The following is a 137,551-nucleotide window of genomic DNA, read 5'->3' on the forward strand; positions in this document are numbered from 1 at the left end:
CGAAGTCTCCAGCCCAGCCCCGCTGCACCCCCTCCCTGTCCTCCGGGTCAGCCTCCCCTGGGCTCCGGGCGCCCCCCGCCTGTGGCCCACCAACCTCCCTAGAGGAAGCGCCGCCTTGCCAGCCACCCGGGTCCCTCTGCCCCAGAGCCCCGTCCTGCGGCTCCGGGCCGCTGGCGGGGAACACACCCCCCGTCTTGGCGGTCTCGGGCCAGCCCACGTCCCTGCCGGCCGCCCCGGGGCTGGCTCGGCCTGGGGTCTTCTTCTCAAATTCTGTGTCCTGCCGCTGGGCCTCCTCGAGGCTGAACCCGGCGCTCAGGGCTCTCGCTCCAAAGTCCCGCGGGAGGCCGCCGCTGTAGTCTGGCACCCAGGCGCTCCTGCCGAAGTCCCGGCCGGGCGTTTCTGCGCCGCGGGGGCCATAGGCGCTCCGTGCAGGGTCGCTCCTACCGAACCCCTGGTCCTGCTGCCCTGCATCCTGGCTGCCGCTGTACCTGCCAAGTGGGTCCTTCTGCCCTGATTCCGGGCCCTGCTCCTCTTCATCCTGGCTCGAGTAGGCACCCAGGGCGTCTCTCTTCCCAAAGTCCCAGTCCTGAAGGCTTGCATCCCGACCGCTGTAGGTCCCCAGAGAATCCCTCTTCCCAAACTCCTGGTCCTGGAGCTCCGCGTCCCGGCTGGAGTAGGTGCCCTGGGGATCCCTCTTCCCGAACTCCTGGTCCTGGAGCTCCACGTCCCGGCTGGAGTAGGTGCCCTGGGGATCCCTCTTCCCGAACTCCCAGTGCTGAAGGTCCGCCTCGTGGCTTTGCAGAGCGCCAGGCTTCCCGATCGCCCGGTCCTGGGCGCCCAGGCTCCCCAGGGCCGCGGCTCCATGCCGGTCTTGGCCGCCAACCTCACCCTCCTCCTCCCGGTCGAGGGCACCCCTGCCGGCCCACTCCCCGGGGCGCCCCTCCCCGACTCCATGCCCACACTCGCCAGCCCAGTTCCTCTCTCTGAGGCCTGGGTCCCCCAGAGGGCTTGCACCCCCCAGGCCGTAGTCCCGAGAATCATCCTGGGACCAGGTGGAAGGCCGGAAACCGCCGGGATGTGGGCCTCCTGCAACCCCAAATTCACTCTGCAGGTCCTTCTGGGCCCAGCCGAGGAGTCCCTGGGAATCAGAAAGAGAGAGAGAGAAAGAAACAGGGCCTGGAATTAGGGTGGCGATCGGCCCAGAGTGAGCGCGCTGCCGAGTGCCCAACTTTGGCTTTGGAGAGCCTGGGGTTTGGATGTGGGCTGTGTGACCTTGGGCAAATCACTTAACCGCTCTGAGTCCCCAGGGTCCCCGTCGTTCAATGAGGTCAGTTCCTACGACACGGGGTAGGAAGAGAGGGTTAAACGGAATCAGTGAAACCGAGGGCTCAGCAGAAGTCCCGGCACCCCGTGGGGCCTCCGCGGTCAATCTCGTGGTCCTCTTTACCGCCCTTGGGCAACACCTGGCAAGGCGCCAGGAGCAGGGCTGCCTGGCAGAGAGGTCTTCCCGGGGCCCTGGGGGCGGGTGTGCCCTCAACGAGGAGCGGTCAAGACCCTGAGCCCTTCCACGGCCCCCTCTCCAAGGCAAGCTCCCCAGGGCACCCTTCACCCTTCCAGACCACGTGAACGCCCGCCCCGACCTCCCCAAGGGAAGCTCTCTCCTGCCGGCGGCTGCCCTGCAAAGCCCTCTGGGTCCTCACCGCCCGCCCGCAGGGACGGCCTCCTCCGTTTCAGGGAGAAGACCCAGCCAGGGCTCCAGGAACCCCACCCCGTCCGGAACCCGCTGACTCACTCGTGCGGCCGGGGGAGCCCTGGGCTCGGGGCTGCGGAGCCGGCCGGCCTCGTCCCGCAGCGCGGCGTTGGCCAGCAGCCTCTCCAGGACCGACACGCTGGGCTCCCTGTCCCCTGGCCCGGCCATGGTCCCGGCCTCCGGTCCCCGCCCGCCCCGCGGCCCACTGGGCGCAGCGAGTGCTGGGACGTGGCTGGGCCGCTCCCCTCGCCCGCCCGGACCTGTCCGACGGCCCTGGCCCCGCTGCCTGCAGAGCAGCTGCAGCTCCCCCGGCGGCCCCGCCCGGGAGCCAGTTGAGTCACCGCATCCCGGGACGGACACACCTACCGCGGGAGCCCCGCGGGCTTAACTCCTTCCTGCTCGTCCCCCAGGCCCCGCCCAGAAGCCCCCGGCTCCTCCCTCCCCCAACCCCGCCCCTGCCAGCCCCTGGCTGGGCTGGCTGAGCGTGAAAACTTCGTTTCAAACGCCACCTGGACCCCAGCCCTGAGCCTACTGGGCAGCCCAGTAGGAGAAACGGCACTGGCCTTGGAATTGGCGCTCTGGCCCTGGCCTGGCTGCCAGCTTGCTGGGTGACCTTTGCACAAGGCTCTGCCTCCTCTGGGCCTCTACAAAAACAAGTCTGAACTTCACAGTAAGAACGCTCGCAAGATGCAACGCTCCCAAGCACTCGTGATGGGTGGTAGTCTGAGTACTTCACAGGCACTGCAGCCATCACCTGTGAGGTAGAGCCCAGCACCATTCTCCCCATTTTACAGATGCAGAAACTGAGGTGCGGGCAGGAAAGTCACGCGTTCAAGGTCACAGGTGGGCCGGGAGCAGGGCCAAGACAGCAACTCGGCAGCCTGGGTCCAGGGCCCGCGTCTAACTGGCTCTGTTGGTGCCCTTCATGAAACCACCCGTCGTCATGGACCGAATGCTCACGGGTGCCAAGCCCTGCACCCAGCGCTTTCCACGTCTGTCTTGCCCACAACACAAGCCTAAGTGTCCTCGGTCGCTCAGTCGTACCCGACTCTTTGCGGCCCCACGGACTGCAGCCTGCCAGGCTCCTCCGTCTATGGAATTTTCCAGACAAAGAGTACCGGAGTGGGTTGCCATGCCCTCCTCCAGGGGATCTTCCCAGCACAGAAACTGACCCTGTGTCTCCTGCACCGGCAGGCAGATTTTTAACCACCAGCGCCACCCGGGAAGCCCCCAAGCCTCTGAGGCAAATGGCATCCTTGTGAAAGGACTCTGAAGCTTGGAGGTCTGGCTACGTTCCCAAGACCACTCAGCCGTAGAAGCCAGGGTCAGATGCAGGCTCAGACTAGACTCCAAGCAGCAGCCCACACCCTCTGCTCCACCAGCTGAGCAGGCGGCGTGGACCTCCGGGGCAGGGGCCCAGGTGCCTGCTCACGGCTGGATCCCAAACTCTCGACAGGGCATCCGTGTCAAACCAAGGAGGCCCCCCGAAGCCCCTGGCTTCCGCCCCGAACCCCGCCCAGGGCCCCCCTCACCTCGGAGCAGGCGCTGGGGGTCTGGGCATCCTTCAGCTCAGACGGGGCGCCCCGCCGGGTGCTGGGCGGGGGCGAGGCCAGCAGGTCGTCCAGCCACTGGGAGCTGTTTTCGGGCCCCGCGGGCTCGGGGGATGCCCGGCGGGGGTCTTGAACCTCTGTCCTAGGTCGGGTGGTCTCGGCCACGGCCAGGGCCACAGGGTCCTCCTCAGCAGAAAGTGCCTGCCCGGGCTCGGGGGCGTCGACGAACAGGACGCAGGGCTGGTCCGGGGGCGCTGGCTGCTCCTGCCCCAGGACCGGCTCCAGGATGCGCAGGGCGGCCTCCCGGGCGGGCGGAAGGGACTCCCGTTCTGCAAGTGTCTCGTCCGCCTGTGGCAAAGCTGGTCTAGGTGGGTCCCCTGCTGTTGGCGGGGACTCCAGAGGATGGTCTTCCCCACCGCCAGTCGGGCTCAGAGAGGAGCCCGGGTCGTCCCCCGGCCCCCAGGAAGCAGGTCTTCCTGGTCCCTCTGCAGCCGACGGGGCCCCTGGTCCTGGCTGGGATGCGCCTTCCTCCCGAGTGGACACGAGCCAGTCCCCAGCCTCCTCGCAGGTGGACGCGGCCCCATCTCCAGCCTCCTCCCGGGTGGACGTGGCCCCGCCTCCAGGCTCCTCCCTGGTGGATGTAGCCCTGCCTCCAGGCTCCTCCCGGATAGACGCGGCCCCGTCTCCGGGCTCCTCGCGGGTGGACGCGGCCCCATCTCCAGCCTCCTCCCGGGTGGACGCGGCCCCATCTCCGGGCTCCTCGCAGGTGGACACGGCCCCATCTCCAGCCTCCTCCCTGGTGGATGTGGCCCCGCCTCCAGGCTCCTCCCGGATAGACGCGGCCCTGTCTCTGGCCTCTGCAGCCTCCGCAGCCCCACCTCCGGCCTCCTCGCGGGTGTACACGGTCCAGTTTCCGGCCTCCTCATGGGTGGACGCGGCCCCGTCTCCAGCCTCCGCAGCCTCTGCAGCCTCCGCGGCTTCGGTGATGGGGGACGGCGGCGGGGAGTCCAGCCGCCGCACCCCGAGGCCTGCAGGCCGCGTCGGGAAGGTCCATTCAAAGGACTGAGATAAGCTCCAGCTGGACTCGGTCCCGCTCCCCAAGGGGTGGTCCAGGGTGGACGGGCCCCCCTGGGCCTGGGGCAGGGTGGCCAGCGAGCCCCCCAGCTGCTCCCGGTCTGGGCCGGGAGGCCTCAACACGCCTTCAGAAAACCGCCGCTGGGCCAGGCCGCCGGCAGGGCGGTCCTCGACCCCCAGGGCCACCGCGTCCCCGGATGCAAACGTCCGAGGCAGGTCCGGCAGCTCACCCCCTCCCATCAGGGACTGGGACGCATCGGGCAGGGACCGCTCCAGGCTGGGGTGCCCTGCTAGCTCCGGCACCTGGGGGCTGCCGGGTCTGGGGGCCTCCAGGGAAACCACAGCTGGGACCCCTGGGCTCAGGGGCAGATGGCAGGAGCCTTCATTAGGGGGGCCTGCAGCTGGGGAGCCCAGAGTCTCGGGGGGCTGGAGGGGAGGTCCAGGAGCAGCAGGGCTCTGGGTCTCTGGACGCTGGAGGTGGCGGGGAGAGCCCGCCTCAAGGGAGTCAAGGCGGGGAGACTCGGGGCCCGAGCCCAAGGCTTCAGCGGGGAGACCCGGGCTGGGGGCGCCTCCATTCTCCAAGGTAGGGCTTGGACCGGGGGGCACCTGGGGCTGGAGAACCTGCAAGAGAAAGTCAGGACCTGTCACTGCTCGGCCGGCTCGGGGAGGCCCCTGCCCACCCCCGAGAGACCCCAGGTCAGCAGCTAGTTGCCCAACGCTCTCAGTCCATGGGGGAAACCGGGGCTCAGGGAGACAGCCCCCCAGGACAACTGCCAGAGGCTCTGGAATGACCTCCAGCATCAGAGACTGCAGGGTCTGCAGACCCCTCCCCCGTGGCCCTCCCCCCACAAAATGCACGCACTCTATTCCCATGGGATCACTCAGACCATGCCCACCACACGCCCAGGCCCAAGGCTCCTCTGAGGAGTTCCTAAAGGTCCATGGTTCATGGGTCATGAACACTGGCTTTGTGCACTTCCCTGGTGGTCCAGGGGCTAAGGCTCCACGCTCCCAATGCGGAGGACCCGGGTTCGATCCCTGGCCAGGAAACTCTATCCAAGTGCAGAAACTAAAAGTCTGCACACCACAACTGGGGATCCCACCAGCTACAGTGAAGATAGAAGATCCCGCATGCCGCAACTGAGACCCAGCGCAGCGAAGTACATAAATAAATATTTTTTAAGACACTGGCTTTGTAAATGGAAAAGGAAACCCAAGAGTCTGGCTGTCTGGGTGTGCGACCTCGGGGCGGGACTCCACCAGGCGGAGGGCAGCTTCAGACCAGCTCCCGGGAGCAGCTCGCACCCCTGCTCTGAGCAGCCACGGTCCCAGCGCCACCCGAGGGGCAGCGGGCCCCGGGATGCAGGCCAGAAGCCCCGGGGGCCATGAAAGCCCAGGTCAGAGACAGGGGCTCCTCCCCCGTCAGCTGGACGCCTTCCCATGCGGGGTATCTCCAAGCCCCCGGCATCCTGAACTGCACCCTGGAGCCGGGGCAACAACGTCCACCTCGCGGTCAGAAGAGGATTCAGCAAGATCTGCACACCCGGCCGCTGGAGACAGCGCTCAGGGGAAGAACGGACACTTTGGGGGAGACCGGAGGCTCTGGGGCCCTGGGACCCCCAGCAGCTGACCCTCCTTCACCCCTGCACCGGCCTGCCCCAGGCTGTGACCTGAGTCTCGCTCTATCCGACCTCTGCCTCCCCAGAGGTCATGCTCCCCTCTGCCCTTCTCCTATGGGGAGCCGTCTGCCCCATAACCACCAGACCACTGGGCCTGGGCAGGGGGGTGTCCTGCTCCCGCGTCAAGGCCACCCTCCAATCCTTCCAGCCTCCGCACTCTCTGTGAATCTCAGGTTAACCTGGAGCCAGTGCCCTTAAACCACGCCGCCACCCGGGGCTCTTGCGAGAGCCCCGGACAGACCCCTCCGCCCCCAGAGCAGAGCTCCCAGACCACCTGAGCGAGAGGACATCACTTTTTATACTCAGCTCCCTGTATTCCCTCCCTCCCCACAGTTTAACCTTATTCAATACAGCTCTGCCCCAGCTCTGGGCCGCACCCGGGCAGCTGGAGATGAGCCCGCCGCTGGGATGGTGGGTTCTCCGCAGCTGCCCAGGGCTCAGACGGGCCCCAGAACAGCCCAGCAATGCCACGACACCCGCCTTCCGCGCACCCCCACCTCCCAGCGATGCTTTCCCATCTGGTCTGTCCTCAAACCTCCCTGCCTCCACCCAGGCCTCCTGGAGGACTCAGAGACCCCCGACCCGGGCACCCCGCTCCCTGCCTCGATCGCAAGCCGTCCCTGCTCAGAGCTCAGGCCAAGCCCTCCTCTCTCTGTCCAGCATCACAGATTTTTTTCCTTCTCTACTGGATCGTTTCCATCAGCACACAAACTGCTCTCATTTCTTCTGGCTTACAAAAAAAAACACATACACTCTGCAATCCACCCCTCCCGTCTCTCCAGCTACACCCCTTTCCTGAAACCCAGGGCTCTGCGTTCAGCACCCCTCACCTCAGCTCCTTGGGCCCAGCCTCAGCTGAGGCCCCTCCAAACGGGCTCCCTTCTTCATTTCGCCATGCCCGCCACTCTGGCCAAGGTCAGCTGCGATCCCCCAGACGCCCCATTCTCGGGGCACACCGTCTGATTGCTGACTGCCCACCCACCTCCCATCCCTCCCCCAGCCCAGGGAGCTCCCACACTCAGCGCAGGCCGGGTTCCCTCCAAGCTCACCTCCGCTCCTTCCTGCATCTCCTGGGCTCCCTCCCACATCTCACCCACGCTCTCGGGGGACCTCAGCTGTCTCCTGGCCATCTGCACACAGCACACCGACAAGTCCCTGCAGCTCCAGACTCAAACGCCCCACTGACCCCCTTGGACATCTACGAGGCACCTCCAACTCAACAGATCCAGAAGCAAGCTCCTCCGGTCTTCCTGACCCTACGAAGGCCCCCTTCTCAGTAAAGTAACCTCCGAATCACTTGGGCCAGAGACCCCCAGCAGCATCCTTCATTCTCCACTCGCTCTCCTCAGATCAGCCTGCCTGCATGTCCTGTCCACGCCACCTTCACACCAGAGGCCCCCCCGCCCGCCGTCTCCCCCAGGGACCACCTCCAGGATCCACAGCACCGTCGTCTCTCATCAGGGTGACTCCAACAGCCCCCCGACTGGCCCTGCCACTGCCCTTGGTCCCCGGCCAAGATCTTGGGATGGGAGACTCCTTGCAACTGCAGCAAGGTCACCCCTTTCCTCCAGCCCCTCAACGCCTCTTCCCCCTCCTGCAAGCCAGCGCCCCCCGAGTGGCCCATCACCACCCAGCTCCGCTGTCTCTGCGACCCAGACACCCCAACTTCCTCGCTGGGCGGAGCCCACATCCTTCGTAGCTGCAGCTCCCTCCACCAAGGCGGCTGTTCCCCAAGCATCCAAGAGCTCACCCCATCCCCCGCTTCCTGGCGAGGCCTTCCCCCGTCACCCTCGCCCGGGACCGTCCAGGTAGGTGCCCCAGGAGCCTGTCTGACGCTTCACCTGTCTGCCGGTTCGCAGGGTTCCCGGTGTTGGAGTCTGTCTGCCCACGTGAGAAGGTGCGTTCCCCGGGAGCAAGGGCTTCCCTGGTGGCTCAGACGGTAAAGAATCTGCCTACAAGGCAGAAGACCTGGATTCGATCCCTGGGTCAGGAAGCTCCCTGAGAGAAGGTAATGGCTACGTGCTCCAACATTCCTGCCTAGAGAACTCCGTGGACAGAAGAGCCTGGCGGGCTACAGTCCACGGAGTCACAGAGTCGGACATGACTGAGCGACAGACACACGCTTCCCTGGAAGCAGGGGGACTGCAGACGCTTTGCCTGTAGCTGTCTCCCCAGCACCAGGATCACAGTGGATGCTCGATAAATACGTCTGGACAAATGCACACACTCAGGTCTCTCTCCTTGCTGGACGGGACAGCCTCCAGCTAGCAAGGGCTCTTGGAGCAAGACGGACCACCTTTCGCATCCTTTTCTCGGAAACGCAGATTGTCCACCCCCGAGCACGCTGTGAGCAGAGGGGCTATAACAGAACACCCCCTGAAACGTCGCCTCCCCTCTTCTGCGAGAGGGCAGACCTGGCCAGGGACCGTGTTGGACTCGGATCCTGCCTTCAGCCCCTGGGCAAGTTACTTGGTATTTCAAGCCCTGGCGTCCGCACCTCTCGCGTGGGACCGGAGGGGCCTACTAGGCCAGAGTCATGACCGGGGTTACGTCAGTCACCCTTCCCGAGGTTGCCCAGGGGACAGTGGGTCGTCAAGGGCAGTCGTCCTGGACACTGCAGGAGCCTCAGGGCCTCAGCCACACTTAGCCAGAGCAGCCTGAACATTGAGAAATCTGAGTCCTGCAGCAAGTCAGGTGAACCTCCTCCACGGCTTCTGTCTCCCTGGCTAAACTAAGGGAGGTGGGAGAGGCACGCAGACGAGACCCTTCCAGCCCAGAAACAGCCCGTTTCTGCATCGTCACGGGCGGGGCACTCACATCAGTCGGGGGCTCAGAGACGGCCGGCTGGGCCAGGTCCCCGTTGAAGGCCAGGTCCGAGGGGGGCTTCCTGCGAGGGAGAAAGAGGGGAGACAGAGGCACAGATCAGAGATGCCTGGTGCGGGTGGAGCGGGGAGGGGTGATCAGGGGTCTGCCCGACGACCGGAACAGCACCCGACGCTCCTCCCGTCAGGGGCACGTCCTCCCAGGGGACAAAGACCCCGGCGGCTCCCAGAAAGCACCCCAGACACAGTGCGTGTGCCCCACCTGCACACTGGGGGTAAGACCCCCAACCCTCTGGGAAGAGCCTGTGGCTGGCCCAGCGCCCTCGGGGCTCCCGGTAAGACCACCAAGCCCCCGAGCCCTTGAGGTTCTCCCCCAGGGCAGCCAGCCGCTCCCTAGCTTCTGGAGGACTGCATGGGGAGGGAGACGGCCAGAGAGATTTTGCAAGGTAGAGGTTGCTCCTTTCAAGCCCGGCTGGGAGCAAATAAGGGGAAGGAGGCGGAACCCAGCCTGGATAGGGTGGGCCTCCCGGGAGCCCAGGGGGACAGGAGAGGTTAGCAGGCAGCGTGGGTGATCCCTGCCCTGGGGATGACCAAGCAGCTGGGACCCTCAGCCTCCTTCCCGGGGCCCAGGGACACTTCCAGGTCAGGAGCCCCCAGGACACGCTGGCACCGGCTCTGGGAAAGTGGGTACCACACGCGACAGTCTCCAACCCAGCTGTACGGCCCGCACGCTCACAGCCTCTGGCCTGGTGTCAAGGGGCGTTCGCGGCTTTCCTCTCCCATCAGACTCCTCTTCACGGCCAGGCGGTGCCCTCTACATACACACACACACACACACACACACACACACACACACAGATACACACCCCAGCACAGACACACACACACAATCCAGCACAGATACACACACCCCAGACACACACACAGAGACACACAGATACACACCCCAGCACAGATACACACACACACCCCACCACACACACCCCCCAGCACAGACACACACACACACACACCCACGCACATCCCAGCACACACACAGACACCCCCCCCACACACACACCCCAGCACACACAGACAGACACACACACCCACCCACCCCCGCACCCCCCCCCCCCGGCACCTGGCACACCGCTGCACCCACAGCATGGGCCGGCAGCTAAGAGCACACACTGGAGTCAGACACCCTAATTCTAACCCCAGCTCTGTCTGTCACTTGCTAAGGGACCAGAGGAAGTCACTTTTGAGCCTCAGTTTCCTCATCTCTAAAATGGGCCTAATATTCCCTTCACTACACAGGACGGCTGTGAATTAAGTGAGGCAGCGTTTGGCTCTCGATATTAAAAAAGCACTGAAAATAAACTTCCAAGCTATACATCTGAATTCTGCTACAAACACACGGACTCTGTACAGAGAACGACCATAGAATAAAGCACACACTAATTCGGTCTGCGGGGGGAATGGTTCGAGACTCTGTCCAGGGTTGGCCCCCACGCACGCAGCACAGCTAACCTCTAAGGGAAGATTGCCATCTCACAGGAGACTATCCACCCTATCCTCAGGCTGGCTGCAACCAGACACACAGCCCCCCACCCCTCACCTCTTGCTGGGCTCCTCAGGGCAGTCAGCAGGAGACTGCGCGGGCCCCTCCTGGGACCATTCCCTGGCGAGGGTCCCAGCGTCGTCCCTGGGGCCTGGGGCCACGCCGTAGTTCCTGGGACCGTATCTGGAGCTGCCGTCGTGGTTGAAGGTGAGGCGGGAGCCCCAGAGGCGGTCGGGGCTGGCCGGGCCCTCCTTCCTGGACTGGTCCATCTTGGCCAGGATCTCCTCCACGGTGGGTGCAGCAAAGCGCTCGGAGGCCAGGCGGAAGGGGAGGGGCGCCTTGCGCACGCCCCCAGGGGCAGCGCATCGGGCTGGAGGGGTCAAGGGGGGTGTCTCTTCTTTCCCAGGCTCCTCTCTCCCAGGCTCCCGGGTGCCTTCTCCACCAGCCAGGGCCTCGGCTGCAGGCCTTGGCGCAAACGGAAGGGGCCGTTTGTTGCCACCATAGGGCTGGGGTCCCGCCAGTATGTTCATCTTCCGGGCAGAAGGCAACTCGGCCAGAGGACCCCGGGGAGGCCGAGGCCCAATGGGCACCAGCAGGCTGGGCTTGGCAGGCAGGGCTGGCTTGGCAGGCAGGGCTCGGGGTTTGGGCTTGACAGGGGGTTTGGCCCGAGAGTCACCTACCAAAAGGGAAGGGCTGGTTGAGCCGATGTCAAAAGAATAGGAAGCAGAACTTCACTTCCCACCCTACAGACTCAGAATGTTCCCACACCCTTCCAGGTACAAGTCAAACGTCACTGCTTCCAGGAAGCCTTCCTGGATTTTCCAGACACATCCCAGAAACATCTTCCCCCATCTCCAAATTCCCGAAATGTCTAGCCAGTCACCCTTACAAGTTAAAAGCCATGTAAGGGCCCAGCTGGCAGCTATTTCTTCTCACTGCACCCACTTTACACCTAATACACATTCTTACCAAGTGAATGACGAGATTGAGCAAACGAGCTAATAAATGAACGCCTGCCTGCCCACACCAGGCAGTCAGCCCACCGTCTCCCCCAGTCTGGTCCTTCCCTCGAGCATGTCACTCTGCTAAACTACATCCACACCAAACTCGTTCTCCCAGCTCAGCTTTCCCACTCTGCCACCCTGCTGCCCCCCTCCTCCGGGGCACACCCAGGCCACCTCCCCGCCGTCATCCGCTGTGTGACCAGGAACGCAAACTCACTATTGACCTAAACCAAACAGAAGGAAATCTTGCTACAGAAAAAAAAAAAAAAGACCAGAATCCTACCTTCTATATAAGGCATTTCAATGCCAAATAAAAGACCTTGAATTACTCATGGCCAAAGCCCTGCTACTAGGACCCTTTAATACCCACTCAGTGCAAGAAAGGCATCTAGACAGGGAGCCAGGAGGCCTGGGTTCAAGCGCATAGGTGCATGACCTTCCCCGCCCCACCCCCCCCCCACCCCCACGCCCAGGCCTCAGTTTCCTCCTCTGTCAAACACGTGATTTGATCCACATCGTCTCCAAGGTTAGCTTGTTCTCTGCTGGAGAGCTGTGACCTCAGACAGTTCTGAAGGGTCTCCACCAAAGTGCAGGACTTCTCAGGCTCATCCCGCTTGTCCTCAGAACTCCTCCCTCCCTCCCCAACAAGGTCAGCCTTCACCCACCAGCCCCCAAGACCTAATGGGGGTTCGGGCCTCCGGCCCCCCTCCCAGCCAGCCCGCTCCACACCGCACCCACAGGTACCTGGCTCGGAGCCAGCGGATACCAGCTCCTCGTCGGGCTCCCGGGGCGCTGGGGAGGCCATGGCTGCGCCTTCCCTGGGAGCAGATACTTCTATCACATGCGGCGGACCTGGGAGTGGGAGGCAGAGGGGTGTGAGCTAGGGGCGGCGGAAGACCCAGGAAAAAAAAAAGAGCGCGCAGAGACAGAGCCAGAGGGCCAGGCGCTGGCAGCGCACTCAGAGAGGGAGTCTCCGACTTCTGGCGGAGGCCGGTGCGGGACAGGAAGCGGGCGCTTCAGCAGGGAGGCTGGGGGAGGTCACAGGAGGTCCCTGCGGCCACGTCCTCCCCTCTTCTCCCGCCCCCGCCGCCGCCGCCGCCAGCTCTCCAAGTCCCTCTCCTAACCCTAAAGTCCTGCAGGTCCGAGGAGCTGCCCCCTGCTCCCTTCAGCCAGCTGTCCAGGGCACCCCACTTACCGCTCCCAAGGCACCCCCTCCCAACTCCGTGGGTCTGGGGGCCCCCCACTCGCGGGATCGACTCAAGGCCAGGGCAAGAGGGCTGCCAAGTCCAAAATCTCCCGGTGAATCACCTCGCGGGAGACGGGAAAAACCCGCTCCTCCCCAACCTGGGGCCCGCCCCGCTGCCCGCCTGCCCCGCGGGCCTCCCCTTCCCGCTCCCCGGCCTGCCGCTGGGAGTGGTTCCCTCCCCGCCCCCCCCCCCCAGTCCCCCTCCTCCTTCCACGTCCCTGCCCCGACTCCCGCCTCCTCCAGAGCCGTCTCATCCAAACACGGAAAAATAAGGAATAAAAAGTAAACATCTGGAATACATTTTTTTTTCCTTTAATTTCTCAATCGCTTTGGCTTCGGCTCGGAATTTGATGAGGTAAAGTCACGGCCTAGTCCTGTTGCCATAGCAATGGCCTCCCACTGGATTTCCAGAGCCTCGCCAAGAGGAAGGAGGAGCCGGCCCAGACCCGGGACTGGGAGAATGGGACCGGGCCGAGAACATCCGGGGGGCGGGGTGGCTTGGGGCAAAACTCCCTAGGGCTCCCCTCCTGGGCCCGTCACCGTGGGAGGGTCCACAGCCCATGAGAAGGAGATATGTGGGCATCACTCACCAGCTGGGCCTGACCCGAGGAGTTTCCAAGGGGGCTGCGGAAGAGATTTTAAACCACGTGACACCAGCCTATGGCTGAGACCAAACGGGTGCCCCTCCTCTCAGCCTGTAACTGGAGCTCCGGGTCTGCTCCACCAGGATTCAAATGCTGGGTGGATCTCCTGCCTTCCAGCTCTGTGACCTTAGGCACGTTCCTCACTGCTCTAAACCTGCTTCCCTGTGTGAAGAACACAGTGAGACTTAATACAGTGGTTAAGACTCCGCGCTTCCACTGCACACTGCAGGCAGCACCGGTTCGATCCCTGGTCAGTGAACTGAGAACCCACATCCTAGGAGGTGTGGCCAAAACTAAAAAAAAAAAAAAAAAAAAAATAGAGGCTCACACCAGAGGATCCATGCATGCTGAGGTCAGTGCCCAGCACCCAGTAAGCGGCCATTAAACGGTGGCTGCTATTAGGAGGCTTCCGTTGGAAACCCATCTCCTCCTCTCCCCCAATCACAGGCTGCCAGCATCGCAGACCACGCCTTGTCTCCCAAAGAACCCCGTCTTGTCACCTGTTCTTCAGACACTTCACCACCTCTTCAGGTCCCATCCTGGATCCTGAAGCGCCATCCCACCCTCAAGAAACCCCCGGACTGACCACTGCCCCGCCTCCTTGATAGAGCCCCCAGTCCTCTGTTCCAAAGGAAAAGGGATGTCTCCTATCACCTGGCATGCATGGGGTCCCTGAGGACAACCCAACCCACTCCAACCTGCAAGGGGCCCTGCCTTGCCCAAAGTCACCCACTCCAGCTGGTCTGGCGAAACAGCACCAGATCCAAAGAAGGGACCTCAGGTGCCCAACTTCCGGGAAAACCTCTCACTTCTGACCCTGCCCCAGCTTGTTCCCCAGGTGGGAGGGACTAGGCAGGAGGGAAAGAGACATCCAGGCCCGTGCAAGTCCGGTCAGCCAAGTCCGGTGCAGCAGGCGCACTGTGGGTGGGTGAGTAACGTTCACAGCCGGCCCGAGTGTGCGTGGAGGAGGGGCACGCGGCAGAAAACATAAAATTAAAAAAAAAAGCAAGACTGTTTCCTTGTCCTTGAACGTTATTACCAGGGATACATGGTGTGGGTGGTTAGAAATGGAGACCAGCTGGTCCAGAACCGAAAAACCCTTTCACCTGGAGGCTGAGCCGGGCGGGGAGCTGTAGCACACAAGAGAGAGAGCTCGCCCTCCCCCCCAGCAACTGAGGACGGGGTCTCAGCAGCTCATCAGCAGCTCAGACGCCCAGCGGAAAACCCCGGTGGCCAGGGCCGGAGAGCAGAGCTGTGAAAATCTCAGCGGCTCCAAGCATCCCCCATGCGTAAGAGTCCGGAGACCGGCTGGACCCTGAGGGCACAGGGGCGGAGGCCCAAAGAAGCCTCGCCGCAGGCGGGGCCGCCTCCGCCGACCCTGCGATCTCCCTCCGGCCGGGTCTGGGGCCGGAGGGGACACTGCCGCAGGAGGGAGGGCCAACCGCGAGACGGGAGAGCCCTGGGCGAGGGGCCGTCTGGAGGGGCCCGGCGGGGAGCTCCGGGCACAGGGGGCCGCGGCCGCCGGGGGGAGGGGGCGGCGGAGGCCCCGCTAGAGGGACGGGGCGCCGCCGACAGACGGACGGACGGGGGCCCGGGGACGCGCGCCGGGCGGGGGCGGGCTGGGGCGGCCAGGGGTGTGCCGGGGCGGGGGCCCAGCCTGGGAGAAGGGGGCGAGGGTCCCTCCGCCGGCTCCGCCCGCCGCGGGCCCCGCCTGCAGCCTCGGCCCCTCTCCCGGGCTCGGCCGGCACGCGCTCCAGGCCCTGCGCCCTGCGCCCCCGCGCGCACGCCCCGGCCCCCGGGCCCCCGGCCCCTGCAAACTTTCCTCGTGACCGCCCCCAATCTCGGCTGTGGTCTCGACGCGAGAGCTCCCACCGCCCCCGTGCCTCGCCCCCGCCCTGGGCCCGCCCCCGCGCACTCACGCTCTCCCCCGGGGTCCGGCTCCGCCAAGCCCGCGCTCCGCACCCCGTCGTCAGTCTCAGCCGCCGCCGCCGCCGCCGCCGCCGCCGCCGCCGCCGCGGGACCGAGCCTGGAGGAGCCCGGGCGGGGCCGTGGGCGGGCCCAGGCGCCCCTGGCGCGGCGGGCCCCGCCCACAGTCCGCCGGGCCCTGCCCCTAGCCCCGCCCCAGGGGGGCCTGGACCCGCCCCGGACCCGCCTCCGGGGGCACCTGGCCCCGCCCCGGCCCCGCCCACAGCCCGCCGGGCCCCACCCCCGGTGCTCCTCGCGAGTGTCGGGGCGCCTCGCGAGTGTCCGCGCGCCGACGAGTTCGCCGGGGCGCATGCAAATAAAGCCGCCCACGGCCCACGAGGGCCCGCCCCGGGTTCGGACCCCCGCGAAGCTGACGCAACTCGGCTCTGGGGCGGAAGGCCACCGAGACGGCGGCCTAGAGAGGAGGCGGCCCGGGCCCGAGCGGCCGGCGGGCTGCAGCCTTGTGGGGCCCGCGCGGGAGAGGCTCCCCCCGGCCAGCGCCTGGGGCCGGCTCAGTCTGCAGCGCGCGGGGATGACCGCTGACCCTTGCGCGTCTCCTGCGGCGCCTGCCCCCGCGTTCCCAGCTGGCACATCCCTGTCAGGGAGGGCCCCTGGAGCGGGGCACGGCAGCCCTCTCCAATATCCCTGCCTGGAGGGTCCCATGGACACAGGAGCCTGGCGGGCTGGAGTCCACACAGGGTCGCAGAGGGTCGGACACGACTGCAGCGGCTTAGCAGGCATGCCTGCCCCGCCCAACATAAATTCCCCCAGCGTTAACAATGCCGCATACCCCTTTCCTCCTTCACACATACTCCACCCCTTTCCTGAACCCCTATCAGGCTACACCCCCACCCCCTACCCCAACACACAGCACTCTTCCCCCCCAATTCTGCGGGCTCAGGTTTCCATTCCCCCCCGTTTGCGGGGAAGCTTGGTCAATCCTGATTCCATTATCTGAAGACTTCCAAGACCCTGGACTCTTAAGGCTGGAGCCGGAGCTGCCCTCTCAGCTTCGCTAATGGAGTGCTGCTGTGAGAGAGCCTGCCTAATCAGATCAGCTCTCATTTCTAGACTCTCAGGTGGCCCATCCCACCAGAAGAGACCGAAAAACCAGTGCTTGTCCAGCCGGGAACAGAACAGGCTGTACCTGGAGACTCACTTCCCAGCTGAAGGGTCAGATGAGTGCAGTAAACACAAAGAGTGAGAGCCATACAGCGGGGTGAGAGAGAAGGCCTAAGGACGTGATTGCCAAAGTCAGTTCCCTTTATTAAATGTTCATTTTTCACAGACCAGAAATACAAAATAAAAGTAGAAATAGGCCCCAGTTAGGAGCTACAGACCTGCCCTCACAGGACCCCTGCCTGCGGCAACTTGTACAGGACAAGCAGCAGCTGTACCCCAAAGGCCAGGAAGGCAGGGGGCGCGGTGGGATCCGGCCCTGCCCTGGCCCCCACCTGATGTCTCCCCAGATTATAAACAGCCATCTTCTGAAGCCGCAGAGTGAGACACCTCCCCTGCGGCCCCAGGAAGTGCAGGCTAGCAGGAAAGCTTGTTCAGATGGCGCAGAATCCAAGGACTGCATTTCATAGGAGAAAACGGATACCAAAACACGGGTGGGGAGACTCGGGCTGGGACGGGGCAAGCTCCAGGAGACACAATCTTCCTCTCTATTCATCAGATCCTGACGCCGAGTCTTCTGAGCTGGGGGGAGTACTGGCTAGTTCTTCTTCTTCAGAGTCCTGAAAGCCAAAGGTCTCTTACAGGGGAGAGGTGCAGAGTCCAGGCCACCCTCGCCCCCAGCAACTTTGCAGGGAAGGACCCCCAACTTGGCTACCCGCTCCCTGCACCCCAGTGTTAGCCTTCAGAAGCACAGATTCCACCCACCCGCTCCCCTTCATTACCCCTCTGTCTAGGAGTGTCTGTCTGTCCCACCACCAGCCCAGCGGCCCCCTCCCTTCCAGGCCCCACGGCCCCCCAAGCCCCGCCGCACCTCACTCCGCCTTCTCTTCTTTTTGCTCTTGTTTTCTCCGGAAGAGCTCTCATCACTGGACACAAACTCTTTGCTCTTGAAGCTCTCGCTCAGCTGCCTTGATGAAGACTTCGACGATGAGCTCCGAGAGGGTGTGGATTTCTTCTCCATCTTCACCTTGACTTTTTTCTTCTTCTTGGACTTGTCCCTAGGTGAGCAAGAGGGAAGAGGGTACTGGGCCCTCAGGTTCCCCACATCCTCAGGGCCGAACCTCTCCTGGTTTTGACGGGGCCTTTCCCAATCCCAGCCACACTCCCCAGCTCATGCTAAACATACAGAGACAGGTGTGTCAGCCCCGAGCGCCCCAGGGGAGCTCATCATAACTGAATCACCGGAAGGATCAAGGGCTACAGCCTGAAGCAGCCCCATATGCAAAACGTGCTTAACGTCTGTTGAGTCACTAAGTCGCCTCCCACTCTTTTGAGAGCCTGCTGACTGCAGCCCGCCGGGCTCCTCTGTCCATGGCACTTCCCAGGCAAGGATACTGGAGTGCGCTGCCATTTCCTTCTCTAAGGGATCTTCCTAACGTCTGTTACTTTATCTTTAAAACTTCATGTGAATTACGCTCCATAATGATTATTTTTAATCTCCCCCACACCTTGAAACAAAATTGAAGGAAAATATGGCTCTTAGGAAAATGAGCCTATTTACCCAAGTTACCTTCAGAAATACTCCAGCCCATTCCCCACACCTGGGCAACTGCCTACCCCGATCTGAGCAGCACTGCCCTACTGCAGGCAGAAGTGTGTCTGTTAACACCCCAATTCTCAACCTGGAACTGCAAAAATATCTGCCAGAAAAGCAGCTCCTGGGTCATTTTGTTTCCAACTCTCACCTCTTAGAGGACTCTCCACGGCCGCCTTCGTATTCCTTCATGGCTTTTTCATATTCCCTCCTGGCATCCTCAGCCTTGCGATCCCACTCCTGTCACACACACACACAGGGAATGAAAAAAACAGAAAAAAAAAAAAAAGAGAGAGAGAGCCCCCCTGCCCCAACGCAGACAAAACCAGCACAGAACCGTTGCCCTGGTCCCACCCGCCTCCGTCCGGTCCCAGGCTCCCGACGCCACGTGTGCGCGGCCCCTTGCCTCCTTCTTCTCCTTGGACATTCCCTTCCAGATCTCGCCCGCCTTCTTGGAGAGGTCCGTGACGCTGATACCCGGATGGTCCGACTTGATCTTCTCCCGGCTGGCATTCAGCCACAGCATGTAGGCAGACATGGGCCTCTTGGGGGCATTGGGGTCCTTGCCTTTCTTTACCTGCGTAGGAACCCAGAGGCCGTCAGCCACCTACTGCCCACAAAGCTCCACGTTCTCCCCAAGAGATGACCTGGACCTCCTTCTTAGAGGGACACAATGGAGAAAAGACTGGGCAGCGACAGGCTAGATGGAGAGCCCCCCAGGGACGGAGACCATGTCCTCCGCTGCTCTGCACCCCAGCCTGAGCTCACAAAGAACCCCCTCCTTGGGATCTGGGGACGGAAGCCTGCTCCCAATTTGGATCTCCCAGAAGCTAATTGTCTCAAGGGCCAGACTGAAAATTCTCCAGGCTCCTCCTCAAGGCCAGCACCGGTGGTTACAAAACTCGGCCCAGCAGCACCAGTCCGCAGGCCCTATGGGGGGCTGCAGGAAGATGGAAAGAGGACAGCCTCCCCCCACTGCCCAGCAGAGTCTGCACCTCGAGGGGCTTCTTGCGGCTCTTGCGGTCCTTGGCCATCTTCGCCTTTTTAAGCTGCTTCCGTTTCTTCTCTTCCCGGTCGCTGTCGCCATCGTTACTGGAGGAGCTGGCGGAGGCATTGCTGTCAAACCTGTGGAGGACAGCCCCCCACCAGCTCAGGACAGGAGAGCGAGCCCGAAGACCCCCACCCAGACAGCAGAGATGGAGCAGGGCTGCGGCACGCGTCCTCCTCTCGCTGACATGCCTTCGACCGCCCGGTCGCCACCCGGCCATGGCAGCAGCTTCCTCGTCGAATCCATCAGTGAGAAGCGAACGACGCAGTGGGCCTCAGTGGCTTTCTTGGGTCACAACCTAACCCAGACCTCATGCCCCTGGAGTCAAAGCCACCATTTCATCTTGCCCAGAACACGCGCCAGGTCCACTTCACCGGTTCCTCTGAGCTAACTGTTTTAACCCTGCAGTCTTCTCTGATGAAGAGATAATCAGCTACCATATAAGAAGTGGGGGGACCACCTTCAGTCCAACCCAGTACCCATAAGCGGTCGTCTCCATCACACGTGGAACTCCTCAGAAGACGGAGCCCCGTTACACCTGAATCATGGTGCAGAGCCGTTTCCAAGGCATTTTCACAAGCGTTTGCTCACGAACCTTCACACCCAGCCCCATTCAGAAGGAGCTCACCCCAACCACAGGCTCTGGGGTGGGGGGGTGGGGGGGTCCCGTGGCTTAGTTCTGACCCATCAGAGCACATCTCAGAACTCAGACCCAGGAAAGGGGAGGCAACCACACTATTCACTGCTGCTCTGGAGAAGGCGGCACTTCTGAGTGTTAAACCGTAGAATTGAGCCTGCCCCATGCTGCTCAGGGTCATTTAGCAATGCGTACGGCGAACCTATCTAAAGATAAGGAAATCAGAAGAGGTGAAAATTAAGATTCACAACTTTTGAGCACCTGGATTCAGGTCGTGGTGGTGGTGGTTTAGTCACTAAGTTGTGTCTCCTCTGTCCATGGGATTTTTCCAGGCAAGAATAACTGGAGTGGGTTGCCATCCACTTCTCCAGGAAATCGTCCCCACCCAGGGATGGAATCCACATCTCCCGCACTGCAGACGGATTCTTTACCGTCTGAGCCACCAGGGAAGCCTTTGGATTCAGGTGCCTCAGCCCAATTCTATCACTGAACTATCTGGTTACATGACCTGGTAAAACTCACTCTTACGCGAAAGTCAGTTTGAGTCAGATTCCTGACAGTGGCAATCAAGAGTCTCGATAGAGAACTTCCTGGTGGGACACAGGTTCAATCCCTGGTCTGGGAAGATTCCAACACGCTGCAGAGCAGCTAAGTCACAATTCCCATGAGTCACAATTCCTGAAGCCCCTCGCGCCCTGGAGCCCCTGCCCCAAAACAAGAGAGGCCACTGCAGCGAGAAGCCCGCAGACAAAGCCGTAGAGCAGCCCCTGCTCGCCACAACCAGAGAAAGCCTGCACCCAGCAAGGAACACCCAGCGCGGCCAAAAATAAAAAAAAATGTTTTTTTAAAAAGTGGTGATGGACACTACCATCTCACAGGGGAGGACACGGAGATGCACTGCCTGACCCCAGGACCCCCAAACGGGAAGCGGGCAAGCTCCGGCTCCCACCGCCACTCTCTCCCCACTCTCCTTTTCTGGGTTCAGGACGCGCTTTGCACTTACAAAGCGTCTTGACAGCTTTCGAAACGTGTCCCTGTATCACTTCACCGGAGGTCACTTTTCTACCCTCGGTCAGTAGGTAACTCCGGGACTTGGGAAGCCCAGAAATATTCTGGTCCGTGAAGCTTACGGGCCACTCCCTCACCCCGCCAGGTGGACCCACGACTCACTCCTCGGCCACGTCCTCCTCCTCTTCACCCGGGTTGAACGACTCATCTGAAAAAGAGCACAGGCCGCGTGAGCCCCGCCCCTGGGGACCCCGCCCCGCCCAGGGGACCCCCGCCCCGCCGCCCGCGCACCGGTCTCCTCGCCCGAGTCGTCGCTGCTGTCGTTGGCGTGCTCCTCGCGGATCTTGCCCTCCTCCTTCATCCGCTCCAGGTAGGCGTCGTGCTGGTCCTCGTCCGAGTCGGCGTACTCGTCGTAGCTGGGGTTCATGCCCTGCAGGGCGGGCGCGGGGCTCAGGGCCAGCACCCCCCCCCACCCCGCCCTGCGCCCGCGGAAGCCATCCCCATGCCTGTGAGCAGCTCGGAGCGGCCGCCCCCGGAGCCCCGGGGCCGCGTGTCCACACACAGCTCAGCGCGGGGCGTCTGCCCGACTCCCTGCCGACCCGGTTAGTCCAAGCCCCTCCCGCGCCCGGCCCCCGGGGGGCCCCTGGGGGGCTGCGGAGCCTGTGCTAAGATCATGCCAGGAAGCCTGTACCCGGAGGGGGAGGGTCTCACGCACCTCTTTTTTCTACAAGGGCGAGAAGAGAAGAGAGAGTGAAAAAGAAGCCGCGCCAACCCCGGCCCCTTCCCCGACAGCGAGAACAGGGGCGCTCCTCCCGTGCACGCCCAGGTACCTCTTTCAGCCCTCGGTTTTTGATGTTGAGCTTCTTGGCGTTGACAAAGTCGAAGAGCTTGCCGTACTCCTCCCTGTGAGGAGAGGTGTCCGTCACCCGGTGGGCAGGGCTGACGTGGGCTGGGCCTCGGGCTGTCCTGACACTCCGCGGGGCGGCAGCGACCGAGGGGCCCGAACCCTCGACAGCACGATCGCGCCCGGGATCTCAGAGACCCCCAGTGGATGGCAAGCAAAGGAGTTGGACGTGTGTCTCAAAGGAAACTTACAGGATCTTAAGATTTCAGGGGAAGAATAGGCAGGAAGGGGTGTGTGCCTGTCCAACATGCAAGAGCAGGGGGCGAGGCGGCCGGGGGACATGCCCGGCGTTTTGCTGGCCTGTAACCCATCCTTCTCAGGCTGTTATGAAGGTTGAGGGTGAACGTGTCTGTGAAACGTGTAGCCCCCAGCCAGCATTTGATAAACAGCTGCTGTGTTCTCGGGCACGGAGCTCATTCCCGGAAGAGGGAGACAGCATTTCCATCGTGGGGGAGAGGAGGAGGACCAGTACCAAACGCACGGGGCAGTCGGATGTTTTTAAGTACAGAAAGCAAGCAATGGACTAGCTGACACGGGCTAAGCACCCCAAGGGGGACTGCCAAATGCCAGGCCGCAGAAGAAAAACTCTGCATCAGAGAAGACTCGCTGGCCTGGGGAGGCCGGGCCGCCCGGTGGAGGAGGCTGGGTCGGGACCAGGGTGCCCGGGAGGGCTGGGCAGAGGCACTCACCTCTCAATGCTGCTGAAGGTATACTGGGTGCCCTGCTTGGTCTCAATTTCAAAGTCAAAGGAGCGCGTGGTGGTGGTCCCCCGGGCGAAGTTGACAAAGGAGATCTCATCGAAGCGGATGTGCACGGGCGGCTTGTGGACGTAGATGAAGCCCCGCTCCAGGGGGTACAGCAGCCCCGAGCTGGCCTTGTAGGAGCAGGTGATGCACTGGGCCCCTGAGTGCCTGGGGGAGGGGGTGCGCTCAGTGCCGCTGGGGCAGCGGGCACACGGCGTGCCCCAGGCCCCCCAAAGAATAAGCCTCAGGAGGCTGCCCCCTTGAGCGACAGCCCGCCCAGGCCCCCGCGAGGCTGCATTCCCAGAGAGTGCATCCCCAACCCCCGGCAGGCAGCAGCCCAGGCCCCCCGATGCATAAGCCTCCCCGGCAGGCAGCAGCCCAGGCCGACGTGCTCACCCTTGGAAGTTGCCAGGGACCGTGATCTTGCGGTTCACCAGCGCTTTCATGACCCGGCTGACCATCTCGTAGAGGGATCCCGACATATTCTTGGTGAGCCGCCCCTCGAAGCGCTTCTCCACCTCCTCCCTGCAAACAGCAAAATGCAGGCAGGAGCACTGCGGCCTTCCGCCCACCGGCCGCCCACCACCCAGGCCGGGGACAGCCTCACTCACTCGTTCATGTTGAGGGTCAGAGAGATGTCCTCGTCCTTCGAGAAGAGGAGGATGAGGAAGTGGTAGCGGGTCTGGCCCTGCTTGATGGGGGGGTCCAGGCTGATCTGCGGGGGAAGGACCAACCGGGTTCAGCGCCAGCCAGGGCTCCGCAAGGACCAGCCAATGAACTAGACAGACACGGGTGACATCCGCCTCCCAAAGACCCCGGCGGGCCGCAGGGTCAAGGGCCCGAGGGTTCCGGCTTACCACAAAGAACATCTGGCGCTGGTCCTTGTGGGGCAGGAGGAAGAGCCGCAGCACCGTGGTGTAAGGGATCTTGTAGTCAAAGGTCTTGCCGTGCAGATGCAGGAAGGTGGGGTAGATGCGGATGTCGTAGCGGCCTCGGGGCGTCAGACACTGCAGCTCCCGGAAGATGCAGATGGCGTCTCCAGTGGCCTGGATCACGTCCGCCTTCGACAGCACGTTCTGGGCGAAGGCCTGCGAGACACATGCAGGTCATCAAGCTGCAGGGAGCCGGCCTTGGGGCTGTCCAGGGCCGCTCAGCAGCGCAGGAGGCCTCACCTCCACGGGGTCCACGCCGTCCTCCTGGGTGGGTGGCACGTAGAAGCGCACCTCCATGAGGGAGACCTCTGCGTCGTCGTTCTGGTGGAACTCCAGTGTCACCTCGTTCTTACCCGTGGTACACTGGGACACGTTGCTGAGAGGGATCTCGAAGACCGGCTGGTCGCCAATGTCGAAGGAAAGCAGCTGCCCTGTGGGGAAAAGGCGGACGACCCATCCACAGGCTCTTCCCCTGGCTCAGCATGAACTGCACTCCCACCAGACTGCAGGTTCCTTACGGAGAGGGCCTGGGGGCTGTCTGTTCATCCCAGACCCCCGGGACCAGGCAGGCCGCCTAACACACTGTCGGTCCCCGATAAACACATGATTATTTAGAAACAGACAGGAAATCAGACACAGTGGCAGAAAGAGAGCAAGAAAAGTTAAAGGGGGAAATCTTTCATCTTTCCTCCTTCCCTGAAACCTCAAATCTCCCAGGAGGACTCACCACCAAACTTCACGGTTCCCCAGTTCCAACCCTTCACACACAGATCCTTCTCCATTAGCTCCAGGCGATAGTGAGTTTTGAAGAAATCAGAGAGTTTCTCAAACTCCTGTAGTGAGAGGAAAGAGAACCAGCCCAGTAAACTCCTGATGGCCTGAATACAAACGGATGTTCTGGGATTATCTGTTTCTGAGAAACTGTCCCAGTATACCTTTTATCAGAAATCCATGCTGACTTAAGAGTCGCAGCTATAAAACTGTTTAAAAGACTGTTGAAAGAGGTTATTTCTGGGTTATTTCTCAGGCTGGGGGAGGAATAAAGTAAGGCGCTGACATTCTCAGTTATGGGTCTTGCAATGTTTTTCTGAGTTTGAACAAGTATTGCTTTAGCAAAAGTAGAAATGAAGATGAAGTGAAATCTTTAATGCACGCAGACCACAATGGAAAAGCAAAACCCAAACTAAAGCATCAGGTAAGACCCAGAACCTGGATAAAGGCAACAGGCAGAAGCCACCAAAAAAAAAATCCAAACAGTAGAAAAACTTCTGGAGTTAGGGAACAAAGAATCTCCTGAGATGACCCAAAAGTGAACATTGACTGCTTAATGGCTTCAGTGGTCCTGCTGTAAGGAGCCCAAACCAGCGATCACACAGTTATTAGAAGGGCCCCCACCTGTCTCTCCAGAAGATTAAAACTAAAGGAGATACACAGTCAAGACAACAGGGTGTCTCACCGATTCCCGGAAGCCGTCGTACTTGTAGACGTGGCCGTTCTTCGTAAGCAGTTTAAGCCCGTGGCCCAGAGCCACCCGGCGCCAGATGCCTTCTGTCAGCTCCCCGGCCTGGATGTTGTCCACTTTGCCCGTCTTACTGTTCTTAAAGATGATGCCCTGGCGGCTCAGCCTCAGCCGACCGTCATTCTGTCAGGGAAACAGGCCCACATGCGTGGGGACGCCGCAGCACAGCAGACCAGGGTCAGTCCCACCCGGCACCCCTTCTGGGCCCGCCTGATCCACAGACCGGAGCAGCAGCAGCCGTGGGGAGCCCTGAGGGCCAGTAAAGAGAGACAAGCCCGCCAGGACCCTTGGGCTCTAATCCTGGCTCAGGCATCCACAACCCTTGCAGGGAGTGTTCCAGGCTCCAAGACTGGGCTGCAGCTGAGGGGTCCTTCAAGCGGACCTGATTCTGGTCCTTTCCCCGGGTACCGCTTCTCAGCTGGGGGGAACCCTAAGCACACACGGGTACTCTGACCCCTTTTCCAAACCAGCATGCCCATTCAGAGCGTGTGCATGGCCAGTGCCCTGCAGGTCCTGCTCCCCTCCCTCCGCGGGGCCCTCCTCACCATGGAGCCCTTCACCTCCTGATACACGTCGTTGAACTCCAGGGTTTCTGCCATGCTGACCTAGCCCTAATGGTACCCCCCGAAACTCCTGGGTGGGCGCGCAGACGCAGGGCGCGCTGGGGATCTGGATTTGAGAGGGAGAGAGGTGGGTAGGAAGGACGGCCGCTGATGGTGCCCCCGGATGGGCCCGCTACGCCGGGCATGCGTCCGATCTCCTCCACCCAGGAGCCCACCCGCCGGGCTCCGGGGCCTAGGCCCAGTCCTTGGGGGCCGGGCCCAGTCCTGGGGGCCCGGCCTGCCCCAAGAAGTGCTGACAACCCCCCCCCCCCCACCCGACATCCGCCCTGGGCGCTGCACCGGGCGCCACGGCACCGAGCAGCGCAGCCCCCCAGGCCCGGCCGGCTCAATGCGCAGGGCGCCCCCCCAGATTCCCAGCGCCCCCAGACCCGCAGCTCCTCCCGCCCCCCAGAATGGACTCGCCCGCGGCCGGTCGCCTCCAACGCGGGCCGGTCCACCGCGCGCACCCCGCGGGGGAGCCGGGCCCGCGCCGTGCACGCGGCCGGCGACCACCCACCTCCTCGGGCCGGAGCCTCGCGGCCACCGGCGCCCAGACGGTGGGCGCGCCGGGGCGGGGGGACGGCGCGGGCGGGGGTCGGGCAGGGGCGCTGGGCAGGCTCTTCCCGCGTGCGCGGCCCCGCGTCCCGCCACCGGAAGCGCCGGCCATAGAGACGGCGGCCGGCTAGAGAGGCGCCGCCCTCGAGGGGCCCGGCTAGAGCGCCAGCGGCGCCGGAGGACCTGCGGGCCCCGCCCGCCGGCGTGGCCGCCGACCCCGGCCCCGCCAGCCCGCGCGGCCCCCGACCCCCGGGCCCGGAGATCGGGGGCCCCTTAAACGCTAAAGACGCCTGGGCTTTTTAAAAGATAACTTGCGCAGTGTTTTTCACAGACTGGGCCCCGAAGCGCGTGGCCCTTGGAATGATGCGCGTGTGTCTCCTGTACAATAGTGGTTTCTGTGAAGCAGAAAGGAGTCTGACCCAAGAAGGAAAAGATTGGAATAGTTGTGCAGAGAAGTAACCCCTCCCACTGGCTTCCAGAAGAATGCAGGCGTTGATGTCGCTGTGACTGCACCGCCCTCCCCTGTCCAGAGAGGACTGGGTCCTTCTGCAAATGAGCTCGCTGCACACACCACCCCCCCCACCCCACCCCGAAACTTCCAGCAGCCCCTGCAAGTTGTGAGTTGCCTGGAAGGGGCTGGCCCGCGGCCTTGCCAAGTTCAAGCGCTGGTGTCAGGTTCATCACGGAGCCACAACTACTTGAAAGCCTATCACCCTGGGACTGCGGAAGCCAGCCACCCCCACAACCCCACCTTCTAGAGTCCTAGGGTGCATCTTGCAAAATCAGAGGCGGCCAGACTTGGGAGAGATGTCTGGGTTTGTCCGCTCCAACCTCTTTTTGCAGATGAGGAAAACTGAGGCCCTTACGACAGTAGCCCCGGGGGTCTCAGTTGGCGACAGAGCTGAAGACAGATCTACCTACCACGGTCTAGCTCTCCTCTGTCATCTTCACTGTGACTGTACATTCAGAATGACTGACAATACGTGTCGAGCATGGAGACATTAGGGCAGAATGTTGAAACTCAACATTTCTCTGACAGTCTGACGTGCGGTTACACCAGTAGCTTCGATCCTGGGACAAGACACAACGTGAACGCACCGTTGCTCCCTGAACTCATGGTGTTACCCTCTGGACGATGGCTGTTCCCACACTCTCTAGCAACATAAATTCAACTAGATTCAGTAAATACGCACTGAGCTCCGACACGGTGGTAGGATTTGGGGAAACTAGCAAACAAGATGGAAACAGTTCCAGCCTTCCAGGAGCATGTAATCAAACAGATGATTCAGATCAATACTCTGACAGTAAAACAACCCCCACAAAAAACACCCAGCGTTATAATGCAATGCTGCAAGTAGAACCTCAGCCACTGCCAGGATGGATAGGAAATAGAAACTAAGTGACTCTTTAGTCACCCTCTCCCGTGAGGCCAGGAGAAAGGTTCAGGGGACCCCCCTCCCCCAACCCATGCTGTTGCTGGCAGCTCTTGAAAAGAGGTGGGGTGTCTGTAGAATTGAGCGCTGTAGGAAGACAGGAATGAACTCAGCTCAAGCAGGCTGCTGGGTGGGTGGGGTGGGGTATTACAAGGGGCTTTCAGGAGAGCGTGGAGCAGCTGGTGAGCTGGGATGGAGACGCAGCACAAGAGAACAGAACCTAAGCGGTAGACAGAGTGCAGATAAAGCATAAGTCCCAGAGGGCCCCCGCCAGCTGCATCCCAGGCAATCAGGAGCCTGGGATTGGAGACCCCACCCCTGCCATGACATCACAGGGGAGTGGGGTGGAAACCAACAAAAAGGGGATCACCCACCCTGGCCTTGGACTCTTGGCAGACCTGAGGGTGGAAAGCAGAGAGAGGCTGAGCCCCCGGGGCTAGGGTTGCCTGACTTAAAGGAACAGGCTCCACATTCCTCAAGCCCCCTCTAAGCCGCCCCACCCCCTCCCCCAGCCTCCATCTGGATGACCCCTCCCTCCTGAGTCCACCATTGGGTCTCTCCTGAGGGGTCATTCTCTCAGCATGAACTGCATCTCAGATTTCTTCACCTACGAGACCACCAAGTCGGTGGTCGTGAAGAGCTGGACCATTGGGATCATCAACCGAGCGGTTCAGCTTCTCATCATCTCCTACTTCGTGGGGTGAGTCTCTGGCCCCCAGGACCTAGAAACCTGAGGTCCTAGCGACCCCAAGGGCCGCCCCCGGATCCCTTCCTCCCCCGCCTCCCTTCAGTGTTGCTGCCCAGCTGCCTAAGCGTCTCCCCTGTGGGGGGGTGACATTCTCATCTGTGGGGCCCCATCCGAGGCACTGGCCTCCGCTGCCATCATCGGGGAGTTCTCTCTTCCACTAAACCCTCCAGAGTTGGACCGCAGCCATGCACCCCGAGGAGAGGAGCTGTGGCCCCTCCACTATCTCCCCTTCACTCTCTCGTCTCCCCCAGCCCCAGCCAGAGAACAGACCCCCCCACACACACACACACACACATACACACACCTTCCCATTGCCTTCAGCCAACTCTTCAGGGTCTCAGAAAGACGGGGGAGCCAGGGGAAGGGAGGAGAAGGCGATGAGACAAGGGAGTCGGTGACAGGTTGACCAGGTGGATGGCGGAGAGAGCGCAGAGAAGGCACGGGCTGGGCAAGATGCTGCAAGGACGTGGAAGGGGAGCCCTCGCTCTCTGAGCGCAGGACAAGGTGGGGAGTTGGGGTGGGGGACCCTGCCCCTGTGGGGAGACCGGTGGCAGGCAGAAATGGGTGCAAATACCCCTCCAGGGAAGATTTACTGCAGAGAAAGGAGGCTTTTCTGAGCATGACATAGGGGACCACCCCCTCAGGGGCCAGAAATACTCCCCTTTGTCAGAGACCATCAGTGCCCTGCGTCCGCCTGACTTCATGCCCTAGAACCCATCCTGGGAGTTGCTTAAGGGCCAGGGAGGTCCAAACACCCCCTCTTGGCCCCCACCTCTTGCAGGTGCACAACGCACACACGTACACACATGTATACACAAAGGTTCGTGAAACAATGGCTGGGGGGAGACACAGGTTCTGTCCTTCTCGCGGTCATTCGAATCAGGAAAGCGGGACAGAAACCTCGGAGGTCTGTTTCTTTTTTCCTGGCATTCGGGTCTCTCGCCTCACACTGTTCCTTGAGACAACGGGTCTGCGTGTGGGAGACACTGATGACCGTCAGGAGTTCATGCCAGGAGGTCAAAGGAGACCCATGTGTGTGGGGGCTGGGGCTGCAGGAGTGGACCTGCTGGCCCACCAGGCCAGAGTAGTGCATGGGAAAATGGGTGGACGTGGATGAAGGAAATGTTTAGCAGCTCCACACGCGTGCTGAGAACCAGCGGGTTTCATTCATGTGGTGTGTAGATGAGGCTGCACATGCAGTCTCCTCACGGAGACATTAGAGGGGGGATTCAAGCTTTGGGATGGGATTAAATGGCTTTAAATGAACTTCTGTTCCAATGCTGAGGTTTCACGAGCTAGGATGTTTGCACATGCTCTCCGTCAGCATCTCCGGCGCCTGGCACAAAGTTGGTTTAAGGCTCCACGTTTGCCTGCGTGTGCGTAGCTGTGGTTGTTCGTCGCTGCAGAATGGTCTGTTGGTCCAGGTGAGCACAGAGCTACTTCAGCACTTTCCAGCCTGGCCTGGCTCTGTGGGCTCCAGGCAGGAGACTGATGGAGGCGAGACCCAGCGGGCTCCATCGCCCCCACCCCCCACCGCCCTTGTCTCTCCCTGATCCAGTCCGGTGCCCCATCCTCAGTGCTGCAGGCCGGCCTGCTGGGCGGGTGGGAGAGGCTCTTTGGCGTCTTGACATCCAGCCCCATCCGTCTCCCAGCCTGACAGCTCCCCACGGAGCAGCGCCTGGCAGTTCCAGCAGCGTGCTCTTCAGCCCAACCCCGGGCCTCAGCCGCATCTCTGTGCCTGTGAGCCGGGACACGCGTCCGTGGTCACGAAGGTAGCAGGACTGTATCAAGCGTGTCCTCCTGACACGGAGGCGGGAACAGTGGGCCCAAGCAGGACGGGTCCTCACCCCGATGGAGCTGACCCGGCCAGAGATGGATACTAATCAGACCATCTCCACGAGCAGATATAAAATGGCAGCCGTGGCTCGGGGCTGAAGAAGGGGGGCCCAGTGCCCCGTGGGTCGCGGGTACAGAAGGGTTTGCCTTTGACCCGGCCAGGGAAGTAAGGGAAGGCTTTCTGGACACAAGACTTTGCAGCCAAGAGCTGAAGGATGAGTCAAAGCCACCAGGTGCGGGGAGGGAAGGAAGGGGGTTCAAGGCAGAGGAGGCCCGCTCTGCGATGTAGAAGAGCCTGCTGGATGCGGGGTGAGAAGGGGTCTTGATGCTGGAGCAGAGGGAGCCAAGGAGAGGATGGTGGAGGATGGGGCTGCGGCCACAGGCAGAGGCTGGACCTCCGAGCCTTCATGCTGCAGAGGAGTGATGTACGGTGATGGAAGCTCCTGATGCGTTTTAACCTGTGTGTGTGTGTGTGTGTGTGTGTGTGTGTGTGTGTGTGTGTGTGTGTGTGTGTGTGTGTAGGGGGAGAGGTGGGAAGCCCTGGCTGACACCCCAGGGATTGGCGTGGGCAGAAGTGGATGCAGGAGAGCCTGTTAAGAGGCCAGGCAGTCATGCAAAGAGAGGTGGCTGTGGCTCCGACGCAGGAGGATTTGAAAGGAGTTTTAGAGCTTTGAGGTTAATGCTTGACTTGAATCGCTTCCACATTAGCCCTGCCAGGTAGACCAGATGCACATCTTTACCTAGGGTGTGAGTGACAGGAGCCAACCACTTCTCTTATGTACGCACAGCAACACACCAGCTGATCAACCTCCCCCCCACACACACACACGCACACACGCACGCACACACACACACACACACACACACTGGCCTGAGCCTCAGCTGCTTGCCTGTGGCTCACACCCCTTCATCCCTGGCTTCCTAACCCGCCCCAGGTGCACAGAGGTGCCTCTGTGAGGACTTCCTGGGTGTTTCTCGTGCCTTTTCTGGGCCCAGCCTCCTCTGCGGTGGTGGGGCAGTGGGGGGACTTCCTAAGAGCCCACCCCTTATCTGGACCCCGTGAGCACCTAAGGAGGAAGAAGGAGATGACCCCTGAGGCTTGAGTGCCCAGACGTGCCAGCCAGTGCCCGGCCTGGGGTTGGTTCCCGGGGCCTTCCTGCAGGAATCCCACAGCAGTGAGGGCCTCCCACCTTTGGGGTGCCCCTTCCACCCTGGGAAGGGCCTGTCAGGGTTGCAGGCGCCCCCAGCCCGTCACAGCCCTGCCCTGGCTCTCCCACTCCAAGACCCCCATCTGCATGGCCACCCGCTTTGGTTCACGACGTTCAGCCTCAGGTCAAAGGTTCCAAAGACGTCCAATATGTAAAGCCACTAAAAGGGGGGGATTGATCCAGTTTACAAAGAGGGGCATGGAATCTCATGGCTCTCTTCCTGCCCGCCCCACGCCCAGCACCTCAGCCCCGTGATGGGGAAACCTGGTTAGAAGCTGGCTCCAGCCCCAACAGGAGTGGGGCTCAGATAGGTCACTTTCCATCTCCACGTCTCAGTCCCCGTATCCGGACGATGCCACCTCAATGCCGCCTCCGAGGGTTCTGGCGGGAGGAGGTGACACACACCAGTCTCTGCCTGGGCTGGGTGACTCGGGAAGCTGGTGACTGTTGACATTTCCCAGGCTCCCGGCGTGTCCCCCTTTCCCTCGCCCCAGATCACACCTTCCTATGAGACCCCTCTGATTCCCGCGTGTGCGCGCGTGCACACACACACACACACACACCCTCATACCCTCCCGATCTCCTCCCTGACTCCCGGGTGGTGGACAAGATGGGACACTGCCCTGACTTCCATCCTACACATCTCACCTGCCAGGGAGCTGCCGCCCGCCTCCCACTCTATAAATAATGAACCAGGAACGCGAGAAAGAAGTCAGAGCAGCAGAGTCCGTACCAAGAACTGGAGGCTCAGTGCCGCCCCGTCTCCTCAGCCCTGGCCCCTGGAGACAGATGCGGCCCCTCTGTTCTGGAAATGAACACCCTCCTTTTCTCCAGCTGCCCGCATGCCCCGAGGGGGCACTGGAATGCTTCCGCTTGTTATTCAACTCGGAGGGGAATCCTGCCCGGGCACAGGAAGGAGCCGTGAGGCAGGAGGAGAAGGAGAGAGGCCTCTTAATCGTCCCAAGGGCCCTGGGCTCATCCCCCTGAGACGTCCCTGAGCCGGGGGCTGCTCTCCCGGCTGATGGGCGAGGCCAGCAGGACAAGGACTGGGGGCTGAGGGCCGGGACCCCACTGGGGGCCCTGCAGGGGTGATCCAGGGTCAGAATGTGCATGCCAGCTCGGTGAGCCGGTGCCCTGCTCCGGGCCTGTGTTCCTTCGTGTGTAACATGCGGATAATAGCACAGCGGTCCCCTTGGGTCGTGAGAAAGGACTCTTGCATCCTCAGCGTGCTGGGCGGATCCTACAGCGATGGTGATCATCTGAACGCCACTTCCCACCTGAAGGTTCCCAGACTTTAAGGACAGGAGAGGCCGGTCGTTTCACTGCTGGACACACAGAGGCATGTCCGTTGCACGGCCAGGCAAGCGGAGGGTCCAGGGGCCGAGTGGCCACCATCCCCGCCCCCCCCCGCCCCCCCCCGGGCGAGGGCAGCACAGCCGCAGAGGTGCTCGTCAGACCGCCGCCCCCCGCCTTGGCTCCAAGGGCCGCAGCCTGGGAGCTGATAAAACTCTTCCGGACGACGTCCCCATTTTCCATAATCGCTCCCTTCCCTTCTGCTGGGACGCGAGACAAGCAGCTGACACCTCTCCATGAGCCCCCTTCCCTCCCAAGACCAAGATGAAACCAGTATTCACAACACAGGAGGCAGGGCAAGGGGAGTAAAGCTCGCCCCCCTGCAGACTTCCACAGAGGCGTGGTGTTCCGAGGAGCGGTTCGCAAGCACGCAGAGAACTCTTAATGGCTCATTACTCAGGGCGCTGCCTGGAACAAGGCAGGAACAGCAGCGCAGGTGAGGCGCCCTCGGCCGGCGCTGGCGGTGACCACCCTTTCCCGCCTTCTCAAGGCAGCGTTCAGAACGCAGGCGCCGGCGACTCCCCTGGTGGTCCAGTGCTTAAGAACCTGCCTTCAAATGAGAGGACCCTGGTTCACTGGTTCGATCCCTGGTCGGGGAACTAAGATCCCAGGTGTCTTGAGGCCGCTAAGGTGGAACACCACGACTAGAACCCCGGGTGCTGCAACTGAGACCCTGCGTGCCTGCGTGCTCAGTCGCTCAGACGTGTCCGACTCTTGGCGACCCCGTGGACTGTAGCCCGCCAGGCTCCTCTGTCCATGGGAGTCTCCAGGCATGAACACTGGAGTGGGTTGCCACGCCCCCCTCCAAGGGATCTTCCCGACCCAGGGATCGAACCTGTGTCTCCTGCATTGCAGGCGGATTCTTTACCCCCTGAGCCACCCGGGAAACCCAACTGAGACCCTACGCAGCCAAATAATTAAATATCTCTTTTAAAAAAGAATTCGGGGGCCACAGGGAAGCCCCACTAGGGGGTGACTGCGAACCCTTTCACTGAAAACTGAACGAGGAGCCGCTTGTAAAGTTCAGTCCCATAGGTAGGACCCCACGAGTGACCGGGACCCCAGCACGACCCACGAGCTGCTCCCCTCTGCGTCTCCCAACATCAGGGCACCCCCGAGGCTAGAAAGCTCCCAGGCTTGAAGTCCCAACCCCTGCTTCTAAGCTCCTCGGGCCAGCCTGCAGCCACCTCCCAGACCTCACCCACCCCGCCAGCCAGCCTCGTCTTTTCAGCTCCGCAGTCTCCACTCCGCCTGCCCGTCTTCCTCTCACGGGGCTCCACCCCCCCCACCCCCGGTTATCGCCCTCGTGAGCATCAGAAGACGACCTTAACACCATACTCCCCAAGTGCGCCCCTAGATTCCCTGAGAAGCCACGGCGTGTCTGCAGAGCTGCGCAGACATACGCAGCGTTTCGCAAACGTGTTTGAGGAGGTTCTGCCGTCTGCACGGCGAGGAGAGTGAAGACGCCTCCCCGCATGTAGGCAGGAGCAGATGGAACTTTCGCCAGTGATGTTGAGGCTGAGCGTGGCCTGAGCCCCAAGGGCAGGGGGTGACTTCCCGTGAAAAGGCGAGCACGGCCCCGAAACCCAGGGGAAAGCAAGGGACCAGGGGCAGCCCCTCCTTGCTGCTGGGGAAGGCTGGGAGGGGCCTCCCGTGAGGGAGGCAGGAAGGGAAGAAGCCCAGGACATCCTCCCGGCCCCACATGGTCCCTCTCTGCCCCGGACGCTGCGGGATGGGGGCGGGGTGGAGCCGCGTGACTGACAGCGGGCTCAGTCGCACGCCTCTCAGAAGCCGGTAAAGAGGCCATGTCGGTGGAAGGGAAAGTTTGCTCTATTTTGAGATGCCAGATGCTCTCCAAAGGCAGACTCCCCACACCACCAACCCCCCAACCCCCGACAATCAGGGAGCTTCAGCTTTTATCGGCTGAAGGGGGGCAAAGCTGCACGCAGAAACAGCTCTGATCGTCGTCTTGAAATTGGTCATCGGGGGTCTGACCGACGGCGTCTCCATTGCTTTCAGTACACTTCATCTTCAGTTCCGGGGTTGGTTTGTTTCCTTTTTTTTTTTTTTTTTTTTTTTTGAGACCAGTTCTCAGAATTGTGGCAGCTTATGTCACGGCTATAGTCCGCTCACCACCTAATCAAATTCTTCCACCTGCTGGGGAGTTTCCGTATCTATAAGACAGCTCAAAGATTGGGGCTCAGAGGGTTATCTCTAGCGCCTGCGCAGGAACTGAAGCTCCTGGACTTTGCTAAATTATTACTTGGTCTGCTTTGACCATTTCCCCTTCATGTCTGCGTTTTCTCCCTTCTCTATTAAACTTATTCTTTGGCCCAAGTGTTTGGGGGACAAGGACCGTAGTTTCTTACTCCGTGTCAACCAGTACAGGTAAATGCCCTCTGGGTGGCAGCACAGCCCAAGAAATAGGCGGCCCCGCCTCCCTCCCTAGCCCCACCCCCTGACCTACCAGGCCCCGCCTCCCTCCCAGCCCCACCCCTGACCTGCCAGGCCCCGCCTCCCTCCCCAGCCCCACCCCTGACCTGCCAGGCCCCGCCTCCCTCCCACGTCCTTCTCATCCAGCGCCCAGGGCCTGCGTTGGCTGGTCCGCTGAACCCCAGCTCTTAGGATACAGCCGTGAGCAAAGCCTGGGAGTCACTGGGGTCAGAGGCCCGTGACCCTCTGCGTCCTCTCTCCGGATGCCGCCAGAGAGAGAAAGACAGCAGGGCTGAAAACTGGTTCTTGGAAAACTTAAAAAAAAAAAAAAAACCTTAGTCTTTTAAAAATGCTTTTAAAAAAAAAAATTAATTACTTTCTGTCCGTGCTCGGTGTGCGCTGCTGTGTGTGGGCTTTCTCTAGTTTCGGAGAGCAGGGGCCCCGCTCTAGCTGCAGTGACTTCTCGTCGCTGTGGGTCTTCTTTTGCAGCGACAGACAGGCCCCAGAGCACCCAGGCTGCAGTAGTTGTGGTGCTCGGGCTCAGTTGCCCCAGGGCCCGTGGGATCTTCCCGGACCGGGGATTGAACCCTAACCCTAATTGGCAGGCAGACGCTTAACCACTGGACCACCAGGGAAGTCCAAACATCTGTTTCTTTATGTAAAAGGCAGAAAACAACAAACAGTACACAAATGGCATCGATAGGTATTAAAATTTCAAAGAGGGGTTCGATTAGGGGAAAAAAGGAGTCTAAAAGGGCTCCTGCGGGAAAGTGCAGAAAGAGGGAGAACGTGACTCTAAGCCAACCCCGGGCTGGCCCAGGCCTCCAGCCCAGGCGCCCCGTGCCCTCTGGAGGCGGACAGGAAGGGGCCTCTCCCAGCCTCTGTCTGAGGGCCTCACCCCTCCTCTGTTGCTCTCCGCCCCCACGCCCCCCCGCCAGGTGGGTTTTCCTGCACGAGAAGGCGTACCAGGTGCGGGACACGGCCATCGAGTCCTCGGTGGTGACCAAGGTCAAGGGCTTCGGACGCTATGCCAACCGAGTCATGGACGTGTCTGACTATGTGACACCCCCCCAGGTACATTCCTCTGCCCAGCCCGGGACCCTGTGGGTACCCAGAGGCTGGGTAGCTTGGCGGGGAGGGGCCAAGGCAAGGAGCACCGATGGGATTCCCAGACCAGATGCCGTGGCATCAGTGATCCGGGGGACCCCTCCCCCAGCAGCTGGGAGGTGCTGGGGCCTGGGGCCTGCCTTCCCACTTTGCTAGGCAGCACTGGGTGTCAGGGAGCCGGGTTTCTCCCTGGCTCTGCTACAACCTGTCCTGAAATCGAGGGCAACACCCTGGGGGGAGCAAGAAGGGCTAGAAGGATGGCTGGAAAGAGTCTGGCTTGAACCCCACCTCTGCCTTTTGTTAGCCCCATGACCTTGGCCAGATCTCTGGGTGCAAGCCTCAGTTTCCTCATCTGTACAGTGGGGATAGCAGTTGTACCCACCTCTCAAACTGGCACTGTTGCATTTTCCCTCTCCCTCCTCCTCCCAAGGGCACCTCTGTCTTCGTCATCATCACCAAGATGATCGTCACGGAAAACCAGATGCAAGGCTTCTGCCCAGAGGTGAGGGCAGCGCAGTGTGGTTGGGGGAGGCGTGGGGTTCAGGGTGTATTCAGGGGCCCAGGGTCCAGCCCCTGGAGCTGCGTGGGACCCCCCACCCTCCACTGCCCCCCATCACTGCCCCCCGGGGTGATGGATCCTCCCTGCACCTGTCTACCTGCAGAGCGAGGAGAAGTTCCGCTGTGTGTCAGACAGCCAGTGTGGGCCTGAGCGCTTCCCAGGGGGAGGTGAGTGCGGCCCCCTCCCCATCCCCTCCCAACCCCACAGCGTCAGCCACGTCCCCGCCTGGGGAGACGGTGGGAATCAGGGGTCCTGGGTGGCGCTACCCACTCTGACAGAAGCCCGCCGCATGCCACCCCAGTGGGGGCTGCCCCAGAGCTGCCAGTCCAGGGGTGGGGAGCACACAGGTGTCCCAGGTGGCCAGGGCCATCAGGGACGCTCAGTGGGACGTGGGGGCTTGGGGGAGAGAGATTGGTTCCTGGCGTGCGCGTGCTAAGTCGCTTCAGTCGTGTCCGGCTCTTTGCAATCCCATGGACTGTAGCCCACCAGGCTCCTCTGTCCATGGGGATTCTCTAGGCAGGAATACTTGGGTAGGCTGCCATGCCCTCCTCCAGGGGATCTTCCCCACCCAGGGATCAAACCCAGGTCTCCTGCGGCTCCTGCATTGCAGGCAGATGCTTTACCGCTCAGGCACCAGGGGAGCCCCTGGTTCCTGGCGGGTGGCCCCGAGTGGCTTCCTAGAGGCAGGGACATTTGAGATGGGTCCTGAAGAACGGGTAGGATTTGGCAGATGAGGCTTCGAGAAGGGCATTCTAGGCAAGAGGAGCAGAGGCAGCCAAGGCTCGGAGGCAGGAAAGAGCCCGCAGTGAAGGGGTCTCCACGGTGAAGGGGCTTGGGACACGGGAGGAATAGGTCGTCCCCTCCGATCGGCAGGTCCCCGGCTGGGGAGGCCAGGAGGAAGGAGTCTGAGGAGCACGGGGCCCCCGGTCCACCTCCCTGACCCGGCCTTTCCCTCCGCCTGCGGGGTCCCTGTGTGTGTTGGGGGGCGTCCCGGATGGGGAGAGAGGGACGGGGTGAAGAGCTGGGCGTGCACCCAGCGATCGCGGCTCCACCCTCGCAGGGATCCTCACCGGCCGCTGCGTCAACTACAGCTCGGCCCTGCGGACCTGCGAGATCCAGGGCTGGTGCCCGGCGGAGGTGGACACGGTGGAGACGTAAGCACCCGGGCACGCGCCGCGCCTCTGGGCGCCCAGGTCCTGTCCACTCCCGGGGCGGGGGCGGGGCCGGGGCCGGGGCCCTCGGGAGCGTCTCCCCCAGACCCCGAGACGCCCCGCCCACGTGGCCGTCAGGATGTGCTCCCAGGAAGGTAGGTGGGCCCTCCTCCCGCTTCCGCCTCCTTCCTCCCAAGCTCAGGCCTCCTGCTCTCGCCCACAGGCCTGTCATGATGGAAGCCGAGAACTTCACTATTTTCATCAAGAACAGCATCCGTTTCCCCCTCTTCAACTTCGAGAAGTGAGTTCTCAGCCCCGTTCAGTTCAGTCGCTCAGTCATGTCCGACTCTCTGCGACCCCATGAACTGCAGCATGCCAGGCCTCTCTGTCCATCACCAACTCCCGGAGCTTATTCAAACTCATGTCCATTGAGTCAGTGATGCCATCCAACCATCTCATCCTCTGTCGTCCCCTTCTCCTCCTGCCGTCAATCTTTCCCAGCATCAGGGTCTTTTCAAATGAGTCAGCTCTTTGCATCAGGGGGCCAAAGGATTAAGTCCTAGCTCCTTCCTGAAGCCAAGAAGCATCGCAACCACCCCTCCCCCTGGGAGGGGGACACCCCTTCTTCCCCGACTCCCCAGGGGGAGACCTCCCCAGGGTGGACTCTGGGACTGGTTTCCCTGCCAGCCTCATGCACTGGGACTGAGGCCCCACACTGGGGCTTTGCTGGGCAGTGGGGGTGGGGGCAGGGACAGTGGACCCTGGGCCTGGAACGGGGGATGCCTCCAAAGAAGGCGAGGTCCTCTGCTCCCCGCCTCAAGCCCACAAGTGCGCGGGGTGTCCCTTTTCCCTTGGGGCAGCCCCTCTCCAGTGGTTCCCCGTTCAGCCTCTCCTGGTGGGTGTCCGCATGCAGAGCACAACAGAGGAGCCGAGGATAAGGCCGCCCACCCCCACAGAGGAGGGCGGCGGTGCAGGCCATGGAAAGGCCAGGGGCAGAGGTGGGGGGTGGGGGGGCGTGAGCATCCAGAGGGCAGGGGCTGGAGGGAAACCCAGGCGTCAACCCTCCTCCACTCCCCAGGGGGAACCTCCTCCCCGACCTGACGGCCGCAGACGTGAAGACCTGCCGCTTCCACCCAGACAGAGCCCCCTTCTGCCCCATCCTGCGGGTGGGCGACGTGGTCAAGTTTGCGGGGCAGGATTTTGCCAAGCTGGCCCAAACGGTGAGGACCAAGCCACTCTTGCCTTGAGTTTGGGGGGGCCCTTTGGCCGGTGGAGGGGGTCCTGGGGGCCGGGGAGGAGCTGCAATGTGGCCATGCCCCGGGTGGGGGCACCCCAGACCTGTGCCCGGCCTGTGCCCGCACCTGCCCGCAGTGCTCCTGCCTGCCTAGCTCCTGCCCACCCTCAGCCCCCTCTCCCCCGCTCCTGTCTTCACGCTCCACATGCAGGCAGAGGACTCCGATCTCCCAGGAGCGCCCACACCACGGGAAGGTGGATCAGTGGTCACTTCCCTGCGTGAGAACTAAGGGACTAAAGATAACCAAAAAACACCAGGGACGTCCCTGGTGGTCCGGCAGTTCAGGGCCCGCCTTGCAAAGCTGGGGCAGCAGGTCAATCCTGCTCTGGGAACTCAGATCCCACCTGCTGTGGGGCAGTTAGGGCCACATGCGCAATACAGGGCAGGCCTCCACAAGAGCCAGCACCACGGGGAGAAAAAAGGATGCGGAAAACAGGAATCAGAGAGGCCCAGGGGCTGTGACCCTCAGCTACAGCGCTTCTTTGCTAAGGGACGCGTGACAAAGCCCTCTTCTCTCCCCCGACCTCTGCCCTCCACCCGCTCCATCAGAGGGCTCAGTCCGCCCCCTTCTCCTTCCAGGGCGGAGTCCTGGGCATTAAGATCGGCTGGGTGTGCGATCTGGACAAGGCCTGGGACCAGTGCATCCCCAGATACTCCTTCACCCGGCTGGACGGCGTTTCGCAGAAGAGCAGTGTCTCCCCGGGCTACAATTTCAGGTAACCGCGCCCCCGTCCCCCGGGGCTTTGCGAGGAGGCGGGCACCCTGACACATCAGGCCGCAGTGCCCCCCAGGAAGAGAAGGCGCCACGTTCCCCTCTTGGGTTTCGGCTCAAAATCAGGGAGGACTTTCCAGCCATTGGCCACTCGGAGACCCCATGCGGTTCTCCAAGCTCGCCGTCAGGGGCAGGGACCCCGCGGAGGGTTCACGCTCCCAGCTGGCAGTTAGGCCCCGAGACCAGGGCCTCCTGGAACATTTGGTTCCTTGGTTCTGAACCCATTCCGAACTCCTCCGGCTCTGAAGCTGTGGGGCGTCCCATTTGTCCCCTGCACCAGAATTTTCTGAGGTTTCTTCCTTCACCAAGCAAGGGTGATAGCTCCTATCGTTTTCTCAAAAGGTGGAAATTTTGTATCTCTGTCCGTAACCAAGAGATTTCATCTGAGTGACAAGTAATGATTACAGTGTTACTGTTAGCTCCTCAGTGACTTTCCAAACAAGAACTCGGTCTTTAAATACCATCTCATTTACATTCCCAATGGCTTTGAGACATAAGGGATCCCTCTCCCCATTTTGAAGAAAGGGAGAGAAAAGAACTTGGGGCGAACCATTGGGAACCAGCTGAAAGCCCTCCTTCCATCCCCATTTCCTTATCTATGAACCTTATTATCTTGAGCTGATCAGATCAATGTGTGGAAAACTTCAGCTCTCTGGGGGCGGGGGGCGGGTTCCCTTAGTTTTTAAGGTCCTAAAATTTCTGGCAGGGTCCTGATTAAGAACACAGTGTTATATACTGTAAACAGCCTAAATTAGGTAAATAGGCAGGAATCAGGGGACAAAATATGATTAAGAATGTATTTCAATTATATATTCAAATTTCCTCTATTATAATGGTATTACCCAACATAATGGCATCCATAAGCGAAAAAATCATTTTCCTTTTTTTAATCTTTGTTTGTAGTTTTAAAAAATAATTATCCACTCCTTTATGGACAGAGGAGGCTGGCAGGCTACAGTCCATGGGATCTCAAACAGTTGGACACAACTTAGAGACTAAACAACAACAAGAAGCTTTACAATTAATAGTTTAAAATGTGTGTGTGTTCTCTGGAAAGAAGCATTTTTTTAAAATTGAAAGTGCCTTTATAATCAACTCTAAACTTAAAAAAAAAAAAAAAAAACCCATAGGAAACAACACATAATTTAAAGTAGGTTAAAAATACTGTTTGGCTCCCTGGCAGAAATTGTCATATTTATTCAGTCAGTACATCACACTGAAATCAATACAAAAGATATTTGTATGGTGGCTTAAAATAGTAACATATTAATAAAAATTCTTGTGATCTAAACTGCAAGTCTTCATCTTCATAACTTCCCTCTGGCCACTGGGAATTCTTCAGCCCTCCAGCTAACTCATCTGGTGGGAGAGCTTGTGAAGAGTAGAGATACGAAGAAGACCCCGACTCGAGGTCTCATACAGCTTTAGAGGAAAGTCTTTCATTCCAAGAAGAACTGGTTTGGAGTTCTCATCTTCTGTTGGTCGTGGTGGGCTCACCCACACACGCACTGCATCCCTCCCCTCTGTCACCCTAGGCACAGCAGGACATGAGTTAGACCTCGTCCTAAATAAGTGAAGTGAAAGCCGCTCAGTCGTGTCCAACTCTTTGTGACCCCATGGACTGTACAGTCCACAGAATTCTCCAGGCCAGAATACTGGAGTGGGCAGCCTTTCCCTTCTCCAGGGGATCTTCCCAACCCAGGGATTAAGCCGGGTCTCCCACATTGCAGATGGATTCTTTACCAGCTGAGCCCCCAGGGAAGACCAGTCATAAATAAGCCTGGGTTAAATGTGGAGAGACAGGTCAGAGGGTCTTTAAGGACCCTGCGAGCATAATCCCTGGGGGCCCCAGATAGCTGACCCTCCCACCAAAGATCTCCAGGCTAGAGTGTTGTTTTTGTTTAGTTGCTCAGTTGCTCTTTGCAACCCCATGGACTGCAGCACTCCAGGCTTCCACACCAGTCCTTCACCATCTCCTGGAGCTTGCTCAAACTCATGTCCATTGAGTCGATGATGCCATCCAACCATCTCATCCTCTGTCGCCCCCTTCTCCTCCTGCCTTCAATCTTTCCCAGCGTCAGGGTCTTTTCCAATGAGTCAGTTCTTCACATCAGGTGGCCAAATATTGGAGTTTCAGCTTCAGCACAGCCCTTCCAATGAATATTTAAGACTGATTTCCTTTAGGATGGACTGGTTGGATCTCCTTGCAGTCCAAGGGACTCTCAAAGAGTCTTCTCCAACAGCGCAGTTTGAAAGTATCAATTCTTCATTGCTCAGCCTTCTTTATGGTCCAACTCTCACATCCGTATATGACTACTGGGAAAACCATAGCTTTGATGATATGGACCTTTGTCAGCCAATTAACATCTCTGCCTTTTAACACACTGTCTAGGTTTGTCATAGCTTTTCTACCAATGAGTAGGCGTCTTTTAATGTCACAGTTGCAGTCACCATCCGCGGTGATTTTGGCTTCAGTGTGAAGAGGCAAACGTGCTCTATTTGACCCTTATGGTTTAAGAGTTTCTAGAGAGCCCAAGGAGTAAGGGCGCAGGGGGCGTCTTTGTGGCCCTGGCTCTGCCTCCTCAGAGCACCCCCCAACCTCACTCCCCACCCCGGGGAGCCAGCCACTGCCCTCGTGTTGCCGCAAACTGCAGGCACCACACGGACGCCCAATGCTGAGCTAAGATCACCTGTCAGGGAGGCTCCTGGCCACCGATCCAAAACCTTGGAGAAGAGAACAAGGGTTACGGCCGGGCTCATTCAGTGGATCCTGTATGCCCGCACCATAGAGTCTCACGAGGCTCCTTGCCAGTGTGTGAAGTGTCCCATGTGTATTTGCTCAAAGCTCCTCACCCCCTGCCTAGGAGGAGCTTCCCTCCCCCCACTTCACAGATGAGAAAGCAGAGGCTTGCGAGTGAAATACTTCTCTCGAGGTCACAGAGCCCATAAGCGTGGGTGCCTGGATGCAAACCTGTTTTCTTGGCTGCTTTCCAACCCAACCAGGGAGGTTAGAGACATTCACCTTTAGCACAGTCAGTGTAGTTGGTACGTTCATCCCCACTTTAAAGACAAAAAAATCTGAGGTCCAGGGAGGCTGAAAGACTAGTTGCTGCTGCTGGAGGCACCATTCCTAGCCCAGCCTTTTGTCTCCCAAACAAATTCATCTGCTTCTTCCTCTCCAACAGAGGCTAGATTTTTTTCCCCTCCAACGTCCTGCTGTTGCCATTTGCTCTGGAGGTAATGGAATCATTCAGCCAAGATTCAGCCTTCTTTTAATCTGCAAACTCAGACGTTCAGAGGCAGCTAGAGACTCGCGTTTCCATCCTTAATTACTTCTGCAGCTCCTTTCCAAATGCCAGCCCCCACCCCAAGGATCTTGAGGATCTTTGCCTGCAGAAGTCAGAGACTTAGAGAATTTATAGCTGTTGAAGGCACCTCGACTAACGTGACCATTTAACAGATAAGGAAGTAGACCCTCCAAAGGGGGAGGTGATGGGCCCAGGTCACAGGTGCATGTTAGAGGAGCCTTAGAGGCCATTTGCTCCCAGTTCCTATGGCAGTCTCTGCGAAGCAGCCCCAGACGAGGTCTGTCTGTCACTGACGGCCCCAGTCATTGGAAAGGTGACCTCATATTGAGCTACAACGCGTCTCCCTTCCACTCCCACCCAAAGCACCTGGTGCCATCCATCTAAATTAATCTTTCTTTGTGTGATCTCCTGAAGGTTCCCATCTGTCCCTACCTGAAATTGAGTGGAAAGATTTTATTTTTACTCTTAGGTCTCTTCTACATGGTGTAAGGTTTCAAAGGCCATTTTAACTTAGTGTTTTCATGAGGCTTCTCTCCAGGCACCTTGAGAAGGTGCAGTTGCTGGGTTCATCCACATCAGTCCCAGACAGAGCGAAGCATTTCTAAAAATAGGAACCGGCATGACTCCCCTGGAGGTCCAGAGGTTAAGACTCCACGCTGCCGATGCAGCGGGCATGGGTTTGATCCCTGGCTGGGGAACTAAGAGCCCACAGACCATGCAGCATGGCCAAAGAAATTTTTTTAATTATTAATTTAAAAATTTAAGAAATAAGAGCTGGCGAGAGTCACCAGTTCCAGGGTGCACACGGTGAGAGCCACCCCCGCAGAAGGGCTTCTGCGTGCCGGGTGCCCCCACGGCTCAGCGGGGCAGGATTCTAACCAGAGACCTGCCTGCATTCCCCAAAGGGCGGGGGCAGGCAGTGTTGTGGGGCACCGAGTGTCCCTCTGCCCGTGAACGGGCATGTGCATGCGTTTGGGGATGAGTGCATATGAGTGAGCGTGTGCGTCGGTTGTGTGAGTTGGTGAGGCTGAGTGAGTGTGTCAGGGAACACGTGTGAGTCTGAGTGAGTGGCTGGGCAGAGACAGTACAAAGACGGATTGAAAATACTGTATCAGTCAGGGTCCCAGCGGGAAGCAGATGGCACCTGCCGACTGGGTAACCGGAGGAGGGTTGAATAAAGGGCCTGTTTCAGAGCGGAGAGGAAAGCCTCAAAGGACCATGCAGCGTCCACAAAGGGGGCAGTAATGGGACGTTGGTGACGGTCCAGGTCTGAAGGGACGAGGGCAGGAAGCAGTTCCCAGTCCCGAGACACAGAGCCGCAAGCAAGAGAAGCAAAGGCCGGGGCAGCCCAGAGCAGGGTCAGACAGGGAGGAGCAGAGTCAGGCAGGGAGGAGCGGGTTCAGGCAGGGAGGAGCAGGATCAGGTATGGAGGAGCAGGGTCAGCTATGGAGGAGCAGGGTCAGGCAGGGAGGAGCAGGGTCAGGCAGGGAGGAGCAGGGTCAGGCAGGGAGGAGCAGGGTCAGGTATGGAGGAGCGGGATCAGGCATGGAGGAGCAGGGTCAGGCAGGGAGGAGCAGGGTCAGGCATGGAGGAGCGGGGTCAGGCATGGAGGAGCGGGGTCAGGCAGGGAGGAGCGGGGTCAGGTATGGAGGAGCAGGGTCAGGCAGGGAGGAGCGGGGTCAGGCAGGGAGGAGCGGGGTCAGGTATGGAGGAGCGGGGGTCAGGCAGGGAGGAGCGGGGTCAGGCAGGGAGGAGCAGGGTCAGGCATGGAGGAGCGGGGTCAGGCAGGGAGGAGCGGGGTCAGGCATGGAGGAGCGGGGTCAGGCAGGGAGGAGCGGGGTCAGGCATGGAGGAGCGGGGTCAGGCAGGGAGGAGCGGGGTCAGCTATGGAGGAGCGGGGTCAGGCAAGGAGGAGCGGGGTCAGGCAGGGAGGAGCGGGGTCAGGCAGGGAGGAGCGGGGTCAGGTATGGAGGAGCGGGGTCAGGCAAGGAGGAGCGGGGTCAGGCAGGGAGGAGCGGGGTCAGGTATGGAGGAGCGGGGTCAGGCAGGGAGGAGCGGGATCAGGTATGGAGGAGCGGGGTCAGGCAGGGAGGAGCGGGGTCAGGTATGGAGGAGCGGGGTCAGGCAGGGAGGAGCGGGATCAGGTATGGAGGAGCGGGGTCAGGCATGGAGGAGCGGGGTCAGGCAGGGAGGAGCAGGGTCAGGTATGGAGGAGCAGGATCAGGTATGGAGGAGCGGGTTCAGGCAGGGAGGAGCAGGGTCAGGTATGGAGGAGCGGGGTCAGGCAGGGAGGAGCGGGGTCAGCTATGGAGGAGCGGGGTCAGGCAGGGAGGAGCGGGGTCAGGCAAGGAGGAGCGGGGTCAGGCAGGGAGGAGCGGGGTCAGGTATGGAGGAGCGGGGTCAGGCAGGGAGGAGCGGGATCAGGTATGGAGGAGCAGGGTCAGGTATGGAGGAGCGGGGTCAGGCAGGGAGGAGCGGGGTCAGCTATGGAGGAGCGGGGTCAGGCAGGGAGGAGCGGGGTCAGGCAAGGAGGAGCGGGGTCAGGCAGGGAGGAGCGGGGTCAGGTATGGAGGAGCGGGGTCAGGCAGGGAGGAGCGGGATCAGGTATGGAGGAGCGGGGTCAGGCAGGGAGGAGCGGGGTCAGCTATGGAGGAGCGGGGTCAGGCAGGGAGGAGCGGGGTCAGGCAAGGAGGAGCGGGGTCAGGCAGGGAGGAGCGGGGTCAGGTATGGAGGAGCGGGGTCAGGCAGGGAGGAGCGGGATCAGGTATGGAGGAGCGGGGTCAGGCAGGGAGGAGCGGGGTCAGGTATGGAGGAGCGGGGTCAGGCAGGGAGGAGCGGGATCAGGTATGGAGGAGCGGGGTCAGGCATGGAGGAGCGGGGTCAGGCAGGGAGGAGCGGGGTCAGGCAGGGAGGAGCAGGATCAGGTATGGAGGAGCAGGGTCAGGTATGGAGGAGCAGGGTCAGGTATGGAGGAGCGGGGTCAGGTATGGAGGAGCGGGGTCAGGCAGGGAGGAGCGGGGTCAGGTATGGAGGAGCGGGGTCAGGCAGGGAGGAGCGGGGTCAGGTATGGAGGAGCGGGGTCAGGCAGGGAGGAGCGGGGTCAGGCAGGGAGGAGCAGGGTCAGGTATGGAGGAGCGGGGTCAGGCAGGGAGGAGCGGGGTCAGGCAGGGAGGAGCAGGATCAGGTATGGAGGAGCGGGGGTCAGGCAGGGAGGAGCAGGGTCAGGCAGGGAGGAGCGGGGTCAGGCAGGGAGGAGCAGGATCAGGTATGGAGGAGCAGGGTCAGGTATGGAGGAGCGGGGTCAGGCAGGGAGGAGCGGGGTCAGGTATGGAGGAGCGGGGTCAGGCAGGGAGGAGCGGGGTCAGGTATGGAGGAGCGGGGTCAGGCAGGGAGGAGCGGGGTCAGGTATGGAGGAGCGGGGTCAGGCAGGGAGGAGCGGGGTCAGGCAGGGAGGAGCGGGGTCAGGTATGGAGGAGCAGGATCAGGTATGGAGGAGCGGGTTCAGGCAGGGAGGAGCAGTGTCAGTAGAGACACCCAGCACAAGCCTGACAGCTTTCCTCTGTGAGGTCACAGCCCTGCCCTACCTCCTGGAGGCCTCTGCGCCTTCCACGCCCCTCGGAAAGCCTTGATTGCCCAACAAAAATGCATGTATTCACACGTGTGAGCAATTTGGCAGGTGATTTCGTTTTGTACAGGATCCTCAATTTCTACGAATAAGGCGAAGCCCACGCTCTGGATAGTAAATCCAAGCCAGAGTAATGACCGGGAAGCACTCTTCCCTCCCCCAGTCCTACTCCTTTTACGGGAAGTTAACCTCTTGGGCAGTTTGACCATCTTTTTTTTTTTTTTTTTCTTTCTCTGCATTTATATTCATGCAGCATAGAATTCCAGGGCTTTGAAGACCTTGAAAAACTTATCCCTGGACCTCAGATTGGGAGCCCCTAGAGTTAAGTTGGAAGAGCCCTCTCAGACCTCTTTTTGATAGGATTTATAGCTCATCATCTGCCCCTCACCCCCAAGGAAGGCTCAGAAAGACTTTGAGACTTGCCCGAGGTAACACGGCCCATGAAGAGGAACCCAGGGACCTGATCTGTGGCCACTAAGCAGCTGTCAGGGATATAGCCCCCCACCCCAAACCTGATTGCTGGAATGACAGAATCAGAACCGTGCATTTAGCATCATTGGATTTCTTGTTCCTCCCCTGAGAGCTCCCAAGACAGCTTTGCTATACTAAAAGGCAACGCGGTTTTGGATTTCCTCTCTCGGAGTCTGGGACAGAAAACACTCGTTCAGCTGCGAGATGTTCCTCAGGCCGTAGGTGTTTCTAGCGATCGTTTGGTGTTGGAAACGTCCCCACCGCAGCTTTCATGAAACTCTGAAATCTGGCGCGTGTTCCACTTCCATGTTGCAGAGAGTCGGCGCGCTCTCAGGCCGATTGACAGAGACAGAATCGAACGGCACCCTTGGCTTTGATCGCACTTTCTGCAATCTGGATTTTTCTCCTTCCAAAAGCCATAGAAAGTGTGATAAAATCAGTCATTTCCATCAGTTCTGCAGAAACACGTGCAGGTCCTCTCGGCTTGGGTGTACGGGTTGGAATTCTCTCTCCTCCGATTTCATCGCTGCTTCCTTTGGCTCAGGGTGAGAGGCGAGGCAATGAGAGCGATCCTGAATTCATTCAGCCCTTTGTCACCCCCGTGTCTAGCCACAGGACGGGTAGAGGATGCTGGCTGACACTCCTGGGCACTTAGGAGCCTGACCTTGGCGAGTGGTCTTTGTGGGTTACCCATCGCCTCTGAAGAGGGCGGATTTTATAACTGGAAATCTGAGGCTCAGAGGTTGCATCTCTCTGCCCCTAGACTACACAGCAGTTAGTGCTGGAGTTGGAATTCGAACCCTGGCGGGCTGACCCCCGAGCTTGTGTTCGCAGCCCCAAGCATGCTGGCAGGACTGGTATGGTCACCCCCATTTTACAGATGAGGAAACTGAGGCCAAAAAAAAGAGAGATCACTCCCAGGATCAAACAGCTAGTAACTTAGCTCTCTGGTATATCTTCCAGCTTTGTGTCCATTGATCTTTCCCTGCCTTGTTAAAGATAAATTATTAGTAGTATGTTTTTTAAAAAAAGATCCAACACACCATATTTTAAATGTCTGCCTTTGCGGTCGGTTAGGTTCCTAGAACGTGAGTCAGTCAATGTAACCTGGGACCCTTCTTGCAGGGGAGGAGTCCCTGCCTGCTGGATGTTGCCTCAGCCCCATGCAAGGAGTTTGCCAGGAGATATTTTCCCGTCAGTGTGAAAAATCAACTGTAAAAGTATATTTCGGCTGGCAAAATTACTTCCCACCAGGCAGAAGCTTTGCTGAGAACGCCACCTCCCTCCCTCAGACACCCAAATTCCAGGCCCAGGTTTTCCCTCGCAGGTTCAACCCGGATCCCGCACGTTCGTTGCTGTTTTCCTGCTGTTGTAACAGTTATGTGTCCCTGCTTTCGGAAGGAGTTTCCACCACTCCCTGGGAGAGGGATCATTTCTAAACAGATGTCTGAGAGCTTCCAAGGGATTTGTACGTGGTGATAAAAAACCCTTCTCCATTCAGTTCAGTGACTGCCGGGACTGCAAATATCAGCTCAGCGTGTGAAAGCGCCATTCAGGGTTGAAGGGAAGGGAAGTGAATGAAAGTTGCTCAGTCGTGTCCGACTCTTTGCGACCCCGTGGCCTATACAGTTCAGAATACTGGAGTGAGGAGCCTTTCCCTTCTCCAGGGGATCTTCCCTACCCAGGGATTGAACCCAGGTCTCCCGCATTGCAGGCGGATTCTTTACCCGCTGAGACACGGTGGAAGCCACTCAGGGCTGGAGCTGTCAAAAGGTGAGCTGGGCAGCTCCCGCCCGTGGCGCCTGCCCCTCACTGGAAGTGTTCAGGCAGCGGCAGGAGACCTGTCCAGGCTAAAGTGTGGAGGCTTTGGGGCTTTCTTTTAACCTCCAGTTACAACACGTGCTGTGTTTGCTTCGTGGCTGACCGGGAGAGAGCAGGACCAGTTCCTAGGATCAGGGAATTGTTTTTTTTTTTTAACTTTTAACTTTACAGTGTTAGGTTGGTTTCTGCCAAACATCAGCATGAATCAGCCACAGGTATACACATGTCCCCTCCCTCTTGAAGCCCCCTCCCGGCCCCCTCCCCATCCAGCCCCTCCAGGGTGTCACAGAGCCCTGGGCTGAGATAACTTTATCTGCTGCGGTGAGTGGGCTGCTCACTGCAGCGGTCTCATGGGCTCCAGGGCAGGTGGGCTCAGAGGTTGTGGAGCATGGGCTTACTGCCCCGAGGCCTGTGTGATCCTCCCAGGCCAGGGGTCAAATCCACGTCCCCTGTTTGGGCAGGATGACTCCCAACCATGGGACCCCCAGGGAAGACCCAAGCAAGGAATCTTTAATCTAGTAGAGATGATAAACCTGCACTCAAATAACAAGAATGTTCTCACACACACACAAATCTGGCGCTGCGGCAAGCCAAGAATAATAAAGACGAGGTAGAGGGGAAGCAGAAGAGAGGTCCAGGCAGTGGTTCAGGCTTTGCCGCAAAAACTCAGTGTGATTTCTTGGCAAGCCCTCCTTCCCTCTGTGGGCCTCAGTTTCCCCCTCTGTAAAATGGGCTGGCTACAGGTGAGCATCTCTAAGCCTGATCCAGTGCATGTGGGCGTCTGGGGAAAGGCTTTGGAGACTCTGGCTGCTGAAGCATGCACTCTTTATTTACAGACCTGTGATGTGTACCCCCCCCCCCCCCCGCCCCGAGAATGAAGCTTCCACACTGCCCTGCAGCAGCACCTCTGACAAGTGATTTATTATGGTAATTGAGACTTGTAACTTACTCATTCTTTGTTGCTGCCGGAGGCAGGAGGAAGCACGATGCATGCGCACGCGTGCACACATGCGCGCGCGCGCACACACACACACACACACACACACACACATGCAAGCTTCTAAGTATTGGCAGGCCTCAGAAGTGTCTGATTCAGTCCTGTGCTGAGGGCATCCTATCTGGCCTCAGAACAGGTGTCTCTGCGAGGGGCCTAGCGGGAAAGCCGGCTCGGCTGGGGTTTGTGAAGAAGCACACACAGGGCTCCCACTCCCGGCCCCCCAGCCAGGGCAGAGGATGGAGCCGGGGTCCCCGGCAGGGGCCGCATCCACAGAGTGACCCAGCTCCAGGTAGGCCCACAGTGAAGCCGGGCAGCAGCTGGTGGAATCAATACCCCACCTTCTGCTTCCTGCCCGCTGGTCCCCAGCCGGTGCCTCCCACCCACCAGCCCCCCACTGGAGACCAGGGATGAATCGGGGGCAGGAAGGCAGCCTGTGGAGGCCGGAGACCAGAGGCTGGGTGCTGGGGGCCTTCCCTGGGGTCCAGTGATTAAGACCCCGAGCTCCCAGTGCAGCGGGCATGGGTTCAATCCCCGGTCAGGGAACTAAGATCCCTCCTGCCTCATGGAGCAGTCATAACAGAACAGAGAGAGGCTGGGTGTTAGGACAGGTGACCCTTCAAACAGCTGGGCTCCGGGGGCCCCCTGTACCCCGAGGGCCAGCCCTGCCAGTCGGCGCCCCCTCCCAGGCTTCCCCCCGCTTCCCAGCTCAGCACGGGCAGGTGTCTGGGGTCTCCTCTCTCCCTGACAGTTCTGGCATCATTGCATCAGAGCCGCACTGCGCTTTCCTCCACGGCCGCTGTGTTTTCACAGGCAGCAGCTGAACGAGCTGCCGGCCTGCTCCGAGACTGCAGCCAATGCTCCCTTCAAAGCCTCTTCTCGCAGGGAAGCGGCAGGGGGTGGGCAGGGAGCTGTGGATTCCAGAGGCACCATTTGGATCCCAGCTGTGCCCCCTTGCTGTATTTCCATGGCGCATCTGGGGAAACCGAGCCCGAAGCCCTGAGCCCCAGGTTTTGTAGCTCCTCCGAGTGGCAAAGCCAGAGTCCCAGTCCAGGACGGTCTCATTCCAGGGCCCCTAAGCCACCAGCTGCCACTGTGGAGCTGCTGTTGTGAGAAGCCTCGATGAAATGACGGGTGTGGAAGCCGCTGGCCTAGAGCTCAGCGGGAGAAAGTGCTCCACGTACATTATTTCCCTGCACTGTTCCCACCAGCAGCATCTACTTCCCCACCCAGCCAGCTGTCAGATCTCAATGTTTCTGCTGGGGAGAGAGAGACAGCCTTTTTTCCTGCCTTGTCCTAGCTCCACCTGACGAATGGGGAGAAACGCAGATGCCCCAGTCGGTAGGAGGAAACTCGGAGGCCAGCCTTGCGAAGCTCCACTGTGAGATGTCAGGAGTCTGAGAAATCCATTTACCCTCCAAGAAGCATTTACCGGACTCCTTGCTGGACTGGGCAGGCCCTCGCACAAAAAGAGACGGGGAGATCCGGCTTGTAGTTAATGGTCCCCAGTTGTTGTTCTAGAAACTATTTCTGTGTGATCTGGCCATGGTGGGTCTTTGCTGCGGCATGCAGGATCGTCGCTGCAGCCCACGGGGTCCCTAGTTGTGACGTGCGGGCCCAGGAGCTGCAGTGTGGCTTAGCTGCTCTGACCAGAGATCAGACCCGCGTCCCCTGCATTGCAAAGCGGCTTCTTGCCCACTGGACCACCAGGCAGGTCCCGAGAGTCCTAATTATTCGCTACAGTCTGGGGTGGCAGGTACTGGAGCAGAGGCCTGGGTCCCAGCAGAGACAGGAAGGGTAGCCCGAAGGGGTGTTACAGCCTCAGCGCTGCAGTCCTAAGCCCGCGTGCCTGTGTGCTAAGTTGCTTCCGTCATGTCAGACTCTGCAACCGCAGGGACTGTAGCCCACCAGGCTTCTCTGTCCCTGGAGTTCTCCAGGCAAGAATCCTGGAGTGGGTTGCCATGTCTTCCTCCGGGGGATCGTCCTGACCCAGGGATCAAACCTGCATCTCTTGTGTCTCCTGCATTGGCAGGCAGGTTCTTTACCACCAGCGCCACCTGGGAAGCCAGCACGCTGGGAAAAAAAAAAAAAAAAACAGCAGTGATTTGCAGTGCGTGCCGATTTCCGTGGTGTAAACACTCCACCCTGGTCAATTTTGAGCCAAAGCACGCAGCCCCTGACCTTGGCAGTGGGAAGAGAGACACAGGCGAGCTCCCAGGGTGAGGTGCGCCAGCCAGGCCGCTCCCGCTCTCTGCTCCACCCGCCAGCTCTCTGAGCTTTTCAGGACGCAGCATCCTTGCCCTCAAGAGGGCCTGCAGACCCCTCAGCCGGGCAAGCTGCCCCAGCTCTGGCTGTTCTTACCTCTCAGGTCTCCGCGCTTCAGGTCTCAGCGTTCAGGCCGCTTTCACACGAAGCCTTCCTTGACCCGCCAGCCTCCGTGCCCTGTGCTCTTGCATGCAGTTTTACCGGAGGATGGGTCTGCGTGGCTCGTTCCTATTTCTCTTCCTCACCTGAGAGCAGAGTTTGCCGGTGGATCGGCGGTGCCCAGCACCACGCCTGGCGTGGAGCAGGGTGCTCTGAAGAGCTGTGGGGAGCAGAAGTGAGAGGCCGTGGAGATGGGCCCTGCGGGATGACTAGGAGTCTGCGCGGTGGGGAAAGGGAGGAGAAGGGGCATCAGGGGCAGAGGCACAGAAGTCAGCATCCACGGAACGTGTCCGGGGGGTCCAGAAGGCAGGCAGCATGGTGTGCAGGCCATGAGGGGCCTCTGCCGGTGAGGCTGGGACTGCCGACCTGAGGCTTGGCATTCCAGGCCGAGGAGTTGAATGCAGACACCATCCTCACTGACCCCATTTCCTAGCCGAGAAGACCAGAGCCAGAGAGGCAGGAATCAGAGGATTTGGGAAAAATCAGGGCTCAGCCACGGGGTGGGGCTTCCTGAGTGGTGCTAGTGGTAAAGAATCCACCTACTAAGGCGGGAGACATGAGAGACGCAGGTTCAACCCCTGGGTCGGGAAGATCCCCTGGAGGAGGGCATGGCCACCCACTCCAGTATCCCTGCCTAGAGAATCCCATGGACAGAGGAGCCTGGCGGGCTGCAGTCTGTGGGGTCACAGAGATGACTGAGTGACATGGCCCGCATGCAGGGACAGGGTAGCTCAGCCCTTCTGTTCACTTTTCCGCTTATTCATTTATCTGTTGGCCGCATCACACAGCTTGTGGGGTCTTAGTTACCAACCAGGGATCAAACCCCAGGCCCGTGGCGATGAAAGCACCAGGTCTGAACCACTGGACCACGGGGAATCCCATGCCCTTCTCCTTCCTCGGTGAGGTGGCTGGGGTCCTTCTTTGGACACTTCATGGCTCGCCTATGCTCTTTTTAAATGTTTATTTTATTTGTCATTTACTCATTCAGCCGCTCCGGGTCTGAGCTGTGGCGCATGGGATCTTTAGGTGCGGCATGTGAGTTCTTCGTTTCGGCATGCAGGACCTAGTTCTCCCTGACCAGGGATTGAATCCGGGCCCCCTGCATTGGTGGCATGAAATCTTAGCCGCTGGAGCACCAGTGATGTCCCCTAGCTTCTATTATTTCACTTTGCCTCGTTCTTAGGATGAGGAAGGAAACGGACATGTCTTGAGCACTTACGATGTATATCAGGGCACCATCCCATCCCCGTCCTTCCTGTAGCCTTTTTATTCTCACTTCTCGACCAAAGCAAAAAGCTCAGAGAGGTTGAGTGACTTGCCCAGGGTCAAAAAGCAGGTTAACAACAGCTGTGGAACCACACGTCAATCTCCTAGACTTCCTAAGGAGGTTTGCTCCTCGCAATGTGGTGTCCTTGGAATTTGCCCTCTCTCTAATCTTGAGTGACTCCCCAGTTTTAGCTCATTCTTTGTTCTTCCACAAACACTTCTTCCCTCTGAGCCTCAGTCTTCTGAGCTGTGACATGATGGTGGTGGTTTAGTCGCTGAATCGTGACCAACTTGCAACCCCATGGACTGTAGCCTGCCAGGCTTCTCTGTCCATGGGATTCTCCAGGCAAGAGTACTGGAATGTGTTGCCGTTCCCTTCTCCAGGGGATCTTCCCAACCCAGGAATCAAACCCAGGTCCCCTGCACTGCAGGCAGAGTCTTTCCCAGTGACCGAGCTGTGAGGGAAGAGTTTGTAGTAGTCAGGGTAAGTACTGCTAGCTGCTGTAACAAATAGCCCGTGCAGCTCAGCGGCTCAGCGGAGGCTTACGCCTTGCCCGAGGCACCGTGCCCTGCGGGTCAGGATGGGAGGAGAGCTGTGTGCAGTCCTCTGGGGGTCCCGCCACCCTGGGGTCAGCCTCCTCTGGGGTCTGAGTTCTCCCCTGGCTCCTGGGCACCCTGCCACGAGGGTGGCACACAGCCCTCACACGCCCGAGCCCAGCGGTAAGAGACCTCATCTCTGTTCACAGTCTGTTGACAAGAACTGGTCCCGGGGGCCCGGATAAGGGCGAGGCGGCTGGGAAACCCGGTCCAGCCGGGTGCCAAGACGGAAGATAACCCCAACCCTGGTGTGCCCGGAGCCTGTCTCTGCCACAGGGTGGGGCCAGATGCTGTGATTCCCCCCACCCAGCCATACCGAGTGCAGAAGTCAGGACGCCTGGGTCGCTCCCGTGTCTGCCGCCGGGGCCTCCCCCTCACCCCCCAGATGAAAGCCGTTCCTCCTCCCACCCTCGCGGGAGGAGAATCGTCCCTGCCAAGCCTCCTCTGAGGGCGTGTGGGCGGCAAGATAATGATCTGAGCGTGCTCACTGCCTCTTGGAAGGCAGGTGCTGGAGGGAAACCAAGTCCGCTTTGGTTCTTCTCTCTGTTCCCTTCACATTCCTTCCCAAGATAAATTTAGCCAGCCGTGCTCCGAGCGGCGGTACCCAGGATACCGACTTTTTGTTCTCCGAGCCCACGTCCAAGCGTTTCCCACGGCTGCGGCCATGAGCCGGGGACGCAGTCCTCAGGAGCGCGGTCCCGGTCTCGGCCCTGTGCCTCTGTGACCCCCGCCTGCCCCGACCCCAGCCCTCGCTGCCGCATGTTTCAGACAAGGGCCCTGAATGCTCCAGTGACCTGAGACAGAACGCAGAACACAGAAGGGCTTTCAGATCCAGCGCGAGGGCTGCTGTGTCCTTCCCAAAGAAAGAAAGGAAAGAACCAAAGAGTAATTACGGCCACTTAGCGCCCAGAGGCAGAATAGCTCTGGTGGAGAGCACAGACTGAGGAGTTGCAAGTGTGCATCGGAATTCCAGTTCAGGCAACGACCTTGTCAACTGTCTCCCCATCTGCAAAATGGGCCAACACTGCCTTCTTCTTGAGATTTCCTGAGAAGCTCAAGAGACGTGCGTGTTTTCTGCTGCTCTGTAAATGCGGATGCGGAGATGGAGATGCTTCATACGTGGCCTCAGGCCAGCCTGAGAAAGCCGCAGCGAGGACTTTCTGGAGCCTTCTGCCCACACCAGACACTTCTTCTGCAAACTTCCTGAGCTCTCCCATGAGGCCTGCTGGCAGAATTAGGTTCTGGGGCCTCCTCATCTTTACAGGAACGATTTCCTTTCTGGTGTTCGTCCTGCTCTCTTACAGCTGGTCTGGCTCAAGCTTGGTGCTTTTTGCCTTGGTCTGTGAAGCTCTGTGCTGCCTCCACCCAGACCATACTGGCCCTAATCTTCTTTTACATACTTTTTTATCTGACTGCACCAGGTCTTATTGGCGGCATGCAGGATATAGTTCTGCATCCAAGGATCGAGCCCAGGCTCCCTGCACTGGGAGCACGGTCTCATAGCCTCAGGACCACCGGGGAGGTTCTGATACTCACCAAACTTTTGAGGATGAGGTAGCTGCTGCCGTATTTCCTTGTCCTCCAAGTCTTTTTTTTTTTTTTTTCCTTTTCGGCCACACTGCACGCTTTGCAGGATCTTAGTTCCCCGACCAGGGATCGAACCTGGGTCCCAGCAGTGAAAGCACCGAGCCCTAACCACTGGCCAGCCAGGGAACTCCCCCACCAAGGCTTTGCCCTTGGGGTTAAGTGGCTGCCCTTCTTGCAGCCTCCTTCGCAGGCCTGGGTTCATTCTACCACTGTCAGGAAGACCCTTCTGTCTTCCCAGCCTCCAGCTGCAGAGCCCCCGCAGGAAACACATGCCCGGGCCAGCCTCCCCAGAGGCCGTTTTCTCCCTGAATCCTTTCAGCCTGTCTGAGGCCTCCAACAGCAAACAGGTGCTTCCCTCAGGCACAGGCAGGAATAGAAGGTGGACCCCCTCTCCCCACGCTCCCCCCGACCCAGACAAAGCTCTCCAGGCCCGAGCTTCCTGCCTGTGAAGTGGGGGAGGGGAGGGCCGGAGTCCCGGGAGGGAACAGTTAGGGGTCTCAAAAGGGGCGACTGCATAGATGCACTCTTCGCAGAGCTGGGCAGGCCGCCCTGCAGACTCTGGGCCTCAGGCGGGAGGCCAGCCCGGCTGTAGGCCCCGCAGAGGAGCCGGGAGACAAAAAGCACCCTGCCTGCCTTCCCTTCACCCTCTGGCCACCCACGGGCACCTCCCACTGGCAGGAACACCCCGACCCAGAGGGCAGGGGCCTGGGCGGGAGTGGCCTCTGCAGAGAAGGGCAGAGAGGACGTCCGACTCGGCGGTCAGGAGCACGCCCACCTCAGAGGGTGGGCTCGGGGGTCACCCCCTCACTGACTGCGGAGGAGGTCTCAGCACCCCCCGGGTTATAGACATCGGAAGTGAAGCCTCAGGGGCTGAGTCCCAGGAAAGAGCCCACACCTGCAGCCTGTGGTGGTGGAGTCTGGATTTAAGCTCGCTTCTGCCTCACCCCGGGGTTCCCAGAGCTGACGTGCGTGCTGGATGCGTCCCTCAGTCCTGTCCGACTCTGCGATCACACGGACTGTGGCCCACCAGGCTCTTCTGTCCATGGAATTTCCCAGGCAAGAACACTGGAGTGGGGTGCTAGCTCCTCCCCCAGGGGATCTCCCCGACCCAGGGACTGAAGTCGAGTCTCCTGCACGGGCCGGTGGACTCTTTACCGATGAGCCAGCGGCGACAGTAGCCGACATTTACGATTTAAGGTGGCTCGTCCCCCGACAAGTGACCTCCTCCCCCCGCCGTGATCCTTCCGTTATCTGTCCCCTCGGGCTCAGCACTTCATTGTCCCCGCTGGACAGTTTGGAAGGCAAGCATCCCTGGGAGGGGCTTCGTGTCAGTCGCCGGACACGTCCAGGGAGTGAGTTTCTCAGCTGTCCCCTGTTCTGAGAGAGGCCCAGGACGGGCCTGGGAGCCTCCAGGAACTGGAAACGCTGAAGGGGAGGCGCCCGAGAGAAAGACCGACGTGGACGCTGCACAGCTGCGGAGCTCTCCGTGCCCCTTCTCGGTCACCCCCTCACCGAGTCCTCACCCTCTTCCTGGGATGCTGACATTGGGAGCCTGTGTTACCGCTTTGGGGCAGCAGCCCAGAAAGATTACCCTTCGCTAGGGTTCGTTTCCCAGGCGGCACCAGTGGTAAAGAATCCACTTGCCAATGCAGGAGACATAAGAGACGCAGATTCCATCCCTGGGTCGGAAAGATCCCCTGGAGGAGGGCACAGCAACCCACTCCAGTGTCCTTGCCTGGAGAATCGCATGGACAGAGGAGCCTGGCGGGCTACAGTCCATGGGGTCGCGAAGAGTCGGACACAATTGGGCACACGCTCACACACACACTCAGAGTTAGTTTCACCCATAACCACGTAGAGGGAAACGCGCTGGCTTTAGAAGCCCAAAGACAAATGCAACTCAAGTCCTGGCTGACTGTGAGACGGCCGGTAGACGCCTTCACCACCACAGGCATCCCCGAACGGGGTGACGCCCACCTCGCAGTGTTCAGTGAGGGTGAAACGTGACCACTCTGCTCAGCCTCCCGCACAGTTCCTGGCGGACACAGCAGTCCCGGCCGGGGATGCTCAGAGAGCAAGTGCTTGAACGGGGCAAATCCAGCGCTAGGTCTCTGCCAGTTGAGTCACCCCAAACCGGTCATTTAACCCCTAGAGCCTCGTTTGAAAAGTAGGGCAGTCACACCCTTATCCCACTGGCTTCTGAGATGCGGTGTCTAAAAGCATTTATTATTATTATCATCATCATCATCATCTTGGCCACACCTCGTGTCATGTGGGATCTCAGTTCCCTGACCAGGGTTCAAACCTGCGTCCCCTGTGTTCTAAGCACAAAGTCCCAACCAGCGGACCGCCAGGGAAGTTCCTGAAAGCCGTTTTTAAAGCCGCCCTATAAAAGCACTTTAGGGATCAGTGTGTTCCTTCACAGTATCGGCACCGGGGAGCCTTCCCGGGTGCTTGCTGACTTTGTTCCAGACCCTGTTCTCAGCCCCTGACAGTGTGACTTCACTCCGTTTTCATGGCAGCGCTCAGGAGCAGGGCTTCTGTACTCTGCTCGCTCGCAGATGAAGGAACGGAGTCTCAGGTTAAGTGACTGCCCCGCGTTGCTCAGCTGGCAAGTGGCAGAAGCAGGCTTTGAATCCGAGCAGGCCGAGCCGTCCACGGCAATGGGCACACCCGTCTGGGAGAGGACTCCCAAAGAGAGAACCGAGGAAGCCGGGAGTCCAACGGGGCTCACACTTTCCTACACGCCAGACTCACTTAGAGCAATCAGATTTTTAGGAGGCAGCCTCCCGGGACCTAGTCCTGAGATGCTGGTTCTCTGGGTTCAGGGCAGGGCCTGGAGATGCGCCTCCTTAACAAACCCCTCCAAGGTGATGGCTGTGCAGGCGGCCAGCTGGGCACACGGGGAGGACCGCGGCCGGCGTCCCGCCCCACCGTCGGGCAGGGCTGGGCGGTGAACGAGGGCTGCGGGGCTCCAGGGGACCCTGAGGGTCCAAGCGGGAGAGACAGGCGCCCACAGCGGGCCCGCGCCTCCCGCTCTGGCCTCCAGGTTCGCCAAGTACTACAAGACGGACAACGGCAGTGAGTATCGCACCCTGCTGAAGGCTTTCGGCATCCGCTTCGACGTGCTGGTCTACGGCGACGTGAGTCCTGGGCCGGGGGCGGGGCGAGATGCAGGCCCTTTCTGGGCCCTCGAAAGGCTCCTTCGGGGGCCGGGTTCTGCGGCTGACCCGCCCAGAGACCCTCGCTGGTCGCATTACGCAGCGGGGGTCGGGGGGGAGGGGGCGCACACTGGTCCCCCGAGAGGCCTTCTGGCTCCACTGCCGCCCTGGCTGGGAGCCCCAAGTTTAGCCTCAGGCCTCACCGGACCTGCTGAGCATCCTGCGCGCTCACCTCGGTCTTTGTGCACCAGGCTGGCAAGTTCAACATCATCCCCACCATCATCAGCTCCGTGGCGGCTTTCACCTCAGTGGGAGTGGTGAGTGCGGGCCCTCCAGGCTCGGTCACGGTCACGGTCAGGCCCTGGGAGGAGTGAGGGGAGAGGGGGGAGGGGGAGGGGAGGGGGTGGGGGGGACCCTCTTCTGCCTGGAGCCATCCCCTCCGCGCTGGGCCAGCATCTCCTGTCCTGGCGCCCACGTGGCCAGCGCCCCCCACCACCCCCCCACCCCGTTACCAAGTCCCTGTTCCCCATCACCGTGAAGGTGACGGGGTTTGGGGTGGTGGGGAGGAGACCCCAGGGTTCCCAGACCCGAGAGCCAAGCGGGCGCAGAGCCCCGCTCCCCGGGGTCGGGCACACGCCCCCCCGCCCCCCACATTTCCTCGGCTTCTCCCAGTGCATTTCAGGGTGGGCCCACCCCCCGGAGCTGCGGAGGTGGGTCCCAGGGACAGAGCAAAGCCCTTGGATGTTTTCCTAAAGGAAATGTCAGCCGGGAGGCTCTGGAGAGCTAGCCGCACCCCCAGGGCAGTCCTGCCCCGCCAGAGCTTCCCGCCACCCTGCCCCCCACCCCCTCGCCCACAGCGCTCAGAGCCCCCAGCTGTCCCGCCACCCTGCCTCCTGCCCGCACGCTCAGAGCCCCCCACTGTCCCGCCAGCCTGTTCCCCCGCGCCCCCACCCCCACCCCGCAGCGCTCAGAGGCCCCGCTGTTCCTCCAGGGCACGGTCCTCTGCGACATCATCCTGCTGAACTTCCTCAAGGGAGCCGACCAGTACAAGGCCAGGAAGTTCGAGGAGGTCAGTGGTGGGGGGCGGGGGGGTCCACGAGAGGCAGGGGAACGGGGCAGGGAGGCAGCTGGACCCTGGACTGTCCTGGGTCCATGAAGGGGAATTCACTGGGCGGGGGGCTGTTCCGACGGGGCGGACCTTGGCCGAGCGCAGGGCGTGGTCATCGCTCTTAGCATCCCCACCCACTCGTCCTCCCTCGGGGTGGGCAGACCCTGCTGTGGCTTGCCTTGGGGCTCACTTTGCCCTTGAGTTGCATGGGAACAATCTTGGGGTCACCCCGACTTTCCCTAGCTCCCCTTGGACCCAGCCGTGAGCCCCGACGGCTGAATCCGCCACACGGGGGCCCAAGGGAAGACCCCGCCCACGGTCGGAGCCCACTCATGCCAGCGCTTCTGCCTGCAGGTGAGCGAGACCACGCTGAGGGTCTCCGCCTCTGCCCACCAGGCGGACACTGGCGACCTGACCACGGAGGAGAAGCAGTCCACGGACTCGGGCGCCTACTCTATCGGCCACTAGGGCCTCTCCCGCCAGCCGCAAGCTCAGCCTTGGGCTCCCAGCCTCCCGAAGGGGGACCCCGCAGGGCGGGGGGGGGGGAGGGGGGGCGGGATGGGAGGGAGAGGGGCTCACATTTCCGCTGCTCACCCCCGGGGCCACAGCCAAGGCCTGGGTCTGACCGCTGCCCTGCAGAGGTGTCCTGCTCCCACGAAGACCTGGTCTCACCTCACCCCCTGCCTCACCCCGTTCTACTTCCCAGGACCCCCAGGGCGGTGGCACCTGGCCATCCCCCTTCCAAAGAGTAGAGACAAAAACAGAAATGACCGTGGGCCACGGGAGGCCACCAAGCCCAGGCACCTTCACACGTGTTAGCTCATTTACTCCTTAGAATAGTCCTGCGAGGTAGATATTAGGTTCCCTCTTCTGAAGATAAATGGAGGCTCAGAGAGGTTGAGTCGTTTGCCCCGGGACACACAGCCCGGAAGCGAGAGAGCTGGGCTTTGAACCCGGGTCTGACTCACTCCATCACTCCCACCCCACCAGGAGACAGGGGACACCCGGAGGCGTCCGCCCTTCCGCTTCAGCCTCCTCGACCATGACCACCATCGTTCCCGCTTCCTCACGAGTGCGGCCCTTGCAGTCCCCAGGAGCTCAGGCAGGCCCCGTGTCAGACGGGGGTGCAGGGTCCCTTTCTCTGACTTGGGTGGATCCCAGACGCAGAAGGAAACAGGAGACGTAACCGTTGGTGAATTTTTCCTTCCCTCACCTCAAGCCAGAGAAGGGAATCTTCTCGTTTTCTCTGGGATCCCCACAGGGTCGTACACATCCAGGCCCCTCACTCAGGAGCCCAGCTAGGTGCCCACTCCCTTGCCTGGGGCGGGGTGGGCTTCCCACCTGGTGCCCTGTTCCAGGAGGTCAGCGGGTCTTCTCCATCACATGGACAAAAAGGTTGGGCGAGCAGCTGGTCAGCGGGCCTGTCCCTGCGGGGCCCAAACGAGGTGGTCGGTCTTCTGACATTAAAAACTAAAGGGGCTTTAGGAACCCTGTTGTCTGATTCTCTTCCTTACAGATGCGCAAACTGAGGCCATGGAAATGGCTCGTCCGTGGTCCTACAGTTAGCGAACCAGAGGCGTCCTGCCGCTGAAGGGCTGGGGAGCCAGGAGCGGACGCGGGCAGCCCGGCTGCCTCCCTGTGCCCACTCGCCCCCTCCCTCCTGCGGTAGGGGCCCAGAAAGGTCACCAGGGCAGAGCTCAGGGCAGGTCCAGCTGAGCTTCACGAAGCGTGTGCTAAGCCACTCAGTCGTGTCCGACTCTGAGACTCTGTGGAATGTATGTAGCCCATCAGGCTCCTCTGTCCACGGGATTCTCCAGGCAAGAATCCTGGGGTGGGTTGCCATGCCCTCCTCCAGGGCATCTTCCCGACCCAGGGATTGAACCATGGTCTCTTACATCTCCCTGTTTGGCGGGTGGGTTCCTCACCACTAGCGCCCCCGGGAAGCCCTTAGGAGGCCTGAGGCACACAGTCTGTGTGTAGTCTTTTGGAAAAGACGACATTAGGCGTGGGAAAGTGCTCATGCCACTGAATGCTCTGGAGTGGGAGTTCCACCAGTTTCACGGGAGATGCCACAAAAAGGTGGGCGCCCAGGCCAGACCATGAGGTCTTAGCAGAGCTTGATTATACAGGGAGGGCTGGTCCCTCCAGAGAAGGTGCAGGAAAATGGGGGTCAGGGCAGCTGGGGGAGTCGTTTGGGAAGGCCCGACCCCCGTGACCCCCACCCCATGGGGAGAAGGGATGAGATTTCCCCGCAGGGGGCCTGTCACCCCGTTTCCTGCTCTGCCTTCAGTCCACCCTCCCCCCGCCCCGTCCTCAGGATGCTGGGGTGACACCCCCCCAGGGACCAGCCAGGGGAGGAGGCAGCGTCTGGAGACCTGAACAGCAGAGATATCAGTGAAGGCCGAGCTGACCTCTGCAGCCAGGAGCCCCACCAGTGTTCCTGGTGAACCCAGCTCTCAGGAGGCTGGGGTCACAGCGCTGTTTGTTCTCTGACGAGGGGACTGAGGCGGCTCCGTCCTGGGGGCACCCCCTCCTGCAGCACCTCCCTTCCCTCCAGACCGCGACGGTCCTCCTTCGGGTGCCCCAGCCCATCCCGGGCCTGAACTCGTGGATGTGTGACCTTGATGTTGTCTTCCCCACGGCCGAGCTAGGTCACGGTTCCCTGTGCAAGACTCAGGGCTGCTCTCAGGGGCAGCCCCAGGACTAACTCAGCTCTGCCGCGTCGCGAGTGCTCAGCATGCGCGTCAGACTCCTCCCCCTAACCCCATCCCCCCTGTGCTGTGATCAGCTGTGTCCAGCTCTCTGCAGCCTCGCGGACTGCAGCCCACCAGGTTCCTCTGTCCACTGCAGTGGGCTGCCATTACCTTCTCCAGGGGATCTTCCCAACCCAGGGATCGAGCCCCCATCTCCTGCATCTCCTACATTGGCAGGCAGATTCTTTCCCACTAGTGCCACCTGGGAAGCCCAAGCTTGCTGTGAACCAGTGAAGTTGCTCAGTCATGTTTGACTCTTTGCGACCCCATGGACTATAGCCCACCAGACTCCTCCATCCATGGAATTTTCCAGGCAAGAGTACTGGAGTGGGTTGCCATTTCCTTCTCCAGGGGATCTTCCCGACCTGGGAATCGAACCCAGGTCTCTCACATTGCAAGCAGACGCTTTACCGTCTGAGCTACCAGGGAACAGCTTGCTGTGGTTTTGTCATTAATCCTGATAGAAAAAGAAATCTGCAATATGTGGACATTTGAACCAGAACCCACACTCACTCCTAACAGCTCAGCAGCAAAGCTTACAGTCCGTGATAACCCATCATTGCCAAGCCGTGGGTTAAATGAGAAGTAGGCTGTGTCTAATTCAACTTTCATTTTGTTGAAGAAATTGAGGCTAAGGTTTTAGACTAAAATGGTAGATCTGGGACTCGAACCCAGACTTTTAGGACTCTGGAGTCTGGGATCTTGATTTGCGTGCCACATCCGGCTGGGGAAAATGAAGAAATTTGTTGGTCCCTTCTTCTCTGTATGTTGGGCAAAACCAGATTTTGCTGCAGGAACAAATTGTGAAATCTCGGGATGTTGTTCAGTGAAGTAGGTCAGACAGCCCCTTCCACTTGGTAGCTGTGCCGTCTGAGACACGTAGACCCCCAGATCACTATGGCAAGGGACGTGAGAACTGGAAGGTCAAGGGTGACCACAAAGGGTCACTTAAGGCCAGGCCTGGGACGTCCCTGGTGGTCCCGTGGCTACGACTCCATGTCACCCAATGCAGGGGGCCTGGACTTGATCCCTGGTCAGGGAACTAAATCCGACATGCCACAACTAAGAGTTTGCGTGAGCAATGAAGATCGAACATCCAGCGTGCCACAGCTGAGAACTAGTGCAGCCAAATAAATAAATAAATATTTAATAAGTAAATAAATAAATGCCAGGCCCGGCCTTCGTATCAGTTCCAACCGCCTCCCACCAGTCAGACTCAGCGCTGTGCTGTAGAACCCAGCTTTACTGCAAAAACACCGGGGAAATATAGCCTTCCCAGGTGCCCAGGAAGAGAAAACGGTGAACACATCGGCTTCATTGGCTCCTTTCTAATAGCTTTTCTTCTCCACAACCCGCACCCCCCAACATGTGTGCTAACAGTTACACACATTTTTCCCTTCTGTGTTCCTTCTCACAAAACCTTTTTCTTGGCAAGTTATCAATCAATCTCCCAGAGGTATTAACAGACAACACACTCAGGAGTTTCTTCTCCTAAGAATATTTGCTTTTTAGTCAAGGACTTCAGAATTAAAAGGCCTTAAACAGTCAAAGGAATGAATATATGATGGTTGAACTTGAGGGTGAATAACAGACAGGACTGGGTACTTGAAGACTATCTCATGTACTACCCTGTCCTACCTCAAGCAAGCTTCAGTCTGGAAGGATCTGAACCCTTCTGCCATCCTTTTCACCTCCCTCCCTCCTTCTCTGACCCTGGCTGGCAGTATATTGGGACACCAGGATTAGCTACAGCCCATCCGCCATCAAGGAGATAAGTGAAGCCGAGAGGAGGAAATCTGGCTTCCCTTGTGTCTCAGACGGTAAAGCATCTCCCTGCAATGTGGGAGGCCTGGGTTCAGTCCCTGGGTCAGGAAGATTCCCTGGAGAAGGGAAAGGCGACCCGCCCCAGTATTCTTGCCTGAGAATTCCCATGGAGAGAGCGGCCTGACAGTCCATGGGGTCGCACAGGGTCGGACACGACTGGGCGAGTGATGCTTTCACCTTCACTGCCATTCAGCAAGTCCCAGAGCCCCCCCCCCCCCCCCCCCCGCAGAGCTCAGCCTTCCCTCCCCCCACCCCGCCCCACCGCTTCCGCTTCTTTTAGAAGGACGGTCTCAAGGGCTAGCTTGTTGGACTTCCCTGGTGTTACTGCAGATAAAGAATCTGCCTGCCAGCACGAGGACACAGGTTCGATCCCTGAGCCAGGAAGATGCTGCCTGCGGTGGAGCACCTCAAGCCCGTGGGCCTAGAGCCCGTGGTCTGCAACAGGAGCAGCCCCGCAGTGAGCGGCCCGAGCGCCACAGTGAGGAGTGGCCCCGCTCACCGCAACCAGACAGCCCGTGCGCGGCAACGAAGGCCCGGCGCAGCCAACACGAAGTAAATCAATTCTAAATAAACAAAACAAAAAGGACTAGGCTGCTGCAGTCTGCAATGCAGGGACCCGGGTGAGGCCTGACCCCAGGGCAGCTCCCCTTCGCTGCCCTTGGAGAGACTGAGATGCTGTGATTAGGAGCCGCCTGACCCAAACTCCATCCAAGGCAGATGGACAGACCCCTCCACTGAGGACAGGCCTCTTCACCCGAGGGCAGTCCCCAGGACCCAGCCCTGGTGCGGTTAAGGCAATGCCAAGGCCCATTCTCCCGTTGCCAGAGGCCTGCTCACGTCCGCGGGCCTCAACCCTGCGGCTTCAGCACCAGCCACTCCCCCTGCGGGTCTCCCATCCTGTCTGCGCCTTTAGAAGCGAAGCACAGCTGGCAAAACTGGATTTCCTTACATTTAAGCTTCTTTGTTTCTTTTGGCGGCCCTGGGCCTTAGTTGTGGCTCGTGGGGTCCTCATCACGGCACGCGAGCTCTGAGTTGCAGCAGGTGTGTGGGGTCTAGTTCCCCAGCCAGCGATCGAACCTGGGCTTCCTGCTTTAGGAGAGCAGAGTCTTACCCTCCGGACCACCAGGGAAGTCCCCAGACCGTGGAGTCCTAAAACTCCACACCTCATCCGAGGCCTGTACAGATAGATACACACACACAGATACACACGCAGATCTGTTCAGACACACACACTCCCAAACATGCTGGCCAAAGACACAGAGGTACACACAGAGGTGTGCGGACACAGACTCAGGTGTCTAAGGTACAGAGTGACACAGACGCACACGCTCAGGGAGGTACGCAGACATACAGTCGTCTCCATAGAGACGTAGAAAATGTGCACACGAGTCACACACAAATACACGCCGGCTCGCACAGATTCATGCATATTTACAAGTCCAGATCCACATATGCACAGATATATACAGGTGTCTGAAGACTGATTCATGCACACGCCAAGACACCCGCACACCCGTGCACATGTGTGCCCCAGGCATCCTTGCACACACTCCCTGGGCCCCATGGAGAACCACACCCCCAGGAAGTCTCTCTCACCCTCTCTCACCACCCAGGGCTCTCTGCCCTCTGAACACCAGTTTGCAGTCTCACCTTCTCACCTCATCAAGCTCCGACCCTTCCTAGAGCCCAGCCTGGAATGAAGCTAAGAGCAGGAATACTGTTCTGTCTCTGTGACCCCAGGACCTGAGAAAATGCGAGAAGCGGGGAAACCCGGGGCTGGAGAGCCAGCCCTGGATCCACCAGGCTGCACATGGCCTGACTTGGGCCCCGAGGCCCTTGGGGAGCGAGGCAGCTCCCTGCTGAGACCGTGGCCCCTCCAGGGAGGGGAGGTAGGCGGGGGCAAGAGAGGGGACGCAGGATGGAGGGGCAGTGAGGTGGACAGCCTCCCATGAGGATAGGGTCGGGGAGCTGTCTCGGAACAAACTGGGCCTTGGACTCACCCACAGGTGGCTGAATTAAATTCTGAATAAAAGACACCCATTCCCATCCATTTTAGTTCACAGATTCCTAAAATGTCAGTGTTCACTCTTACCATCTTCTGCTTGACCACATCCAATTTCCTTGATGCGTGGCCCTAACCTCCCAGGTTCCTATGCAACATTGCTCTTTACAGCATCGGACTCTACCTTCACCACCAGGCATATCCACAGCTGCACTGGATTTCCACTTCGGCCCAGCCTCTTTATTCTTTCTGAAGCTATTCCCCAGTAGCATATTGGGCACCTTCCAACCTGGGGGGCTCTTCTTCCGGTGTCATATCTTTTTGCCTCTTCATACTGTTCGTAGGTTCCTCAAGGCAAGAATACTGGAGTGGTTTACCATTCCCTTCTCCAGTGGACCACATTCTGTCAGAACTCTCTGCCATGACCCGTCCATCTTAGGTGGCCCTACACGGCATGGCTCATAGGTTCATTCAGCCACACAAGGTTATGATCCATGTGATCATTTTGCTTAGCATTCTGTGATTGGAGTCTTCATTCTGGAGTCTTTGGGTTTGTAGTTCTTCCTTCTTCTGTCTACCTTCTGACAGATCAGGATAAGAGGCTTGTGGAACCATCCTGATGGGAGAGACCGGCTGTGGGAAAAACTCGGTCTTGCTCTGGTGGGCAGGGCCATGCTCAGTAAGTTTTTAATCCAATTGTCTTCTATGAAGTCCTACAAGAATTTCTAGGACTAACATGGGAAAAAGACATCTTTTTTGTCACAGGGGACTGGAATGCAAAAGTAGGAAGTCAAGAGATACCTGGAGTAACAGACAAGTTTGGCCTTGGAGTACAGAATGAAGCAGGGCAAAGGCTAACAGAGTTTGCCAAGAGAACGCACTGGTCATAGCAAACACCCTCTTCCAACAACACAAGAGATGACTCTACACATGGACATCACCAGATGGTCAACACCGAAATCAGATTGATTATATTCTTCGTAACTGAAGATGGAGAAGCTCTATACAGTCAGCAAAAAGCAAGACTTGGAACTGACTGTGTCTCAGATCATGAACTCCTTATTGCTAAATTCAGACTTAAATTGAAGAATATAGGGAAAGCCACTAGGCCATTCAGGTATGATCTAAATCAAATCCCTTATGATTATACAGTGGAGGTGACAAATAGATTCAAGGGATTCTATCTGGAAGACAGGTACCTGAAGAACTATAAATAGCAGTTCATAACATTGGACAGGAGGCAGTGACCAAAACCATCACAAAGAAACAGACATTCAAGAAGGCAAAGTGGTTGCCTGAAGAGGCTTTACAAATAGCTGTGAAAAGAAGAGAAGCAAGAGGGAAAGGAGAAAAGGAAAGATATACCCAACTGAATTCAGAGTTCCAGGGAATAGCAAGGAGAGATAAGAAGGCCCTCTTAAATGAACAATGCAAAGAAATAGAGGAAAACAACAGAATGTGAAAGACTAGAGATCTCTTCAAGAAAATTGGAGAGATCAAGGGATCATTTCATGTAAAGATGGGCTCAATAAAGGACAGAAACAGCAAGGACCTAGCAGAAGCAAATTAAGAAGGTGGCAAGAATACACAGAACTATACAAAAAGATCTTAATGGCCCAAATAATCATGACTCTAGAGCCACTCACCTAGAGCCAGACGTCCTGGAATGTGAAGTCAAATGGGCCTTAGGAAGCATCACTATGAACAAAGTTAGTGAAGGTGATAGAATTCCAGCTAAGCTACATAAAATTCTAAAAGATAATGCTGTTAAAATGCTTCACTCAATTAGCCAACAAATTTGGAAAACTCAGCAGTGGCCACAGGACTGGAAATTGTCAGTTTTCATTCCAGTCCCAAAGAAAGGCACTGCCAAAGAATGTTCAAACCATACAATTATGCTCATTTCATATACTGGCAAGGTAATGCACAAAATCCTTCAAGCTAAGCTTCAGCAGTATGTGAACCAAGAACTTCCAGATGTGTAAGCTGGACTCAGGAAAGGCAGAGGAACCAGAGATCAAATTGCCAACATCCTTGGATCATAGAGAAAGCAAGGGAATTCCAGGAAAACATCGACTTTATTGCTAAAGCCTTTAACTGCATGGATCACAATAAACTGAGAGATGGGAATACTGGACCACCAGACCTGCTTCCCAAGAAATCTATATGCAGGTCAGGAAGCAGCAGTTAGAACTGGGCATGGAACAATGGATTGATTCAAAATTGGAAAAGCATTATGTCAAGGCTATATATTGTCACCCTGCTTATTTAACTTATATGCAGAGTACATCATGAGAAATGCCAGGCTGGATGAATCACAAGCTGGACTAAAGATTGCCCAGAAAAATATCAATAACCTCAGATATGCAGATGACACCACCCTTAGGGCAGAAATTGAAGAAGACTAAAGAGCCTCTTGATAAAAGTGAAGGAGGAGAGAGCAAAGTTGGCTTAAAGCTCAACATTCAGAAAACTAAAATCATGGCATCCAGTCCCATCACTTCCTACAAAATAGAAGGGGAAAGGTGGAAGTGACAGATCTTCTTTTCTTGGGCCCCAAAATCACTGCAGATGGTGACTGCCACCTCGAAATTAAAACACAGGTACTCCTTGGAAGAAAAGCTATGACCAACCTAGATAGCATATTAAAAAGCGCTTTGTCACTTTGCTGACAAAATCGGCATAATCAAAACTATGGTTTTTCCTGTAACCATGTACAAATGTGAGACTTGGCCTACAAAGAAAGCTGAGCACCAAAGAATTGATGCTTTTGAACTGTGGAGTTGGAGAAGACTCTTGAGAGTCCCTTGGACTGCAAGGAGATCCAACCAGTCCATCCTAAAGGTGATCAGTCCTGGGTGTTCATTGGAAGGACTGATGCTGAAGCTGAAACTCCAATACTTTGGCCACCTGATACCAAGAACTGACTCTTTGGAAAAGACCCTGATGCCGTGAAAGACCGAAGGCAGGAGGAGAAGGTGACGACAGAGGATGAGATGGTTGGATGGCATCACTGACTCAATGGACATGAGTTTGAGTAAACTCCAGGAGTTAGAAAAGGACAGAGAGTCTGGTGTGCTGCAGTCCGTGGGGTCACAAGGAGTTGGACACGACTGAGCGACTGACAGCACCAGGCAGGTGGGAGAATGAAAAACAGGGCCAGTCTCTGAGGGGAAAACAGCCCAGGGCTGGAAGAGCCAGGCGCTCTGAGAGACCCCGTTCTCCTTGCCCCATCATGTGGGGGCCCCAGGCGGGACCTCACGGCTCCTCCCAATTCTCAAATTCTACATAGCCCCTGCATTTTGGAAAGCTGCCAATACGCCCCTAAGTTGCAGCCCTTATTGAATCCAAACCAAGAGGGCTCCTCAACAGAGGCGTCCTCTCCCAGACCCTGGGCCCCCTGCCCGGCCCCCACTCTGCCCCCAGGGGCTGCTGCAGCCAAACCCCAGTGCCCCCCACTCCCGCCCCACTGGAGGAGTCCCGCTCCAGCTGTTAGTTCTCAAAGTCCCCCCGCCCTGCCCGCAAAGCCAGAACAAGGGCTTCCAGGATTTTCCAACCCAGAGGACTCCTCCAAAGTGCGCAGCAAAGAAACCAGTCAGGAGATGCTGTGAGAACGAGGCTTTATGACCCGGGGAGGCTGGGGGTCAGGGGGCTGACAGAGAGATCAGGCAGACAGGAGGGCAGGGAGGAGGGTATCCCGTCTCTGGCTTAGTAGGAGCAGATGAAGGGCAGCCGCCTTTTGCATGGAGCTCGTCGCCAGACACCCCCTGGGGGCAGAGAACACAGCAATGTCAGTTGCCCACCTGTGTGGCCTGTGTCCCCCCACCCGAGTCCAACGCGCCTCACAGCTCACCTTTTCCTACCAAGCTGAGGGCCGAATGTCTCCCCATGTCCCAGCTAGCCACCTTCACTGATAGCCTCCCTTGCAGAGGCAGAATGCCAAGTGCTTCCTATGGACTGTGCTTTCACCCTCACAGTGACTCCACAAGGTCAGGGCTGTCATCACTCCCATTTCACAGATGGGAAAACTGAGGCTCAGGGGACTGATAACCCACCCTGATCTCAGCAGACAAGTGGCAGAAGCCAGATGTGGACCTCGGCCATCTGACCCCAGCCCGCATGGTCTTCCCCCCGTTCTAAACTCCTGCACATCAGGCAGCCGTGCTGTTGGGAGCTAGGGACTCATCTGTCAGCTGGCCCTAGTTCCCACGTCTTTGCCGTGTCCCTCGGCCACACATCCGATTCCGGAGTGTCCCTCCCGTCTGTCCCACACTCGCTCCTTGTCACCATCCCATCAGAGGAAGGGAAGGAGCCTCACTGAGTCTGGAGGACAGAGAGCCCCCAGCCCCATCCAGGACCCCTCACTGTGGCTCTGAGGATCCCTACTCCTCAGCCCTGCTCACACACAGGGCAGGGTTCTCTAGGAGGGGAGGGTGTGTGAGGGGAGGCGTGTGTGTGCAGCTCACAAGGACGTGTGTGCAAGTCCACCTCCCCTCCTTGTCTGGGCCCCTGGCCCCCTCACCTCTGGTGCACAGGGCCACGCAGCGGCCTCTCCCATTCCTGGGCTGGCCTTGGGCCCAGATTCCAAAATTCCAGCAACTCCCATCAGTCCAGTGAAATCTCCTGCACCGTAACTAGAGAAAAGAGAGAGGCTGGGTCAGAGGACGGAGGTCCAGGAATACAGAGGCTGGGGCTCCTGAAAGTCCCCTGAGCATCCCCTCTGGACACTGTGTCTATAATCTCCTCTCACTGTGTCACCTGGCTAGGACCCCACCACACAGACCAACCCCCCAGGGTTCTCAGCCAATGACATGGAAGAGCAAACATCACTCCCAGCTCCCACACAGAGGAGGCTTCTCAAACTTCACTGAGCAGACACATCTCCTAGGGATCTGCTGGAAATGTGGATTCTGATTCAGGAGGTATGGGGTGGGGCCCGAGATCCTATATTTCAACAAGTGCCAGGGGATGTTGATACTGCTGGTCCTTGAACCACACGTGAGCAGCAAATGTAACAGAACTTAGTCACAGTCCCCAAGGTCACTCTGAGAGAAGGACCCACTTAGAGATGAGGACACTGAACTAAGAGGCAGTCTTTCAGCCAGTAACGTGCAGAGCTGGGTCTGAACTCTACCTCCTGCCTCCAGTGATGGGCTGATAGACATGTCACAGCCAGCTTTGGTGGAAGATGAGAGGCAGAGGAAAGAAAGAATCTTGATTTATTATAATTGCCCACTTCTTCAGTGTAAATGCATCCACTGTGGCAGATTTCAAGCTGCAAGCAAGAAGCCACTGAACATGGGTGAGGAAGAGAAGAGCTCAATCATCACCTCTCCTAGGTCAGTACAAGGCAGCTTCAGGTGCCAGGATGAGGTTCGATGGGAGCAGGTGGGCCTTGAGGCAATCAGACGCACCCTCCCCCCCCGGGCCTTCCCTGGTGGTCCAGTGGTGAAGAAGCTGCCTGCCCATGCAGGGGCCATGGGTTCGATCCCTGTTCCTGGAAGATCCCATGTGACACAGAGCACCCACTTGTGCTCCCACTGCTGAGCCAGGGCTCTTGATTCTGTGCACCCCAACAAGCAAGGCCACCTCAAGAAGAAACCCATAACCCCCAGCAAGAGAGTGCCCCAGACACACCTCAAGAAAACACGGCTGCAGCCAAATATGAATAAATGAAAAAGGATATAAAATATAGACGATAAACTTCCAAATATTAAGCCAACCTTTTTTTAAAAGGACAGAAGGAAAAGGCTTCCTCTCCCTGGACATTGGCCCCTCACTTACCCGACCTCTGATGAAGCCTCCGATCCAAACCTGCGCTTGGTTGGTCCTTATGGCCAAGCGATGGATGAGAGTGTTGATACTGAAGCTGTGGATGGAGACGAGGTTACCTCGGTAGCACTTCCTGCATATTCTCTGCAGAGAGAACAGGGAGGAGAGAAAATTCACTGTTTTCATGTTCAGTGCCTGAGTCTGCAGGACAGACCCCACATCCCTTTGCAAATCAGAAATCAGGTATCTACTGCTCCACCTGAATCCCATCTCTTGTGCCTTTATTTGGGCTTCCTTTATTTGGCTCAGCGGGTAAAGAATGCGCCTGCAATGGGGGAGACCTGGGTTTGATCCCTGGGTCGAGAAGATCCCCTGCTGAAGGAACTGGCAACCCACTGCAGTATTCTTGCCTGGAAAATTCCATGGACAGAGGACCATAGTAGGCTACAGTCATGGGGTAACAAAGTGTCTGACACAACTGAGCAACTTCACTTTCTTTCATTCACTTTCTTTTCTGATGCATATTAGCCTAAGAGAACCACTAATCTAAGTAATAAGAAGCAGAACATTGAATCCAACCCCGTCTCTCCATCCCTGGTCCCCGAAGCAGCCTCGGTGCCATATACCTGAGCTCTTCTAAACCTCCTCCGAGTGAGCACAATCGTGTAACGGCAGCTCTCGCACTCAGGACTGCCCCGAAGTCGCACTGTCTCCTCTTCCTTGGGGCACTGCACATCCTCGTCTAAGTCATCTGAGTCCAACTCATCGTCATGAGCGTCCTCGGCCTCCTGTGCCCCCGACTCAAGCACCTCACCACTCAGGGCCAGCGCTCCTTCCTGCCCCCCTGAGCATTCCAGATCCTGGCTCAGGTCTGCCTGTGTCTCTGGACCACCCAGATGTGGGGCATTATTCTCTGCAAAGAAGAAATAACCCACCTTCAGACAAGGTATCACCTCCCTCCAGGACCACGGACAGCTCTGAAGGCTCCACCCTGTCCTCCTAGGGACGCCATCTGGAACCAGAGACTGGAAGGATCCCTTGAGGGTTGGATGAGCCAGAATTCTTGCATCACACACATTATTGCATGAGACCCTGAAGCTGGCTGACACCATGTGCAGGTAATTTGGGAGTGAGACTTGTGAGATGCCCTCGTCTTCACAGGTGGGTGTTTTTCCTGGCAAAGGAGCCCTGAGGGAAAGTTCAGGTCACAGCTCTAGGTCCAGGAGAAATCTAACTAGAGATGGGCTGGGGCAACTGAAGAGGGACTGTGGCCTTGGACCCATAGGAGCAAAAAAGGATGCAGGAAAGAAGAAAGGAGAACAGATGAGAAGGGGAGGGGAGGACTCACCCAGATAGAGAGCAGAAACTGTCCCCAGCAGGAGAAGGGGCAGGAGCAGGCAGCCTCTCATGTCCCTGCAGTCTTGTGACAGACACACAGCTCCACGTTCTCTCCTGGGGACTTCCTTGTGTCTGCACGGCCCCTGGAACACAGTGGAGAGGCAGTGTCTGCTTAACTGGTAGATTAAAGGGCAAATGAGAGAGCTTCCTTGTCCCCCAGAGAACAGACCCCGAGCTGGAGGATCAGGGGATGAACACAGGGCCGGGAGCTCAAGTACAAGAGTCCCTTTCCTGAGAGCGCCTCTCGGCTCCCTGGGACAGCACTCAGCTCAGACCGTCACCCCTAGAGGAACAGGGGTGCTCACCTTCAGCGCCAGAGTCAGACACACTGGGGAAGAAGGGGGAGGACAGTGCTCATCATGGTGCAGAGGACCACAATCCCTGGTGTTTCCCATATACAGCCCGGGTTCTTCCCAGCCCGGGGCCTGTCCTCCCGGGGAAGCCGAGGGAGCACTTACCTCCTGAGAGTCTGAAGCCTCCACTCTCAGCGCCTCTGGCTATTGGCACACAGAAGCTGCCCTTATACCGGGCTTTGGGGAAGTGGGAAGAGGCCAGGAGGATTGCCCCAGGCCCTGGCGGTTGGACAGTGGGGCTGATAAGCAGTTGGCTCAGTCCTCCCACCCTTGGGCCCTGCACACTGCTGGGACTTCAGGTACCTACCTCCTGTTTGGACATAGATGCCCAAACACCCTAGTATTCTCCAGAAGTCCCCCATGACTACTGTCCAGACTGAATTTTTCTTAGTGCCCCTACAGGGTCCAGGTCTAAACTGTCCTATTCAGTCCCAGGAGCAGCCATCTCTGGGTCAGTGTTCCAGCAAATGCCATGAGGATCCCAGGGAGCAGGGAGACCAGGGGGAGAAGCGTGGAGGCTAAGGGGCAGCTCGGCCCTCCTGAGCACTTTTGTGGACCATGTGTGCAAGCTGCACACATCCCCGATCCTCACCTTCCTAACCTCGGTCAAACAAGAACGTGTGATTAGCCCGACTTCACAGGTGTAAAGAATGAGATTCAGAGAGGGCAGATGACTTGCCAACGTTGTGCAGGACATGGGGGATTGGGATTACTAAGCCTTTAAACTCAAAACCATCTCTCCCTTTGTCTCTGTCTCGACGACTCTTTCCCTTCTTCACACTCTTCAAGTTTCTCCCTCTCCTCTCTGCCTATTTCTTTGCCATCTATAATGTGAAATATGTATGCTCTTTCCTTTATACTGTGGCTCTCAATCAAGGTTCTCAGCCTTTGAACAATTATTGTTGGGAGTCAAACCATTCTTTGATGGGGGTTGGCGGAGTGGCTGTCCTATCTTTTGTAGAAAGTTTAGCAGTGTTAAGTCACTCTGATATGTCTCCACACATTTCCAAATGTCCTCTAGAAAGCAAAACTGCCTCTGTGAGGATCACTGACCTAGTTCAGGCCTTGGTGTCCAGCCTAGAGGTGGGTCTTCTCATAAGAAAGCAACAGCTGGAGTGGAGACCTTCGTAGTGATTCATTCTAGTTCTCTGTGGGCCACGCTTCCCTTCCAATCCAGGAGCCCCCACAGTCGGCACCTGGGGCAGCAAGTGAGGCACTCAGCTCAGTTGCAGAGTTTAATGAGACACTAAAGAGTTCAGTAATCAAGATAAATAAACATTTTCTACAATCTTTCTTAAAAGTCAGAATCAATGCAAAAGTACCATGATGAACAAAAGGTCAAGATGTTCATCAATCAAGTTCCAGCCACATTCACTGCAATCCAGCGAGGGGCCAGCAAGGGCTGAGGTTGATTTTGCCAGACATCATGGTCCAGAGCCTGTGGACACATCAGAGTGCTGCCTCCACTCTGAGGTATCCTAGCTGGGAAGGATATTTTTGTACCTTGGATTCCAGCCCAGTGCTCAGGGAACGAGGGATGGATCATCTAGGCCTTCTTGCCTGGCCTCTGCTCTCCCCGGGGCCCTGCAAATGGAGAAGTGTCTGAGAGGTCATTTCTGGGCTGATTGCAGAGTAACAGTCTCAGCCATTATCTCACGGGGCTAACGGACCCGACCCTCAGCTTATCTATCTAACTTGGGGGTTAGGGGGATTGGTCAATTCCAGAGAGGGAAAACCTGGTCCCCAGATTTCAAACTGGAGACTTCCCTTGGAGGAGGAGTAGAGGGCCACCCACCCCACTCCCTCATTATTCTCCCAGTCCCGGGCCCAGGCCAAGGACACCATTTCACTCAGCAGTTGGGATGACCAGTAACATCGGCTGGTGTTGGGAACCAACACCACGATAGGCTTTCAGGGCTGTTTCATGTAAACGTCCTGTTTCACACATTCAGAAACGGCCTCTCAGAGAGCTGAAATAAGTCACCCAGGACCACAGTCAGAGACAGACCTTCTGCCTCCTTATCCGCCTGCCTGCCCTTGGCCTCCTCCCCTGGATGCCCATCCCTCTGGCCGGCCCCTCCCCTAGGCTGACCCTGGGCAAAGACATCCCCGTGACTTCAGGGACCCCCTCAGTCATCACGGTGATGCCTGTCTGGTGTGAAACTGCACACAGCTCTCTAGGCCTTGCCACGAGGCAGGCGGAGTCTTAGTTCCCCAACCAAGGATCGAACCCACACTCCCTGCAGGGGAAGCTCAGAGTCTTAACCCTGGGGCTGGAAGTCTGGACGTAACATTTCTGAAGCTCCACCACCATCCCATCGCTGTGCTTCATTAAGGCTTTAGCATCCTTATCCTACTTACTTAATCCTTACATTCACCTGAGGGCATTAGGCTCTGCCATTTTAGTTGACAGATCCATCAGAGAGGTTAAGTAACTTGCCCAAGTCCACACACCTAGTTCAAAGGCACATGTCTGACCCTAGTGTCTGACTCTCATATCCTTGCTGTCCTTGATTTGCTCAACTGTGTTACCCTGATTAGCTAATGGTGCCTATCTTTTCAGCATCCATGAAACCCCACCTACCCAGCTTACTGTTTGTATCTCTGTTCAAAGGGGTTTCAACTCTGCCCCTTGTGTGAAGTCCGTCCAGCCCCACATCATGCAGAAGGCAGTGTGCTCTGATGTAGAATGCAATCACCACTCCAGAGTCAGCCACTCTGGCTCTCAATATTCCCATCCACAAACCGAGGCTGATGACAGGACCTACCTCTAATGAGATCCACTTCAGTAGAGCTCTGAGGACAGTACATGGCATGTGGGCTTAGGGGTAGCCTTTGTCAGGAATCCAGGACCCAGTGGCCCCCCTAGTCAACCAGTAAGCACCAGGAGTTGGTTGAGGTCCTGCTCTGTGGGTTTCAGGATGATGTAGGGAACTCCAGGGATTCTGTTTTAAGTCACCAGCTGAGTTGCTCAGAGCTTAGTTAGCATCATTTTGCAGGGGGGAAGGACATGCAAGCCCATCTCTGGGGATATAAGGCCAGTCCTCTCATTGTATTTAAGATTTATCTTAAGGAGGTTTAAGATGCATCCTGCCCCCTGCACTGTATCATAGACTGCACGGGGAATTGTCACAGAAGAAACGCACAATGTGATGGAGCCCACTTCAAGATCCAGAATCTTTCCAGGAGCTCAAATGCCTCTTTATTGACTTTAACCCCCAAAGATAGAAGTCACACGTCTGCCACAAACACACTGCCAGCAGAAGATATTTGTGAGGAAAAAGATGAAGTCTCTCTTCACACAAAGGCTCAGAGGCCAGCACATATTTAGTGCTTTATAAACAAGGGACTTTGTTACTCTTTGCTATTAATTCCAGAACAAAGAGAAGCAATGCCTCCCCAGAACACAAAGTCCCCAGGGAAAGTAGCGAAAACTCTGCACCCAGCACAGAGCTGAACCCATAGTTGTGTCGGAATATCTCCGTTATTGAAATCAAGACAACAGCAGTTACAACGGACCTCAGTTTGATTTCTTAATTTGTTCAACTTACTCTGCAAACTTGAGTAAGTAACCTCTCCTATCGGGGCCCCAGTCAAAACATTAAGGTTCTTGATTTGCTTCCTAAGACCCTGAGATGGGACTTCCCAGGTGACACAGTGGTTAAGACTCCAAGCTCCCAAATCAGGGGCCGGGGTTCCATCCCTGGTCAGGGAATTAGGTACCACTTGAAGCCATGAACAGAGCCTGCGAGACTCAGCTACTGAGCACGTGAGCTCTAGAGACCAGGGGCCACAGCTAGAGATGTCTTTGAGCTCCAAGGAAGACGCAGCACAGCCAAATCAAATACGTAAAAAATGAAATAATGTTTAAGTGAGGTTTTTCCTTTGCCTGTAAGACCCTGGGACCTTCTGTACATCTCTGAATTTGAGGAGTTCTGGGGAAAACGCCTTCACGGCATTGACCCCTTACTTTCTGCTCACCGCCCCCACCCCCCAAGAGAGGGAGTTTAGGACTCCCTCTGTCCTCACCTTGGATTGGACTCCATCGGCCCCAGCATGGTTGGAATCCTATTTCCCAAGGTGAACACAAGGGTAGAGGACTTGGAGCTATCCAGTGCATAAGAATCCGCCTTGCAGTGCAAGGAACAGTGATTCAATCCCTGGTCTGGGAGGATCCCACATGCCTTGAGGCAATTGAGCCTGTGAGCTGCAACTAGAGAGTAGTCCTCACTTGTTGCAACTAGAGAAAGCCTGCGTTCAGCAACCAAGACCAGCACAGCCGTAAGCAAATGCCTTTAAAAAAATGGAAAAGAAAAAAAAACGTAGAAGACACTGTCCTGCCTCCCCTCCATGTTGTGTCACTTCTGATCATGTCCAGGAAGCAGCCAACACTTCCAGCCACGAAATCCTACTGCCTGAAAGGACAGTCCTTCTGTCCCCATGAACTTCAGCACGCTAGGCTCCCCTGTCCTTCTCTATCTCCCGATGTTTGCTCAGATTCATGTCCACAGAGTCATTGAGGCTATCGAACCACCTCATCCTCTGCAGACTCCTTCTCCTTTTGCCTTCAGTCTTTCCCAGCATCAGGGTCTTTTCCAATGAGTCAGCATTTTGTATCAGGTGGCCAAAGTATTGGAGCTTCAGCTTCAGCATCAGTTCTTCCAATGAATATTCAAGTTTGAATTCCTTTAGGGTTGACTGGTTTGATCTCCTTGCAGTCCAAAGGACTCTCAAGACTCTTCTCCAGCACAATTTGAAAGCATCAATTCTTTGGTGCTCAGACTTCTTTATGGTCTAACTCTCACATCCACACATGACTACTGGAAAAACCATACCTTTGACTAAATGGACTTTTGTTGGCAAAGTGATGTTTCTGCTTTTTAATATGCTCTAGGTTTGTCATAGCTTTCCTTCCAAGGAACAAATGTCTTTTAATTTCAAGGCTGCAGTCACCTCCACAGTGATTTTGGAGCCCAAGGAAAGAAAATTTGTCACTGTTTATACTTTATCGTCTTTCCCATGGAGTGATAGGACCTGATGCTATGATCTTAGTTTTTAGAATGTTGAGTTTTAAGCCAGCTTTTTGACTCTCCTCTTTCACCCTCATCAAGAGGCTGTTTAGTTCCTCTCCACTTTATGCCATTAGAATGATATCATCTGCATATCAGAGGTTGTGATATTTCTCCTGGTATTCTTGATTTCAGGTTGTGATTCATCCAAACCAGAATTTCACATGATGTACTCTGCATATAAGTTAAATAAGCAGGGTGACTATAAACAGCTTTGTCATACTTCTTTCCCAATTCGGGACCAGTCAGTTGTTCCATGTTCTGTTCTAAGTGTTGCTTCTTGACCTGCATACAGGCTTCTCAGGAGGCAGGTAAGGTGGTCTAGTTTTCCCATCTCTTTAAGAATTTTCCGCAGTCCTTTGTTGTGATTCACACAGTCAAAGTTGTTAGCTTAGTTAATGAAGCAGAAATGGATGTTTTCTGGATCCAACAGATATTGGTGGTTTGATCTCTGGTTTCTCTGCCTTTTCTAAACCCAGCCTGTTCTCCAGGATGTTCTCCGGTCATGTACTCTTGAAGCCCAACTTGAAGGATTTTGAGCTTCATCTTGCTGGCATGTGAAATGAGGGCAATTGTATGGCACTGTGGACATTCTTCGGCACTGCTATTCTTTTGAATTGAAGTGAAAACTGACCTTTTCCAGTCCTGTGATCACTGCTGAAGTTTCTTCAAATTTGCTGCCACATATTCTGTGCAGCACTTTCACAGCATCATCTTTTAGTACCTGAAACAGCTCAGCTGGATATCCATCAACTCCACCAGCTTCCTTTGGAGTGATGCTTCCCAAGGCCCCCTTGACTTCACACTGAGGATGTCTGGCTGCAGGTGAGTGACCACACCCTCATGGTTATCTGGGTCATTAGGATGGTTTTTTTGTATAGTTCTTTTGTGTACTCTTGCTATCTCTTCTGCTTCTCTTAGAGCCTTACTGTTTCTGTCCTTTGTGGTAACCATCCTTTCAGGAAATATTCTCTTGATACCTCCAATTATCTTGAAGAGTTCTCTAGTCTTTCTCATTTTATCATTTTCCTGGATTCCTTTGCATTGCTCCTTAAGAAGGCTTTCTGCAGACTCAGGGACTTGCAGGAAACAGTGAATTTTCTACCCCACTATTCTCTGTGCAGAGTATCTGCAGGAAGTGCTACCGAGGCAACCTTGTCTCCATCCACATAATTGCATTTCATGCTGGGCCAGAAGGATCAACCAAACAAAGGTCTGATTTGGCGTCATCATCAAGCTCTGGGTAAATGAGGGGACAATTTCCTAGTATCAGAAGGTCTTTCTCTCTTTTTTTTTTTTTCCAAGTTGGTTTAATACTGTAAAATCAATTCACTATCTTAAAAAAGATCTTATTTATTTATGGCTGCGATGGGTCTTTGTCACTATGCTGCAGGCTTTCTCTAGCTGCAGTGAGCAGGGGCTGATCTCTAGCTGTGATGCTTGGGCTTCTCACTGGGAGGCTTCTCTTGTTGCAGAGGATGGGCTCTAGGGTGCACAGGCTTCACAGTTGCTCTCAGAGGCTCTAGAGCCCTGGGTAGGTAGTTTTGGTGCTCAGGCTTAGGTGCTCTGTGGCATGCGGGATCTTCCAGGACCAGGGACAAAACCCATGGCCCCTTGCATTGGCAGGCAGCTTCTTCACCACTGGACTACCAGAGAAGGCCCAGGGGGGTGCTTCTGACTGCCTCAAGGCACCACCTGCTCCCATCGAGCCTCATCCTGGCACCTGAAGCTGGCTTGTACTGACTTAGGAAAAGTGGTGACAGAGCGCTTCTCTTCCTCACCCATGTTCAGTGGCTTCATGCTTGCAGCTTGAAATCTGCCACGGTGGATGCATTTACACTGAAGAAGTGGGCAATTATTATAAATAACATTTCTTTCTTCCCTCTGCCTCATAACTTCCACCAAAGCTGACTGTTGAAGGTTTATCACCAAATCACTGGAGGCAGGAGTAGGGTTCATACTCAGCTCTGCACGTTGCTGGCTGAATGACGGCCTCTTAATTCAGTGTCCTCATCTCTAAGTGGGTCCTTCTCTCAGAGTGACCTTGGGGACTGTGACAGAATAAGTTCTCTTATATTTGCTGCTCACGTGTGGTTCAAGGACCAGCAGTATCAACATCCCCTGGCACTTGTTGAAATATAGGATCTCGGGCCCCACCCCAGACCTCCTGAATCAGAATCCACATTTCCAGCAGATCCCTAGGAGACGTGTCTGCTCAGTGAAGTTTGAGAAGCCTCCTCTGTGTGGGAGCTGGGAGTGATGTTTGCTCTTCCATGTCATTGGCTGAGAACCCTGGGGGGTTGGTCTGTGTGGTGGGGTCCTAGCCAGGTGACACAGTGAGAGGAGATTATAGACACAGTGTCCAGAGGGGATGCTCAGGGGACTTTCAGGAGCCCCAGCCTCTGTGTTCCTGGACCTCCGCCCTCTGACCAAGCCTCTCTCTTCTCTAGTGTCTGTGGAAGAACTATTGCTGGATTGATGGGAGTTCTTGGAATTTTACAAACTGGGCCCATTGGCAACCTACATTTGGGTATGGCCACTGCATAGCCCTTTGCACCACAGGTGAGGGGACCAGGGGCCCAGACAAGAGGGCAAGGTGGACTTGCACACACGTCCTTGTGAGCTGCACACACACGCCTCCCCTCACACACCCTCCCCTCCTAGAGAACCCCGCCCTGTGTGTGAGCAGGGCTGAGGAGTAGGGATCCTCAGAGTCCCAGTGAGGGGTCCTGGATGGGGCTGGGGGCTCTCTGTCCTCCAGACTCAGCGAGGCTCCTTCCCTTCCTCTGATGGGACGGTGACAAGGAGTGAGTGTGGGACAGATGGGAGGGACACTCGGGAATGGGAGGTGTGGCCGAGGGACACTGGAAAGACGTGGGAACAAGGGCCAGCTGACAGATGAGTCCCCAGGTCCCAACAGCACGGCTGCCCGATGTGCGGGAGTTTAGAACGGGGGGAAGACCATGCGGGCTGGGGTCAGATGGCCGAGGTCCACATCTGGCTTCTGCCATTTGTCTGCTGAGATCAGGGTGGGTTATCAGTCCCCCGAGCCTCAGTTTTCCCATCTGTGAAATGGGAGTGATGACAGCCCTGACCTTGTGGAGTCACTGTGAGGATGAAAGCACAGTCCATAGGAAGCACTTGGCATTCTGCCTCTGCAAGGGAGGCTATCAGTGAAGGTGGCTAGCTGGGACATGGGGAGACATTCGGCCCTCAGCTTGGTAGGAAAAGGTGAGCTGTGAGGCGCGTTGGACTCGGGTGGGGTGACACAGGCCACACAGGTGGGCAACTGACATCATTGTGCTCTCTGCCCACACGGGGTCTCTGGCAACGAGCTCCGTGCAAAAGGCGGCTGCCCTTCATATGTTCCTACTAAGCCAGAGACAGGAAACCCTCCTCCCCGCCCTCCTGCCTGCCTGGTCTCTCTGTCAGCCCCCTGGCCCCCCAGCCTCCCCGGGTCATAAAGCCACGTTCTCACAGCATCTCCTGACTGGTTTCTTCGCTGCACACTTTGGAGGAGTTCCCTGGGTTGGAAAATCCTGGAAGCCCTCGTTCTGGCTTTGCGGGCAGGGCGGGGGGACTTCAAGAAGTAAAAGCTGGAGTGGGACTCCTCCAGCGGGGCGGGAGCGGGGGGCGCTGGGGGGTTTGGCTGCAGCAGCCCCTGGGGGCAGAGTGGGGGCTGGGCGGGGGGCCGCTCCCGAAGGGCCCCCCCCCCCCCCGCCCAGGGTCTGGTGGAAGACGGTCCTTCTTCACAGGGTGGGGAACTGGCAGCTCTAGGTGGACTGGCGGACCGGATGGAGCCCTGAGTGCCCCCTGGGGTCCCCACTTGGTGGAGGAGAAAGGGGTCTCTCCCAGGGTCGCCCGCTCCTCCAGCCCCAGTGCGGTCTGCGCCTCAGGCATCGGGCCCTCTTTAACGTTCTCCCAGCCGTCTGTGAGTGAGTCCAAAGGTCCCAGCTGCTTCTAAGACAGCTCCCACCTCTCTCCTTTCCCTAGAAAGTTGCTGTCATCCTTACAGCCAGTCTTCTGTCCTTGGTCCCCTACTTTCGGCTCTGCAACTTGGGGCAGATGTAGTTTTTCATTGGAGGAAATCTTCTCAGCCTTCAGCTTTTCTTTCTCCACTTGACTCCTTTCTATTGTCTGTGGGATCGGAGTCACAGAGCCACCTTCCTCCCTGGCCACCCTCCGGATTCAGGATCTCTGCACGTAAAGAGGCAGGGACTCTAGAGCTGGACTTGCAGAGACTCCTCAGGACAGCTGTGTGTCTGCAGTCTTGTCCTACTGTGACATTCTCAACGCTGTCCTTTCTGCAAGATGCAAACGATGACCACATCTTTTGCCGTGAGCTCACTGAGTGTTCTGGGCTAAGCATTTTCTGTGCATTATGTCCTTTAATCCTCATATCATCCCCTTGAGGTATGTGTGAAGTGCATCCAAATCTCAACGAAGAAAGTTAGTAGATGATGGAATGAGTATCAACCCTTCTAATGCCTGAGCCTAAGTTCATGCTCTTAACCATCAGGCCCTCATGTGGGAGCCTGGGTTCTCCTGGGGTGTGTGTGGGGTGGGGGTGGTGACTCCATTCAGTCAGTTCAGTTGCTCAGTTGTGTCTGACTCTGCGATCCCATGGACTGCAGCACACTAGGCCTTCCTGTCCATCACCAACTCCCAGAGCTTGCTCAAACTCATGTCCATTGAGTCAGTGATGCCATCCAACCATCTCATCCTCTGTCATCCCCTTCTCCTCCTGCCTACAATCTTTCCCAGCATCAGGGTCTTTTCAGGTGAGTATATTCTTCCCATCAGGTGGCCGAAATACTGGAGTTTCAGCTTCAACATCAGTCCTTCCAATGAACATTCAGGACGAATATCCTTTAGGATGGACTGGTTGAAACTCCTCACAGTCCGAGCGACTCTCAAGAGTCTTCTCCCACACCACACTTCGAAAGTATCAATTCTTCTGTGCTCAGCTTTCTTTATAGTCCAACTCTCACATCCATACATGACTATTGGAAAAACCATAGCCTTGACTAGACAGACCTTTGTTGGCAAGGTAATGTCTCTGCTTTTTAATAAGCCATTTAGGTTGATCATAACTTTCTTTCAAAAAGTAAGCATCTTTTAATTTCATGGTTGCAATCACCATCTTCAGTGATCTCCAAAATAAAGTCTGTCACTGTTTCTCCATCTATTTGCTGTGAAGTGATGGGATCAGATGCCATGATCTTAGTTTTCTGAATGTTGAGCTTTAAGCCAACTTTTTCACTCTCCTCTTTCACTTTCATCAAGAGGCTCTTTAGTTCTTCTTCGCTTTCTGCTTTTCAGGGTGGTGTCATCTGCATCTGTTCAGTTCAGTTCACTTGCTCAGTCGTGTCCGACTCTTTGTGGCCCCAGAGACTGCAGCACAGCAGGCCTCCCTGTCCTTCACCAACTCCTGCAGTTTACTCAAACTCATGTCCATTGAGTCGGTCATGCCATCCAACTATCTTATCCTCTGTCATCCCCTTCTCCTCCCACCTTCAATCTTTCCCAGCATCAGGGTCTTTTCAAATGAGTCAGTTCTTCGCATCTGCATATCTGAGGTTATTGATATTCCTCCGAGAAATCCTGATTCCAGCTTGTGTTTCATCCAGCCCAGCATTTCTTATGATGTACTCTGCATATGAGTTAAATAAGCAGGGTGACAATATACAGCCTTGACGTACTTCTTTTCCTATTTGGAACCAGTCTGTTGTTCCATGTCCAGTTCTAACTGTTGCTTCCTGACCTGCGTACAGATTTCTCAAGAGGCAGGTCAGGTGGTCTGGTATTCCCATCTCTTGAAGAATTTTCCACAGTTTGTTGTGATCCACACAGTCAAAGGCTTTGGTGTAGTCAGTAAAGCAGAAATAGATATTTTTCTGGAACTCTCTTGCTTTTCCAGTGGTCCAACAGAAATTGGTAATTTGATCTCTGGTTCCTCTGCCTTTTCTGAATCCAGCTTGAGCATCTGGAAGTTCACGGTTCATATACTGTTGAAGCCTGGCTTGGAGAATTTTGAGAATTACTTTACTAGTGTGTGAGATGAGTGCAGTTGTGCGGTAGTGTGAGCATTTTTTGTCATTGCCTTTCTTTGGGATTGGAATGAAAACTGACCTTTTCCAGTCCTGGGGCCACTGCTGAGTTTTCCAAATTTGCTGGCATATTGAGTGCGGCACTTTTACAGCATCGTCTTTTAGGATTTGACAGAGCTCAGCAGGAATTCTGTCACCTCCACTAGCTTTGTTCATAGTCATGCTTCCTAAGGCCCACTTGACTTCACATTCCAGGATGTCTGGCTCAAGGTGAGTGATCACACCATCTTGATTATCTGGGTCATGATGATCTTTTTGTACAGTTCTTCTGTGTGTTCTTGCCACCTCTTCTTAACATCTTCTGCTTGTGTTAGGTCCATAATTTTCTATCCTTTATTGAGCCCATGTTTGCATAAAATGTTCCCTTGGTATCTCTCATTTTCTTGAAGAGATCTCTAATCTTTGCTAGTCTATTGTTTTCCTCTATTTCTTTGCATTGATCATAGAGGAAGACTTTCTTATCTCTCCTTGCTATTCTTTGGAACTCTGCATTCAAATGGGTGTATCATTCCTTTTCTCTTTGCTTTTTTGCTTCTCTTCTTTTCATAGCTATTTGTAAGGCCTCCTCAGACACCAATTTGCCTTTTTGCATTTCTTTTTCTTGGGGATGGTCTTGCTCCCTGTCTCCTGTACAAAGTCATGAACCTCCATCCATAGTTTTTCAGGGACTCTGTCTAGCAGATACAATCTCTTGAATCTATTTGCCACTTCCATTGTGTAATCATAAGGGAATTGATTTAGGTCATACCTGAATGGTCTAGTGGTTTTCCCTACTTTCTTTAAGTCTGAATTTGGTGATAAGGAGTTCATAAGCTAAACCACAGTCAGCTCATGGTCTTGTTTTTGCTGACTGTATAGACTTTCTCCATTTTTGGCTGCAAAGAATTTAATCAGTCTGATTTCGGTGTTGACTATCTGGTGATGTCCCAGTGTAGAGTCTTCTCTTGGGTTGTTGGAAGAGGGTGTTTGCTATGACCAGTGCATTCTCTTGGCAAAACTCTATTGGTCTTTGCTCTGCTTCATTCCATACTCCACAGCCAAATTTGCCAGTTAATCCAGGTGTTTCTTGACTTCCTACTTTTGCATTCCAGTACTCTATAATGAAAAGGACATCTTTTTTTGGGTGTTAGTTCTAACAAGTCTTGTAGGTCTTCATAGAGCTGTTCAACTTCAGCTTCTTCAGTGTTACTGGTTGGGGCGTAGACTTGGATTATAGTGATATTGAATGGTTTGACTTGGAAATGAGCAGAGATCATTCTGTTGTTTTTGAGATTGCATCCAAGTACTGCATTTTGGACTCTTTTTGTTGACTATGAAGACTATTCTATTTCTTCTAAGGGATTCCTGCCCGCAGTAGTAGATATAATGGTAATCTGAGTTAAATTCACCCATTCCAGTCCATTTTAGTTTGCTGATTCCTAAAATGTCGATGTTCACTCTTGCCATCTCCTGTTTGACCCCTTCCAATTTGCCTTGATTCATGGACCTAACATTCCAGGTTCCTGTGCAATATTGGTCTTTACAGCATCAAACTGTGCTTCCATCACCAGTCACATCCGCCACTGGTAGCACCTGCAAGGCACGTACCCAGTAATGGTATGTCCTATGGAAACAGCATGTGGGCACCTTCCTCTGTCTGTAAGAAGGCCCCATGGACCCCATTACAGTCTCCTTCAGAGTGATAACTTCCAGTCCTTTTCATGGAACACAGTAGGGTCGGAAGGCATGATCTTTACAAGGCAGAAATCTCATGAGGGGGGCTAAGCAAAGAAGATCAATGTCTGGAAGGAAAAGAAATCAGTTTCAGGAAAACACTTTTATTGCTGGGGGTGGGAGGGGCCAGCTGGAGGCTGCCCGGAAGATCCAGCTCGGTAGGAAGAGTGGAACAGGAGGCTGAGCCGCAGTGAGCGACTGCAGGGCCTCCTGTGAAGACACAGAGGGAAGGGCTCTGAGCCTCTTGTTCCCCGACTCAGCCCCAGGAGGGTCTTTCCCTCCCTGCCCGACACCACGGTGGAGATGAGTCTAGAGACCCAGGAGGCCCGTCCTCTGGAGGGCTGGCTCTTCCCAGCACCATCTCCCCAGGCTGGCTGACAGTCACCCCCTCTCCCACCTCCAGTCCGGTCCCCAGGGTCACACATCCAACTGCTGCCCTAGGGAAGGCCGGCCGCCAGGGATGCAAACTCCAGGCCCTGATGGCAAGCTAGTGAAGGGTGTCCAGTGACCCCAGAGGAGGCGGGAGGGAAGGAGGGGGCTGGGGCCTGGGGTGAAGGGAAGCAGGTGGGCAGCACTGGCCTGTCCCTGCCTGCTGCTCCTGCTGCCTGCCCGGCGTCAGTCCTTAAACAGGGGCTGGACCATGCTGGACACTTGCTGGTCAGCTGGGATGGAGACCCAAGCGATGGTCCTCCTCACATTCTCTGCGTCCCAGGGACACACGCACCCCTCTGGCTCTAAGGAGAGGAGGGCAGGGTGTCATCCCGTCCTACAGATGAGGAACCAGGCTCATTCTCCTGCCCAAGTTGTACAGACCGTCAGAGACCAAGTGTGACTTCCACACATGTATCCTGACCCTAAATGTTTGGTGGGACTTCCCCGGTCCCGTCTCCAGTCTTCAAGGTGGACTCTCAATGCACTGTACTTGCATCTCCATGTCTGAGGACATTTTCTCCCACAAACAGCTATTGCCTTAATGTGCCTGGATATTAGCAAGTCCCTGGGGACAGTCCACAGCTCCCAGGAGTGGGTGTGTGTAGAATTGCAGTCTTGTGCTCCTCGAGTGGAATAATTCTGGGGCATGTCCTGGGCACCGCTTCCCAGAGTTTCCCAGCAGGATTAACTTGCAGCTATCCGCTGAGGAAGGTGGCTTTATCACACACAGTGTACTGGCTGCCTTCTCTTCCCTGTATGAATCCTCCTTTGATTCCAGCATCTTCCAAATATTCTACTTGCTCAAATCCTGTTTCAGGGCCTGTATCTAGGGACTCAACATACGTCGAACTGCTATTAAAATATGTACAACTCTGTGTAAGATCTCAAATATGATCAGACACAGCTTCAGGAACATGAGGATGATTGCAATATAATCACAAAGTGAAATTCGCTCAGTTGTGTTCAACTATTTTCAACCCCATGGATTGCAGCCTGCCAGGTTCCTCTGTCCATGGAATTCTCCAGGCAAGAGTACTGGAGTGGGTTGTCATTTCCTTCTCCAGTGAACACAAAAGAATCTGCTAGTTGTTTCTGCTTCTTGTGCCTCTGTAAAGCACCCCCCGACATGGTGAGTGAATGCATGCATGCTAAAGCACATCCCTCATATCCAACTCTCTGTGACCCCATGGACTGTAACCGATCAGGCTCCTCCATCCATGGGATTCTCCAGGCAGGAATCCTGGACTGGGTTGACATGGCCTCCTCCAGGGGATCATCCCAACCCAGCGATTGAACTGGTGTCTCCTATGTGTACTGCATGGCAGGTGGTTTCTTTACCACTAGCGCCCCCTGGAAAACCCTAGCTGTGGCAGGCTCCTCCAAGGATGGCCTTGTGTGATCAGTAACTATTGTCCCTTTGACAGAACCAGGTTAGAGAATTCGTGACCTGGTTTGTGCCCCAGGCTGAGCATCTGAATGTGACCCATGAAGGGATGCAAGGATCTCCAGAGCATGTCCTTTCAGGCAGTAGGATTTCGTGGCTGAAAGTGTTGGCTGCTTCCTGGGCCATGTTCACAAGTGATACAACATGGAGGGGAGGCAGGACAGTGTCTTCTACTTTTTTTTTTCTTTCCGTTATTTTTCTGAAATCATTTGCTTACGGCTATGCTGGTCTTGGTTTCTGAACGCAGGCTTTCTCTAGTTGCAGCAAGTGAGGACTACCCTCTAGTTGCAGCTCACGGGCTCAATTGCCTCAAGGCACGTGGGATCTTCCCAGACAAGGGACTGGATCACTGGATAGCCCCACGTCCTCTACCCTTGTGTTCACCTTGGGAAACAGGATTCCAACTGCACTCGGCCAGATGGAGTCAACTCCCATTTGAGGATGGAGGGTGTCCTAAACTCCCTCTGCTGGGGGGTGGGGGCGGTGAGCAGAAAGTAAGGTGTCAATGCTGTGAAGCCCTTTTCTCCAGAACTCCTCAAATTCAGAGAAGTACAGAAGGTCCCAGGGTCTTACAGGCAAAGGAAAAACTTCACTTAAACATTATTTCATTTTTTATGTATTTGATTTGGCTGTGTTGCATCTTCCTTGGGGCTCCAGGCATCTCTAGATGTGGCCCCTCATCTCTAGAGCTCACGGGCTCAGTAGCTGAGTCTCGCAGGCTCTGTTCATGGCACAAGTGGGATCTAATTCCCTGACCAGGGATGGAACCCCGGCCCCTGATTTGGAAGCTTGGAGTCTTAGTCACTGTGTCACCTTGGAAGTCCCACCCCAGGGTCTTAAGAAGCAAATCAAGAACCTTAATGTTTTGACTGTGGCCCCGATAGGAGAGGTTACTTACTCAAGTTTGCAGAGTAAGTTGAACAAATTAAGAAATCAAACTGAGGTCCGTTGTAACTGCTGTTGTCTTCATTTCAATAATAGTGGTTTTCCGACACAACTATGGGTTCAGCTCTGTGCTGGGTGCAGAGTTTTCACTCCTGTATTCGGGGACTTTGTGTTCTAGGGGGGCATTGCTTCTCTTTGTTCTGGAATTAATAATAAAGAGTAACAAAGTCCCTCGTTTATTAAGCATGAAATATGTGCTGCCCTCTGAGACTTTGTGCTAAGGGAGACTTCAGCTTGTTCCTCACAAATCTCTTCTGTTGACGGCGTGTTTGTGGCAGACGTGTGACTTCTACCTTTGGGGGTTAAAGTCAACAAGGAGGCATCTGGGCTCCTGGAAAGATTCTGGATCTTGAAGTGGGCTCCATCACATTGTGCATTTCTTCCGTGACAATTCCCCGTGCAGTCTATGATACAGTGCAGGGGGCAGGATGCATCTTAAACCTCCTTAAGATAAATCTTAAATACAACGAGAGGACTGGCCTTATATCCCCAGAGATGGGCTTGCATGTCCTTCCCCCCTGCAAAATGATGCTAACCAAACTCTGAGCAACTCAGCTGGTGTCTTAAAACAGAATCCCTGGAGTTCCCTACATCATCCTGAAATCCACAGAGCGGGACCTCAACCAACTCCTGGTGCTTACTGGTTGACTAGGGGGGCCACTGGGTCCTGGATTCCTGACAAAGGCTACCCCTAAGCCCACAAGCCACGTACTGTCCTCAGAGCTCTACTGGAGTGGAACTCATTAGAGGTAGGTCCTGTCATCAGCCTCGGTTTGTGGATGGGAATATTGAGAGCCAGAGTGGCTGACCCTGGAGTGGTGATTGCATTCTACATCAGAGCACACTGCCTTCTGCATGATGTGGGGCTGGACAGACTTCACACAAGGGGCAGAGTTGAAACCCCTTTGAACAGAGATACAAACAGTAAGCTGGGTAGGTGGGGTTTCATGGATGCTGAACAGGTAGGCACCATTAGCTAATCAGGGTAACACAGTTGAGCAAATCAAAGACAGCAAGGACATAGGAGTCAGACATTAGGGTCAGACATGTGCCTTTGAACTAGGTGTGTGGACTTGGGCAAGTTACTTAACCTCTCTGATGGATCTGTCAACTAAAATGGCAGAGCCTAATGCCCTCAGGTGAATGTAAGGATTAAGTAAGTAGGATAAGGATGCTAAAGCCTTAATGAAGCATAGCGATGGGATGGTGGTGGAGCTTCAGAGATGTTATGTCCAGACTTCCAGCCCCAGGGTTAAGACTCTGAGCTTCCCCTGCAGGGAGTGTGGGTTCGATCCTTGGTTGGGGAACTAAGACTCCGCCTGCCTCGTGGCAAGGCCTAGAGAGCTGTGTGCAGTTTCACACCAGACAGGCATCACCGTGATGACTGAGGGGGTCCCTGAAGTCACGGGGATGTCTTTGCCCAGGGTCAGCCTAGGGGAGGGGCGGCCCAGAGGGATGGACACCTAGGGGAGGAGGCCAAGGAAAGGCGGGCAGATAAGGAGCCAGAAGGCCTGTCTCTGACTTGTCGTGTGGTCCTGGGCGATTATATCAGCTCTCTGAGAGGCCGTTTCCGAATGTGTGAAACAGGAATTTTACATGAAACAGCCCTGAAAGCCTATCGTGGTGTTGGTTCCCAACACCAGCCGATGTTACTGGTCATCCCAACTGCTGAGTGAAATGGTGTCCTTGGCCTGGGCCCAGGACTGGGAGAATAATGGGGGGTGGGGTGGGGTGGGTGGCCCTCTACTCCTCCTCCAAGGGAAGTCTCCAGTTTGAAATCTGGGGACCAGGTTTTCCCTCTCTGGAATTGACTAATCCCCCCAATCCCCAAGTCAGGTAGATAAGCTGAGGGTCCAGTCCATTGGCCCCATGAGATAACGGCCGAGACTGTTACTCTGCAATCAGCCCAGAAGTGACCTCTCAGACTCTTCTCCATTTGCAGGGCCCCGGGGAGAGCAGAGGCCAGGCAAGAAGGCCTAGGTGACCCATCCCTGGTGCCCTGAGCACTGGGCTGGAATCCAAGGTACAAAACTATCCTGCCCAGCTAGGATACCCCAGAGTGGAGGCACCACCCTGACCAGTCCATGGGCTCTGGGCCGTGATGTCTGCAACATCAAGCCTCAGCCCTGCTGGCCCCTTCTGGATTGCAGTGAATGTGGATTGATGTGATGCAATTGATGAATATCTTGACATTTTGTTTATTACGGTACTTTTGCTTTGATTCTGACTTTTAAGAACGATTGTATGAAATGTTTATTTATCTTGACTACTGAACTCTTTATTGTCCCATTAAACTCTGCAACTGAGCTGAGTGCCTCACTTGCTGCCCGAGGTGGGGGCTCCTGGATTGGAAGGGAAGCGTGGCCCACAGAGAACTGGAATGAATCACTACGAAGGTCTCCACTCCAGCTATTGCTTCCTTATGAGAAGACCCAGCTCTAGGCTGGACAACAAGGCCTGAACTAGGTCAGTGATCCTCAGCAGAGGCAGTTTTGCTTTCTAGAAGAGATTTGGAAATGTGTGGAGATGTATCAGAGTGACTTAACACTGCTAAACTGTCTACAAAAGATAGGACAGCCACTCCGCCAACCCCTATCAAAGAATGATTTGACTCCCAACGATCATTGTTCAAAGGCTGAGAACCTTGATTGAGAGCCACAGTATCAAGGAAACAGCATACATTTTTCATCTTAAAGATGAGAAAGAAATAGGCAGAGAGGAGAGGGAGAAACATGAAGAGAGTGAAGAAGGGAAAGAGGAGGAGAGACAGACAGAGACACAGGGAGAGAAGATTTTGAGCCTCAGAGGCTTAGTAATCCCAGCTCCCCCGCATCCTGCACTACCTTGGCTAGTCACCTGCCCTCTCTGAATCATTCTTCACACCAGTTAGTCAGGCTAATTGCACATTCTCGTGGGACCGAGGTCAGGAAGGTGAGGGTTCAGGAAGGTAATGCACATGTAGCCTGCACACATGGTCCACAGAAGTGCTCAGGAGGGCCGCGATTCCCCTTAGCCTGCCCCCTGCTCCCCCCAGTGTCCCTGCTCCCCGGGATCCTCATGGCATTTGCTGAAACACTGACCCAGGGAAGGCTGCTCCTGGGACTGAATAGGACAGTTTAGACCTGGACCCTGTAGGGGCATTAATAAAAACTCAGTCTGGGCAATAGTCTTGGGGGGCTTCTGGAGAATACTAGGGTGTTTGGGGATCTATGTCCAAACAGGAGGCAGGTCCCTGAAGTCCCAGCAGTGTGTAGGGCTCAAGGGTGGGAGGACTGAGCCAACTGCTTATCAGCCCCACTGTCCAACCGCCCGAGCCTGGGGCAATCCTCCTGGCCTCTTCCCACTTCCCCAAAGCCTGGTATAAGGGCAGCTTCTGTGCGCCAACAGCCAGAGGCACTGAGAGTGGAGGCTTCAGACTCTCAGGAGGTAAGTGCTCCCTCGGCTTCCCCGGGAGGACAGGCCCCGGGCTGGGAAGAACCCGGGCTGTATATGGGAAACACCAGGGATTATGGTCCTCTGCACCATGATGAGCACTGTCCTCCCCCTTCTTCCCCAGTGTGTCTGACTCTGGCGCTGAAGGTGAGCACCCCTGTTCCTCTAGGGGTGACGGTCTGAGCTGAGTGCTGTTCCAGGGAGCCGAGAGGCGCTCTCAGGAAAGGGACTCTTGTACTTGAGCTCCCGGCCCTGTGTTCATCCCCTGATCCTCCAGCTCGGGGTCTGTTCTCTGGGGGACAAGGAAGCTCTCTCATTTGCCCTTTAATCTATCAGTTAAGCAGACACTGCCTCTCCACTGTGTTCCAGGGGCCGTGCAGACACAAGGAAGTCCCCAGGAGAGAACGTGGAGCTGTGTGTCTGTCACAAGACTGCAGGGACATGAGAGGCTGCCTGCTCCTGCCATTTCTGCTGGGGACAGTTTCTGCTCTCTATCTGGGTGAGTCCTCCCCTCCCCTTCTCATCTGTTCTCCTTTCTTCTTTCCTGCATTCCTTTTTGCTCCTATGGGTCCAAGGCCACAGTCCCTCTTCAGTTGCCCCAGCCCATCTCTAGTTCGATTTCTCCTGGACCTACAGCTGTGACCTGAACTTTCCCTCAGGGCTCCTTTGCCAGGAAAAACACCCACCTGTGAAGACGAGGGCATCTCACAAGTCTCACTCCCAAATTACCTGCACATGGTGTCAGCCAGCTTCAGGGTCTCATGCAATAATGTGTGTGATGCAAGAATTCTGGCTCATCCAACCCCCAAGGGATCTTCCCAGTCTTTGGTCCCAGACGGAATCCCTAGGAGAACACAGTGGAGCCATCAGAGCTGTCTGTGGTCCTGGAGGGAGGTGGTACCTTGTCTAACAGTGAGCTATTTCTTCTTTGCAGAGAAGGATGCCCCGCATTTGGGTGGTCCGGAGACACAGGCAGACCTGAGCCAGGATCTGGAAGGCTCAGGGGGGCAGGAAGGTGTGCTGGCCCTGAGTGGTGAGGTGCTTCAGTCGGGGGCACAGGAGGCCAAGGACGCCCATGACGATGAGCTGGCCTCAGAGTTATACCCAGATAATTTAGACAAGGACGTGCAGTGCCCCAAGGAAGAGGAAACAGTGCGACTTCCGGGCAGTCCTGAGTGCAAGAGCTGCCGCTACACGATGGTGGTGACCCCCAGGACGTTTAATGGAGCTCAGGTATATGGCACCAAGGCTGCTTCGGGGACCAGGGATGGAGAGACAGGATTGGATTCAACGTTCTGTTTCTTATTACTTAGATTAGTGGTTCTCTTAGGCTAATATGCATCAGAAAAGAAAGTGAATGAAAGAAAGTGCAGTTGCCCAGTCGTGTCTGACTCTTTGAGACCCCATGACAGTAGGCTATCAGGGTCCTCTGTCCATGGAATTTTCCAGGCAAGAATACTGGAGTGGGTTGCCAGTTCCTTCAGCAGGGGATCTTCCCGACCCAGGGATCAAACCCAGGTCTCCTGCATTGCAGGAGGATTCTTTACCAGCCGAGCTACCAGGAAAGCCCACATAAAGGCACAAGAGATGGGGTTCAGGGGAAGCAGTAGATACCTGATTTCTGATTTGCAAAGGGATGTAGGGTCTGTCCTGGAGGCTCAGGCATTTAACAAGAAATCAGTGAATTTTCTCTCCCGCCTATTCTCTCTGCAGACAGTCTGCAGGACGTGCTACCGAGGTAACCTCGCCTCCATCCACAGCCTCAGTATCAACACTCTCATCCATCGCATGGCCATAAGGACCAACCAAGCGCAGGTTTGGATTGGAGGCTTCATCAGAGGTTGGGTAAGTGAGGGGCCAATGTCCAGGCAGAGGAAGCTCTTTCTTTCTGTCCTCTATAAAAAAGGTTGGCTTAATACTTGGGAAGTCAATCCCCTATCTTTTACAGCCTTTTTCATTTATTCATATTTGGCTGCACCCAGGCTTTCTCTAGGTGTGTCTGGGGCGCTCTCTCACTGAGGGTTATGGGTTTCTTCTTGAGGTGGCCTTGCTTGTTGGGGTGCACAGAATCAAGAGTCCTGGCTCAGCAGTGGGAGCACAAGTGGGTGCTCTGCATCACATGGGATCTTCCAGGAACAGGGATCGAACCCATGGCCCCTGCATGGGCAGGCAGCTTCTTCACCACTGGACCACCAGGGAAGGCCCGGGGGGGAGGGTGCGTCTGATTGCCTCAAGGCCCACCTGCTCCCATCGAACCTCATCCTGGCACCTGAAGCTGCCTTGTACTGACCTAGGAGAGGTGATGATTGAGCTCTTCTCTTCCTCACCCATGTTCAGTGGCTTCATGCTTGCAGCTTGAAATCTGCCACAATGGATGCATTTACACTGAAGAAGTGGGCAATTATTATAAATCAAGATTCTTTCTTTCCTCTGCCTCTCATCTTCCACCAAAGCTGGCTGTGACATGTCTATCAGCCCATCACTGGAGACAGGAGGTAGAGTTCAGACCCAGCTCTGCACGTTACTGGCTGAAAGACTGCCTCTTAGTTCAGTGTCCTCATCTCTAAGTGGGTCCTTGTCTCAAAGTGACCTTGGGGACTGTGACTAAGTTCTGTTACATTTGCTGCTCATGTGTGGTTCAAGGACCAGCAGTATCAACATCCCCTGGCACTTGTTGAAATATAGGATCTCAGGCCCCACCCCAGACCTCCTGAATCAGAATCCACATTTCCAGCAGATCCCTAGGAGACGTGTCTGCTCAGTGAAGTTTGAGAAGCCTCCTCTGTGTGGGAGCTGGGAGTGATGTTTGCTCTTCCATGTCATTGCCTGAGAACCCTGGGGGATTGGTCTGTCTGGTGGGGTCCTAGCCAGGTGACACAGTGAGAGGAGATTATAGACACAGTGTCCAGAGAGATGCTTAGGGGACTTTCAGGAGCCCCAGCCTCTGTGTTCCTGGACCTCTGCCCTCTGACCCAGCCTCTCTCTTCTCTAGTGTCTGTGGAAGAACTATTGCTGGATTGATGGGAGTTCTTGGAATTTTACAAACTGGGCCCGTTGGCAACCTACATTTGGGTATGGCCACTGCATAGCCCTTTGCACCACAGGTGAGGGGGCCAGGGGCCCAGACAAGGGGGCGAGGTGGACTTGCACACACGTCCTTGTGAGCTGCACACACACGTCTCCCCTCCTAGAGAACCCCGCCCTGTGTGTGAGCAGGGCTGGGGAGGAGGGATCCTCAGAGTCCCAGTGAGGGGTCCTGGACGGAGCTGGGGGCTCTCTGTCCTCCAGACTCAGCGAGGCTCCTTCCCTTCCTCTGACGGGACGGTGAAAAGGAGCTAGTGTGGGACAGATGGGAGGGACACTCGGGAATGGGAGGTGTGGCCAAGGGACACAGGAAGACGTGGGAACAAGGGCCAGCTGACAGATGAGTCCCCAGCTCCCACAGCACGGCTGCCCGATGTGCGGGAGTTTAGAACGGGGGGAAGACCATGCGGGCTGGGGTCAGATGGCCGAGGTCCACATCTGGCTTCTGCCACTTGTCTGCTGAGATCAAGGTGGGTTATCAGTTCCCCAAGCCTCAGTTTTCCCATCTGTGAAATGGGAGTGATGACAGCCCTGACCTCGTGGAGTCACTGTGAGGGTGAAAGCACAGTCCATAGGAAGCACTTAGCACTCTGCCTCTGCAAGGGAGGCGATCAGTGAAGGCGGCTAGCTGGGACATGGGGAGACATACGGCCCTCAGCTTGGTAGGCAAAGGTGAGCTGTGAGGCGCATTGGACTGGGGTGGGGTACACAGGCACACAGGCGTGCAACTGATATCGCTGTGTTCTCTGCCCCCAGGGGGTCGCTGGCGACGAGCTCAGTGCAATAAGCAGCTGCCCTTCGTCTGCTCCCACTAAGCCAGAGACGGGAAACCCTGCCTCCTTGCTCCCCGGCCTGCCCTGTCTCTCCCTTCACCCCCTTGCCCCCAGCCTCCCCACATCATAAAGCCTCGTTCTCACAGCATCTCCTGACTGGTTTCTTCATTGCACACTTTGGAGGAGTCCCCTGGGTTGGAAAATCCTGGAAGCTCTCATTCGGCCTTTCCTGGGAAAGATTGAGGGCAGGCAGAGAAGGGGATGACAGAGGATGGGATGCTTGGATGGCATCACTGACTCAATCGACATGGGTTTGAATAAGATCCAGGTGTTGGTGATGGACAGGGAATCCTGGCGTGCTGCAGTCCATGGGGTCGCAAAGAGTCGGACACGACTGAGCAACTGAACTGAACTGAAGTGTTGTTCCATGTCCAGTTCTAACTGTTGCTCCCTGCCCTCCATACAGATGAGTCAAGAGGCAGGTCAGGTGGTCTGGTATTCCCATCTCTTGAAAAACCTTCCACAGTTTGTTGTGATCCACACAAAGGCTTTGGCATAGTCATTGAAGCAGAAGTAGATGTTTTTCTGGAACTCTCTTGCTTTTGTGATGGTCCAGGGGATGATGGAAATTTGATCTCTGGTTCCTCTGCCTTTTCTAAATCCAGTCATGGTTCTTGGAGAATTTTGAGCATTAATTTCCTAGTGTCTGAGATGAGTGCAATTGTGCAGTAGTTTGAGCATTCTTTGTCATTGCCTTTCTTTGGGATTGGAATGAAAACTGACCTTTTCCAGTCCTGTGGCCACTGCTGAGTTTTCCAAATTTGCTGACATATTGAGTGCAGCACTTTCACAGCATCATCTTTTAGGATTTGAAATAGCTCAATTGGAATTCCATCACCTCCACTAGCTTTGTACATAGTGATGCTCCCTAAGGTCCACTTGACTTCACATTCCAGGATGTCTGGCTCTAGCTGAGTGATCATACCATCGTTATTATCTAGGTCATGAAGATCTTTTTTGTACAGTTCTGTGTATTCTTACCACCTCTTAATATCTTCTGCTTCTGCTTACAATTTCTGTCCTTTATTGTCCCCATCTTTGCATGAAATGTTCCCTTGGTATCTCCAATTTTCTTGAAGAGATCTCTAGTCTTTCCCATTCTGTTCTTTTCCTGTATTTCTTTGCACTGATCACAGAGGAAAGCCGTCTTCTCTATCCTTGCTATTCTTTGGAACTCTGCATTCAGATGGGTATATCTTTCCTTTTCTCCTTTGCCTTTTGCTTCTCTTTTTTTCACAGTTATTTGTAAGGTCTCCTCAGACAACCACTTTGTCTTTCTGCATTTCTTTTTCTTGGGGATGGTCTTGATCCCTGTCTCCTGTACAATGTCACAATCCTCCATCAACAGTTCTTCAGGCACTCTGTGCATCAGATCCAATCCCTTGATTCTATTTCTCACTTCCACCATATAATCGTAACGGATTTGATTTAGGTCATACCTGAATGGTCTAGTGGTTTTCCCTACTTTCTTCCATTTAAGTCTGAATTTGGTGATAAGGAGTTCATGATCTGAACCACAGTCAGCTCCTGGTCTTGTTTTTGCTGACTGTATAGAGCTTCTCCATTTTTGGCTGCAAAGAATTTAATCAGACTGATTTCGGTGTTGACTATCTGGTGATGTCCCAGTGTAGAGTCTTCTCTTGGGTTGTTGAAAGAGGGTGTTTGCTATGACCAGTGTGTTCTCTTGGCAAAACTCTATTAGCCTTTGCTCTGCTTCATTCCGTACTCCAAGGCCAAATTTTTCTGTTGCTCCAGGTGTTTCTTGACTTCCTACTTTTGCATTCCAGTCCCCTATAATGAAAAGGACATCTTTTTTTGGGTGTTAGTTCTAAAAGGTCTTGTGGGTCTTCATAGAGCTGTTCAACTTCAGCTTCTTCAGTGTTACTGGTTGGGGCATAGACTTGGATTACAGTGATATTGAATGGTTTGACTTGGAAACAAGCAGAGATCATTCTGTTGTTTTTGAGATTGCATCCAAGTACTGCATTTTGGACTCTTTTTGTTGACTATGAAGACTATTCTATTTCTTTCTAAGGGATTCCTGTCCGCAGTAGCAGATATAATGGTCATCCGAGTTAAATTCACCCATTCCAGTCCATTTTAGTTTGCTGATTCCTAGAATGTCGATGTTCACTCTTGCCATCTCCTGTTTGACCCCTTCCAATTTGCCTTGATTCATGGACCTAACATTCCAGGTTCCTGTGCAATATTGGTCTTTACAGCATCAAACTGTGCTTCCATCACCAGTCACATCCGCCACTGGTAGCACCTGCAAGGCACGTACCCAGTAATGGTATGTCCTATGGAAACAGCATGTGGGCACCTTCCTCTGTCTGTAAGAAGGCCCCATGGACCCCACTACAGTCTCCTTCAGAGTGATAACTTCCAGTCCTTTTCATGGAACACAGTAGGGTCGGAAGGCATGATCTTTACAAGGCAGAAATCTCATGAGGGGGGCTAAGCAAAGAAGATCAATGTCTGGAAGGAAAAGAAATCAGTTTCAGGAAAACACTTTTATTGCTGGGGGTGGGAGGGGCCAGCTGGAGGCTGCCCGGAAGATCCAGCTCGGTAGGAAGAGTGGAACAGGAGGCTGAGCCGCAGTGAGCGACTGCAGGGCCTCCTGTGAAGACACAGAGGGAAGGGCTCTGAGCCTCTTGTTCCCCGACTCAGCCCCAGGAGGGTCTTTCCCTCCCTGCCCGACACCACGGTGGAGATGAGTCTAGAGACCCAGGAGGCCCGTCCTCTGGAGGGCTGGCTCTTCCCAGCACCATCTCCCCAGGCTGGCTGACAGTCACCCCCTCTCCCACCTCCAGTCCGGTCCCCAGGGTCACACATCCAACTGCTGCCCTAGGGAAGGCCGGCCGCCAGGGATGCAAACTCCAGGCCCTGACGGCAAGCTAGTGAAGGGTGTCCAGTGACCCCAGAGGAGGCGGGAGGGAAGGAGGGGGCTGGGGCCTGGGGTGAAGGGAAGCAGGTGGGCAGCACTGGCCTGTCCCTGCCTGCTGCTCCTGCTGCCTGCCCGGCGTCAGTCCTTAAACAGGGGCTGGACCATGCTGGACACTTGCTGGTCAGCTGGGATGGAGACCCAAGCGATGGTCCTCCTCACATTCTCTGCGTCCCAGGGACACACGCACCCCTCTGGCTCTAAGGAGAGGAGGGCAGGGTGTCATCCCGTCCTACAGATGAGGAACCAGGCTCATTCTCCTGCCCAAGTTGTACAGACCGTCAGAGACCAAGTGTGACTTCCACACATGTATCCTGACCCTAAATGTTTGGTGGGACTTCCCCGGTCCCGTCTCCAGTCTTCAAGGTGGACTCTCAATGCACTGTACTTGCATCTCCATGTCTGAGGACATTTTCTCCCACAAACAGCTATTGCCTTAATGTGCCTGGATATTAGCAAGTCCCTGGGGACAGTCCACAGCTCCCAGGAGTGGGTGTGTGTAGAATTGCAGTCTTGTGCTCCTCGAGTGGAATAATTCTGGGGCATGTCCTGGGCACCGCTTCCCAGAGTTTCCCAGCAGGATTAACTTGCAGCTATCCGCTGAGGAAGGTGGCTTTATCACACACAGTGTACTGGCTGCCTTCTCTTCCCTGTATGAATCCTCCTTTGATTCCAGCATCTCCCAAATATTCTACTTGCTCAAATCCTGTTTCAGGGCCTGTATCTAGGGACTCAACATACGCCGAACTGCTATTAAAATATGTACAACTCTGTGTAAGATCTCAAATATGATCAGACACAGCTTCAGGAACATGAGGATGATTGCAATATAAGCACAAAGTGAAATTCGCTCAGTTGTGTTCAACTATTTTCAACCCCATGGATTGCAGCCTGCCAGGTTCCTCTGTCCATGGAATTCTCCAGGCAAGAGTACTGGAGTGGGTTGTCATTTCCTTCTCCAGTGAACACAAAAGAATCTGCTAGTTGTTTCTGCTTCTTGTGCCTCTGTAAAGCACCCCCCGACATGGTGAGTGAATGCATGCGTGCTAAAGCACATCCCTCATATCCAACTCTCTGTGACCCCATGGACTGTAACCGATCAGGCTCCTCCATCCATGGGATTCTCCAGGCAGGAATCCTGGACTGGGTTGACATGGCCTCCTCCAGGGGATCATCCCAACCCAGCGATTGAACTGGTGTCTCCTATGTGTACTGCATGGCAGGTGGTTTCTTTACCACTAGCGCCCCCTGGAAAACCGTAGCTGTGGCAGGCTTCTCCAAGGATGGCCTTGTGTGATCAGTAACTATTGTCCCTTTGACAGAACCAGGTTAGAGAATTCGTGACCTGGTTTGTGCCCCAGGCTGAGCATCTGAATGTGACCCATGAAGGGATGCAAGGATCTCCAGAGCATGTCCTTTCAGGCAGTAGGATTTCGTGGCTGAAAGTGTTGGCTGCTTCCTGGGCCATGTTCACAAGTGATACAACATGGAGGGGAGGCAGGACAGTGTCTTCTACTTTTTTTTTTCTTTCCGTTATTTTTCTGAAATCATTTGCTTACGGCTATGCTGGTCTTGGTTTCTGAACGCAGGCTTTCTCTAGTTGCAGCAAGTGAGGACTACCCTCTAGTTGCAGCTCACAGGCTCAATTGCCTCAAGGCACGTGGGATCTTCCCAGACAAGGGACTGGATCACTGGATAGCCCCACGTCCTCTACCCTTGTGTTCACCTTGGGAAACAGGATTCCAACTGCACTCGGCCAGATGGAGTCAACTCCCATTTGAGGACGGAGGGTGTCCTAAACTCCCTCTGCTGGGGGGTGGGGGCGGTGAGCAGAAAGTAAGGTGTCAATGCTGTGAAGCCCTTTTCTCCAGAACTCCTCAAATTCAGAGAAGTACAGAAGGTCCCAGGGTCTTACAGGCAAAGGAAAAACTTCACTTAAACATTATTTCATTTTTTATGTATTTGATTTGGCTGTGTTGCATCTTCCTTGGGGCTCCAGGCATCTCTAGATGTGGCCCCTCATCTCTAGAGCTCACGGGCTCAGTAGCTGAGTCTCGCAGGCTCTGTTCATGGCACAAGTGGGATCTAATTCCCTGACCAGGGATGGAACCCCGGCCCCTGATTTGGAAGCTTGGAGTCTTAGTCACTGTGTCACCTTGGAAGTCCCACCCCAGGGTCTTAAGAAGCAAATCAAGAACCTTAATGTTTTGACTGTGGCCCCGATAGGAGAGGTTACTTACTCAAGTTTGCAGAGTAAGTTGAACAAATTAAGAAATCAAACTGAGGTCCGTTGTAACTGCTGTTGTCTTCATTTCAATAATAGTGGTTTTCCGACACAACTATGGGTTCAGCTCTGTGCTGGGTGCAGAGTTTTCACTCCTGTATTCGGGGACTTTGTGTTCTAGGGGGGCATTGCTTCTCTTTGTTCTGGAATTAATAATAAAGAGTAACAAAGTCCCTCGTTTATTAAGCATGAAATATGTGCTGCCCTCTGAGACTTTGTGCTAAGGGAGACTTCAGCTTGTTCCTCACAAATCTCTTCTGTTGACGGCGTGTTTGTGGCAGACGTGTGACTTCTACCTTTGGGGGTTAAAGTCAACAAGGAGGCATCTGGGCTCCTGGAAAGATTCTGGATCTTGAAGTGGGCTCCATCACATTGTGCGTTTCTTCCGTGACAATTTCCCGTGCAGTCTATGATACAGTGCAGGGGGCAGGATGCATCTTAAACCTCCTTAAGATAAATCTTAAATACAATGAGAGGACTGGCCTTATATCCCCAGAGATGGGCTTGCATGTCCTTCCCCCCTGCAAAATGATGCTAACCAAACTCTGAGCAACTCAGCTGGTGTCTTAAAACAGAATCCCTGGAGTTCCCTACATCATCCTGAAATCCACAGAGCGGGACCTCAACCAACTCCTGGTGCTTACTGGTTGACTAGGGGGGCCACTGGGTCCTGGATTCCTGACAAAGGCTACCCCTAAGCCCACAAGCCACGTACTGTCCTCAGAGCTCTACTGGAGTGGAACTCATTAGAGGTAGGTCCTGTCATCAGCCTCGGTTTGTGGATGGGAATATTGAGAGCCAGAGTGGCTGACCCTGGAGTGGTGATTGCATTCTACATCAGAGCACACTGCCTTCTGCATGATGTGGGGCTGGACAGACTTCACACAAGGGGCAGAGTTGAAACCCCTTTGAACAGAGATACAAACAGTAAGCTGGGTAGGTGGGGTTTCATGGATGCTGAACAGGTAGGCACCATTAGCTAATCAGGGTAACACAGTTGAGCAAATCAAAGACAGCAAGGACATAGGAGTCAGACATTAGGGTCAGACATGTGCCTTTGAACTAGGTGTGTGGACTTGGGCAAGTTACTTAACCTCTCTGATGGATCTGTCAACTAAAATGGCAGAGCCTAATGCCCTCAGGTGAATGTAAGGATTAAGTAAGTAGGATAAGGATGCTAAAGCCTTAATGAAGCACAGCGTTGGGATGGTGGTGGAGCTTCAGAGATGTTATGTCCAGACTTCCAGCCCCAGGGTTAAGACTCTGAGCTTCCCCTGCAGGGAGTGTGGGTTCGATCCTTGGTTGGGGAACTAAGACTCCGCCTGCCTCGTGGCAAGGCCTAGAGAGCTGTGTGCAGTTTCACACCAGACAGGCATCACCGTGATGACTGAGGGGGTCCCTGAAGTCACGGGGATGTCTTTGCCCAGGGTCAGCCTAGGGGAGGGGCGGCCCAGAGGGATGGACACCTAGGGGAGGAGGCCAAGGAAAGGCGGGCAGATAAGGAGCCAGAAGGCCTGTCTCTGACTTGTCGTGTGGTCCTGGGCGATTATATCAGCTCTCTGAGAGGCCGTTTCCGAATGTGTGAAACAGGAATTTTACATGAAACAGCCCTGAAAGCCTATCGTGGTGTTGGTTCCCAACACCAGCCGATGTTACTGGTCATCCCAACTGCTGAGTGAAATGGTGTCCTTGGCCTGGGCCCAGGACTGGGAGAATAATGGGGGGTGGGGTGGGGTGGGTGGCCCTCTACTCCTCCTCCAAGGGAAGTCTCCAGTTTGAAATCTGGGGACCAGGTTTTCCCTCTCTGGAATTGACTAATCCCCCCAATCCCCAAGTCAGGTAGATAAGCTGAGGGTCCAGTCCATTGGCCCCATGAGATAACGGCTGAGACTGTTACTCTGCAATCAGCCCAGAAGTGACCTCTTAGACTCTTCTCCATTTGCAGGGCCCCGGGGAGAGCAGAGGCCAGGCAAGAAGGCCTAGGTGACCCATCCCTGGTGCCCTGAGCACTGGGCTGGAATCCAAGGTACAAAACTATCCTGCCCAGCTAGGATACCCCAGAGTGGAGGCACCACCCTGACCAGTCCATGGGCTCTGGGCCGTGATGTCTGCAACATCAAGCCTCAGCCCTGCTGGCCCCTTCTGGATTGCAGTGAATGTGGATTGATGTGATGCGATTGATGAATATCTTGACATTTTGTTTATCACGGTACTTTTGCTTTGATTCTGACTTTTAAGAAAGATTGTATGAAATGTTTATTTATCTTGATTACTGAACTCTTTATTGTCCCATTAAACTCTGCAACTGAGCTGAGTGCCTCACTTGCTGCCCGAGGTGGGGGCTCCTGGATTGGAAGGGAAGCGTGGCCCACAGAGAACTGGAATGAATCACTACGAAGGTCTCCACTCCAGCTGTTGCTTCCTTATGAGAAGACCCAGCTCTAGGCTGGACAACAAGGCCTGAACTAGGTCAGTGATCCTCAGCAGAGGCAGTTTTGCTTTCTAGAAGAGATTTGGAAATGTGTGGAGACGTATCAGAGTGACTTAACGCTGCTAAACTGTCTACAAAAGATAGGACAGCCACTCCGCCAACCCCTATCAAAGAATGATTTGACTCCCAACGATCATTGTTCAAAGGCTGAGAACCTTGATTGAGAGCCACAGTATCAAGGAAACAGCATACATTTTTCATCTTAAAGATGAGAAAGAAATAGGCAGAGAGGAGAGGGAGAAACATGAAGAGAGTGAAGAAGGGAAAGAGGAGGAGAGACAGACAGAGACACAGGGAGAGAAGATTTTGAGCCTCAGAGGCTTAGTAATCCCAGCTCCCCCGCATCCTGCACTACCTTGGCTAGTCACCTGCCCTCTCTGAATCATTCTTCACACCAGTTAGTCAGGCTAATTGCACATTCTCGTGGGACCGAGGTCAGGAAGGTGAGGGTTCAGGAAGGTAATGCACATGTAGCCTGCACACATGGTCCACAGAAGTGCTCAGGAGGGCCGCGATTCCCCTTAGCCTGCCCCCTGCTCCCCCCAGTGTCCCTGCTCCCCGGGATCCTCATGGCATTTGCTGAAACACTGACCCAGGGAAGGCTGCTCCTGGGACTGAATAGGACAGTTTAGACCTGGACCCTGTAGGGGCATTAATAAAAACTCAGTCTGGGCAATAGTCTTGGGGGGCTTCTGGAGAATACTAGGGTGTTTGGGGATCTATGTCCAAACAGGAGGCAGGTCCCTGAAGTCCCAGCAGTGTGTAGGGCTCAAGGGTGGGAGGACTGAGCCAACTGCTTATCAGCCCCACTGTCCAACCGCCCGAGCCTGGGGCAATCCTCCTGGCCTCTTCCCACTTCCCCAAAGCCTGGTATAAGGGCAGCTTCTGTGCGCCAACAGCCAGAGGCACTGAGAGTGGAGGCTTCAGACTCTCAGGAGGTAAGTGCTCCCTCGGCTTCCCCGGGAGGACAGGCCCCGGGCTGGGAAGAACCCGGGCTGTATATGGGAAACACCAGGGATTATGGTCCTCTGCACCATGATGAGCACTGTCCTCCCCCTTCTTCCCCAGTGTGTCTGACTCTGGCGCTGAAGGTGAGCACCCCTGTTCCTCTAGGGGTGACGGTCTGAGCTGAGTGCTGTTCCAGGGAGCCGAGAGGCGCTCTCAGGAAAGGGACTCTTGTACTTGAGCTCCCGGCCCTGTGTTCATCCCCTGATCCTCCAGCTCGGGGTCTGTTCTCTGGGGGACAAGGAAGCTCTCTCATTTGCCCTTTAATCTATCAGTTAAGCAGACACTGCCTCTCCACTGTGTTCCAGGGGCCGTGCAGACACAAGGAAGTCCCCAGGAGAGAACGTGGAGCTGTGTGTCTGTCACAAGACTGCAGGGACATGAGAGGCTGCCTGCTCCTGCCATTTCTGCTGGGGACAGTTTCTGCTCTCTATCTGGGTGAGTCCTCCCCTCCCCTTCTCATCTGTTCTCCTTTCTTCTTTCCTGCATTCCTTTTTGCTCCTATGGGTCCAAGGCCACAGTCCCTCTTCAGTTGCCCCAGCCCATCTCTAGTTCGATTTCTCCTGGACCTACAGCTGTGACCTGAACTTTCCCTCAGGGCTCCTTTGCCAGGAAAAACACCCACCTGTGAAGACGAGGGCATCTCACAAGTCTCACTCCCAAATTACCTGCACATGGTGTCAGCCAGCTTCAGGGTCTCATGCAATAATGTGTGTGATGCAAGAATTCTGGCTCATCCAACCCCCAAGGGATCTTCCCAGTCTTTGGTCCCAGACGGAATCCCTAGGAGAACACAGTGGAGCCATCAGAGCTGTCTGTGGTCCTGGAGGGAGGTGGTACCTTGTCTAACAGTGAGCTATTTCTTCTTTGCAGAGAAGGATGCCCCGCATTTGGGTGGTCCGGAGACACAGGCAGACCTGAGCCAGGATCTGGAAGGCTCAGGGGGGCAGGAAGGTGTGCTGGCCCTGAGTGGTGAGGTGCTTCAGTCGGGGGCACAGGAGGCCAAGGACGCCCATGACGATGAGCTGGCCTCAGAGTTATACCCAGATGATTTAGACAAGGACGTGCAGTGCCCCAAGGAAGAGGAAACAGTGCGACTTCCGGGCAGTCCTGAGTGCAAGAGCTGCCGCTACACGATGGTGGTGACCCCCAGGACGTTTAATGGAGCTCAGGTATATGGCACCAAGGCTGCTTCGGGGACCAGGGATGGAGAGACAGGATTGGATTCAACGTTCTGTTTCTTATTACTTAGATTAGTGGTTCTCTTAGGCTAATATGCATCAGAAAAGAAAGTGAATGAAAGAAAGTGCAGTTGCCCAGTCGTGTCTGACTCTTTGAGACCCCATGACAGTAGGCTATCAGGGTCCTCTGTCCATGGAATTTTCCAGGCAAGAATACTGGAGTGGGTTGCCAGTTCCTTCAGCAGGGGATCTTCCCGACCCAGGGATCAAACCCAGGTCTCCTGCATTGCAGGAGGATTCTTTACCAGCCGAGCTACCAGGAAAGCCCACATAAAGGCACAAGAGATGGGGTTCAGGGGAAGCAGTAGATACCTGATTTCTGATTTGCAAAGGGATGTGGGGTCTGTCCTGGAGGCTCAGGCATTTAACAAGAAATCAGTGAATTTTCTCTCCTGCCTATTCTCTCTGCAGACAGTCTGCAGGACGTGCTACCGAGGTAACCTCGCCTCCATCCACAGCCTCAGTATCAACACTCTCATCCATCGCATGGCCATAAGGACCAACCAAGCGCAGGTTTGGATTGGAGGCTTCATCAGAGGTTGGGTAAGTGAGGGGCCAATGTCCAGGCAGAGGAAGCTCTTTCTTTCTGTCCTCTATAAAAAAGGTTGGCTTAATACTTGGGAAGTCAATCCCCTATCTTTTACAGCCTTTTTCATTTATTCATATTTGGCTGCACCCAGGCTTTCTCTAGGTGTGTCTGGGGCGCTCTCTCACTGAGGGTTATGGGTTTCTTCTTGAGGTGGCCTTGCTTGTTGGGGTGCACAGAATCAAGAGCCCTGGCTCAGCAGTGGGAGCACAAGTGGGTGCTCTGCATCACATGGGATCTTCCAGGAACAGGGATCGAACCCATGGCCCCTGCATGGGCAGGCAGCTTCTTCACCACTGGACCACCAGGGAAGGCCCGGGGGGGAGGGTGCGTCTGATTGCCTCAAGGCCCACCTGCTCCCATCGAACCTCATCCTGGCACCTGAAGCTGCCTTGTACTGACCTAGGAGAGGTGATGATTGAGCTCTTCTCTTCCTCACCCATGTTCAGTGGCTTCATGCTTGCAGCTTGAAATCTGCCACAATGGATGCATTTACACTGAAGAAGTGGGCAATTATTATAAATCAAGATTCTTTCTTTCCTCTGCCTCTCATCTTCCACCAAAGCTGGCTGTGACATGTCTATCAGCCCATCACTGGAGACAGGAGGTAGAGTTCAGACCCAGCTCTGCACGTTACTGGCTGAAAGACTGCCTCTTAGTTCAGTGTCCTCATCTCTAAGTGGGTCCTTGTCTCAAAGTGACCTTGGGGACTGTGACTAAGTTCTGTTACATTTGCTGCTCATGTGTGGTTCAAGGACCAGCAGTATCAACATCCCCTGGCACTTGTTGAAATATAGGATCTCAGGCCCCACCCCAGACCTCCTGAATCAGAATCCACATTTCCAGCAGATCCCTAGGAGACGTGTCTGCTCAGTGAAGTTTGAGAAGCCTCCTCTGTGTGGGAGCTGGGAGTGATGTTTGCTCTTCCATGTCATTGGCTGAGATCCCTGGGGGGTTGGTCTGTGTGGTGGGGTCCTAGCCACGTGACACAGTGAGAGGAGATTATAGACACAGTGTCCAGAGAGATGCTTAGGGGACTTTCAGGAGCCCCAGCCTCTGTGTTCCTGGACCTCTGCCCTCTGACCCAGCCTCTCTCTTCTCTAGTGTCTGTGGAAGAACTATTGCTGGATTGATGGGAGTTCTTGGAATTTTACAAACTGGGCCCGTTGGCAACCTACATTTGGGTATGGCCACTGCATAGCCCTTTGCACCACAGGTGAGGGGGCCAGGGGCCCAGACAAGGGGGCGAGGTGGACTTGCACACACGTCCTTGTGAGCTGCACACACACGTCTCCCCTCCTAGAGAACCCCGCCCTGTGTGTGAGCAGGGCTGGGGAGGAGGGATCCTCAGAGTCCCAGTGAGGGGTCCTGGACGGAGCTGGGGGCTCTCTGTCCTCCAGACTCAGCGAGGCTCCTTCCCTTCCTCTGACGGGACGGTGAAAAGGAGCTAGTGTGGGACAGATGGGAGGGACACTCGGGAATGGGAGGTGTGGCCAAGGGACACAGGAAGACGTGGGAACAAGGGCCAGCTGACAGATGAGTCCCCAGCTCCCACAGCACGGCTGCCCGATGTGCGGGAGTTTAGAACGGGGGGAAGACCATGCGGGCTGGGGTCAGATGGCCGAGGTCCACATCTGGCTTCTGCCACTTGTCTGCTGAGATCAAGGTGGGTTATCAGTTCCCCAAGCCTCAGTTTTCCCATCTGTGAAATGGGAGTGATGACAGCCCTGACCTCGTGGAGTCACTGTGAGGGTGAAAGCACAGTCCATAGGAAGCACTTAGCACTCTGCCTCTGCAAGGGAGGTGATCAGTGAAGGCGGCTAGCTGGGACATGGGGAGACATACGGCCCTCAGCTTGGTAGGCAAAGGTGAGCTGTGAGGCGCATTGGACTGGGGTGGGGTACACAGGCACACAGGCGTGCAACTGATATCGCTGTGTTCTCTGCCCCCAGGGGGTCGCTGGCGACGAGCTCAGTGCAATAAGCAGCTGCCCTTCGTCTGCTCCCACTAAGCCAGAGACGGGAAACCCTGCCTCCTTGCTCCCCGGCCTGCCCTGTCTCTCCCTTCACCCCCTTGCCCCCAGCCTCCCCACATCATAAAGCCTCGTTCTCACAGCATCTCCTGACTGGTTTCTTCATTGCACACTTTGGAGGAGTCCCCTGGGTTGGAAAATCCTGGAAGCTCTCATTCGGCCTTTCCTGGGAAAGATTGAGGGCAGGCAGAGAAGGGGATGACAGAGGATGGGATGCTTGGATGGCATCACTGACTCAATCGACATGGGTTTGAATAAGATCCAGGTGTTGGTGATGGACAGGGAATCCTGGCGTGCTGCAGTCCATGGGGTCGCAAAGAGTCGGACACGACTGAGCAACTGAACTGAACTGAAGTGTTGTTCCATGTCCAGTTCTAACTGTTGCTCCCTGCCCTCCATACAGATGAGTCAAGAGGCAGGTCAGGTGGTCTGGTATTCCCATCTCTTGAAAAACCTTCCACAGTTTGTTGTGATCCACACAAAGGCTTTGGCATAGTCATTGAAGCAGAAGTAGATGTTTTTCTGGAACTCTCTTGCTTTTGTGATGGTCCAGGGGATGATGGAAATTTGATCTCTGGTTCCTCTGCCTTTTCTAAATCCAGTCATGGTTCTTGGAGAATTTTGAGCATTAATTTCCTAGTGTCTGAGATGAGTGCAATTGTGCAGTAGTTTGAGCATTCTTTGTCATTGCCTTTCTTTGGGATTGGAATGAAAACTGACCTTTTCCAGTCCTGTGGCCACTGCTGAGTTTTCCAAATTTGCTGACATATTGAGTGCAGCACTTTCACAGCATCATCTTTTAGGATTTGAAATAGCTCAATTGGAATTCCATCACCTCCACTAGCTTTGTACATAGTGATGCTCCCTAAGGTCCACTTGACTTCACATTCCAGGATGTCTGGCTCTAGCTGAGTGATCATACCATCGTTATTATCTAGGTCATGAAGATCTTTTTTGTACAGTTCTGTGTATTCTTACCACCTCTTAATATCTTCTGCTTCTGCTTACAATTTCTGTCCTTTATTGTCCCCATCTTTGCATGAAATGTTCCCTTGGTATCTCCAATTTTCTTGAAGAGATCTCTAGTCTTTCCCATTCTGTTCTTTTCCTGTATTTCTTTGCACTGATCACAGAGGAAAGCCGTCTTCTCTATCCTTGCTATTCTTTGGAACTCTGCATTCAGATGGGTATATCTTTCCTTTTCTCCTTTGCCTTTTGCTTCTCTTTTTTTCACAGTTATTTGTAAGGTCTCCTCAGACAACCACTTTGTCTTTCTGCATTTCTTTTTCTTGGGGATGGTCTTGATCCCTGTCTCCTGTACAATGTCACAATCCTCCATCAACAGTTCTTCAGGCACTCTGTGCATCAGATCCAATCCCTTGATTCTATTTCTCACTTCCACCATATAATCGTAACGGATTTGATTTAGGTCATACCTGAATGGTCTAGTGGTTTTCCCTACTTTCTTCCATTTAAGTCTGAATTTGGTGATAAGGAGTTCATGATCTGAACCACAGTCAGCTCCTGGTCTTGTTTTTGCTGACTGTATAGAGCTTCTCCATTTTTGGCTGCAAAGAATTTAATCAGACTGATTTCGGTGTTGACTATCTGGTGATGTCCCAGTGTAGAGTCTTCTCTTGGGTTGTTGAAAGAGGGTGTTTGCTATGACCAGTGTGTTCTCTTGGCAAAACTCTATTAGCCTTTGCTCTGCTTCATTCCGTACTCCAAGGCCAAATTTTTCTGTTGCTCCAGGTGTTTCTTGACTTCCTACTTTTGCATTCCAGTCCCCTATAATGAAAAGGACATCTTTTTTTGGGTGTTAGTTCTAAAAGGTCTTGTGGGTCTTCATAGAGCTGTTCAACTTCAGCTTCTTCAGCGTTACTGGTTGGGGCATAGACTAGGATTACAGTGATATTGAATGGTTTGACTTGGAAACAAGCAGAGATCATTCTGTTGTTTTTGAGATTGCATCCAAGTACTGCATTTTGGACTCTTTTTGTTGACTATGAAGACTATTCTATTTCTTTCTAAGGGATTCCTGCCCGCAGTAGCAGATATAATGGTCATCCGAGTTAAATTCACCCATTCCAGTCCATTTTAGTTTGCTGATTCCTAGAATGTCGATGTTCACTCTTGCCATCTCCTGTTTGACCCCTTCCAATTTGCCTTGATTCATGGACCTAACATTCCAGGTTCCTGTGCAATATTGGTCTTTACAGCATCAAACTGTGCTTCCATCACCAGTCACATCCGCCACTGGTAGCACCTGCAAGGCACGTACCCAGTAATGGTATGTCCTATGGAAACAGCATGTGGGCACCTTCCTCTGTCTGTAAGAAGGCCCCATGGACCCCATTACAGTCTCCTTCAGAGTGATAACTTCCAGTCCTTTTCATGGAACACAGTAGGGTCGGAAGGCATGATCTTTACAAGGCAGAAATCTCATGAGGGGGGCTAAGCAAAGAAGATCAATGTCTGGAAGGAAAAGAAATCAGTTTCAGGAAAACACTTTTATTGCTGGGGGTGGGAGGGGCCAGCTGGAGGCTGCCCGGAAGATCCAGCTCGGTAGGAAGAGTGGAACAGGAGGCTGAGCCGCAGTGAGCGACTGCAGGGCCTCCTGTGAAGACACAGAGGGAAGGGCTCTGAGCCTCTTGTTCCCCGACTCAGCCCCAGGAGGGTCTTTCCCTCCCTGCCCGACACCACGGTGGAGATGAGTCTAGAGACCCAGGAGGCCCGTCCTCTGGAGGGCTGGCTCTTCCCAGCACCATCTCCCCAGGCTGGCTGACAGTCACCCCCTCTCCCACCTCCAGTCCGGTCCCCAGGGTCACACATCCAACTGCTGCCCTAGGGAAGGCCGGCCGCCAGGGATGCAAACTCCAGGCCCTGACGGCAAGCTAGTGAAGGGTGTCCAGTGACCCCAGAGGAGGCGGGAGGGAAGGAGGGGGCTGGGGCCTGGGGTGAAGGGAAGCAGGTGGGCAGCACTGGCCTGTCCCTGCCTGCTGCTCCTGCTGCCTGCCCGGCGTCAGTCCTTAAACAGGGGCTGGACCATGCTGGACACTTGCTGGTCAGCTGGGATGGAGACCCAAGCGATGGTCCTCCTCACATTCTCTGCGTCCCAGGGACACACGCACCCCTCTGGCTCTAAGGAGAGGAGGGCAGGGTGTCATCCCGTCCTACAGATGAGGAACCAGGCTCATTCTCCTGCCCAAGTTGTACAGACCGTCAGAGACCAAGTGTGACTTCCACACATGTATCCTGACCCTAAATGTTTGGTGGGACTTCCCCGGTCCCGTCTCCAGTCTTCAAGGTGGACTCTCAATGCACTGTACTTGCATCTCCATGTCTGAGGACATTTTCTCCCACAAACAGCTATTGCCTTAATGTGCCTGGATATTAGCAAGTCCCTGGGGACAGTCCACAGCTCCCAGGAGTGGGTGTGTGTAGAATTGCAGTCTTGTGCTCCTCGAGTGGAATAATTCTGGGGCATGTCCTGGGCACCGCTTCCCAGAGTTTCCCAGCAGGATTAACTTGCAGCTATCCGCTGAGGAAGGTGGCTTTATCACACACAGTGTACTGGCTGCCTTCTCTTCCCTGTATGAGTCCTCCTCTGATTCCAGCATCTCCCAAATATTCTACTTGCTCAAATCCTGTTTCAGGGTCTGTATCTAGGGACTCAACATATGTCGAACTGCTATTAAAATATGTACAACTCTGTGTAAGATCTCAAATATGATCAGACACAGCTTCAGGAACATGAGGATGATTGCAATATAATCACAAAGTGAAATTCGCTCAGTTGTGTTCAACTATTTTCAACCCCATGGATTGCAGCCTGCCAGGTTCCTCTGTCCATGGAATTCTCCAGGCAAGAGTACTGGAGTGGGTTGTCATTTCCTTCTCCAGTGAACACAAAAGAATCTGCTAGTTGTTTCTGCTTCTTGTGCCTCTGTAAAGCACCCCCCGACATGGTGAGTGAATGCATGCGTGCTAAAGCACATCCCTCATATCCAACTCTCTGTGACCCCATGGACTGTAACCGATCAGGCTCCTCCATCCATGGGATTCTCCAGGCAGGAATCCTGGACTGGGTTGACATGGCCTCCTCCAGGGCATTGTCCCAACCCAGTGATTGAACCCATGTCTCTTATGTCTCCTGCATGGCAGGTGGTTTCTTTACCACTAGCGCCCCCTGGAAAACCCTAGCTGTGGCAGGCTTCTCCAAGGATGGCCTTGTGTGATCAGTAACTATTGTCCCTTTGACAGAACCAGGTTAGAGAATTCGTGACCTGGTTTGTGCCCAGGCTGAGCATCTGAATGTGACCCATGAAGGGATGCAAGGATCTCCAGAGCATGACTTAGAGACTGAAGAAGAGTGGACTGTTCTAGATACTTTCCCTGTATTAGTTAACCCTCACTACAACTCTGACGTGGGACTGTACACTGCCGTTTTACAAGTGAAGACAAAGGAGCCCAGGAAGGTGAAGTGACTTGTCCAGATGAAACAGCTGATGAAGGCAGAGCCAGGATTTAGCACAGGTACACCTCACCCCAAAGCTTTTTATCTAAACCAGCAACAATAACATCAACTGGGAATGGGTTATAAATATAAACCCTTACACCCCAGATTTGCTAAACCTGAAATTGAGGGGATGCACCCCAGAGACCTGTGTTTTAACCAGACTTCTGATGCATCCTGGGACTTCCCTGGTGGCTCAGATGGTAAAAAGTCTGTTTGTAATGTGGGAGACCCAGGTTTGATCCCTGGGTCAGGGAGGAGCCCCTCGAGAAGGAAATGGCAACCCACTCCAGTATTCTTGCCTGCAGAATTCCATGGACAGAGGAACCTGGTGGGCTATACTCCATACGGTCGCAAAGAGCCGGACACGGCTGAGTAACTAACGCATTCTGATGTATATTATGCTTGGAGAACCACTCGTCTAGATAATAGGGAACAGAAGGTTGAATCCACTTTGTCTCCCCCACACCTGGACCAACATAGCAGCCTCCTTGCCACCTACCTGAGCTTTCCTAAATATGTTCTGTGTTTGTACCATCAGGTAGTGGCAGCTGTTGCATCCAGGGGTCCCCGGAAGTTGAACTGCCTCCTCTTCCTTGGAATTCTTGGACATAGATGCCCTAACACCCTAGTATGCTCCAGAAGCCCCCCATGACTACTGTCCAGACTGAATTTTTATTAGTGCCCCCAAAGTGTCCAGGTCTGAGCAGTCCTCTTCAGTCCCAGGAGCAGCCTTCCCTGGGTCAGTGTTCCAGCAAATGCCGTGAGGATCCCAGGGAGCAGGGAGACTGGGGGAGGAGCGGGGAGGCTAGGGGTGGCTCGGCCCTCCTGGGCGCTTGTGTGGACTACCTGTGCAGGCTGCGTGTGCATCCCATCCTGAATCCTCACCTTCCTAACCTCGGTCCCATGAGAACGTACCATTAGCCCGGCTTCACAGATGTGAAGAATGAGATTCAGAGAGGGCAGGCGACTCACCAAGGTTCTGCATGACGTGGGGGAGCTGGGATTACTAAGCCTTTGAGGCTCAAAACCTTCTCCCTCTGTCTCTGTCTCTCTCCCTCGTTCCCTTCTTCACTCTCTTCCTGTTTCTCCCTCTCCTCTCTCTCCATCTCTTTCTCTTAATGTGTGAAAATTTTATGCTCTTTCCTTCATGCCATGGCTCCAGATCAAGGTCCTCAACCTTTGTATCTTTACTACTGGGAGTCAAATCATTCTGTTTCGAGGCTGGGGGCATGATCGGTCCTGTGCCTCGTAGAAAGTTTAACAGCACCTTTGGATCTCTGCCCACTGGAAGTCAATCATGCCTCCCCCAGTCATGCAGAGGACATGTCCCCACACAATTCCACATGTCCTGTGGGAGGTAAAATTACCCCTGTCAGGATCACTGATCTAGAACAGGCCATTTCGTCCAGGCTTGAGCCCTATCTACTGGCAAGGAGACAGCAGGTGGAATGGAGACCTTCCTACAAGGTCATTCAGATGCTAGGTGGGCTGCCCTCCTGCCCACCCAGACTCCCCATCTCCCACCAGCTCTCTGTCACCACCGAGGTGAGCACTAAGGGGCAGCAAGTAAGACACCGACCTCAGTTGCAAAATTTAAGGGGACACAAAAGTATGCAGTAGTCAAGATAAATAAATATTTCATGCAATTTTCCTTAAATATCATAATAAATGCCAAAGTACCATGGTGAACAAAACGTCTAAATACTAATCGACTTCCAGCCACATTCACTGCGATCTAAGAAGAGGCCAGCAAAGGCTGAGGCTTGATTCTGCATAACGTCACGGCCCCGAGCCTGTGGACCGGTCAGGGCGGGGCCTACACTCTGGGATACCCTCGCGGGACAGTGCGTCTTTGTTCCTGGTCTCCTGCCCAGCCGTCCAGTGCTCAGGGCACCAGGGACAGGGCGCCCAGAGGCTGACCGGCCTGGATGCCTGCCCCTACTCTGCTCTCCCCGGGGCCCTGCAAATGGAGAAGTGTTTGAGAGGTCACTTCTGGGCTGATTGCAGAGTAACAGTCTCAGCTGTTACCTCCTGGGGCCAACAGACCCGACCCTCAGCTTATCTACCTGACTTGGGGGTTGGGGGGGACTGGTCAATTCCAGAGAGGGAAAACCTGGCCCCCAGATTTCAAACTGGAGACTTCCCTTGGAGGAGGAGTGGAGGGCCACCCACCCCACTCTCTCATTATTCTCCCAGTCCCGGGCCCAGGCCAAGGACACCATTTCACTCAGCAGTTGGGATGACCAGTAACATCGGCTGGTGTTGGGAACCAGCACCACGATAAGCTTTTCAAGCGCTGTTTCATGTAAACGTCCTGTTTCACACATTCAGAAACGGCCTCTCAGAGAGCTGAAATAAGTTGCCCAGGACCACATGACAGGTCAGAGACAGGCCTTCTGTCTCCTTATCCGCCTGCCTGCCCTTGGCCTCCTCCCCTGGATGCCCATCCCTCTGGCCGGCCCCTCCCCTAGGCTGACCCTGGGCAAAGACATCCCCGTGACTTCAGGGACCCCCTCAGTCATCACGGTGATGCCTGTCTGGTGTGAAACTGCACACAGCTCTCTAGGCCTTGCCACGAGGCAGGCGGAGTCTTAGTTCCCCAACCAAGGATCGAACCCACACTCCCTGCAGGGGAAGCTCAGAGTCTTAACCCTGGGGCTGGAAGTCTGGACGTAACATCTCTGAAGCTCCACCACCATCCCATCGCTGTGCTTCATTAAGGCTTTAGCATCCTTATCCTACTTACTTAATCCTTACATTCACCTGAGGGCATTAGGCTCTGCCATTTTAGTTGACAGATCCATCAGAGAGGTTAAGTAACTTGCCCAAGTCCACACAGCTAGTTCGAATCTTAGCTCCTTGACCAGGGATTGAATCTGCGTCCTTGCACTGGAAGGCGGAGTCTTAACCCCTGGACCACAAGGGAACTCCCAACGTGACTCTTAAAGGAAGACCTGGACCTCTTAAAGGAAGACCGGAACAGGCACGGATGCTGTATTGTGAAGCGACAAGAGAACAGCAAACTGCAGAACGAAGCTCCTGGTATGAGAATCCTGCTCCCGAAAGGCGCGTGTGGGGTCCGGCTCCTTGCCCATCAAAAGCCAATGAACAGGCCAGGCTGGTGGAAAGGAGAAGCTGCTTTATTTCAGGTGCCAGCAGCTGTTGGGGGAGGGTGGCGTGTGTCCAAAGGCTGACTGCCCCCCACCCCTGACAAGCAGGGCATGAGAGCCTTTATAGACATGGGGAGTGGAGGGGGCCACACGCAGAAACTGCACAGTCAGCTCTGACAGTCATCTTCAGGTTGGTCATCGCTGGTCTGACCAGCATCATCTTGGTTGTATTAGCTACATTTAATCTTCTGTTCCGGAGTGCACTTGTTCCCATTTCTTTGAGGCCAGTCCTCGGAACTGTGGCCGCTCATGTCCTGGGTACAGTCCGGTCATTAGTGTAGCTAACTTCTCCACCCAGTGTTTCAGTATCGATAAGAGAGCTCACAGGGTGTGGCTCAGAATATGATCTGTAGCCCTTGAGAAAGAACTAAAGTCTTTGATTATGCTTAATGAGTACATTATTATTATTTATTCTCCTTACACTCTTTTCCTTTGTCTCAGCATTCCTCACTTTTCTGATTGAACTTTTATTTTTTGACTAAAGGTTTCCACATGCAAAAGGCAGGCAGATGACAGGGCGGGAGGGGGAGGAGCAAGGACCATATGGTCCTGCTCCGTTTCAATACTTTTACGAAGGAAAAAGCCGTATGCAAGTGTCCATCTGTGAGCTTCCTTTGTATAACCATGGACTGTGGAGCTGCCATGCTAAACAGATCCACGCTGGCCTGTTGACCTTGGTGGCCTCCAGGAGCAGAAGGAAGGGAGGGCAGGAAGGGGAAGATGGTTGTCTTCCTTCTTTTTACAGCTGTGCGTGTTTCAGTGGTTGTAATCTGTGTGTGTTCCCTCTGAAATTTTGTAAGAGGCCTTATCAATGATTTTGTAAAATATACAAACCCCACCCTGGGACATTTTGATTGGCTGGTAGATCCAGAGTGGAGGGCTTGTGTGCCTTTTCAAAAAGCTTCCCAGCTGACCCTTGTGATGAAAAATGTGTCTGAGAATCACAGTCCCATCTGAGCACAGAAGTGTTCACCTCTGCCTGACCCCACTTCCTTGAGAATGTAACCACTCACTTAGGATGTCCCTGGTGGTACAGTGGATAAGAATCCACTTGCCAGGAGACATGGGTTCAATCCGTAGCCCAGGAAGATTCCACATGCCTCGGAGCAACCACGCCATGCACCAGCAGTACTGAAGGCCCCGTGCCAGGATCCTGCGCCCTGCGACGAGAGGCCTCCACAGGGAGAAGTGCACGCACCACAAGGAGGACGAGTCCCCGCTCCCCATAGTCAGAGAGAGCCCGCGCTCAGCAGCAAAGACCCAGTGCAACCAAAAAACACAACAATACAAAGCAGTGAAGTTAAAAATAATAAAAGTGTTTTTTTTAAAAAAAGAACTTAATGACTCAGTTGGTCCACCTACCAGCCTTCATTACGGTAACATAACACTGTTCATTTTAAGCCACCTGCTGCATTGCATACTTACCTCATTTACAACAACCTAGTGAGCTAGGTGGCTGATATCTCCCTTGTTCAGGTGAGGAAACCAAGGCTCAGGGTGGCCCCTGACCCACTCTGCACACCCCCTCCCCACATCGGGTCTCCTTCCTCTACATACGCTCTTGTAACTCCATGTGCTTGAACTTCAGAGTGCCTGTTCGAGTTAGTCATTTTCCCTTTTTTGACAGATTGTCTGGTTAGTGGGTTAACATCTATCTCCCTTCTAGGCTATAAGCTCCAGAATAGCAGAATAGCAGAGACCACATCTGTTTACTTTCTGGTGCCTAGTACAGGGCATGCACATAGTAGGTCCTCAGTAAAGATTGTTCAATGAATGGATGGTTAAGTACATTGTTCAGGCAAACAGCGGGGTTGGAATTCAAATTCAGTTCTCCTTGGCACCAAATTTCTCTTCCCTTTCACGTGCCTGATGTATGTCCAAAACTATGCCATCCATCTAGGTGGAAACAAAATCACAGCAAAGTATAATCCTTGCCTTCAATTTGTTTACAGTCTGGCTGGTAAGAGGAAACACATCCAGGTTAAACAAGAGGAGAAAGATTAAGATCCAAGCGAAGAAGCACTCTCCACTGATGCTGAAGAAATTCCACAGTGGAAGAGGGAGGGGAGGCCTCCAGGGAAATAAGGAGCTGATGCTCACCTGGATGCACTAGCAGTGAACAGAAGGGAGGGGAACAGGTGATCCAGGCAGAAAGGACATGAGCAAGAGGTGCGGGCGGGGCGACCTTGGCACACGTGCAGGACAGGGCCCTTTCCCTCACTGCTGTTGTTCAGTCACTCACTCGTGTCTGACTCTTTGTGACCCCATGGACTGCAGCACAGCAGGCCTCCCTGTCCATCACCAACTCCTGGAGCTTGCTCAAACTCATGTCCATGGAGTCAGTGATGCCATCCAACCCTCTCATCCTCTGTTGTCCCCTTCTCCTCCTGCCTTCAATCTTTTCCAGCATCAGGGTCACTTCTAATGAGTCAGCTCTTTGCATCAGGTGGCCAAAGTTTTGGAGCTTCAGTTTCAGCATTATTCATTCTAATGAATATCCAGGATTGATTTCCTTTAGGATTGACTGGTTTGATCTCCTTGCAGTCCAAGAGACTCTCGGGAGTCTTCTTCAACACCATAATTCAAATGAAAGTCAATAGTGTACACACTGGAAGGGGTGGGAAAATCAGGGACCTGTACCTCCCATCCTGAGTCAAGGATGGAGGCATCCTTTCTCTGTATCCACTGACTAAGGAGACAGATGCAGGAATCAGAGGATGACTCAGCAAGAGCCAAGACAGGGGACTTCCCTCGTGGCCCAGTGGATAAGGCTCCATGCTCCCAATTCAGGGGGGCCTGGGTTCGATCCCTGATTGGGGAAATAAGATCCCACATACCACAACTTAGCCTACCAGCTGCAACTACAGAGTCCACATGCCCCAGAGAGCCCACGTGCTACAACTAGAGAGAAGGCCCCACATGACAACTAGAGACGCCTGCTCACTGCAACAAAGACCCAACCCAACACTCCCCTCAGTTCAGTTCAGTCACTCACTCGTGTCTGACTCTTTGCAACCCCATGGACTACAGCACACCAGCTTTCCTTGTCCTTCACCATCTCCCAGAGCTTGCTCAAACTCATGTCTATTGAGTCAGTGATGCCATCCAACCATCTCATCCTCTGTCATCCCCTTCTCCTCCTGCCTTCAATCTTTCCCAGCATCAGGGTCTTTTCCAATGAGTCAGCTATTCCTATCAGGTGACCAAAGTATTGGAGCTTCAGCTTCAGCATCAGTCCTTCCAGTGAACACCCAGGACTGATCTCCTTTAGGATGGACTGGTTGGATCTCCTTGCAGTCCAAGGGACTCTCAAGAGTCTTCTCCAATACCACAGTTCAAAAGCATCAATTCTTCAGCACTCAGCTTTCTTTATAGTCCAACTCTCACATGCATACATGACTACTGGAAAAACCGTAGATTTGACTACACAGACCTTTGTTAGCAAAGTTATGTCTCTGCTTTTTAATATGCTGTCTCGGTCGGTCATAACTTTTCTTCCAAGGAGTAAGTGTCTTTTAATTTCATGACTGCAATCACCATCTGCAGTGATTTTGGAGCCCAAGAAAATAAAGTCTGTCACTGTTTCCACTATTCCTCCATCTATTTGCCATGAAGTGATGGGACCGGATGTCATGGTCTTAGGTTTCTGAATGTTGAGCTTTAAGACAACTTTTTCACTCTCTTCTTTCACTTTAATCAAGAGGCTCTTTAGTTCTTCTTCGCTTTCTGCCATAAGGGTGGTGTCATCTGCATATCTGAGGTTGCAGATATTTCTCCTGGCAATCTTTATCCAGCTTGTGCTTCATCCAGCCCAGCGTTTCTCATGATGTACTCTGCATGTAAGTTAAATAAGCAGGGTGACAACATACAGCCTTGACGTACTCCTTTCCGGATTTGGAACTAGTGTGTTGTTCCATGTCCAGTTCTAACCATTGCTTCCTGACCTGTATACAGGTTTCTCAAGAGGCAGGTCAGGTGGTCTGGTATTCTCATCTTTTTAAGAATTTTCCACAGTTTGTTGTGATCCACACAGTCAAAGGCTTTGGTATATTCAATAAAGTAGATGTTTTATTGGAACTCTCTTGCTTTTTTGATGACCCAACAGATGTTAGCAATTTGATCTCTGGTTCCTCTGCCTTTTCTAAATCCAGCTTGAACATCTGGAAGTTCACAGTTCATGTCCTGTTGAAGCCTGGCTTGGAGAATTTTGAGCGTTACTTTGCTAGCATGTGACATGAGTGCAATTATGTGGTAGTTTGAGCATTCTTTGGCATTGCTTTTCTTTGGAATTGGGATGAAAACTAACTTTTTCCAGTCCTGTGGCCACTGTTGAGTTTTCTAAATTTGCTGGCATATTGAATGCAGCACTTTCACAGCATCATCTTTTAGGATTTGAAATAGCTCAACTGGAATTCCATCACCTCCACTAGCTTTGTTTGTAGTGATGCTTCCGAAGGCCCACTTGACTTCACATTCCAGGATGGCTGGCTGTAGGTGAACGATCACACCATCGTGGTTATCTGGGTCATGAAGATCCTTTTTGCAGGCAAAACAGGAGCTCTGAGCTGTGTCTGCTCACCCCCATCTCAGGCCCCCTGCAGGAGCACTTTGCACGTGTCTGGAGGGAGCTATTACCATCAGACGAGGACAGGACGGAGCGGACTCATAGAGCTCAGTCGGTGGCTTGGCACCTGTGCCCCAAGGTTACACAATCCACAGTCTAAAATCCACAGCTGAGCAACCGTAGAAAACCCATTTCCTCAAGATCCAGTGAAGGTACAGAGCAGTGGCTGAGAGTGTGGGTTCTGGAGTCAGACAGTCCATGTTTGAATTGCGACTCTGCCAGTTAAAAGCTGTGTGACCCTGGACATGTTTCTTAATCTCTCTGTGCCTCATTTTCATTGTTCACAAACTGGGGATAACAGCATCTACCTTGCTGAGAATAAATGAGACCCTGTGCTTGTAGCAGATACGCTGGGCGCTGCCCAGACTCCTCCCTGTCTTTCTTGGATCCCACTTCCTATGGATCTTGGGCCAGCAGGGGCGGTGGGGAGGAGGTGGGGCATCTTTTTTTAATATTTATTTTTATTTATTGACTTACTTGACTGTGCTGGTCCTTTCTTTAAAATATTTTTAAAATTCATTTACTTTCGACTATGCTGGGTCTTCATTGCTTTGGGGGGCTTTTCTCCAGTTGCGGCGAGTGGGGCTGTTCTCTGGCTGTGGAGCGTGGCTCAGCACACCTGGATTTCATGGGAGCAAAGAGCCAGAGGTCTTGGGCCTAGTGCCTTTGAGTCTCAGACCTGCATTCTTCCCCCAGGAAATGTCAGGCCAATGTCGCAAGGTCCCGAGTCTTAGGAAGCCCCCTTTCTAGCCCCAAAGTTACTACAGAGCTTGGATGGCCCTGAAGAGCCTCAGTCATCCATTTCTGTATCAGCACAGCCATGGGGGATCCTAGCAGAGAACCCCATCCTTTGTCTGTTGCTTCATTGGCTATTATTTTCTCCCAATCTGAGGGCTGTCTTTTCACCTTGCTTATAGTTTCCTTTGTTGTGCAAAAGCTTTTAAGTTTCATTAGGTCCCATTTGTTTATTTTTGCTTTTATTCCCAATATTCTGGGAGGTGGGTCATAGAGGATCCTGCTGTGATTTATGTTGTAGAGTGTTTTGCCTATGTTCTCTTCTAGGAGTTTTATAGTTTCTGGTCTTACATTTAGATCTTTAATCCATTTTGAGTTTATTTTTGTGTGTGGTGTTAGAAAGTGTTCTAGTTTCATTCTTTTTTTTTTTTTTTTTACTTATTTGTTTGTACCAGGTCTTAGTTGTGGCATGTGGGATCCAGTTCCCTGACCAGGGATCGAACCCGGGCCCCCTGCATTGGGAGCAAGGAGTCTTAACCACTGAACCACGAGGGAAGTCCCTAGTTTCATTCTTTTACAAGTGGTTGACCAGTTTTCCCAGCACCACTTGTTAAAGAGGTTGTCTTTTTTCCATTGTATATCCTTGCCTCCTTTGTCGAAGATAAGGTGTCCATAGGTTCGTGGATTTATCTCTGGGCTTTCTATTCTGTTCCATTGATCTATATTTCTGTCTTTGTGCCAGTACCATACTGTCTTGATGACTGTGGCTTTGTAGTAGAGTCTGAAGTCAGGCAGGTTGATTCCTCCAGTTCCATTCTTCTTTCTCAAGATTACTTTGGCTATTTGAGGTTTTTTGTAATTCCATACAAATTGCGGAATTATTTGTTCTAGTTCTGTGAAAAATACCGTTGGTAGCTTGATAGGGATTGCATTGAATCTATAGATTGCTTTGGGTAGTATAGCCATTTTGACAATATTGATTCTTCCAATCCATGAACACGGTATATTTCTCCATCTGTTTGTGTCCTCTTTGATTTCATTCATCAGTGTTTTATAGTTTTCTATGTATAGGCCTTTTGTTTCTTTAGGTAGATATACTCCTAAGTATTTTATTCTTTTTGTTGCAATGGTGAATGGTATTGTTTCCTTAATTTCTCTTTCGTTTTTCTCATTGTTAGTGTATAGGAATGCAAGGGATTTCTGTGTGTTAATTTTATATCCTGCAACTTTACTATATTCATTGATTAGCTCTAGTAATTTTCTGGTAGAGTCTTTAGGGTTTTCTATGTAGAGGATCATGCCATCTGCGAACAGCGAAAGTGATTGAAATTCTAAGATGTCCCCCAAGATCCTTCTCCCACCCCCGGGCACACATGCTTAATAATCCCTGGGGCTGTATAGGACGAATTTTTCTCCTGTGGTTGTGTTGTGTTTTATGGACCTTATAAAAGGGAGAACAACAGGGAGGAGTTTAAAGGGAGTAGGCTCTTTCTAAAGTCAGAAATTACAAACTCGATTAGAATTCACCCTGAGGGAGGTTCTCTGTTGCTGGCTTTCAGGATGGAAGGGAGGGCAAGGAATGTGAAGCAGCCCCATCTCAGAGCCAGCCAGGAACAGAATTCTGCTACAACCTCAAGAGCTTGGAGGAGGACCCTGAACTCTAGATAAGAACACAGCTCAGCCAACACCTTGATTCCAGCCTCAGGAGACCCAGGAGCTGAAAATGTGCAGCCACGCTGTTGCGGTTCAGTCAGTCCAGTCACTCAGTCATGTCCGACTCTTTGCGACCCCATGGACTGCAGCATGCCGGGCCTCTCTGTCCATCACCAGCTCCTGGAGTTTACCCAAACTCATGTCCATCGAGTCGGTGATGCCATCCACCCATCTCATCCCCTGCCGCCCCCTTCTCCTCCTGCCTGCAATCCTTCCCAGCATCAGGATCTTTTCCAATGAATCAGTTCTTTGCATCAGGTGGCCAAAGTATTGGAGTTTCAGCTTCAGCATCAGTCTTTCAATGAATAGTCAGGACTGATGTCCAAGTGGTTGGTTGGATCCAACCAGTCCATGCTATCGAAGGGAGGAAGCCAATTTTGACTTTATGTTGGAACTGTTTCTTTGACTTGCTTTTCCTTGCTTTTGTTATTATAATCATACAGAATTTGTTGCCTGAGAGAATCCTGCCCCTCTGCCTGACTTTTAAAAAGCCTTTGTTCAGACCCATGTCCACCTGTGGAAGGCAGAAAGGAAGAAATTAACACATCCCCTGCCTGACACTTGTCATTGTAGGAGATGTTTGCAAGTTTCATGGCCTTTTTACTTTGCATCCTCACCTCCCCTCATCTCTATAAAAGAACCTGGCATCCAGACCCCAATAAGATGGTTGCTTTGAGGTGTTAGTTTGCCATCTTCTTGGTCTGTCGGCTGCCTGTCTCTTCCTTGCCTCAACACTTCGTCTCTCAGATTCATTGGCCTGTTGTGTGGTGAGCAGAGCAAGCTTGGACTAGGTAACAATGCCACACCCATACCTCTGACCTACAGAACTGTGAGCTAATATATGTTGTTTGAAGTCACTAAATTTCTGCCAGTTTGTTATATGGCATAAAAGTCACATACAACCCTCAAGGTCCATTTCCTTCTTAGGACAAAATTTACGGTTGGTGCCATTGATGGTGGGGGTGTTGATAGGCACAGGAGAGCGCCCCAAACAAATCGGCTGGGGGACCTCCCAAAGAACCCAGGGAGAAGTCAGGAAATATGAACAGGGAAGAGGAGAGGTTTTATTCCAGCCAGAGATCCACCTCCCTTCCCCTCAGACCATAAGAAGCTGGTTAGCCTCCTCTAGCTCCAAGTCCCACCCTCAGAGAAGCAGTGAAGGGCAAGAACCAGAACTTCAGGGCTGATCAACTGCCCGCTGGCTGAGCTTAACCAACATCCTGCTGGGGCAGGTAAGAGATGGCAGAAGGGCTAACATCACCCCAGGAGTGAGCAGCCCAGGAGATAGGGATCTGGGCCATTGCCCTGCGAAATCAACCTTGATTCACAATTCCTATGACACTTTCCTATTTGAAAGCTACAACAACTGATGAATGCTAGGGTTTGAAGGATCTTTAGACACGACCCAGTCCAGTCTCCATGCCTAAGATATGAGAAGTGCCCTGGATTGGATTCAAGTGCAATGCGCTTCCTGCCCCCAAGGTGAGATAACGCCCACTTCCCCTGCGGCATCTCCTCTCCCAGGATGGTGCACACACAGCAAGGCTAGAAGGAATGTCTTTGCAGTCAGCGCCCATCCCCCTACCCCAGCTTCCACCTCAATACCTCCGCAGGCCATCTGTCTCTCTCCATCTCTGCAGCCACCTCCCTAGCCCAGGCCACCACGCTGGATAATGTACATTCGAGCCCATCATACCCATGTTTCCCATTCAATGTGCTGCCTCTGCACTAGCAATTAATTCAAACTCATGACCACTGCCGGCAAGGCCCTCCATCCGCCGACTTGTCCAACCACCCTGGTGTGTGTGACCCTTGTCATACTGATTTCTGCTCCTTTGGCCAAGCTGAAGCTTTGATACCGGCTCCTTCTCATCCAGCAGGCTCAGCTCAGAGGTTGCCTTCTCAGAGAAGCATTCTCTGAGAACTCTTTCTAAAGAAGCCCACCCAACACATTCCCCATATCTAGTTACTTTGATCCACATTATTCATTTATTTCCACCAGAGATATGGAGAACGAAATGGCAACCCACTCCAGCATTCTTGCCTGCAGAATCCCATGGACAGAGGAGCCTGGGGGGCTACAGTCCATGAGGTCGCAAAGAGTCAGACAGGACTGAGTAACTAGCACTTCACACTCAGAGAGATACACTCTTGCTCTTTTGCTGGTATCTTATCTATTATCTGTCTCTCTGGAGGAAGAAAGTTCCAAGAGAAAGGGGACCTTGTCTTTCTTACTCACTGCCTATGTTATAGCCACACTTTCCAGGAAACAAACTCACTCAGAAGGGCAATGCAGATAGTGGAGTGCAGTTTATTACACCAGCGGGCCCAAGGCAGAGTCTCCTCTTAGCCAAGGACTCCAACCAGCATTTGTGAAAATCTTTTATACCCCATGTGTACGTGTCCAAACCCACCACCCCAATTTCCTTGAGAGTTACATAAACAAAGGAAGGGTAAATACCACTACAATAACCCCATCATTCACGTGTTATGTGTTCAAACAGTTAATAATCAATAAGCCCGCAGTTACATTCCAAACAGTTAATAATCAAGCCCATGGTCACGTTCCAACCAGTTAATAATCGATAAGCCTGTGATTACATCCTGATAGATACGGGAAAAAATTTATGACCTGTCTGGAGACAGGGGTGATTACGGTATGTTTCCTCTTAGGCAATGAGTAACCTGGATGTGATCTTCAAGATTCCCCTGCCCAGAGGGGGTCTTATCCTTCCATTGTCATTCCCACAGGCACTAAGCAGAGAGTTCAGGGCCCACTGGAGAGGTGGCCGTGCATGACCAGCATGGACAGGCCTGAGATGGAGTCCAGGCCCTGTGAATTCCTTCTTCACCTAGAACTCTACCCAGGTCGTAGAAGGAGCTTTTCAATTAGTTGATTTACCATCTACTTCCTGGAGAAAGTCCAGCGGAGTTAAGACCAGAGTCTAAGTCCATTAATTTGAATTCCACAGGTGTCTTTCTGAGCCCCAGCTGCCATGAGCACTATCGCGGGCCAGGTTCTTCTGAGCATTGAATCATACATTCATACATTCAATAGACAGTCAGAGTCTCTAATCTCAGGGAGCCCTAATGTAGCCAATAAAGCAAGACAAACAAAATGAACCTCTTAGTAAAACAAGGCCCTGTATTGAGTGGACACAGAAGGATAAAACCTGCACATGCAGGAAGATACCAATTTTCTGTGCTACTGAAACAGACCAGGACCCTATGGTCCTTGCCCCTATTGCCTCAGCCTGCCTTTTGTCTCTGGAAAAAGACTTTAGCCACAGAGTAAGTTTAGTGACAGAAGTGAGAAAACGCAGAAACAAAGGAAATCAAATAATAATACTGCACTCATTAAGCATCGTCAAGGACCTTTAGTTCCTTCTCAAGGGCTGTGGATGGCATTCTGAGCCGTGTCCTGGGCGCTGTTTTATAGAGACCGAAACCCCCGAGGTGGGGAAGGTGACCACGTGATGACCGACTGCAGCCGGGAAGACTCTGCTGCAATTCTGAGAACTGACCTCAAGAGATGGAGACGAACTGTACCCAAAACAACCCAGATGATGCTGGTCAGACCACCGAGGACCAATTTCAAGGCAACTGTCAGGGCTGGCTGTGCTGTCTCTGCATGTAGCCCCCTCCCTGTGTCTATAAAAGCTCTTGCCCCCCGACTGTTGAGGGGCTGGGGTGTCAGCCTCTGGACCGATGTCAGCCCTATGCCTCTAGTTGCTGGCATCTGAAATAAAGCAAACTTTCCTTCCCACCAACTTGTCCTGTTTATTGGTGTTTGAGCAGTAAGCAGCCGGTACCCACTTTCAGTAATGCTACCAGAGTCCCATTGAGGGCAAGGGCAGGCAGAGAGGGCTTCTTTGGAAAGGTGCTCCTTGGCCTGGGCTCTGAAAGACTGACAGGACGCATAGGAGAGGCACTTCCAGGCGCCAAACCACAGCACTGCTGGGATTTGAGCCAGCATGTGGGCGATTTGCTGTTTCCTGGAGGTGAGGTCAAAGAATGATGTGACTTTTCTTTGCACCAAAACCGAGCCCCTCCAATGAGCAGTGTAGACTTAGCGAAAGTCGCTCAGTCGTGCCCGACCCTTTGTGACCCCATGGACTGTATAGCCCATGGAATTCTCCAGGCCAGAGTACTGGAGTGGATAGGCTTTCCCTTCTCCAGGGGATCTTCCCGACCCAGGGATCAAACCCAGGTCTCCTGAATTGCAGGCAGATTCTTTACCAGTTGAGTCACAGGGGAAGCCCAAGAATACTGGAGTGGATAGCCTATCCCTTCTCCAGTGGATCTTCCCGACCCAGGCATCGAACCGGGGTCTCCTGCATTGCAGGTGGATTCTTTACCAACTGAGCTATCAGGGAAGCCCATAGTGTAGACTTAACTGGCCAGCAACTCAACCCCCTGTATTACCAGGCTACTCTGGTTTCTGCCCACCCTGCGATGCTCCACAGAAACTACTCCTGCCAAGGTCCCCACTGGCTGCCTGACTGCCAAACCCAACAGACACTCTTCAGTTCTTGTCCTACCTGACCTCTGTGGCACCTGATATCTCTTTACTTCCTCTTTCTTAAAAACAGCGTCTTTTCTTAACCTTTCTAGCCATTCCTTCCCAGCTTCTGTTGAGGGGCTCCACTTCCTCTTCCAGAAAGTTAAATATTGGCCATCCCCTGGCTTCTTGGTACCCTTCTTTCCTAACTCCATGCCTTCCCTGTGGGTTAGCCCATCCACCACCTTGTCTCAAGCTGTAAGATATATACTAATCACTCCCAAATCTTCATCTCCAGCCCCGGACCTGCCGCTCCCCGGGTCTGGTCCACAACTACAGACTCACCTATCCCGTCACCCAATAAGCTTTCCAACTTAGGTGTCCCACGTGTGTTATGAATTCAACACATGCACGCACGCACCCCTACACAAACCTGCTCCTCCTCGTGTAGTCCCTTCTTCTGGAGAAGCCATCACCTTGTACCCACCCCCCCAAGCCAAGACCCCGGGGCCGTCCTCCACCCACCCTCTCCATCACCCACACATCCAGTCTCAGCACCTTCACCGTCTCCACTCCCCACCCAGTCCCACCACCTCCGCCCCTCTTCTAGACAACCGCTGGCCATCTTTCACCTGGACCACCTCCCCATCTCATCTTCTAGCCAACCACTGACCATCTTTCACCTGGACCACCACCCCATCTCATCTTCTAGCCAACCACTGACCATCTTTCACCTGGACCACCTCCCCATCTCATCTTCAAGCCAACCGCTGGCTGTCTTTCACCTGGACCACCCATCTCATCTTCTAACCAGCCGCCGACCATCTTTCACCCAGACCACCTCCCCATCTCATCTTCTTCTTTTTTTTTTTTTCCATTCATTTTAATTAGTTGGAGGCTAATTACTTTACAATATTGTAGTGGTTTTAAAAATATGGAACGCTTCATGAATTTGCGTGTCATCCTTGTGCAGGGGCCATGCTAATCTTCTCTGTATCATTCCAATTTTAGTATATGTGCTGCCAAACCAAGCACTCCATCTCATCTTCTAACCAACAGCCGGCCGTCAAGTACTTCTGACAAATACTGTCTTTCTGATCTGGCCCCTCCTGACCTCAAGCTGAGCACTTTTGACACTTGGGACCAGGATTCTTCTTCGTTGTGAGGGGTTATCCTGTGCCTGGTTGGGGTCTAGCAGCAATGCCCTCACCCTCTAGTTACCAGCGGTACCTTCCCCCCGAGTTGGGGGGGTCCAGGTGACAGACGGCCAGCGGTTGGTTAGAAGATGAGATGGGGAGGTGGGAGGTGGTCCAGACATGACTGAGTGATGAACACTTTCACTTTCAGTGACAGCTTGCACAATCCAGATCTACACATATAGTGAATATATCTACATATATAGAGGTCCCTGGGACCTCTACCAAGTTTAAGAAGGAAGGTTATCGCCCAAGGAGTTGTGATCCTTTGTGAGATTAAGAAGGAATGTTGTCTCCTCAGGTGGTCTGATTAATGCCTACACACAACACATATCTTCACTAGCGGGGTCGGGGGGCGCCAAACACAAGGAGAAAATTTTTATGTTTTTTATGCTTCAGTCTTTCTTGTCATAAAATATACAATGATTTCATCCATTTCCCCAACACGACACCCCCAACCTGCTCAAGTCATCCTGCATTTTCCGCAAGCAAATCCTTGCCAATGGTGAATGGAGATCTTATGGTGGTGGAAGCGAAAGAGGTCCCCTTGCCTTCAAACAGTCATTCATTCCTTCCCTCCCTCTTTCCTTCCCCTCCCTTCCTTCCTTCCATCTCTCTGTCTCTCTCTCCTCCTGTGTCTCTTATATCCAGTATTTCTTGAACCTCTATTGTATACCTCCTCGGAAGAAAAGCTACAACAAACCTAGACAGCATATTAAAAAGCAGAGACGTTATCTTGCCAGCAAAGGTCTGTCTAATCAAAGCTATGTTATTTCCAGTAGTCATGTATGGATGTGAGGGTTGGACCATAAAGAAAGCTGAGCACTGAAGAACTGATGCCTTCAAACTGTGGTGTTGGAGAAGATTCTTAAGAATCCCCTGGACTGCAAGGAGATCCAACCAGTCCATCCTAGAGGAAATCAGTCCTGATGTTCATTGGAAGGACTGATGCTGAAGCTCCAAACTTTGGCCACCTGATACAAAGAGCCGACTCATTGGAAAAGCCCCTGATGCTGGGAAAGATTGAAGGCAGGAGGAGAAGGGGACGACAGAGGATGAGATGGCTGACGGCATCAAACTGACTCAATGGACATGAGTCTGAGAAAGCTCCAGGAGATGGTGAAGGACAGGGAAGCCTGGCATGCTGCAGTCCATGGAGGCGCAAAGAGTCAGACACGACTGAGCGATTGAACGACAACAATTCTGTGCCAGGTAGTGAAATTCACTAGGCCAGAATACTGGTGTGGTAGCCTTTCCCTTCTCCAGGGGATCTTCCCAACCCAGGGATCAAACTCAGGTCTCCCGCATTGCAGGCAGATTCTTTACTGGCTGAACCGGAAGGGAAGTCCTCTGTGCCAGGTGGGGAGGGGGCAAAGCCCCGAGGATACAAGAGTAATAAAAGACACAGGCATTGGGCCTCCCTGGTTGGTCACTGGTTAAGAATCTGCCTGCTGATGCAGGGGACACAGTAGTGACCCCTGGTCTGGGAAGACCCCACAAGGCACAGAGCAAAAGCCTGTGGGCCATAACTACTGAGCCTGAGATCCAGAGCCTGCGAGCTGCAACCACTGAGCCCACGCACCTCAGCTACTGAAGCACAGTGAGGAAGACCCAGCACAGTCAAAAACAGATGCATTTATTAAAAATTACTTTAAAAAGATAACTTTGTCATTAGGGGAAAAAAAGATACAATTACTGCCTACCTGGAGTTCCCAGACTAATGGAAGTCTTGCATTATTATTTTTCTTTTAATCTGTACATTAAACTGCAACTGTAACAAGCTCTGTGCTAGACAAGTGCCTGGTGCAATGAAAATCCATACAGGGTAACGGGCTGGAAAGGAAAGAAGGGAGATAGGAGCTGAAAGCTGGAGAAACTGTAGGACTTAACCATGGGTTGGGTGCAATGCATTCCAAGCAAGGAGAGTAAAATTGTTTCACTTTTAAAGCATGCACGTTAATGGAAAATAATTTCAAAAATAATATATGTGTGTAAGAATCACTGAATCACCTTGCTAAGCATCTGAAACACTGTAAATAAACCATGCTTCAATAAAATATATAAAGAGAAAAAAACAAAAGCATGCACTTGACCTTTAATGCGATATTGTGCATATATTAACAATAAAAATTACTCCAGGACCTGCTTTGAGCCAGGGCCAAGTGCTTTTCACGTGGAGCCTCTTTATCATCAGCAGCAGTGAGAAGCTGTGACCCGTTCAAGAACACACAGCCTGAGGACATGAGAACAAGGTGCAGGGCTGGCTGTCTGCACTCCTGCCTGGACCCCAGCCATCCCTGACCCCTGGCCCGGAAGGAATCCACAACCCAGTCCCTGGTGATTGACAGTTCTGTGCCCACAGACTTCCTGCAAGGACCACAGCAGAAGCAAAGAGTAGGGCAAAAGACGAATATGAAGGTTGACATTTTTCACTGGCTTAAGATTTGGGATAATTAGAAAGTCGTTTTTTGTTGTTGTTTTTTTTTTTGTCTTGAAGCTTTCCCATTCTACACAATGCAAGAGGATAGAAATGAGCTTGGGCAAACGCTTGCAGGCTGGTTTCTGCCCTGAACCAACGCAGTGACGTTCCAGGCTCCCCCAGGCCTAGAGGTCTCACTCTGTCCGCCCCCCAGGGAATCACAGAAGCTACCGATAGCATGCGGGTGCTTGCCTGCCAGAAGCCAGGCAGTTTGTGTCATGTTCCAACTGCCTTGAAGTCATTACTGCACTTCATCCTCCCAACCCCAAGATACAATTCTATTGTTGTTCTCAGTTTACAGATGGAGAAACCGAGGCATCCCGAACCAAGTCCAGAGCTCAGGTGAGAGAGAGCCAGAAGCTGGTCTTGGAGACTCCGGCTGCCTCCACGTTTTATTCCCCGAAGTCCGCTCCAGTCTTTCCAACCAGCCCTGTGCCATTTATTTTCTCCATCACAGGTGAGGAAACTGAGGCTCCAGGGATGAAGGGATGCTTTGAGGTCACACAGCTGGTCCATGTCTGGGACGCCCAGAGCCTTTCCCCTGCACCAACGGCTTGAGGCTACCTTCAGGCTTGGAAGGTGACCCTGGACTCGGGAAAGGGAACGCAGATGGCCCTGAGCGTGGTCCCGGCGAGTCAGCCCTGTGGTGGGCAGCAACGGGCCAGGAGTGGTCAGATGTGGCCCATCTGGAACTCTTTACCACCAACAGAGGGCCGGAGTCTGGATGGGGGCCTGAGGGCTTGGTGCCGGAACGCGAGCGTTCTTCCCGCAGAGGGTTCAAGGAGGGACTCGGGGCTGTGCCCGAGTCACACGCGATGCATTCGGGGACCATCTAGGCCGAGGGATCGGCGGAGAGGAGCTCCGGGCCATGCTTGCAGGGACCCCGGGTTTTGAATTAGCAGAGGATCAACCGCCCTGTGAAGCAGCCAGCCAGCGCCTTCAGGCCAGAGAACAGTCAGCCCTAGATAAGTGAAAGCCGCTCAGCCTGTCTGACTCTTTGCAACCCCGTGGATTATATAGTCCATGAGATTCTCCAAGCCAGAATATGCAGTGAGGAGCTGTTCCTTCTCCAGAGGATCTTCCCAACCCAGGGATCAAACCCGAGTCTCCCGCATTGCAGACGGATTCTTTACCTGCTGAGCAACCAGGGGAGCCCAAGGGAAGAGGATTAAGAGCCGTGATGGGGTTCCCCCAGAAACTCCCACGGGGGCTCCTCCGGCTGCTACTGTTCACAGCCCTGACCTGCTGCCCTCCGCCCCTCTCCCGAGTCTCCGCCATCTGAGACGCCCGCCCAGGCAGCGCCGGGGGACAGGAGAGACAGAGGCACATCGTCCCAGACGCAGGGCGGAGCGGGGAGGTCACTGTGCCACGGCCATCAGACGGGGGTGTAGGTGGCTGTTTACAGTCAGGATTGTGACAGCGGCGTGGTGCCGTGAAGGAGGGCTTGGGAGACGATTTCCGTCATCACACATGCAGCGGCACCACGGGGAGCACCCAGGCCCCGTGCTCACCGCGGGCACTTCTGGTGCTGAAATGAACAGCGATAGCTCCTCGTCACGTGGCTCTTCATTCTCTGACCTGCTTCACAGCAGCTGTGCCTTTCTTACATGAGAACGAACGCCAAGAGCGGAAAGGAAAGGCCAAGGCGCGCGTGGCGTGAGCCGCTTCGGTCTGCGCATCTTTCGCAGCGCTTCCAGCAGCGCTGGGTGGGCTCAGGGCAGCCGGAGGTTCTCAACGTCTGCGGTCCACAGGAGCCACCACGAGGAGTGTCCGGGGAAGAATATACCACGTTCAGTGGAGAGCACGTGGAGGCAACTAGCTGTGACGACTGTGTTCTTTGGGTCTGGATTTCCAGCACCTTTCTTGATAGTGAGACACCAACTGCTTAACAAATAATCCATGAGACAGATAGGAAGAGGAGCATATGGAGAGGTGCAACCTCTAAAAAAAAGGGATCAAACTCGTCCTGGATAATGTTTGCAAATAAACTAACAGCATTAAAAAAAAGGAAGAACGTAAAGAAAAGGTCACACCTAAAAGAAATGTGACCTTAGGAGGCAGACAGATGTGGGTTGTTTTATTTTTTTTAGTATCTGTTTTATCTACTTGGCTGCACCGGGTCTCAGAAGCGGCATGCGCGGTCTTCGTTGCAGCGTGTGGGACCCCCGTTCCCTGGTCAGGGGTTGAAGCCCGGCCCCCTGCACTGGGAGCACAGTCTCAGCCGCTGGAGCACCCAGAGAGTCCCGGGACGTCGGCTGCAGCAGCAGCTCCACCAGGCACTAGTTGGATGGTCCTGGTGAAGCTTGCCGTCAGAGCCTCACAGTCCTCATCCGCAAGTTGGTGGTGAAAGCAGACAGTCACACGCAGCCCCTGACTCACACTGTCCCCGTCCTGGGGGCAGCAGGCGCCCTCCTCTTCCTCCGGGTGGACTGTCCCCCCCCAGAGAGGACCCCGCCTGGCACCACCCGCAGCGGCCCCTGAATGCTGAGGCTGGCAGCAGAGAGCAGGGCGGCACTGCCCAGCTGCGGCTGAGCGGAACCAGCCCTCGTGAACCCCCCGGCGAGCCCGCTTCCTTGTTGGAGAGGGCGGTTGATCGCATCTGACAGGGAACTCACAGAAGGGTGTCCAGGATGATAAAAACGCTCTAAACTTGACAATGGTGACGGTGGTACAACTCTGAATACACCAGAAACCAACGCACTGTGCACTTTAAGTGGGTGGATTGTACGGTATATGCATTCTATCCCGATAAAGCTGTTGCTAAAAAAAATTAAGGAGCCTGGATCTCTCAGGAAGTGCAGAGAACACCTATATCCAGAGTCAGGGGTGATTTCCGGGGAAGATGAGTCAGTGAGAAGCAGCTCACGTGCCCAGCCCTAAGAGTTCTCATTTCCCTTCTGTGAAAGCCTCTCAGTCATGTCCGGCTCTTTGCGATCCCATGGACTGTAGAGTCCATGGAATTCTCCAGGCCAGAATACTGACGTGGGTAGCCTTTCCCTTCTCCAGGGGATCTTCCCAACCCAGGGATCAAACCCAGGTCTCCTGCATTGCAGGAAGATTCTTTACCAGCTGAGCCCCCAGGGAAGCCTCTAAGGATGTGCCTGTTCTGGACGTTTCATGTCTGAATGAAAGTCATACTACATTCGTGGTCTCTCTTCCCTCACTTTGCATGTTTTCAAGGTTCACGCATGTGGTCGCAGGTATCAATACCTCACTCCTTCGTACCTCCAAGCAATAGTCCACCGTGTGGTCATTCCATTTTATCAATTCGTTCACCAGTTGCTGGACACGAGGCAACCTTGTTAAAATTTAATACATTAACTGTAATGCCAGCTTTGATCTGTTAGGTACACACTGGGTCTAGGCACCTGACCTAACTTCTAACCTGCCGGTCCAGAAAGGCAGGTTTATTTCCCCAGACACTGATAAAATAACTGAGAGGTGGAGAAGCGGTCCGTCCAAGGTCACACTGGTGACCGAGCCAGAATGCCAAGAGGGCTGGCTTGGCTCCCAGTCCACTGTGGCCCAGCCCACCACACCCCACGTGCCCGGCTCTGTGCCTCGTTAAAGCTGAAGCCAGAACAAGACTCCACTCAGTGATCTGTCTTCCAACAGGCAGTAACTGGCACCACATACCTGGCAAGCAGGCGCTAGTCCCTGAGCCGGGGGTGAGACCCAGAGGCTGCCTCCTGGGTCTTTCTGTCCAAATGGGAAAAGGGGTCCCGAGAGGAGGTGGGGGCCAGTCTCCAAGAAGGGTATGACCAAGTCCCGAGAACTCAGGGCTGCTGAAAGCCACGGGAAGGTTTTCAGAGGAGATGGTGTTTCAAGCCGGACCCTAGCGGACCCGGCAGAGTTCCCTGGCAGAGACGGGCTGAGCGGGAGGAACAGGTGGGCTCACAGGTGCTAGAGCGCACACCTGGGCCCACGGGGATGAGCCGTGCCCCGGGGGCGGGAGGTGAGGAGCAGAGGCGGGAGCTGGAATCACGTTGCTGACCGTCTGCACTGCCAGGCTGGAATCTAGGCTTTGCCCCACGGGCCACAGGGAGCCACTGGAAGCTTTTGAGCAAGACAACTGGATGAAAGCATCTATCAGAAATCATGTTGTTTGCAGACCCAGGCCCGGGCCCGGAAAATTAGCCCTCGGCAGCTCAGAAAAGAGCTGGCTTTAGACCCTCGGGCACCTCTCTCGACTCCCCAGTGCCTAGAACAGACCCCGGAATGACCGAGGGCAGGAGTCGGTCCTCAGCCCTCTCCCGGCTAAGAGGAGTAAAACCCCGGGTGTGTTCCAGATCTCCTCCCATCTCGCCCAGCCCATCCCTCACCTCCTCTCTGGCCTGAGTAAAACGAGTGCTCCAGGGTGCCCCGCACATGCCAGGCAGTGGAAACCACCTTCCATTCTTGCAGGCCCCTCCGGGGTGGAGAGGACTCGCCGCACTCAGCGGTTACGGACCTCGTGGCTCAGAGGCTCAGGGGCTGCCCGGCTGCCCCGAGGGGAACTGGGACTTGGGTCAGACCTTCTGGTTCCAGCTAGGGGGGCTGGGGGGCGCGCGTGGTGCAGCAGGGGTGGGGGGTAGGGTGGAGAGCAAGAGGAGGCAAGCGGGGGATTCCTGGGGTCTCCCCAGCCCAGGCCCCGGGACCAGGTGGCCGGACCCCAGTCTGAGGGCTCCTGCCCCACG

At 55.1% G+C, this 137,551-nt stretch overlaps 6 protein-coding genes and 1 non-coding gene across 11 annotated transcripts in view; 3 read left to right on the plus strand and 4 right to left on the minus strand.

Annotated features, from left to right (window-relative positions):
• TNKS1BP1 (tankyrase 1 binding protein 1) overlaps positions 1–15,327 on the minus strand; it is a 24,123-nt gene extending 8,796 nt beyond the window's left edge. Inside the window, exons 1-8 of one of the 3 annotated variants that reach the window (XM_061153833.1) lie at positions 15,229–15,327; positions 13,256–13,471; positions 12,164–12,271; positions 10,473–11,091; positions 8,871–8,940; positions 7,895–8,005; positions 3,283–4,995; positions 1–1,138 (exon numbers count right to left, since the gene is read on the minus strand). The exon at positions 1–1,138 is cut by the window's left edge and continues 943 nt beyond it. In XM_061153833.1, the coding sequence (XP_061009816.1) occupies positions 1–1,138; positions 3,283–4,995; positions 7,895–8,005; positions 8,871–8,940; positions 10,473–11,091; positions 12,164–12,224 (3,712 nt within the window). In that variant the 5' untranslated portion in view covers positions 12,225–12,271; positions 13,256–13,471; positions 15,229–15,327. Of the gene's footprint in view, positions 1,139–3,282; positions 4,996–7,894; positions 8,006–8,870; positions 8,941–10,472; positions 11,092–12,163; positions 12,272–12,614; positions 12,760–13,255; positions 13,472–15,228 lie in introns of those variants that run through there. The other 2 variants (XM_061153852.1, XM_061153842.1) reach the window with 2 other exon arrangements.
• A 1,192-nt stretch (positions 15,328–16,519) lies between these two features.
• SSRP1 (structure specific recognition protein 1) lies at positions 16,520–25,980 on the minus strand. The gene is made up of 17 exons (XM_061153868.1): positions 25,898–25,980; positions 25,324–25,447; positions 24,716–24,901; positions 23,987–24,092; positions 23,500–23,690; positions 23,185–23,415; positions 22,939–23,042; positions 22,724–22,852; positions 22,274–22,495; positions 21,511–21,583; positions 20,972–21,110; positions 20,843–20,888; positions 18,983–19,112; positions 18,394–18,564; positions 18,139–18,227; positions 17,265–17,451; positions 16,520–17,013 (listed from the first exon to the last, which is right to left on the minus strand). The coding sequence occupies exons 2-17, from the start codon at positions 25,375–25,377 to the stop codon at positions 16,942–16,944; spliced, it is 2,130 nt and encodes a 709-aa protein (XP_061009851.1). The 5' UTR covers positions 25,378–25,447; positions 25,898–25,980; the 3' UTR covers positions 16,520–16,941.
• A 9,633-nt stretch (positions 25,981–35,613) lies between these two features.
• On the plus strand, positions 35,614–60,659 carry P2RX3 (purinergic receptor P2X 3). The gene is made up of 11 exons (XM_061142057.1): positions 35,614–36,020; positions 36,484–36,555; positions 36,716–36,779; positions 37,673–37,766; positions 37,987–38,064; positions 38,842–38,983; positions 39,637–39,773; positions 58,972–59,065; positions 59,335–59,400; positions 60,075–60,152; positions 60,546–60,659. The coding sequence occupies exons 1-11, from the start codon at positions 35,637–35,639 to the stop codon at positions 60,657–60,659; spliced, it is 1,323 nt and encodes a 440-aa protein (XP_060998040.1). The 5' UTR covers positions 35,614–35,636.
• Positions 60,660–70,379: 9,720 nt separating this feature from the next.
• Positions 70,380–74,435, minus strand: LOC133056604 (proteoglycan 3-like). The gene is made up of 6 exons (XM_061142069.1): positions 74,399–74,435; positions 73,891–74,023; positions 73,169–73,455; positions 72,555–72,686; positions 71,293–71,404; positions 70,380–70,537 (listed from the first exon to the last, which is right to left on the minus strand). The coding sequence occupies exons 2-6, from the start codon at positions 73,949–73,951 to the stop codon at positions 70,479–70,481; spliced, it is 651 nt and encodes a 216-aa protein (XP_060998052.1). The 5' UTR covers positions 73,952–74,023; positions 74,399–74,435; the 3' UTR covers positions 70,380–70,478.
• An 18,974-nt stretch (positions 74,436–93,409) lies between these two features.
• Positions 93,410–97,443, plus strand: LOC133056613 (proteoglycan 3-like). Of its 2 annotated transcripts, none has more exons than XM_061142081.1 (6): positions 93,410–93,432; positions 93,808–93,937; positions 94,373–94,671; positions 95,152–95,283; positions 96,431–96,542; positions 97,279–97,443. In XM_061142081.1, the coding sequence occupies exons 2-6, from the start codon at positions 93,880–93,882 to the stop codon at positions 97,335–97,337; spliced, it is 660 nt and encodes a 219-aa protein (XP_060998064.1). In that variant the 5' UTR covers positions 93,410–93,432; positions 93,808–93,879; the 3' UTR covers positions 97,338–97,443. The 2 variants fall into 2 exon arrangements, with proteins under 2 accessions (XP_060998064.1, XP_060998075.1); XM_061142092.1 differs by having other exon boundaries at positions 96,431–96,510.
• An 8,546-nt stretch (positions 97,444–105,989) lies between these two features.
• On the plus strand, positions 105,990–110,023 carry LOC133056616 (proteoglycan 3-like). Of its 2 annotated transcripts, none has more exons than XM_061142108.1 (6): positions 105,990–106,012; positions 106,388–106,517; positions 106,953–107,251; positions 107,732–107,863; positions 109,011–109,122; positions 109,859–110,023. In XM_061142108.1, the coding sequence occupies exons 2-6, from the start codon at positions 106,460–106,462 to the stop codon at positions 109,915–109,917; spliced, it is 660 nt and encodes a 219-aa protein (XP_060998091.1). In that variant the 5' UTR covers positions 105,990–106,012; positions 106,388–106,459; the 3' UTR covers positions 109,918–110,023. The 2 variants fall into 2 exon arrangements, with proteins under 2 accessions (XP_060998091.1, XP_060998098.1); XM_061142115.1 differs by having other exon boundaries at positions 109,011–109,090.
• A 20,105-nt stretch (positions 110,024–130,128) lies between these two features.
• LOC133065065 (U6 spliceosomal RNA) lies at positions 130,129–130,235 on the minus strand. The gene has a single exon (XR_009694825.1). It is a non-coding gene; the product is annotated as a U6 spliceosomal RNA (small nuclear RNA).
• Between the last annotated feature and the right edge of the window lie 7,316 nt (positions 130,236–137,551).

This window comes from Dama dama, chromosome 1, assembly GCF_033118175.1.
Source record: "Dama dama isolate Ldn47 chromosome 1, ASM3311817v1, whole genome shotgun sequence".
Taxonomy (NCBI): domain Eukaryota; kingdom Metazoa; phylum Chordata; class Mammalia; order Artiodactyla; family Cervidae; genus Dama; species Dama dama.

Excerpts from the sequence above, each read along its gene's own strand:
- SSRP1 (XM_061153868.1), bottom strand. The coding sequence starts at position 25,377 with ATGGCAGAAACCCTGGAGTTCAACGACGTGTATCAGGAGGTGAAGGGC. Across the intron at positions 24,902-25,323 it reads AGGAGGTGAAGGGCTCCATG|AATGACGGTCGGCTGAGGCT; the intron begins GTGAGGAGGGCC and ends TTTCCCTGACAG. Across the intron at positions 18,228-18,393 it reads TGTCCAAGGAGAAGAAGGAG|GAGTGGGATCGCAAGGCTGA; the intron begins GCAAGGGGCCGC and ends TGTGTGTGACAG.
- P2RX3 (XM_061142057.1), top strand. The coding sequence starts at position 35,637 with ATGGCATCGATAGGTATTAAAATTTCAAAGAGGGGTTCGATTAGGGGA. Across the intron at positions 36,780-37,672 it reads TGAGCGCTTCCCAGGGGGAG|GGATCCTCACCGGCCGCTGC; the intron begins GTGAGTGCGGCC and ends CCACCCTCGCAG. Across the intron at positions 37,767-37,986 it reads GAGGTGGACACGGTGGAGAC|GCCTGTCATGATGGAAGCCG; the intron begins GTAAGCACCCGG and ends TCTCGCCCACAG.
- LOC133056616 (XM_061142108.1), top strand. The coding sequence starts at position 106,460 with ATGAGAGGCTGCCTGCTCCTGCCATTTCTGCTGGGGACAGTTTCTGCT. Across the intron at positions 106,518-106,952 it reads AGTTTCTGCTCTCTATCTGG|AGAAGGATGCCCCGCATTTG; the intron begins GTGAGTCCTCCC and ends TCTTCTTTGCAG. Across the intron at positions 107,252-107,731 it reads GGACGTTTAATGGAGCTCAG|ACAGTCTGCAGGACGTGCTA; the intron begins GTATATGGCACC and ends TTCTCTCTGCAG.
- LOC133056613 (XM_061142081.1), top strand. The coding sequence starts at position 93,880 with ATGAGAGGCTGCCTGCTCCTGCCATTTCTGCTGGGGACAGTTTCTGCT. Across the intron at positions 93,938-94,372 it reads AGTTTCTGCTCTCTATCTGG|AGAAGGATGCCCCGCATTTG; the intron begins GTGAGTCCTCCC and ends TCTTCTTTGCAG. Across the intron at positions 95,284-96,430 it reads GAGGCTTCATCAGAGGTTGG|TGTCTGTGGAAGAACTATTG; the intron begins GTAAGTGAGGGG and ends TCTCTTCTCTAG.
- LOC133056604 (XM_061142069.1), bottom strand. The coding sequence starts at position 73,951 with ATGAGAGGCTGCCTGCTCCTGCCCCTTCTCCTGCTGGGGACAGTTTCT. Across the intron at positions 72,687-73,168 it reads GGAGGTTTAGAAGAGCTCAG|AGAATATGCAGGAAGTGCTA; the intron begins GTATATGGCACC and ends TTCTCTCTGCAG. Across the intron at positions 70,538-71,292 it reads CGTGGCCCTGTGCACCAGAG|GGGGTGTCTGGCGACGAGCT; the intron begins GTGAGGGGGCCA and ends CTCTGCCCCCAG.